The sequence below is a fragment of the Rhinolophus sinicus genome, chromosome 5 (genome assembly GCF_057876585.1).
Source record: "Rhinolophus sinicus isolate RSI-liver-muscle chromosome 5, RSI-T2T, whole genome shotgun sequence".
In the NCBI taxonomy this organism is placed as follows: domain Eukaryota; kingdom Metazoa; phylum Chordata; class Mammalia; order Chiroptera; family Rhinolophidae; genus Rhinolophus; species Rhinolophus sinicus.
The window spans coordinates 39,839,077-39,982,888 of record NC_142505.1 but is presented as its reverse complement, the minus strand read 5'-3'; the positions used below and the strand labels follow the sequence as shown (position 1 = coordinate 39,982,888).

Below are 143,812 nucleotides of genomic sequence, written 5' to 3'. Positions count from 1 at the left end.
GACACTCATAAAAGAGGACTTCCAGAACTGCTTCAGAAAGTGGCAAGAACAAGGGGATAAGTGTGTTCAAAGCAAGGGGGAATACTTTGAGGGGGATGAATGGCAATGTACCTTTTACGGTTAATAATTTTTTTAAATTTAAACATTCATCATATTGTTTGATCACACCTCATATTACAATTTCTTTTTATTTATCCATTAATGGACACCAAGATTGTTTCCATGTCTTGGCTACTGTAAATAATGCTGCAATAAACATGGTGCATAAATCTTTTGAAGTTAGTGTTTTTGTTTTCTTTGGATTAATACCCAGAAATGGAATTGCTGGATCATGTTAGTTTTAATTTTTTGAGGAACCTCCATACTGTTTTCCAAATGGGCTGCACTAATTTACGTTCCCCCCATCAGTGCATAAAGGTTCCCTTTTCTCCACATCCTTGCCAACACTTGTTAGTTCTTGTATTTTTGATAATAGCCATTGTAACAAATGATAGCTCACTGTGGTTTTGATTTGCATTTCCCTGATGGTTAATGATGTTAAGCACCTTTTCATGTACCTGTTGGCTATCTGTGTACCTTCATTGGAAAAATGTCTATTCAGACCCTGCCCCTTTTTAATCAGATTGTTTATTTTTTTGCGATTGAGTTGTATGAGTTCTTCATATATTGTGGATATTAGCCCCTTATCAGATAAATGACTTGCAAATATTTTCTTCCATTCCACAATTTGTGTTTTCATTTTATTGATGGTTTCCTTTGCTGTGCAGAAGCTTTTCAGTTTGTTGTAGTCCAACTTATTTATTTTTGCTTTGTTGCATTTGCTTTTGGTGTCAGACTAAAAAAATCATCGCCAAGACCTGGCCATATCCTGAGTGTTGGTGAGGATATAGAACAACTGGAACTCTCATACGCTGCTGGTGGGAATGTAAAATGCAAATGCCATTTTGGAAAACAGTTGGACAGTTTTTTTAAAAAGTTAAATACACATCTACTGTGGCCGGCCCGGTGGCTCAGGCGGTTGGAGCTCCATGCTCCTAACTCTGAAGGCTGCCGGTTCGATTCCCACATGGGCCAGTGGGCTCTCAACCACAAGGTTGCCGGTTCGACTCCCGCAAGGGATGGTGGGCTGCGCCCCCTGCAACTAAAAATGGCAACTGGACCTGGAGCTGAGCTGCGCCCTCACGACTAAGACTGAAAGGACAACTTGACTTGGAAAAAAGTCCTGGAAGTACACACTGTTCCCCAATAAAGTCCTGTTCCCCTTCCCCAATAAAATCTTAAATATATATATATATATATATATATATATATATATATATATATATCTACTATACAGCCTAATCTTTTCACTCCTAAGTATTTATCCAAGAGAAGAAAAAAAACTTATATACACACACAGACGTGCCCATGAATGTTTACTTATGATATCCCCAAACTGGAAACAACTCAAGTGTCTCTCAAATGGTGAATGTGTAGACAAATGGTATATTCATACCATGGAATTCTATCAGCAATAAAAATGAATGAACTATTGATACACCCAACATGGCTGAGTTTCAAAATAATTCTGCTAAGTGAACAAAGCCAGACAAAGAAAGAGTACGTACTGTTTTATTCCATTTACATAAATTCTAGAACTTGCAAACCAATTTATAATAGCAGAAAGCAGGTCAGGGTTACCGGGCACAGGGGTGGAGGAGGGATGGATTGCCAAGGGGCATGAGGAAACTTTGGGGAGTGATGGGAATATCTGCCATGCTGACTGTGGTGATAATTTCATGGGAACACCTTAATAAAGATGTTTTTTTAAAAAAATCACCAGGCCCATAAGTGAACTCAACCAAATCCTTAGAGAAACGATAACTCCAAAGCTATTTAAAGCATTTCCGTGCACAGAGAAAAAAGGAACACTTCCAAATTCCTTTTCTGAAACCAGTATAACTTTGATACCAAAAACCTGGCAAAAATAGCACATTAATGAAGAATACGCAGCTCTACATACACTTGTGGAGTTATTATTAACTCTGTAAATCAGCTACATTGCATCTGCCCTAGTTTCAAGATTTTTCTTTGTCTTTAGTTTTCAGAAGTTTAATGACAATGTCTCTCTATGTGGTTTTCTTCGGGTTATTTCCTGTTGGGGGAAATTAGCAACCAGATAAGATGGGAAGAGAAGGCGCATTGGTCCCTAAGGCTGATGCCAATGAGAGGACTTCTAACGGGTGTGATCCAGAGCTCGGGGAGGGAATTCAGACATCCCTGTGTGGTCTTCTCTTCTCGATGCCTCTCTTGGAACATCTCTCCTCACCCTGATCCACCGCTGCTCTCCATGCCTACGGCTCCCACCTTCGTTTGTGTCTTCATCTCTTGCTTTTTCTTTAAAAACCCCCAGCAGTCTCCGAGCCTCCTGTCCCTGCAGTCCAACCTCCACTATGCACAAAAATCTAATTATGTCGCATACTATGATCTTGTCACTCCTCTGCTCACTTACTTGCACAGGCTCTGCTCGCTCATGGCCCATAGAACAAAGTGCGAATAGGCTCAGAGCCCAACACCACAGCCTCATTCTCCACATGCTGTCACCTGCTTCTGGCCAACGCTTGATCATGCTGAAGGACTGCACCATGTTGTTTATGCCTCTGTGTCTTTGCAATGCCATTCCCTGTGCCTGGATGAGCAGCAGGTCTGCTCCCCAGTTGTGACTTGTGCCTCCATTGCCCAACTCAACATACGACCTGGCACCAAGCACAAGCCACTGAAGACTTGTAGGGAAGAAATATTCCCTTCATTTGATTGGTCCTGATCCGTATCCTTTATAATACAACTGTAATCATAAGTATTTTTCTGAGTTCTGCAAGCCATTCTAGCAAATTATCAAACCTGAGGGGGTCATGAGAACCCCCAAATTTTCAGCTTGGCTGGAAGAGTGAGTGACCTGGGGACTCCCGAAGTGTGGCTGCCATCTGAAGTGAAGGCAGTCTTGTTGAGGGCTGTGCCATTAAACTTTGGAATCAGTGATAATTCTAGGTGGTTAGCACCAGAATTGCACTGCAATATTGCAAAAGATATTATTAGATTTTCTAAGTGAAAAAAGTACATAAAAAGAAAGCACATCCTTGTAATAGAATGCCAACTAATAACATAGAATGGATGATTAAAATGAGAAAATACCTTTTTGCAGTTATCACATTAACAATTGATTCAGGCAAGAATCATTAATGGATATTAAAACTTGTGAGTAAAAATTTGATGAGGTAAAGGATATTTTTTCCATAGTCTCAAAATATTGCTCCAGAAACTATCTATTCATTACAAAGGAGAAAATAGTAACGTTACAGTGTAGAAACCTGGAAGTCGCCACTTTAACCAAGAGATAAAAGTTAAGATTGCTAAAAATGGGACCAACTGACATCAAGCGCGTCTTGTTGAGATGCATAGAGAAGGACACAACATGACTTCCGTGGTGTTAGAAGGACCTAATCAGGAGGAAACATCAGACAAACCCAAACTGGGGGACATTTTATGAAATACCTGGCCTGTATTCCTCAAAAATGCTAAAGTCAAAAAAGACAAATAATGGTTGAGGAATTGCTGTAGATTAAAGAAAACTAAAGAGATGTGAACATTAAATACAATGCAGGATTCCATATTAGATACTGGACCAGAAAAAACAATGCCAAAAACTATTATTGGGACAATTGGCAGTATTTGAACAATGTTTGTAGGTTAGATAATGTTATTGTATCAATGTTAATTGGACTAATTATGCAAATAAATGTCCTATTCTTATAAAATATACATGAAAGTATTTAGGGGTAAAGGGGCATCATATCTGTGATTTACTCTCAAATAATTAAGGAAAGACAAAATCAAATATAGCAATATGTAATATAACATGATACACAAAATCTAAGTAAAATCTAGTATTTGATATACAAAATACTAAGTGTAGAATATGTGCTACATAATAGATATGTATGTGTATACAGAGGCAGAAAGAAAGAAGGAAAAGGATAAAGGAAATGGGGTAATATGTAGCCAATTGGTGAATATGGCCAAAGGGATATGAAAGTTCTTTGAATTATTTTTGCAACATTTTGTTAGTTTGAAATTATTTCAAAATATAAGACAACAAGAACTACATTTAATATGATTCTGTTTGATTTTAAAAGTAGATGCATACATATTTATTCATGTATGTATATATATTCAAAACAAAAGACTGCAAGAACATACACTCTTCATGACAACAACACTACAACAACAAAATAATAAAGGTTAGACAAATGATGGGGGGCAATCACTTTTTAAACACCAGAAATACACCTGACGAAAGTACAAACTACTCTCTTTTTTTAACTTTCTATTATATATGTTGTGTTCTGTCTACAAATCATGATTATCTCTCTCCATGTTCCGGAGACCCCCCCAGGCACACAGCACGCATACAGTCTGCTCTTCCAGGCTGCTTCAGAGCACTGCCACTGCACCCCTGTGTAATGTGGGCACAAGCCTCCCAAGCTCAGACAGGAATCAAAATGTCCTTGGAAGAGATTTGGAGCAGAAAAAGCTGGAGACTTGGAAACACCAATAGGCACAAACAAAAAAGCCCCGACTAAAGCCTTTTCTCTCTAGCCAAATGACCAGGAAAAGGGCAGCTTAGCAAGACAGAAAACTTTTAAACAATAACTGCTCTATTCTAGATAAACACCACAGAAACCAGACAAGGAGACGGTAAGAGGGAGCTAGACTTGCACACGTGTGAGGCTGTAACAAGATATCCCAACATACCTGGGTGGTGTCAGAGAAGGCCAAATAAGGATCTGGGACTTTCATCTCCACTGGCCGTGAAAGACTCCCTGCCCTCACTGTGTAAGGCGCCTGGACTTTTACCTCCGTCTGGGAGTAGTAAGGTACCTTCCACGCACCACTGGAGTGGTGTCCGAGGAGGTCTAGTGGAGAGTCGGCACTTTCACCATCTCCCAGCAGTAATGAGGAACCTCCCCACTTGGGTGTTGATGGGGGCTGAGTTGGAAATTTGTGTTCTCCTGTCAGCAATGTGAAGGTGCACCACCAACCTTCCCCTGGTGTCAAGGAAATGATGTCAAGGAAAGCCAGCTAAACAGAAAGTTTAAATAATACAAAAATGTCCCAGTTTCAACAGAAAATCACTTGTTATATCAAGAACCACAATTATTTCAAACTGAATAAATAAAAGACAATCAGTAGATGCCAACACTATGATGACAGAGATGTTAGAATTATCTGACAAAGATCTTAAAACATCATTTAAAATGCTTCAGCAAGCAATTATGAATAAACTTGAAAATAAATGAAAAACATAGAAGGCATCAGGAAAAAAAAAAGAGGATATAAAGAAGAACCAAATGGAAATTTTAAAACTTTAAGTTCTAAATACAACATGATAACCTACATAGAAAGCTCAGAAGATGGACTCAACATCAGAATGGAGAGGACAGAGGAAGAATCAGTGAACTGGAAGGTAGAACAATGGAAATTACAAAATTTGAACAACAAAGGGAAAATTGACTGAAAAAGAAAAGAACAGAGTCTCAGGGATCTGTGGGACTATAACAAAAGATCTAACATTCATGTCATCAGAGTCCCAGGAGAGGAGAAAGAGTATGGGGCTGAAAAAAAACACCAGAAGAAATAACGGAATACTGTGCACTTAAATTTTTGTTAGAGTGCAGATCTTATATTAAATATTCTCACAATAAAAACAAAACAAAACAAAATAAGTAAACAAACAAATCAACCAAAAAAGGAACACAAAGATATTTTTGGAAGTGATGAATGTGCTTATTACTTTGATTATGGTGATGGTAGCAAAAGTGTATACATATGTCCAAGCTCACCAAATTATATACATTGATTATTTGCAGTTTTTTGTATATCAATTATACCTTAATAAAGCTGGAGGGGAAAAGAGGAAATAATGGCTGAAAAACTTCCCAAGCTTGACAAGAGAAACAAACCTATAGATTTAAGAAGCTTCGTGAATCTCATAAGAATAGGAAAATCTAAAGAAATCCACAATAAGACACATCACAATTAAACTTATGAAAAATAAAAACAAAGAAAAATATCTTGAAAGCAATCAGAGAAAAACTACACCTTATCTACAGAGGAAAAGGAATTTGAATGACAGCGAATATCTCATCATAAACCATGGAGGCCAGACAGAAGTGGCATAGTATTTTTCAAGAACTAAAAGAAAAGAACTGTCAACCCAGACTCCTATAACCAGTAAAAATATTCTTTAGGAATGAAGGGGAAATCAAGACATTCTAGAGGAAGGAAAACTAAGAGTATTTGTCATCAACCTACCTACCCTAAAACAATGGCTACAGGAAGTTCTTTATACAGAAGGGAAATACTGGGGGGGGGGGGGGGGCAAAAAATGTACACATTTTATCTATGTATTAAGTTGAATTGAATTACAGTAGCAATGTGTAGCATGACGTTTGCTCAAAAGATGGCTTTAATCAAATGAACGCTAGTGTCATTCACTGTATTACAATTTTAATACAGTTTTTTCCTTTCTTAGAATGTGTATATATATATTTTGGCACCCTCTGTATTTTGAAAAGGAAATGTGGAACATAAGAAAAAGGAAAAAATAAAAGAAAACACAGTAAGCAAATACATGAGTAAATAAAGTAGACTTTCCCTCTCCTCTTGAGTTTCCTAAATTATATTTGATGGCGGAAGCAAAAATTATAACACTGGCTGGTATGGTTCTATATGTGTGTAGAAAAAACATTTAAAACAGTTATACTGCAAATAAGTGAGGGTAAAAGGACATAAAGGGTACTAAGGTTTCTATACTTCAACTGGTAAAATGACATCAATAGACTGATAAGTTATGTACATACAATTTAACTTAGAGTAATCACTAAAAAAATCTATACAAGGAGATATTTTCAGAAACACTATTAATAAATTAAAATGGAATTCTTAAAACTGGCAGGCAGGAAAAAGAAAACAAAGAAATTGAAAAAAAGACAGAATTAGCACAAAATTAAAAATAAAATGGTAGACTTAAGTCCTATAATATCAACATTTAAAATTATTTTAAATGGCCTAACTTGGGGTGGCCAGTTAGTTCAGTTGCCTGAATGGCCTAACTATACCAATAAACAGACAGAGATTGGCAGAGTGTATTAATAAACATGAACCAACTTTATGCTGTCTACAAGAAACTCACTTCAACTATAATGAGATAGACAGGTTGAACGTAAAAGGATGGAAAAGGTACATCACGTAAACAATACTTAAACCAAAGCAGGAATGTCTACATTAATTTCCAGTAAAGTGACTGCATAGAAAAGGAAATTATCAGAGAAAGAATGAGACATTATATAATGATAAAAGAATCAACCCACCAAGAAGACATAGCAATCCTAAATGTGTATGCATTAAACAAGAGTTGCAAAATATATAAAAAAGAAACTGATATAACTGTAAGGAGAGAAAGACAAATCCATAATTATAGTTGGAGACATCAACACTCCTCTTTCAAAAACCACTAGAACAACTAAACAGAAAATCAGCAAGTATATATAGACAAACACCATCAACCAACACTCCACCACCACCAGCAGAATTCACATTATTTTCAAGTGCCAATGGAACATATATCAAGATAGACTATATCCTGGGCCATATAAAATCTGAACAAATTTAAAAGAATTGAAATCATACAGAGTTTGTTCTCTGATCACAATGGAGTCAAACCAGAAATTAATAACAGAAAAAAAACACCATGAAAATCTTGAAACACTAGGAAACTAAAAAGCACATTCCTAAGTAACCCATGGCTTAAAGAGGAAGTCTCAAGGGAAATAAAAAGTACATTGAACTGTATGAAAAAATACAACATATCCAAATTTATGGAAAACAGATAAGGAGGAAATTTATAGCATTAAATGCATAAGTTACAAAAGAAACAAAGTCTCAAATCAATAATCTAAGCTTCTATATCAAAACTTACAATAAGAACAAAATAAACTCAAAGCAAATCGAAAGAATAAATTAATAAGTAGCTGACATGCATGAAATTAAAAATAGGGAAAATCTATATAACACTGATGGATTTAAAACTATATTACAAAGCTCTGGTGATTAAAACAGTATGGTATTGTCATAGAAACAGACACATAGATCAATAGAATAGAATACAGAACCCAGAAATAAATCCATGCCTATATGGATTTACAACAAAAGAGCCAAGAATATACAAGGAAAGGACAGTCTCTTCAATAAATGGTGCTGGGAAAACTGGATATCTACATGCAAAAGAATAAAACTGGACCATTATCTTACATCATACACAAAAAATTAACTAAAAATAGATTAAACGCTTGAATATAAGACCTGAAACCATAAAACTCCTCAAAGAAAACATAGACAGTAAGCTCTTTGACATAGGTCTTGGTGATGATTTTTTGAATTTGAGATCAAAAGCAAAAATAAACAAGTAGGACTACATTAAACTAAAAAGCTTCTGCACAGCAAAGGAAACCATCAACAAAATGAAAAGGCAACCTATGGAATGGGAGATGATATTTGCAAATCATATATCTGATAAGGGGCTAATAGCCAAAACATATAAAGAACTCATACAACTCAACAGAAAAAAAACCCCCAAACAATCTGACTAAAAAATGGGCAGAGGACTAAATAGGCATTTTTCCAAAGAATACACAGAAATGGCCCACAGATACATGAAAAGGTGCTCAACAGCACTAACGATCAGGGAAATGCAAATCAAAACCACAAGGAGAAGTCACCTCATAGCTGGTAGAATGGCTATCATCAAAAAGACAAGAGATAGCAAGTGTTGGCCAGGATGTGGAGAAAAAGAGAACGCTGTGCATTATGGTAGGAATATAAATTGGTGCAGCCACTATGGAAAACAGTATGGTGCTTCCTCAAAATATTAAAAACAGAACTACCATATGATCCAGTAATTCCACTTCTGAGTATATATCTGAAGGAAATGAAATCACTCTCAAAGAGATATATGTACTTCCATGTTCATTACAGCATTATTTACAACAGGCAGGACATGGAAACAACCGAAGTCTCCATTGGTGAATGAATGGATAAAGAAAATGTGATAGATAGATAGATGATAGATAGATAGATAGATAGATAGATAGATAGATAGATAGATAGATAGATAGATAGATAGATAGATAGATATACACACACAATGGAATATTATTGGCCATAAAAAGAAAGAAATCTTGCCATCTGTGACAACATGGAAGGATTTGAGGGCGTTATGCTAAATGAAATAGGTCAAAGATAAATACCATATGATCTCACTTGTATTTGGAATCTAAAAGAACCCAAACTCATAAAAACAGAGAACACCTTGGTAGTTGCCAGAGTTGGGAGGTGGGGAAAATGGGTGAAGATGGTGAAAAGGTACAAACTTCCAGTTATAAGATTAATAAAGTCTGGAGATGGAATTAATAATCTGGTGACTATAGTTAAAAATACTGTGTTGTATATTTGAAAGTTCCTAAGAGAGGATATCTGAAAAGTTTTCATCGCAAGAAAAAAATTGTAACTATGTGAGGTAACTGTATGATGGATGTTAACTAAACTTATTGTAGTACTCATTTCACAATACATCCATATACCAAATCATGTTGTACACTTTAATCAATGTTATATGTCAATTAACCTGAATAAAACTGGGGGCTGTTAATAAATGGAGAAAATCAATGAAACAAAAATCTTGTTCTTTGAACAAGATAAATAAAATTGCCAAACCTCTAGCAAGACTGACAGGAAAAAAGAAGAAAAGAAACAAATTACCAACATCAGGAATGAAACAGAAGATATTCCTACACATCAAAAGAATAATAAAGGAATACTATGAATAATCTACATACAGAAGTTAGATAATGGACCAATTTCTCAAAACACAAACTACCATAACTCACCCAATATGCAATAGATAATTTCAATAGTACTTTAACTATTAAGGAAATTTATCATTTAAAAAACTCTCAAAAAAGAAATCTCCAGGCCCAGATAGTTTCATTGGAAAATCTACAAAACATTCAAAGAAGAATAAACACCAATTCTACACATTCTCCTCCAGAATATAGAAGAGGAGTGTATCAGTCAGGTTTTAATCAGTGAAACAGAATGAGTAAGATATATATTAAACACACAAAAGGTTTTATTGCGAGGAATGGGCCTATTGTGGTGTCTGGCTGGCTAGGCACTCTGAAACGCAGGCAGTCAGCAAGGGTAGACTGAACCTCTCGGTCACGAAATGAAGCTATAGCCCATAAGCAGAATTTCAGGGAAATTTCAGGGAAACCTCAGTTCTGCTTGTAAGACCTTTCAATTTAGTGAATTAGGGTCACCCAGATAATCTAGGATAATATACTTTATTTAAAGTTATCTGATTATGAATGTTAACCCATCCATAAAATACCTTCACAGCAACACAGTGTTTAATTGAATAACTGAGGACTAATGCATAATCAGGCTGACAAATAAAACTGACCGTCACAGTCCACCCCTTGTCAACTTGGCACCCATACATACCTCCTTTAACCAAACCATACACAATCTCCAAAAAAATAATAGCTAGATCATACTTCCACCTAACCTGATACAATTATTGTGTAAAACTGAAAATACACTACCCCTTTCACCCAGGAGAGAATGCAAAGTCCTTCGATGATGTTCACTCTTCCCCTTGATAACCCATAACTTAAACGCTGTGATGTAAAGTTAACTATTATTAATGTATCTTATGTTAGATGATAAAGGGAAGAAGGTAAAAAGGAAGGAAAGAAGGGAAGGAGGGAGGTAGGGAGGGAGGAAGGGAGGAAGGAAAACAAAAATATTTGCTTAACGCATATGCGCAAGCATATTCATAACAAAACATAACTATCGAGGTCCTCATTTCTGCAGCTGGTCACGTGCTTGCTGTAACTACCTACTTTTACTACCCATTCATTCCACATTCCCTGTCTTCAGCTGATCGTGGTTCTTTAGCTGATGGAGTCGCCCAAACCTGCATTCCTGAAGAGTCTGGGCCATTTAGTAGTTCTATCTGAATTGAGTTGTAGCTTTCCACTGCCGTCAATCACAGGAAACGGTAGTACTAAGAGACATCCTAAAGGATCTCTTGTATTCCAGATACACTTTTCCTTATCTTATCCAATGGCCATATTTTGCATATCTCTATTGCCACAAAACTAATTGTCACAGGGAGAGAACAGTTCCAAATTCACTTTTCTAAAGCTGGTATTACCCTGATACCAAACCAGGCAGACAATACTAAAGTGTCCTGGGAAGAGCAGGAGCCCCGTGAAGCTGGACTCCATCCACTCAGCAGTCTCAAAAGTAGAGTCACATTTTTCACCGGAACATTTGGCTGCCCAGTTTCCATTTCATGGGGGGAGATTCAGCCATTAGATTAGTTTCAAATCATTTGTGCCTAGTTTAGGAACTCCATGCTATGAATAAGAAGGCTCCCGTGTGTGTGGGCATGTGTGTGTGCATGTGTGTGTGTGTTTATTCATTTATTCACTCATTCATTCATTCATTCATTCATTCTTTCATTCATTCTAGTTAACAATTATCATGCTAAGCTTGTCATGCACTGGATACTGGATAAAGGAATTTAATGTCATGAGGTTGTTTTATCTTCCTAATAATTTGACACAGTCGATCTCTTGACCCCATTTACAAATGAAGAAACTGACAATCAGCGAGGTTGTATCAATAGGCCTGAGGGCATCAGCTGGTGGGTTTTTATTTGATCCCAAAGAGTGTCCTCTTCGCCTCTACACTAGGGGTTCATTCCAGGGCTGCAGACTGTCACCTGAACTTGGGCACCTAGGAGTTTTGCCAGGTCTAAGTTCCTTGAATCTTTGGGAATGATGCCCAGGGCTTTAAGTTGGCCAAGGAACATTGCTGGTAATGCCCCAGGGTTCTCAGTCTTGTCCACGTCCGGGCCTTTGCTCACAACATCTCCTCCTACTTTCCAAGGGCGAGGCAGTGGTAAGAGTGCAGGCTCCGGAATCAGCCAGAATCTCACTTGTGTGACCTGAGTCAGCTGGCTTCACCTCACAAAAATGGCTACTTAGCTATAAATCGGGGCTAATAGTCTGTACCTCATTGGATGCAGTGGGGATTAATGCCATGGTGCAGGATGCCTCAATCACTCATTGTGCCTACAAGTCGCCTGCGCATCTTGTTAAAATGCAGATTTGGATTCGGCAGGTCTCTGAAGAGCTGGAGATTTCTGACAAGCGAGGCCATTTCTGCTGGTCCATGGACCACACTTTCAGTAGCCAGATTGTTCATGTGATACACTCAGCATGATGTCTTAGTGCCTAATAACTGTTCCATGATAGTAGGTATAAAAAGATAATAATAAAAATTCACCTGTCTCTGGACACCCAGCCCAGGTACTTGCTCTGCCCTCATTGGTTTCTCTGATAAAAAGAAATGTACCAGTTCATTAGGAAGAACAGGTTTTTGTTTTGTTTTGTTTTTTCTTGGCACTGACTTCTAAGAGAAAATTTATCACCTGGATCCTCAGATAAGAGACTCTGATTAGAACAAAGAATCATGTCTTCTAGACACAATCCTGCTGCAGGAGCCAGCAACATGTAAGTAAGGAAACACTGTCAGCCCCAGGTCTCAGGCCCAGCTGTGTGTCTGCACGACCCCTGGGAGGGATCCGCCTCTCTGACATTCGGTTTTCCTACTGGCTGGCACAGATTACATGCTTTGTGACTGTGGCTGCATTGCTCTTTACTCCCTTGCCTGTAGCACAGATATAACAGCACCCTCCCTGCTAAGATTGTTATAAGGGCCACAGGTAGCATACGCTCGTATATCCATAGTTAACACTTACCCTGGGTGAAGAACTTTTGGTTGAACCTACGAAATTGCTGACAGAAACCATTTTGACCTATAAAAATGGTTTGAGCTAATATATGAGTTGTGTAATCCTTACAACAAACCTTTGAGGCAGATACAATTCCTACCATCATCGCCCCTATTCTACAGATGAGAAAAGTGAGATCCTGCCCAGGGTCACATGGCTGGTGATTGGCAGAGCCAGGATTCAAATGCAGGCAGCCGGACTGCAGCGTCTCATGCTTCCTGCCACAATACCCCACCTTTCCCCTAATAGTGCCACAAAGAAGACCCTGAATGTGCATTTCCTCCCACTCAGCTGTGTCTAATGCAGACCCCTACAAATCCAAGGAACCGTAGCTAACTGCCTTTCCTGGAAGCATTTCTGCAAGGAGATAAGCCAGTTCATTCTGAGATGGTTGCTTTCTGGTGATCTGGCTGGAGTTTGAGAAGCTGGAGAGGGAAACAGGCTTGGCTAGGCCTTTAAAAACAGCCGTTGTCTGAGTGGCCCCTGTCCCAAGAGCTCAACAGGGAGACTCAGCATCCATCGTGCAGCCAGACCTGGCGTCATTGCTGTAAACCTGACCGAATCACTGGCCACCCACCCACACCTTATCCACCGCTGCATTAGCCGAGGTCCTGAGATTAACCCAGGTTCTCCCATACCTCCTTTCACATAAATCTATCCCTGGGGATTCTGGGCATCAGTTTCTGGGCCAGGCACAGTGGTGACCACCAATTTAATCATGCCTGCAGCCAGCAAGAAAGGTGCTATGAATACCCAGTTTATAGATGAGACTCAGAGAAAGGAGGGTATTTACTCAAGGTCACATAGTAAGTGACTAGCCAAACCTGTTGAATTCCAACTCTACCTTCCTTCCATTATCCTGGCTACCATGACCTACCTCCAAAGACCTCGCAGGGCCAGTGTCTTTGTATCATTGGGAGGAGTGGCCCAGGGGACCTCAGCACTGCTCTCAGTCCATGTGAGTTTACTTGGTGAGAGTCCCACATTTGTGTCTTCAGGGATTTGCTCGGAGATGGGCATGTGACTCAAGCCAGGCCAGTCAGAGTTACTCCTGGGAATTTTGCTGCAACTATTGGGGAAAGACAACCTCTTTCTGTTGAGGCTACTAGCCGATAGCATGTTAGCCTGGAGCTGCTGGGGCCAGTCTACAGGGAAGGGCCTGCTTCATACGGATGCCAGTTTAGGGGGAAGTGGAGCCAAGACATGGAGGGAGTTTAATTTCTGAAAATATCTTTGCGGCTCTGGATCCAGCCACGTCTCCCTATGTTTCTACTTACACACAACCCTTGACACACAGCTCATCACCTTCCAAAGCAGCCCCTTTTGTTTCTGAGCTGAAACCTACCTCCTGGAACTTACACTGATTGGTCTAGTTCCATAAATCTGAGAGGTAGCAAAAGGCTCTAATGGCAAATGGATATGGTTTCAAATCCCAGCTCTGGCATTTACTCTTCGAATCTCAATTTAAAATTGGAAAGATAATACCTACGATAGAGGGGTATCGTGGGGATTAAAGCTCTTTTACAAGCGCTTCACTTTTGTTATCATGTGATAGCATCGCTGTTATATTTGTTACTAGACTGTGAGGCCCCAGACAGCAGGGACCTTGTTTTATTCCACTCAGATGCCCCAGCACCCAGCAGTGGTTGGCACAGAGTAGGTGCTTGATTAATGTTTATTGAAATACACTTGAAGTACAATTGGACCTCTCACCTATAGTGAACGATGCGGTTGAACAGCTGCCCTGTCACCCAAACCTTCTCTTCCTGTCCTTGCCCTCATCTTCACCATTTCTTTACATAACACACATGGTTTTCCTTCTAAAAAAAAAAATGTACTAACTCAATTATTCTGTGAATATTTATCAGTTACAACCAAAGGAATGAAAATAAGCTCCCATGGTACAAAAAACCCAGATGTTTGGGGTTAGTTTTTTTAACACAATACTCAACTATTTTACTTATTTGATGTTTTTCTCAAGAAACCAAACCAAACCAATCTGCCCTGAAATTTGGAAATGAGATCCCTTTCTCACAGTGTCTCTCGCTGTCTGTTGGGAATGGTGTGGGCATGCTTGGCAGTCACAATGGGCTGCTGAAATGGGACAAGCAGGTAATGGGAAACAGCTGCTTGGCCTGCGCTGTCTCTAAGCTCCAAATTGGTGACGACGTGCCGCAGACAAAAGACAGGCAGTTATGGTTTGGGTGGAGGCCCCACAAGCAGCGATGAACTCATCTTGCCAAGTTCACCAGGCAATGCAGTCTGCTCGGCTGGCCAGAGTGCAGCAGGAAGCGTTCCCTGCGCAGACACTGACTCTGGCCTGAGAGCAGGGTGCACCCGGGGAGATGCGCCCACTAGCCAGGTGGTGGGCTCCCTCTCTCTGATGTTAGAGAAAACACCAGCCAACAGGGCCTGGAGCTAAGAAAAAGCCTCACCTTCCTCTGTGTCCTGCAGTAGCTTCGTAGCTCTACTCCATGACACTACCCCACATGGCAGCCAGAATAACCTTCTGAAAACATCGATTAGATTAGGGGTCAGCAAGCTACTCTGAAAAGAGCCAGACAGTATTTTAGGCTTCGTGGGTCAGCTGGTCTCTATCATAACTAACCATCTCTGCCGTGGTGCTGTGAAGGCAGCCACAGACAATGTGTAAATGATGGGCAAGGCTGGGTTCCAGTCAAACTCTATTTACAAAAAACAGGCAGCAGGCTGAATTAGGCCCACGGACTATCATTTGTCTCTCATTGGTGCCTCTGTTCAAAACCTCGAAATGGTTTTCATCCCCACAAGGTAAAACCCAGTTCCTAACCCTGAGCACCGAGGCCTGGGCTGGCCCCGGCGGTCTCTCCGCCCTTGTTTGGGACTCATGTCCTCACTCTCCACCTCGCAGGCACTGTCAAGTTCATTCCTGCCTCAAGGCCTTTGCACTTGCTGTTTCCTCTGCCTAGAACACTTCCCCCATCCACACTTCACAGTTTCGCATGACTCACTCCCTTTATTTAGGTCTCCACACAAATGTCACTTCCTCAGAAAGGCCATCCCTTCAACCTTCTAAAGTGACCATCACCTAATCACTCTTATCATAGCAGCTTGTTTTATTTTCTGCATAGCACTTATCATAGTTTGAACTGATCTCTTGCTTTGTTTACTTTGTCACTGTCCTTCTCTCCCATAAGCTCCGGGAGGGTGGGGAAGCTTAACCCCGCTGCCTTATGTCCATAGAGTTGGAGTGCAGCAATATTTAGTAAATGAATAAATAAATGTGTGAACAGATACTTCAGTAGCCTCCTAACCAGTTTCCCTCATTCCACTGATCCCCTCTACCCCATGAGCCGTTCTGCTGACAGGTATATGTTTGAAAAATGAATATCGGATCATGGCCTGTCAGTGCTTCAAATTCTCTAATAACGTCCCATGACTCAAAATCCAAACTCCTCACCATTACCCGAAGGCTCTGCAAAAACGGACACCTACCTGCCTCTCTCCGCTCATCTCTACCATTCTGAAGAGCAGGCTGCCCACAGGGTCCATTGATGTGACCCCAAAGGACACCACTTCACAGTGGAGGTGTTTTTGCATTGATATCAGAAAACGGGTTATGTTCCAGGAATTCACTTTGAACAAAAGAATGAGGCCATGAACACCTGACTCATGAGTGGCTGGGAACTCGTCCAGTTTCCTCCAATCACCCCACCCAGGTCAGGCTCTCTCCTGTGACTTACTCTGGGTAGAAAGAGAGAACACAATCTTTTCTGACTGATGCCAAAACCCAACAGGGCTCGAGCTTCTGCTGGGTGTGCGTGTGTGTATGTGTGTGTGTGTGTGGTGGTGGTGGCGGGGTGGGGGTGGGGGCAGTTGTGGAAGACCGAGCTTTCAGTGCTCTTTCTGGCCTGACTAAGAACTTCATGCAAATAAAAGTGAAAAAGATTAGGGGTGGAGCTTTCAAGAGAATAAGCAAGTGGAGTGGGTAGTGTTAGAGCTTATGTAACCACATAGCTTACGCTGCTTTCTCCACTGCTGCAATTCAACTAGATGAAATTCTGCAACAAAGATAAGATCAGGTGGACAGCCCACATGGGTCTGATAAAGCTTATTGCTTGGGCTATATTGCGATGAAAGATTAGAAAGCTGCCACTTTGTCTTCTTTTTAAATGGGTCTAGAGAGTAACACGAAAGTGGCTGAAAGGAGTGCTGACTCTCTCACTGATGCTGTGTGAAGTAGGTAATCGAAGTTAGAAAAATCCCATTGTTTTCATGGGAGTTAACAAAGTTATTTTCATTTTAGGGGTGTGTGTGTGGCTGGGGTGGGAGGAGGAAGGATGACCCTTAAGCATTTCTGTTTTCCTGAATTGGCTTTCCTGAACAGGTGCTCACTGGTGCTCTATAGTGCAGTATTATCAGCAAGACACAATGCGCACCCACTTCTGGGCAAGGTTAAAGCCGAGCCAATGCCCCAGGCTGTCAGGCCTATAAAAGAAACCACTTAGCATTTCTGTCCACCGATCCTATTTGATCTTGACTTATTTTCACTTTATCTCATCTCCCGCATTGTGAATTCTTATCTCCCTGCCCTGAATTCCTCCTTCTTTCTAATTATCTCTGGATTTGGCCACTTCCTAACACTTGGGTCCTGGCCTACCTTGCTCACCCACCTCCACTTTGTGCCACTGTCTCCCATGGCTGTGACTGGTGGCCAGCAGATAAGCCTTGGCCCCGAGCCCCTGAGCAGGGAGGAGAGTGCTGTGCTAGATTCCAATGATACAGCACGGAGAACAGGATAGACACAGTCTCCACGCTCAATGCACTGGCAACCTCTTCTACCACATCCCATCCATCGGTGACCCTCCTCTACCAGAACACCTCCAAAGCCAGGAAACTCTTGACTTCCTAGGACTGTCCTTTTCATATTCTGACAACTTTATCAGAAAACTTGAGCTGTCAACAAGCCTGAGAACGGCCCTGAAGTCATCTGTTTCCTGCAGAGTGCTGACGGAGTGGTGTGAACTCCAGAGCAGCTGTCAACATACATTCTGCCTATCACTTGCTGAGACCAGCGCTGGCGCATGCGACCTAAATTAATCACTTCCACTTCTCACCAGCACGAGCTCCTTGCACTTTTTCTGCCTCTGGTCATTCATGCTCAGCAGATAACTGATAGCCATAACACTGTGTGGAACATGGGCAGGGTTCCGGGAGAGCCAGATATAGTTCATTATCATTGCAGTTACAGTGCGTGGGCTCATTGAGAAGTTAGGGGACACTTTATCAATGAGGGAGCCTGTCCCAGAAACTCTGGCATTGGATTTTGCATGAAGGAATGGAGGTGAAGATGAAGGTTGCTGAGATAGCAGGGCCTGCTTATCTGACATGTTTTCCCAGTGAGGTCAACCATCAGTGCCACGGCCATCTTCTCAGGTGGAAACAAACCATCGAATGTCAGAGCTGGAAGACCGCAGAGGCTTCACAGAGGAAGAAAATGAGACCCAGCAAGAGGACAGGACTTGCCCAAGGTCCTACAGGCAGACAGTGTTGAGACTCAGGTCTGCAAGAAAAAGAAGTGTCCCTTTGCCCTCTGCAAGCAGAATCAGGCCTTGAGAAGGAGGAGCATGATCTCAGAGGATGTTCATGCTTTGCTTTTCTGCCCTTAAAACGTATAAAGACTTCAGTAGGGAGTTAGGGATGAGCTATTTCTTTAGAATCCCGGTTGAAGCATGACTTTTCATGTATATCAAACGCCGATTTTTTTTTTAGTAACTTCACTCATTTCCAGGTTTAAGTTTTCTTGTGTATATATGAAAAACAAAATGACAATGATGAGTATTGGTTCCATTAGAGGAATGTTGCTAACTATTAAATGATGATAGTTTTATATCAAGGCATTACATGATTCAAATAGAAAATTGGTTAGTTCCAATAATGTTGGTTTTTTAATCCAATTCATTGAAATTCATTCGGCCAAAGGTGATATGCCTGACATAATTCTGAAGGTTATTCTAAATTCAGTTTAAAGTTCAACAGTAAAGAAAAAAAATTGTTTGTTTTTAAGATAATGATATGCACACAAATTTTATTGGAGCACAGCAAAACAGCACCATGATAAAATAATGTTCTTACTAAATAAAAACAAATAAAATGAAAAGCCTAAGAGGCAGAAATGCACTTAGAATTAATTGTGGTACACACATACTTCATAATTATATCCAAATCAAGCTGCAAAAATACATATATGAATTTTTATATATCCCCATAGTTAGAGTAAGAAAACTACAAAATATTTTCATGGCAAAACAGTTGATAAACAAAGAATCCCAGTTCACAATTCTAATTAACTAAATGAGTTCCTCAACATATCTCTGAGACCCAAATGGGAATGAAAACAAATTCACTTACTCATTGATTTAGCCTATAAATATTATATTTATTGAGCACAACTTCATTCACTCCTTTAGCAGGCCCTATTCCACGCGTGAGAGCTACAGAAGTGAACCAGACATAGTTTCCACTTTCATGGAACTTCTGTTCTAGGTGGATGAGATGGACAGTAAACAAATAAGAATACAGAATATAGAGAAAATAGGATATATAGAATATAGAGAAAACAGAATATTGAATATAGAAAATGTTTGATGATGACAGGTGCTTTGAAAAAAAATAAAGCAGGTTAAAGGCATAGAAAGTTCCAAGGACACTGGGTTGCTGCTGACATAGGGTAGTCAAGGAATATGTTGCAGAGAAGCTGGTATTTGGGCAGAAATCTGAAGACATAAAGGAGCAAGCCTTGGGGTCATCTGTGGGGAGTACTACAGGCAGAAAGAAACAGTGCAAAGTTCCTGAGGCAGGAATAGCTTGGTATAGTTAAGGAGCATCAGGGAAAACAGTGGGGCTGGAGCCAATGGAGAGAGAAGAAGAGGGCCAGGAGATGAGGGGGAGAGGGATGGGGGAAGCTCATGCAGGGCCGTGTGCACTGTTGTTGGGACCTTTGGATTTATTCTGAGAAGACGAGAGTCATGGGAGTTTTTTGAGCCAAGAACTGACATGACTGGGTTCACCTTTTTAAAGGTCAGTGGGGCTGCAGAGCTGAGAAAAGACTGTAGGAAAACTAGTGCAGAACAGGGAGTCCAGTTCTTACAATACTGATGGATTTGATGTAGGGTGGAGTCAAGGGGGACCCCATGGTTTCGGCCTGAGCTCATGGACAGATGGCGTTGCCATTTACTGAGGTGGAGAATACAGCAGGAGGACCAGAGTGGGGTGCAGAGAGAATCGGGAGTTCAGCTTGGGACATTTTGAGTTTGATGTACCCATAATTATCCAAGTGGAGACGGCAAGAAGGCAGCTGAATAGAGAACGTGGAGTCCAAGGAGGAGGCCCAAGCGAGTGATGAGTTTGGGGTTGTCATCCTCCAGGGAGCACGTAAAACCTTCTACCTGAGACAGGACAAGATCACCAATAGGATGAGTGTGGTCGGAGAAGAGGAGAGGTGTTCTGGAAGGGGAAGAGAAGGAGGAAGTCAGTAGCAGGGTCCTCTGCTAATGATTAATCAAGAAAGAATGAGGAGTGACCGTTGACCATGGGATTCAGCAACTTGGACACCCTTGCTGGCCTTGATGGACGGTTTCAGGGATGTAATGGATGCAAAAGGCCAATTTCAAGACTGGGAGGAGGGCAACTGGAGACAGGAGGTGAGAACAATTCTTTTGAAGATGTTTGCTGTCAAGAGCAACAGAGAAAGGCGACACCAGCTAAAGGAGGTTATAGGGTCAAGACAGAAGAACAGGTTTCAAAGTTCCTGGAAATGCTCCCCATCCCCAGCCCCGCGTTCCCAGCACCAGAGCCCCTTCCCTTCCTCTGAACACTCAGGGCCTCACCGTTGCCATCCGTCTGTTTGGGAATTCAGGGCCCATCTCAACATTTCTGTGTAGTTGAAAGAAAGATATTAATCAGATAATTACACCAACAAATATACAAACATGATTTACTATAAACAGAAAATGGAAAATTAAATGCCCTCTTAAAGAGAATAACGAAGGGAAATGGTTTCTATTAGGGGATTTAGAGAAAGCCTTTCTGAAGAAATGGCTTTAAAGCTAACATCTGAAGGATGAGTCATAATTCACCAAATGACGACTGATGGGTAGAGCATTGCAGGTGGGAAAGCACGTGCAAAGTTTCTGAGGTGGGCTATGGCACAGCATGGTATAAAACTAGAAGAAAGCTGGTAGGGCTGGGTCCAGTGCATGAGGAGCACAGGGGCCCACGGGGAGCCTGGAGGGAGGCTGGGGTCAGGTTTCGCAGGGGCCTGTAGACTGTGTTAAAGAGGCTTTGTGTTCTTCTCATTCCAAGTACAATGGTCAGCCAGTCAGTGGGCAAACCATTATGCCCATCTAAGTGCCCACTATTTTTATGCTTCAAAGGGAAGGAAAACAGTCAAATGCAAGACACTAAGCTTCCTCAGAGGAGAAGAACAGACACAGTGTGTCTTAACCTGGGCTCCCCAAGAAGCAGATTGTGAGCCAAGGATTGGAGTGAAAGTAGGAAGCACTTGCAGGAGAGTGGGAACTGAAACAGAGAGGGAGGAGCCAACAAACCACATGCTGTCCTACAAGTTACCACTGTGGGCAACTGGAGCTTAATTATACTGGGGACTCTGGGAGCCAGCGTAGAATACAGTGATAGCCTGGTATCTTCAGTGATATCCTGCCTGAGCAGGGTAGTGGCTGAGGGCTGCTACTGGGGAGAAGGCATTAATACTTTGGTACTTCTAGACGTCCATGCTTGTGGTTAGGGCAGGCTCCAGCAGCCAGAGAAACCCCTCAGGTAGAGATGCAGGTGCTGGCAGTTTGCACTAAAATAGTAAGACCTGGGGAGGATGTGTGGAGCGCTGATGCCCTGTATTAAGTCTACTTCCTCTTGACACTGATTCTTCCAGGTGGTTGCCCGTTACACTTTCCACAAAGAAGACAAGAAAGAAGATTTGTAGGATAAATTACAGGCCCCATTTCTGCAATTGGTTCTAAGGTCACGCATTGGTGTTCATCATCTCTTTGTATCACTGCTCATTCCAGACAAACCTCCCCCTTAGCCAGCACTCCTGTACATTGAGGTTACTAGTCTGGTGGGGTAACTGGACCTTCGTCCCTGGGAAGTGTGAGCCCCAGGTCACTGTGCACTGGCCAGACTATCACTGTCTCAATTGCTTAATACTGGTTGTCACTGGGCAGGGAAACACCAAGTTGCACCCTAATAAGTCCCCTGAGTTCTGGTCACACTCTTCCCTGATTCCATTGTCTACTAGCAGCAGCTCTACCTCCTCATGATAACCAGGATCAAACATCCCTGCTAGTGTAGAACTCCTTTCTTTGCCTACTGCTCTGTTGGCAAGAGGAGCCTAAAACGACAAGGGGCAGCCATGGCTTTAGGTATCCTTGGGAGAGGTATCTCCTCCTATTCGCTTCCTAGCCATGCTGTGACCAAGACTACAAGTCCAGCAAAATCTAGTCACAGGAATTCCTGAAGTGAGTCATCGGGCATGATGGTGACAGGGCCTCTTCTACTTCCACCCCTTGGTTCCCATGTATTCTACCTGAAAGGACCCTAGCACCATATAATGGCTGCTATGAAAGTGCATACTAAATCTTAAAAGACAGCACCTCAGAGTGAAAATGGCAGAGTAGGGAACCATAACATCTTATCCCTCTATAAAAGAAGCAGATAAACTGGCAAAAGCTGTGAGTATCAACTTGGGAAACTAATGAAAAGTTTACAGCAACCAGGAGAACACCTAATCAAGGAAAAAACCCTACTAGAACCTTGATAATAAAGCTTTGTGGTGTTTTGACTTATCCTGATTCAGCCGTGGCCTTGAGGACAACAGCCTATTTTCCTGTATAGGTGCCTAGTACACACAGGAGCAGGATGGATCTAATTCTCAAAGAATTCTGGTTATTTGTGTTGACATGTCTCATTGCTACCTAAGGGACAAGCTGAAAGGGCTTGCCTTTATTTCGCCTACCACTAAACTCTCCCAGGACTGAGACGGCTACACACAGGGCATTTGTCAAAAACATTTAAAGGCAAATGTATTAACTGCTGTGACTCGAGACAAGGGATAATATAATAGTTGGGACAAACTATAGACAAATTTAAAAAGAAGGAATGTTGGGAGGAAAAACTGGAGATTGAAACACTTTGGGGAATAACGGTTTTGAAAAGCTCCCACACACTGCTGGGAATCTAGAAGGCCACCTATATGCCCAAGGCTGGTGTATGCTCAGGAAAGACCTGAGAAGGCTTTGAGCTCTCACTTCCACAGACCTTGAGGCTCTCCACAAGCAGGAAGTGAAGACTAAGGCATAGTTGTGAAATGCCTGGCTGAGAGTTGAAGGTAAGGCCCAACATTCGCATAGAGTGTTGCATACACTGGGAGATTTTCTTGTTGTTCCGGGTAAAGAATACAAATCTGTCATATTCTTTGTTGTATATGGTCACTGAAATCTCTGTCAAATCACTAGCGAACAGAACTAGGCTAAGACAACAGAGTACTACGCTAACAGAACAGAGACTTCAGTGGCTATACACAACAAAGAACACAGACTTTACAAAATTAATTCAGAAAAGAGAACCAAGCACACAAACAATAACTACAATAAGCAACAACAATAAACCCCAGTGAGGGAGGAGACATGATTTCCAGAGTTGCTACATTATATCCAAAATGTCCAGTTTTCAACAAAAAACTAAGTGTCATGCAAAGAAACAAAAAAGTATGGCCCATACACACACACACACACACACACACACACACACACACACACACACACACACACAAATTAACAAAAATGTGCCCTGAGGAAGCCAAGACATTGGACTTATTAAAAAAAAAAAAAAAAAAAAAAAAAAAGATTACAAATCAACTATTTAAGGTATGTTCAAAGAGTTAAAAAATAAATAAATAAACCAGGGCCAGCCCGGTGGCTCAGGCGGTTGGAGCTCCATGCTCCTAACTCCAAAGGCTGCCGGTTCGATTCCCACATGGGCCAGTGGGCTCTCAACCACAAGGTTGCCGGTTCAACTGTAGTCCCGCAAGGGATGGTGGGCAGCGCCCCCTGCAACTAGCAACGGCAACTGGACCTGGAGCTGAGCTGCACTCTCCACAACTAAGACTGAAAGGACAACAACTTGACTTGGAAAAAAGTCCTGGAAGTACACACTGTTCCCCAATAAAGTTCTGTTCCCCTTCCCCAATAAAATCTTTTTTTAAAAAAATAAAAAATAAACCACGAGATTGATGTGTCAACAAATAGAGAATATAAATACGGAGATACAAATTACAAGAGGAAGTAAAGAGAAATTCTGAAGTTTAAAAGTACAACTAGGGCAGCTGATTAGCTCAGTTGGTTAGAGCGAGGTGCTCTTAACAACAAGGTTGCTGGTTTGAACCCCACATGGGCCACTGTGAGCTGCACCCTCCACAACTAGATTGAAACAACTACTTGACTTGGAGCTGATGGGTCCTGGAAAGACACACTTAAATAAATAAAAGTTTAAAAAAAAAAATAAATAATAAAAGTACAAATAAAATGAAAAAAAATTCATTAGAGAGAATAAACAGCTTAAATGAGCAGGCAGAAGAAAGAATCAGCAACCTTTAAGGCAGGTCAATTGAGATTACCCAGTCTGAGGAGCATAAAGAAAAAATAAATTTAAAAAATGAATAGAGCCTAAGAGAGCATCGAGCATACCAACATGTGTGTAACAGGATTCCCAAAAGCAGGGCAGAGAGAGAGAAAGGAGCAGAAAGACTATTTGAAGTAATAATGGCTAAAAATTTTGCAAATTTGATGAAAGGCAGCAATGTATGTGTCCAAGAACCCCAATGAACCTCTAATTCCTCACTAAGACATGTTATAATCAAATTGTTGAAAGCCAAAGGCAGAGTTCTAAAGGCAGCAAGAGAGAGATGACTCATCAGTCATAAGTAATCCTCAGTAAGATTAACAGCTAATTTCTCTTTAGAAATCATGAAAGCCAGAAGGTAGTGAGATGACATATTCAAAGCACTGAAAGAATAAAACAGTCAATCAAGAAGTCTATATCTAGGAAAACTATCCTTGAAAATGAAAGACAAATTAAAGCTTTCTTGGATAAACAAAAACAGAGAGTTTATTCCTAGTAGACCAACCCTACGAGAAATGCTAAAGGAGCTCTTTCAGGATGAAATGAAAGAACACTAAACAGTAACTTGAATCCACATGAAGAAATAAAGAACACTAGTAAAAATAATTACATAGGTAAATACAAAAGTCAGTCTTAAGGCATTTGTGGTTTGTAACTCCTATTTTTTCCTATAGAATTTAAAGGACAACATAAAATAATGATTATAAATATATTGATGGGGACACAATGAATAAAGATGTAATTTGTGACAATAGCAACATAAGTTATTGTGGGCAAGCAGAGCTATATAGGAGCAATATTTAGTATAATATTGAAATTAGTTGGTATTAATTTGAACTAGATTGTTATAAAATAGGATGTCAATTGTAATTCCCAAGCAATCACTAAGACAATAACTAAAAAATATATAGTTCAGTAAAGAAGGGAATCAAAATAGTATACTAAAAAATATCTATCTAACAAAAAAGATGGCAATAATGTAATAGAGAAATTAAGGAATAAAAAGATACGACATACAGAAAAAAATAGCAAAATGGCAGAAGGCCTTCCTCATCAATAATTACATTAACTGTAAATGGTTTAAACTCTACAATTAAACTCTACAATTAAAAGACATTGGCAAAATGGATTTTTAAAAACGATCAAACTACAAGGTGTTATCAAAAAATACAGTGACTGCTGCTACTGAGTGCCATCCAATGGAAAGGCAGGGATCTTCAGTATGGGAAGTGGCATGTCAAACCTTAGTAAGAGTATGTGACAAGTTTCCACTTATTCAGTGCAGTCAGTTGGGTGTGAGCTACAGTTGAGCGAAGGTGTGTTTTAAAGTGTGCCATAAATCATCCTCCATCATGACAACATTCCCTGTCACACATCACTTCTGGTATGGCAATTTCTGTCAAATAAAAACATCACGGTGTGTCCTCATCCACATTATTCACTGGATCTGGCACTGTGCGACTTCTGGCTCTTCCCCAAAGTCAAAATGACAACGAAAGGTAAACATTTTGAATCGATTCAGGACATCGAGGCAGCCATGACAGTGCAACTAAAGACACTCATGAAAGAGGACTTCCAGAACTGCTTCAGAAAGAGGCAAGAATGATGAGATAAGTTTGTTCAAAGTGAGGAGGAGTATTTTGAGGGGGACTAATGGCAATGTGTCTTTTACTGTAATAATTTTTTTATTTAAACATTCACTGTATTGTTTGATCACACCTCATATATGCTGTCTACATGAGACTTACTTTAGATCCAAAGATACAAATAGATTGACAGTGAAAGGATGGAAAAAATATTCCATGTAAACATTAACCAAAAGAGAGTTGGGTGGCTCTACTGATATCAAACAAAATAGACTTGAAAACATAAATTGTAACAAGAAACAAATAAGGACATTGTATAATGATAAAAGAGTCAATCTATCAAGAAGGTATAACAATTATAAACACATATGCATCTAACAACAGAACCCTTCAAAACATATGAAGCAGAAACTGACAGAAATAAAGGGAGACATAAACAGTTCTACAATAATTGTTAGAGATGTCAACACTTCACTTTCATGGATAGAACTAGTAGAGAAAAGATAAATTAGACTATAAACCAATGAGATCTAACACATAAGCAAATGTTCCACCAAACAACAGCAAAATATACATTCTTCTCAAGTGCCCACTGAACATCCTCCAGGAGAGACTACAGGTTAGGTCACAAAACAAGTCTCAATAAATTTTAAAATATTTAAATCATAAAATGTACAATCTATGACCACAATCAAATGAAGTTAGAAATTAATAACACAAGGAAAACTGGAAAACTCACAAATACCTGGAGGTTAAACAACATGCTCTTAAAAAACCAATGGCTCAAAGAAGAACCAAAACCTATGGGATGCAGTGAAAGCAGTACTCAGAGGGAAATTTATAACTGTAAATACATTCATTACAGAAGAAAAAGATCTCAAATAATCTAACTTTTTACTGGAACTAGAAAAAGAATAGACACTAAACCAAAGCAAGGAGAAGGAAGAAAATAATGAAGATAAGAGCAGACATTAATGAAATAATGGAAAAACAATAGAGAGAATCAATAAAACCAAAAGCTGGTTCTTGAAGAGATAAAACAAAAATTGACAAACCTTTAGCTAGACTAAGAAAAAAGAAAGATGACTCAAATTACCAAAAGCACGAATGGTAGAGACAACATGACAACATGGCATGGTGGTTAGGAGTCTTGATTGTGGAGCCAGACTGACAAAAGCAGGAAGAAAGTGGGGACATTACTAATGACGTGACAGAAATTAAAAGGATTATAAGAGAATACTATGAACAATTGTATGCCAACAAATTAGATAACCTAGATGAAATGGACAAATTCCAAAAAACACACAAACTACCAAAACTGACTCAAGAAGAAACAGAAAACCTTAACAGACCTATAACAAATAAAGAGATTAAACCAATAGTTTCAACAAAGAAAATCTCAGGACCAGGTGGCTTCATTGAAGAATTCTACCAAACATTTAAAAAAATATTAAAACCAATCCTTCTCAACTCTTCCAAAGACCGGAAGAAGAAACAATTTATGAAGCCAGCATTATTCTGATACCAAACCCAGACACAGACATCAAAGAAAACTAAAGACCAATATTCCTATAAATATAGATGTAAAAATTTTTCAAAAATATACTAGCAGGGCCAGCCCAGTGGCTCAGGTGGTTGGAGCACCAGGCTCCTAATGCCGAGGTCGCCAGTTCGATTTCCATGTGGACCAGTGAGCTGCGGCCTCTACAACTAAGATTGTGAACAACGGCTCTCCCTGGAGGGGGGCTGCCGTGAGCAGCTGGAGGTCAGCGTGGGCTGCTATGTGCTGCCGTGGGCTTCCGTGTGCTGCCATGAGTGGCTGGTGGCCAGCATGAGTGTCCGGCTGCCAGCGTGAGTGGCCTGCAGCCAGTGAGAGCTGCCCTGAGCTGCTGTGAGCGGCTGACCGACAACTGGCAACCGACTGCCTCAGCCGGTGGGGAGCGCAAGGCTCATAATACCAGCATGGGCCAGGGAGCTGTGTCCTACACAGCTAGACTGAGAAACAATGGCTTGAACCGGAGTGGGGGTCGCGGGGAGGAGGAAGAAGGAGGGAAAAAAATACTAGCAGATGGATTCTAGCAGCATATTAAGAGGATTATACACTGCAACAAAGTTGAATTTATCCCAAGAATGCAAGGGCGGTTCAAAATACAAAAATTAATAAATGTAACACACCATATTAATAGAATGAAGTAAACAAAAAAACTGTTATAATCTTAATTGATGCAGAAAAAAGATTTGACAAAAACCAACACCCATGCATGATTTAAAAACAAAAACAAAAACCTCTTAACAAAGTAAGAATTCACAAAATTCCTCAACATAATAAAGGGCATCTGAAAAACACACAGTTAACATCACACTTATTGTGCAAGGCTGAATGCTTTCTCTCTAAGATTTTGGACAACAAAAAATGTCTACCCTCACCACTTCTATTCAACTTCTATTCTGTGCAATTAGTCAACAAAGAGAAAAAAAAGCACCCAGACATGGCCATATTTCCCAAAGTGATCAACAGATTCGGTGTAATCTCTATCAAAATTCCATCTGTCACACTTGAAACCTATGTAATTTTACTAACCATTGTCACCCCAATAAATTTTAATTAAAATGAAAGAAATATTGGATGAAGGCAATCATACATTATCAAATAAAAAACATCATCTATTATGCTCTGAATATTAACCGCTCATTTGAAACAAAGCGATTATGCTTTGTTAATAAACAGAAATATGTTACTGAGTGTGAAAAAAAAATTCCAACTGCCTATTTTGCAGAAATTATTGAGTTGATAGTAAAATTCATATATAACTGCAAGGGACCCTGAATAGCCAAACAATCTTGGGGGAAAAAGATTCAAAGTTAGAGGATTTCCACTTCCCAATTTCAAAAGTTACTACAATGCTACAATAAACAAAACAGTATGCTACTGGCATAAGAATAGACCTAAAGATACATATATACAATGGAATACTACTCAGTCAAAAGAAAAGATGAAATCCTGCCATTTGTGACAACACGATAAATCTTGAGATTATTATGCTAAGCAAAATAAGTCAGATGAAAAAAGTTGAGAACCATATGATTTCACTCATATGTGGGATATAAAACCGAAAGCAACAAATGAACAATACAAACAAACAAACAAAAACTCATAGACACAGACAACAGTTTAGTGGGAAAGGGAGAAGGTAGAAAAGAGTAAAGGGAGTCAACTATATGGTGATGGAAGGAGATTTGACTTTGGGTGGTGAACACACATTGCAATATATAGGTAATGTATTATAGAATTGTACACTTGAAATCTACATAATTTTATTAAACAATGTCACCCCAATAAATTTAATTTTTAAGAAAGAATAGACCTAAAGATCAGTGGAATAGACTCAAGAATCCAGAAATAAATCCATACATCAATGATCAACCCATTTTCAATAGGGGTTCCAAAACCATTCAGTTTGGAAAAAATAGTCTTTTCAGTAAGTAGTGATGGAACAACTAGATAACCACATGCAAAAGAATGAAGTTATTAGATCCTTACCGCATAGAATATTCAAAAATTAACTCAAAATGGATCAAAGACCTAAATATAAGAACCAAAACTATAAAAGTTTTATAAGTATAATAAATATAGGGGTTAATATTCATAAACTTTGATTTGGCAATAAATTTGGATATGACACCAAATCACAAGCAACAGAAGAAAAATAGATAACTTTAACTACATCAAAATTAAAATTTTTATGTGTCAAAAAGTGCTATCAAGAAAGTGAAAAGGCAACGTACAGAATGAGAGAAAATATTTGCAAACCATACATTTAATAAGGGATTAATATCTGGAATATATAAAGAACTCCCACAACTCAACAACAAAACAACCCAATTAAAAAATAGGCAAAGAGGGGCCGGCCCAGTGGCTCAGGAGGTTGGAGCTCCATGCTCCTAACTCTGAAGGTTACCGGTTCGATTCCCACATGGGCCAGTGGTCTCTCAACCACAAGGTTGCGGGTTCAATTCCTCGAGTCCCACAAGGGATGGTGGGCAGCGCCCCATGCAACTAAGATTGAACACGGCACCTTGAGCTGAGCTGCCTCCCGGATGGCTCAGTTGGTTGGTATGCGTCCTCTCAACCACAAGGTTGGCGGTTCGACTCCCGCAAGGGATGGTGGGCTGCGCCCCCTGCAACTAGAAAACAGCAACTGGACCTGGAGCTGAGCTGCACCCTCCACAACTAAGATTGAAAGGACAACAACTTGACTTGGGAAAAATAAAAAGGCCTGGAAGTACACACTGTTCCCCAATAAAGTCCTGTTCCCCTTCCCCAATAAAATTAAAAAAATAGGCAAAGAACTTGACATTTCTCCAAAGAAGATATAGAAATGGCCAATACACACGAAAAGATGCTCATCATCATTCATTATTACAGAAATACTAATTAAAACCACAATAAGATACCACTTCATACTCACTATGATGGCTATGATTTTGAAAAATGAAAAATAACAAGTATCTGAGAAGACACCAAGAAATTGGAACTCATTATACATCACTGGTGGGAATATAAAATGGTGCAGCTGCTGGGAAAAAGAGTTTGGCTGTTCCTCTAAAAGTTAAACATAGAATTACTATATGATCCAGCAATTCCACTCTTAGTATATACTCCAAAGAACTGAAAACAGATATTCAAACAAAAACTTCCACGAGAATTTCATAGCAGCACTATTCACAATAGCCAAAAGGTACAAACAACCAGATATTCATAAATGGATGAATGAATAAACAAAATGTTGTGCATCGATACAATGGTATTCCATTTGGCCATAAAAAAGAATGAAATATTGATCCATACTTTTACATGGATGAACCTTGAAAACACTGTGAAAGTGAAAGAAGCCAAGCACAAAAAGCCACATCTTGTATCATTCCATTTATATGAGATGTCCAAAATGGGCGAATCCATAGAGACAGAGAGCGAATTAGTTGTCAGGGGCTGGGGTGAGGGAGGAATGGGGGTTGACTGCTGAATGACTATGGAGTTTCTTTGGGGAACTATGAAAATGCTCTGGAATTAGACAGTGGTGATGGTTGTGCCATATTATGAATGAACAAAAAGCCACTTAATTGTAACTTTTAAAAGGCTAAAATGGTGAATTTCGTTATATGACTTTACCTCATTTTAAAAATGCAGCACCCTAGTCTTGCAGGATATCACCCATAGGTTGGCATCTTAACTTTGCTTCTAAGAGGCCCTTCCAATATTCTAGCAGGCCAACAGTAGTCTCTGGTGATCACGTATCCATCGTCATACATCTTTTGCCATTAAGAGGGTCCCCCAGTGTAAGACAAGGTAATGTGGGATCTTATGAAGACAGGTCAGAGCCTTTGTAAGTTCTCAGGTGGTGGTACTGTCTGAGGCGTGTTGGCAGTTAAAGCCATGAGAAGTAGATACTGGCTTCTGGAAGGTGGGCTTGGATGCAATGAACTATTAAGGCCTGATGGAATAAGAGGGAGAAACCAACAGTGCATCTTTCAAAAAAGAAATTCAAACTTATGAAAATCTTCCTAACTGAGATGTCCTACGCAATACTAGCACTTTTAGGAGGGGGACCCTGGAAAAATGAGATGACTTTCTAGCTCGGTTAAAAAAACCTCTATTTATGGTGCAATATGGTCTGCGTCTTATGCACACTGTCTCCATTGAATCTTCAGGATAAATGTCCTCACTGTGCAAATGGGGAAACTGCTGCTAAGTCATTGCACTGTGATTGCAGGACTAAGAAGTGGAGGTGGCCGTGAACAGGACTGTTGTGCTCCATGATTCACACTGTTTCTTTAATGAGGCTTGGTAAATACATGGCATGTGTGCCACCATTGCCCACTCCAATGTTCCTGGCAGACATGAATCAATCATGGCTCTCTTTCCCTCTATATCCGGACTCAGCTTTACTATCCTCTCAGCAAGACAGCCACTCTTAATCATAACTGGTGCTTACAAGTAAGACGACAGACAGCTCCTCTGCCATCGTGGCATCACACACTATGTTGCCTCCTTTTATCTGAACTGGCATCTCCTTAATCTACTTTTGAGCCAACAGAAAGGCCCAAATAATTCCAGAAGACCCCCCACCTCAACCCCGCCCCAAGATGATGTGGCCATTTTTAACCTGGGGCCAGCATGAGGTGTGGTTGTGAAACCTGGGAAGCAGTGGGTTAACTGAAGACAAAGACAGGGTCAGGAAACTGAAAGGAACAGGCAGGCGGCCAGAATCCAAGTATCTGCCCCATTTCAAGAGAAAGCAAGTGACTCAGGCCTGGCCAGTTGAAAGGGGTACATGACCTGGGCCAGGCCTATCATAATGAATCCTGGGACTTGGGTTGGAATTTTGGGAAAGAGGCAGGATGGCTAAGTTGTAGAATGTTCACTTGGTGCTGCTGTAGCCATCTTGCCACCATGAAGAGAGCACCTGGCTGTCAACAGGTAACGGAGAACCAGGGGACGGAGCAAGACAGATTCTAGGTGATAGTACTTGAGCTCCTGGTTGCAGCCATATCTACGAGTATAGTCAACTCTCCCTGCTCATTTCCCCCCCCTAAGCCAGTTAGAGTTTTGGGGTTTGGGTTTTTGCTTGTTTGTTGTTGTTGTTTTTTTTGTCCACTGCTAATGAAAAAAAATCCCGGTTAATTATTTGTCTTTCATAACTACTCTTTGCCTCAATTATCATTAAAAGATATACCTTTCATCTTCTGTGTGGATTCAGCATCTCTTCACTTATCTTTGCCCAAATTATTACCCTCCTCCCCACTTACTGCTATAAGCTGACCTACAGGCACCCTGGGAGATCTGCTCAAACTGCCCAGGGTTTATGAAAGACAGCTGCCAGGCGAGCCTCTGTGCATCCTTTGGAAAACCTCCTCCTTCTAGGACAGAACTACTGTGTTTGTTACCCAGTGTTCCCTGTGAAGAAATCGTGATATAAAATCCTCTTAGAGTACCGTGCCAGGAAAATGCAGTTGCTATTTTTATCCCCCTTTTCACAGTGGGAAACAGGGGCCCTAAGAGATAAAGTTTCTTGTCCAAGACCACACAGTTAATCTGTGACGGGGCCAGGATTCAAACCCAGGGTGTGTGGCTCCTGGGCTCACTGTCACCACTGAAGTGTCCTGTCCCCCTTCAGGAAGTGGCTGTGATTGTTGTCATTAGCAATAATAATCAGTCCCTCCAACAAGGTTGATGACCTTCTTATCCCGGATCATTGGCCTTCTCCCATCTTCCAATTGCTCAAATTTGCTTTATAAGAAGTCATTTACAGCTAGATGAGAGGTAAAGCAGCCATGTTAGAATCCTGTACTCCCAAACGAGAAAGTCGCCTGGGCCAGACTCAAAACTATCTTGTTCCATAGTTATCTTTTTCAATACAATAAGCTTCAGAACCAGTTTATTTTTTATAATAAAAGTTGGGTCAATCCACACTTTATTACCTGGCTATCTCTCTGTCCCAGACATTTGCCAATCTTATCTGGACGTTGTAGCTGATAAGCATTGTGAACCTAGAAGTTAAGAAATTTGGGGGTTCCAGGCCTAGTTCTGCCTTTAACTATGCACTTCAGATCTCTATCTTCTCTCTGAACCTTACTTTCCACATCTGCAAAATTGATAGGTATGGGTGAGGAGGGGAGGGGTGTATGACTAGAGTGATATTTCCCAAAGTGTTTTCCAGTAGGCATTTTTCAGAAGTTAAAAAAAAAAAAAAGCCACCCCACACTGGCTCTGATCCAGTAATTTTAGGAATACTGGGTAGGACAAAGTGAAAGGTATATTTACTGTAGGACTTCATGGAAATTTCAGTTTGTGCTATGCATTTTGACTCCCAAACAGAGAGGTAGTGCACATAGCAGTTTCCAAACGTACTTGACAAAGGACACCTTTCTGGGTACACTATCTTGTGAGGAGTTGCTTTGTGAAACAGAATTTGGGAAAAGTTAGATTAGGGGATCTGTAGGATCCCTTTTAGCTCTAAGAAGTTTTAATTCAAAATTCATTATTTTGATTTAGGGCTTGGTGAGATGCTAACTAACCCTGAATCATGAAAGAAAGAAATAATTACGGTCAGTAAAGTTTAGAGTTCAGTTGTAATTTATAGAATTCTAATTGCTGTAAATGAGAGTCCATGAGAGGGAATGGGTGGTAATGATCCAATAAACAGAATATTCAATGAACTTGGACCATGGTGGACAACAGAGGGAGCTAAATTGTAAGCTGACCTTGCTATGAGTTTCCTTTTTGGAGTTTCGAGGACACATAGATTAACCTTTCTATACTACCAGAGTCTGGCTTGAAAAAAGTCAGAAACTCATGGCTTGAGGAAAGTATGAGTTGTAAAATTAAAGGAAATTTAAATTGTAAAATTTAAATTAAAGGAAATTTAAATTTTGAAATTAAAGGAAAATTAAATTCCTCATGGCTTGAGGAAAATATCAGTTGTAAAATTAAAATGGCTTTGATCTTTTGGAGAGAGAGAGAGAGAGAGAGAGAGAGAGAGAGAGAGAGAGAGAGAGAGAGAGAACAAATGCCTGTGTGTGTGCATGTTGTCTGTAGGAAAGCAAAAAAGCAAAATGAACTACCAACCATCTTACTGAACCATCTTCTTTTCTTCCTTCCAAGAAGAAATTCCACAGCAACCCTGATTACTATTATGCAAATGTGCACAATGCACTTGACATTCTATTCAGGGAAGTTTCTTTATTGTCATATTTTGGTGAGTAAAAGAAGTACCCATAGAGAAGGACTTCGTGGATTTATTCTTGACTGAAGTCCTCTAAGCCTATTTTCACTCATAATTGAATTTTCCCATCATGAGGGTTTTCAGGAGGCAGAGAGGTATAGACAACAGGCATGGGACTGGAGTCTGACATTTACTCAATAAATACGTATTGGGTGGCTGCTGTGTGTCAAGTGCTGGGGTTACAGCAGTGAATGAAAGAGTCAGTAATCCCCGTCCTTACAGATCTGCCATCCTGGCTCTGTTCCTCATCAGCTGCATGAGTTTGGGCAAATCACTTAACCTCTGAGCCTTAGATCACGGTCACAGGACTGTTGGGAAAGCTAAATACCAGATGTTGCATGTAGAGTGTCAAGCCCAGGGCATGGTACTTAAGCGGCCTCTAGAAATGGCAGTCAGGATTATGGCTCTTGCAGCCAGATGAGGGAGAAGGGAGTTCAGACAGATTCAGGGAGGCTTCATACTACAGACAGAGCCTTTAAAGAAAGTGCAGGAAGAGAAAAATGAAAGGAAGGAAGGAAGGAAGGAAGGAAGGAAAAAAGGAAGAAAGAAAAGAACAAAATGTTTAAAAAGAGAAAGAAAGACAAAAACAAAAAGAAAGTGCAGCATGAACAGGGGCATCAGGACACAACGGCTTGCCTCACCAGATAAAGCCCTGCTCTTGTTCCCTGCCTCTCACCTGACCCCAGCTCTCCCAGGTTCACCAGCATGGGTATGTGCTGGGCAGCCGACTCCGTGACCCCTGAGTCCTGCGTGCTGGTCCACATTCACACAGGGAGCCAGCTTCCTTGTCAGAAGTTCAGCTCCCACTGCCCTGGCCTCTCGGATATCCTCCAAGATGGCAGACGTGCCTCCATCCCAGCGTCAGGGCAGGGCATCCCTGCAGGGCCCAAAGGCATCCAGCAGGCAGTCAGCACAGACCTAGTCTCACTCTACCTGAAAGCAATTCACTCAACATATCTGGAAATCTGGAGACAGGGGCTCTCTGCCCAGCCTGTCATTGTTTTGCCTCATGCCCTTGAACTGCTCACTTCCAGCCTCCTCTGTAGACTAAAGGGATTCAATCAGACAACCCTCTGGGTAGTCCCCCAGCTTTAGCAGAGATTTGGAATCAATCAAACCCATTGGCCCAATATTACTTCCACTTTCTGAGTGCAGTTTTTCTATCTGCAAAAGGGAGTTAATGATTCCTACCTTTAAATCAAGACTATTGACACGAGGGAAAGCACATGGATCTCAAGTCAGACAGACTTGGGTTTGAATCCTGCATCTGACATTTTGAAAGGAAAATCACTTCCTCTTAGAAGCCTCAGTTTCTTCATCTGTGAAACAGGCAGATAGCACCTATCTTGAAGAACCACAGAGGTGAGGCAAGCCATGCATCACACCTGCACATAGTAGACAATCAATAATTGGCAGCTCTTATTACTGTGGTTGTTACTGACACTGAAATAAGTGCCTGATTAAGCTGATGCCGTACCCAATCCCTACCACTGTGCTCACCCTCTCTAGGTCTGTGACGCTGGGTTCCTCCTGCCTCCTAACCAGTGATGGGACTTCTGTGGCTGAAAGCCAATCCAGAGGGATATTAGTGGCCACCCCAAATTCCTTTTAGGCTGCGGAGTCCATGGTCCATGCAACTCTTTCTGTTGAAAGGTGTGTCCTGAAGCACACAATACACTCTGTATCACTGGAAGGGAATGAATGGTACTTAGTTTGAAGCCCTCTTCTGGTGCTTGAACTTTCTCTACCACACCCTCTGCTGAGGGTTCATTCAGCCTATAGTTACCTCCAATGATGAGGAACTCACTAAACGCAAAGGTGGGTCATTTCATCATCCATCTGGTTGCCAGTTAGCTGCCTGGCTCGCTTGAAAAAAACGTCACTTAACACCACCGAAAAAGCTTCTCTCATGGGTAAATCATCTGTGAATCTCTGATTCCAAAGAACAATATTGTTTTCTTGTTCACCCTCCTCCCCAACTCTGAACTTTGTGCCCACAAAAAAATGGAGATATGACATTTTTCTCTAGAATAACAAAACTCTGTTACTGTGTCTCTTTCATTCACCCACCCACTAGACATTCCCGTGAGGAATCTACTTTAGATGCCCACAGAGAATGCATTTTTCAATTCTAAACATAATTAGCTAGCTTCCAAAAGGAAGACAAGCATTTTATAGGCATAGATAAATCATATCCTTGGCCAAATACCATCTTCTACTTTCCAACAGGGAACCCAGAGCAATTTCAGGACACGACTCAGGGGGTAACATTGTTTTCCTTGTGTAGTTTCCGAAACCGAGGCACAGAAAAGTGAAGGTCGCCCAACAAATCAAGGGCAGAGACATGCACTAAATCCCCGGAATCTAAGACCTCCCAACATAGTAATTGATCCTCTAAAATAAATGTTTGTCTTGCTAACCAGGGATTAACTGTGGTCCTTACAGAGGGATTCTTGAGGCTCAAAATTATAAACAGGGAAACAGGGCCTGGTAATAAGTTGAGTGATTAATTAGCAGAGAAGGCGTTCAAGAAGGGAAAGGATCAATGAGCTGAAGAAAAATTAAACATCTTTTAGGAAGTTTTCCCACTCCCCTACACTGTTTTAATTCTCAAGCTCAGTCTCTTCATTAAATATTTTTAAAGTGAGTTTCTGTTTTGTTTCTTAGTTTTTGTGTTTTCAGTTATTTTTCTGGCAAGGTTATTTGATCGCATCTCCAACTTAGATTACTTCTGAGGCTGAATTGACTTTGACCTTTGCCCAATGAAGCAGAACAGCCTCTTGCTTATCTGGAGTAAATGGGACCAAGAGGCCATGGAATAATCAAAACGTAATCAGAAATGGCTGAGATATAGCACGTCACAGTTCTCTGCTGAGGAAAGAGGCCCAGTGAGGATCAGTGTCAAGGTCACAGGACACAGGTGGTGTGATGACTTTGAGGGAGCCACCTGAGTGAGCCCACTCACAGCAGCTTCCCTCCTTTCCGGCAGCTTGTCCCCAGCAGTGGGGAGGCATGGGCTTTGTACTGAGATGTTGGTTAGCTTCCTAGCTCTGCCATGTATTGGTGTGCAACTTCAGCAAACTGAACAACCTTATGGAGTCTTGGTTTTCTTAGCCAGCTCTTGCTAACCTGGCAAGCTCCATGGGGGAAGGGGCTATGTCTGTTGTGTTAATTAGTGCATTCTTCAGTGCCTAGTAGAAGAGGCACTCAGTACGCATGAATGACTGGTACAAGGGCACCATCAGCAGGGTTGCAGGATCATTGTGAAGAATAAATGAGAGTTTGTAACTTGGAGCCTTGGCTAGTTTAGATGCTCATTAAACAGTAGCTCTTACATTGCCAGACTCTTCCTGTCACTGTCGGGGCTGGGAAGGAGTTTGGATGGCGTTGTGTGGTAGAGGCCCTTGTCCTGCAGAGGAGAAAACTGAGACTTGGATACATGGATCTGTTGGTTTGTTCATTCAGTTAACATATACACCTGAGGTGTCTCCTAGATGTTAGGCACTGTACTGGGGGAGATCTCAAGACCGAAACAAATCTTTATGCTTATGAACTTAATAATTTTACGTGGTAACAAAATGCTGTGAGAGTAAGAAAGCGGGTAACGTGATAGCGTCTGACAGCAGTAGTGGGGGGGCCCTGTTAAATGGGGTGAGCAGCTAGGGTCTCTCCGAGGAGGTGACAGAGGAACAGAGACCTGAATGATGACGGAGAGAGCCATACTAAACATGGAAGCAAGAATGCTCTGGAACACTGCTTCTTCCTTGATTTCTTTTGGTGTTTGTTCTCCTAGGTCTTTTATTTTTGAGGGGAGGGGGCATTACTTTTATTTTGATATCATTTCAAACTTACAAACATGTTCCAAAATAATACAAGGAACTCTTATCTTCTAGATTCACCAACTGTTTATGTCTTGCCTCATTCTCTCTCTTCTCTCTATATATAAATATGTAATATACATATTTTACTCACACACTTTTCTCAGAACCATTTGAGCATGTAATGCAAACATACTTCCCCCTTACCCTACGCTTCAGTGTGTATTTCCTAAAATAAGAACAGTCTCTTACATAACCACAGTCCATATTTTAAAAATTGCTCCAACAATAATCTTTTAAAATTACATGTAGTTTTCTAGGTCCAGGATCACACACTGCATTTAGTCCTCATGTCTCATTAGTCACCTGAAATCTGGAACAATTCCTTAGCCATTATTTGTCTTCTTGACTATGACATTTCTTAAGAGTACAGGCCAGTTATTTCATAGAACATTCCTCTGTTCAGGTTTCGTGATGCTTCCTGAGGAGAAGATTCAGGTCATGCCTTTTTGGCAGAAATGCGACAGAAGTGATGTTGTGTTCTTTTCATGCATCGTAGCAGGAGGCGCGTAGTGTTTGTCTGTCCCACTATGGGTGGTTAGCTTTGTTGGGTGAAGGTAGTCTATGTCAGATTTCTCCACTGTAAAGTTAGTATTTCCCCTCTGTGACTTCATAAGTCATTTGTGGGGAAGTACTTTTAGGAAATAAATATTCTGTTTCTCAAACTTTCACCCATTAGTTGTAGTATTCATAGATGATTTTCTTACTCCATCTTTCCTTCTATACTTATTAGTTGGCATTCTACTGCAAGGAAGAGTTTTTCATTCTCTCTCGTTTATTTACACATTCATTTCTTCATAGCACTATGAACTCATTGGTTTTTACTTTACTCATTAGGTTACGATCCACCACTGTGAAATTCATCTTATCTTTGGCCAGTGAGAGCTCGTTTAGACTGGCCCGTGTCTTGCTGACACATCCCCACCATTCTGCAAGCATTTCCTTTGCTTTCTGGCACAAGGTGTTTCAGGCTTTTCTTACACGCTCCCTGGCACTAGCCCTGGAATCAGTCTTTCCTCCAATGAACGTGGTTCGTTTGGTGTTAAAAGAGAATTAGAATCTAAGATCTAGGTGCCGGGTGTCACCCTACTACCAGTATATTATTGCTTCTAGGCTCTCTGAGGGGACAGTGCTGGAAAGCTTCTCAAACTTTAACGTGCATATGAGTCACTGGGGATTTTGTTCAAGGGCAGATTTTGATTCAGTTGGTCGGATTTACCAGCTGGGATGGTGTCACAGATTCTGCTTTTCTAACAAGCTTCCATACTGACGCTGCTAGTCCACAAGCCACATCTTGAGCACCAAGGACATAGGACAATGGTTCTCAAACTTAGGCACGCACTGCAATCACCTAGACGATTTGTTAAAATACAAATGCCAGGGTTTTCGCTTCAAGTTTCTGATTGAGTACGTTTAGGGTGGGGACTGAGAATGTACATTTCTAACAAGTCCCCAGGTGATGCTATTGCTGATGTAGGACGCTGGTTCTCAAACATGGCCACACATTGGAATTCTTGGGGAGTTGTTTTGTTTTTGTGTTTGTTTTAAATACTGACTGATCCTTAAGACCCCAGAGATCATGATTTAGATTTAATCGGTATAAAAGGTGGCCTGAACGTTGAAAATGTTATGAGCCCCAAAAGTGGTTCTATTGCTCTGCAGAATATTGTTATAGGAAGAGGTAGGAGTAAACACAGAGGCCTTTAAGAGGGAATGAGCTTGACATTTTCCAAGGTCAGCGAGGAGACCAGTGTGGCTGGGCAGGAGGTAAGGTCAAAGTGGACAGGGATGGGATCAGGAGGGGATGAGATGGGTCAGGCATGTAGAGGTTACTCTAATGAGGTGGGAGGCTTTAAGTAAGGATGACGTGACCTGGATGTCATAACCATGACCCTCCTCCAACAGTCTCAAGGCCAGCTCTCCTCCTGCTGGTCCAGGGGTTTTCTACCCAAATGAGTTTGAATTGTGATGAATAAATAGCTTCACAGCCTTCTCTAAGTACTTCCCGTATTTTAAGTTTTGCCCATGGATTTTTGTTTAGAATTACTTTCTAAAGCTTGAAATCCTTGGAAAGTATTATGAGTTTGGTCATAGTGATAAAGTATGATGCTATGGGAGGACTTGGTAGCTAGGGGACTCTAGTTATTGATAAAGACATCCAGGGGTGCTTTGTTTTAAGAACACTTAGTGTATGTTACACTATCGAATATACTTAATATTACTGTATGCTTAAAAATGGTTAAGATGGTAGATTTTATGTTATGTGTTTTTTACCACAATTTTTTAAAAAAGACAATATTCATCATATATGTGAATGACTAATCTGCAAAGCACTCAGTTCTTTAATTTGTTCCATTTTATTTGTTTCTCAGGAATGTTGAGACAGGTTGGTTAACATGTTGTTAGGCAGACAGGAAAGTCCCTAGTGGAATAAACAATAGACAGCCATATCCTGAAACTCCAACTTCTGAAGTAACTCATTCACTCCAGGACAAAATGTAATGGCGCCTTGAGGTTAATAAATTATCTCATAAATCCCTTCTGGCCGGATAACAGAATAGATCTGATAGATAGGAATGGGTTTTTTGGTTTAATCCCCTCAGGATGGGCAAACGGAACAAACCTGACAGACGAATTCCATTAGAAGGCGCCAGCTCCCTTCTCCAAGCAGGCAAGGGAAGGTATAAAAGTAAGAGCTTTTGCCTCAGTCATTGGGCACCCCATCTGGGACCCCCTCCCACTCAGGAGCTGCATTTCTTTGCTTTTTAATAAACTATCCTCTTTCACAATTCCTCGCCTCTCCCGGGTCCGTGCTTCCACTCTTCGGTTGCACGAGACACGATCTCGGCACTCACCAGAAATTTCCTACATCAATGTTACCATGGGTGTTTCACTACCATACGGAAAATTATATCATCAAGAATAATGAAGAATTTAAGCCAAGAGTGACAAAAAAAGAAAATGTATAAAATCATGAACTTGGGAAATGAATAAAGTTGGGGACAACTACTCACTTTAACAAAAGAATACTTTATATAAGGGTTTTTGCACCAGGTTCACCTAAAAAACAGTGTCCATCTAGAAACATGATTCACTTGACATACAACACTGCAGAAATATAACTGGCCTGGAGAGAGGCCAACTAGAGGGCTTCTGCAACGTCCATTTCAACAGTGATAATAACTTTGAGATTTTGCTTATCTGCTCTATCCCCTCAAGGCCATTGCAAAATATGAGTGTGCTTGGATTGGACAGGATTCCTGTGACACAATTCATATTCTATTTTGATTCTGGCAGTTGGTAACCTTTCTTCTAGGAAATGGGGGGAAAAAAACCTCATTGGTGATATTCTGTTGTCCTGAGCATGCGAGGGCCAGAGGCTGCCCAGGGCAAATGAGCAGAGGCAGGTGTGGCAGCGGGGTAATTTTTAGCAACACTTCCAGGCCTGATATTTGATGGCGGCTTGCAACCAGCTCTGTCAAGCTGCCATAAAGATGACCTGCCCTTTCCCTCGGTTATTTGAGCCCTGGGTTTTTCCTGGGCAGGAGCTAAGAGCGATGTCATCATCTCGTGATGCTGTTGGGTGACCTTGTTCACTGAGCTTCCACTCATTTCTCTTGTACCCTAAAGCTGAACTGAGAAAAACAATGCCGAGAATCAAGAAGGAGGGTGGAGACTCTGCAAAGGAGAAACCCCCGGTCCCCTCATCTGATTTCCATACCCTTATCATGACTAACTTTTATCCCACCTTGTTTCTAGCAGTCCTCTGCCTGGAAAAGTCATAAAAGAAAAACTGCAAGAAGAGATCAATGAGATTATTTTTTTAAACGTAGTAGACTCGGCAAGGCAGAAACTACGAACTGATAAAGAACAGCTCCGATCCTCGGTAAAAAGATAAATATTTATGAGTGGTCTTTTGTATGGACCAACTGCAGAGGTCTGAAAGGCAGTGTGGAGGAGACGGGAAGCACATTATGTGAAGTTGCTGCTTTAATTCAGGGAAACAAAGATATACTGAGCTTCTCTTGCAGGCCAGGCCCTGAGCTGGGTCCTTTAGGACGTCACTGAATCCTCAGCCCTGCTTCATGAGACAGGCACTACCTCTAGCCCCACTTTATGGAGGAAGAAACTGAGGATCAAAGAAGCTGAGTTTGTTATTCAACTAGTAAGCAGTGGTGCTGGGATACAAACCGAGGCTTCTTGACTCCAAATCGGTATTCTTTACCTAGCACACACAATTGCTGGCTTTCACAAAGTATAACCAAGAGTTTCTCAAGAACACCAAATTTGGGCTCTTTTCACCAATAACAGAATGATCCCAGGCTTCTGCCCAACACAAAATGTGTAAGCTGAAAAGACACAGATGAAGACCCTGAGGCCATGAGAATGGTAGAATTCCAACAGAATGGTGGAATCTGGCCTCAAACTGTGACAAACGCTCCATTCGACCAGCAGTCAACTACATGCCCAGGACAGAGTGCTGACAAAAGCCATCTTGTCTGGAATGTGGCCTTGTCAACAATCTCATTTTAGTTCAACAGGATGTGGGCACAATTAGAAGGGCACTTTACCTTATAACTAGCTCCCTGGGGCCTAAACAACACATTATGTTTTCTTTCCTTCTTTCCTCTTGGCAGCAATAGATATTGTTGGGTTGGAGTTTCACAAACTGTTTGGATTTAAGGAAATAAATGACACAGACTTTGCAGGCCAACACTAATATATGCAAACTGCAAATCAAGAAAAGTTGAAATTGAAAAGAGCACAGCACCACCTGCTGTTGACAATTAGGACGTATAAATTTAGGTGCGCTCTTGCAGAAGCTTGGATCAGTAGCAGTGCAAGCCCCGCAGGGGTAAAACTCCTCCCTACATTTCCTTTCTGAGGCCCAGAAAGAGAGGGAGGCCAACCAAGATTCACCAACCATGGAGTGAGAGCGCTGAGTCTTAAATGTTTGATTTCCAATTCTGTGCTCTCTCCATGAGGCCCAACTGAGGGTTAGAGAATAGTCATTTCCCCCACAATGAACATGGAGTACCTGCCTGTATATGATCCAAATGGCAGCTGGTGTTCAGAAGGTAGACCCCTTCCTTTGAAAATGGAAGGAAACGTTAATGGGTGATCAGACAGGACTGTGCAGTCGCACAGATACACATCGCATAGCTCCAGGGACTACAGTGTGAGCAGGGCCTGCTGGAGATGAGTCACACAGTGGCTTGAACTTGCTTGATTTTGGAACTAGATTAGCTTGAACTTGCTTGTGACCTTGGGCAAGTCTCTTTCACTCTCTTGGCCTTTTCCTCCCCATTATTACAAGGAAGGTGCTGAACGACACCTAGGCCTCTGAAGTCTCGCTGATCTGGCCCCTCTCTGCCCCCCTTGGCTTCCTCTCCTCCAGCCCTGTGGCCTCCTTGCTGACCCCGGACCAGGCAAAATGGTCTTAGAGCCTCTGCATGGGTTCCAGTTGCCTGGACTAATGCTGTTTCACCAAATACCCACAGGGCTGGATCCCTCTGCTGTTTAGGTGTCTGTTCAGATGTTACCTCTTTAGACAGACTTCACTGGGCCCCTCTGATACTGTGTCCTCTCTCCTGCTGCTGGCATGCCCCATCAACTTACCCTCCACGTCCTTTACAGCACTTAGCACTGTGTACTCAAGTTTGTTTTGTTCCATCCTCTATTGACAGCCTACACTTAGACATTTGATAATAATTTTTGATTGAATGAAATTATTTCATTCATGATCCTCCTGAAAACTTATCTGGGCAGAAAAAGAGGGTGGATAGTTAGAATAAGATGAATTTGTGACCTTAGCAAACTGAACTGGCCTCCCAAGCTTGCCTCCACTTCTGACTTCTGAACCTGGTGTCCATGATGTGTAACATTCTAGGCACCGTCCTGGGCTTCTTACATAAAAGTTTTCCAATCCTTACAGCTGATCTTAGGACACACGTAATTTGACCATCTGGTGTGTGGCACAGCTAGGATTTGAAGCCAGGTTTATTTAACTCCACCATACTTCCAGAATCTATGGTCAGTTTTCCAACCCACCAACAGCAAATATGGGGGTCCTGTCAACACCCAGAGCCCAAATCCCCACAGACTGTAGGTGGGTGGGATGAGAGCCAAGAAAAAAATTCCTCTGGAGTAATCAGTATCAGAAACCGCAGTGGGGCATGTTGCTTCCACATCCAGGAAGCTTCTAGAAGAAGCCAAGAAAATAAGAATCTACATGCTTCAGGTATTAAAATTGAGCAATGACACTAAAAGGAATTTAAAACATTTGGCCTTGGCTTCCTCATTTCTTGGTGTTAATTTTCCATGTAAATTGATAACTAGTTATCTACAGTTGGCATATACTGCTATTCTCAGGTGAATGGTTATGGGGACAAGACAGCTAGAAGGGCAAAAAAGGTGGGAAGCATTGTCCAGTTGTGGGAAGACATCACAAGTATCTGGAAAACGATGCACAAAGTTCACCTTTGACAGTACCATTTGCCCTGAATGGATAAAGAAGTTGTGGTACATAAATACAATGGAGTGTTATTCAGCCATGAGAAAGACGGAAATCCTGCATTTGCAAAATCATGGATAGACCATTTGCAAAGACATGGATAGACCTTGAGGGCATTATGCTATGTGAAATAAATCAGACCACTATTGTATGGTTATTGATATGGGAGAGTTCCCTCACTATAAAAGTTTTAAGCCTCCCTCACTATAGAAATTTTGTCTCCTTTTCACTAGTTTCTTAACTCCTCAGCCCCTGGTTTTAATCACTCTTCTAATCAGTTTCTTAGTCCTCAACTAAAGACTGCGCCTAGCCTAAATCACAGAATATCTCTCACCCCTGCCTAATAACTACTTGGAAGCCTGTGAGCTATAATCATTGTAGCCCAACATTCATTCCCCCAAGCCATTCCAGACCTAACTCTTGGATAAACAAACACCATCCCAGAGACCAAATGAGTTTTAACACTCCTGCAGGCCAGTCCATACCTAACCCCTGGGTAAAGTTAAAATAATTGGGCTTCAAGTCCTACTCCTGGAGCACTTTTAATTTATTAACTAACACATATCTGTCTCTCCTCATCTAGGGGCTGTCAGAATACAAGTTATGTCCCAGCAGGGCTTCCAGTGCACCTCGACCCAGGCAGATATGTGACCCCCTCTTCTTTATATAAGAACAGATAGGGCAAGAATTTCATAAATTCCCATTAGGTTGAGACAGCTCTACCCTCCCTGCCCCCCCCGCCCGCCCCGCCCCCCCCCCCGGCCCCCCGTTCTCAGCGAGAACTCAAATCCCTCAACTCCCCACAGAGATTTATGGGGATCATGTCTCTCAGGGAAAACAAGACAAGCAGTTAGAAACAGGTAATTGGGTCTCTGCATTCCTGCATGTCCAAAACAATCTATGGGGAGCACCACCTGTAGACCTCCCTAATTTTTCCTTATCTGCCCTAGCCATTAAGCAGTGTGAGGATCTAAGTAAATTGGACTGTTCATTCGCACCTGCGCGGTAGAAGGTCACCACGACCTTCATCTCACCCTAGCCTCATCATACCATCATTATAATATCATACATACACCGGTAGTTCATTAATATCATTGTAACAGACTAAACTCTGGGAAGCGATAGGCACAGTCTAAGAAGATAAGGTAATGGGCCCCTTATCAATCACAGGTGTCAATCAATCAAGTGTCCCGGTCCATGCCTGTGGGGGGGGAACAGCCCATCCCAGAGAAAACAAAGATAAAACACCCAGGTCCCATGAGCCTGCCCTCTTGAGCATTGAGCCGTGGAGCCTCGCCCTTGCTCGGCTGGCTCCAAACCCTTTGGAGTGTACCTTCTCTCCTAATAATGCCGCCTTGAGCTCTGAGCCTGGACCCACTTTTCTTAGTGCTCCGCCCGCTCCTAATTCTTTGGAGTGTAGTATCTCTTTCAATAAACTTTTTCACCACTATACTTCTGTGTCTAGTTCAATTCTTTGCTCGAGACACCAAGAACCTGGACTTCTCACAGAGGAGGGCCCACTCTCTGGTAACAGTATCACTTATATTGTGGAATCTGAATTTTTTTTTTTAAGTCAAATTCTTAGAGTAGAAAAGGGGGGTGGAGAAATGGGGAGAGATTGATAAAAGTGTACAAACTTTCAGGTATAATAGGTCTGAGGATCTAATGTAAAATATGGTGACTATAGTTGACAACACTGTATTATATCATTGAAATCTGCTGAGAGTAGAACTTAAATGTTCTCACCCCCCCCCAAAAAAAAAGATAAATATGTGAATTGATGGATATATTGATGAGATGGTGGGAATCCTCTCACAATGGATATCAAATCACCACAATGCACTATAAATAGCTTACAATTTTCTCAATTACACCTCAATAAAGCTGGGGGGGAAGTACCCTTTGCCCCTTCTATCCATAGTGTTGTCATTAATGACTCAGTCAGCATTTACTGAGGACAAACCCTTGGCCAGGCCCCACACCATGGGCTGTGAATACTGTGCCTGCTCATAAGCACCAACTTGTCTGGTGGAGCTGTGTCATTCACTTGCATCATCCAAGCATCCTGCCCTCCTCAGAGCTCCACGGACCCCAATACCTACTCTCAGACTAACACCCTCCTGTGATGCAGGTCCCCCACCTAGACCCCCTAAGAGGACTCCAGCTGCCATCAGGCCCAGTCTTCAAACAACTCTAAGTTCCATCTGTACCGATTCCCCCTCAGGGTGCTCCAGGGCCTCCTACTAAATTCCAGCGCAATGGCTTCAAGTCAGTATCTGACTGAGATGTTCCAAGAAATCTGTTATTATAATAATCATCAAGTACCAAAGGGATTGATTTTTCTATAAATTAGAAGAGACTACAAGTTATCCTTGCACAATAGGCATTCTGTCTCCAGCTTCCACCCACCCTTTCCTCTGGTTCCCTTTAGAGAAATACCCCTCTCCACACTCAGACCATATGGCTTAAGTGGGAACAATGTTGCTCTTAGTTCCAGGGTGGACAGGTGGCTGAGGCCTGGCCAATCAGAGCCCTACATTTTCATGGCCATGATTAGCCATGAACTGGCACAGGAACCAAGGAGAATGAGACCACTGCAGTTGGCAGGCTTGGATCTGTTACCAGGTATAGGGCTTGTTCAAGAATGAAACTCACATAGTTCAGCAGAGCTGAGTGACAGAAACATCAATCGAGCCTCTTGATTCTGCCAAGATGACTCCTGGAATGTTCTGTTACTTTCTCGGTCTAAAGCAGGTGAGCATTGCTCACACAATGGAACATTGCTCCCCTTCTAACTGCAGGCAAAAAGCAATGTGGGCAATATAGGTATGTATTGTATGTAATAAAAGGGCGTGTGTAACCAGTTTCTGCCTTAGTGTCAGAAAACTACTTCTAATTTGGGCAGATCTCCAAAAATCGCTATTCAAATGTGTGAAAATTGTCTTTTTGTAGCTAATGATTTTAGTCTAACAGGATGCTCAAGTTACTTGGGTTTCCACTTGGGCACATTTCATCTCAAAGATGAATGTGTGGTCCTACATTTTGTCTGTCCATCTTTCTTTGTGGGAGGCAATGACAATTCCTAACAATGTCTTTCAGGAAACCGAGAGAGAGATGCAGGTATGGCATCTGCTTGAAAGGCTTCCAAAGGAAAGTTGGTCAGCAGGCTCCTCGTTATGTGACACCGTGTTGCAGAAACACCAGCTCCAATGACCACGGGCTATCCAGCTGGCCAGAGCTCAGCACTGTGCAGCCTCAAAGTTCCAGGGGCCCTCTACTTAACCCGAGAGCAGCACCCCTCAGACCTGGAGGAAGCCATGCCAGAAGGCTGCTTGAGTTGCCGTCTTGTGGACTGAGTCCCAGCTCCAACCCTCCAGGCAGGTAGCCTGAGCTCCGAAAGGGCTCACAAAACTCACACCCCTTGTCTCCCTGTCTGATAACATGCAGATGGTTACCCTGCAGTTAATCTTTTATTGCCCCTCTACCTGTATCAGCAGCCAGGAGGTAAGTGGGTGTTTGTATGCTGCAGTTGAGTTTTACGTGCACATCACGACTATCAGATTCTAAGGTTTACAATTTTTAGAAACGTGTGTAAATAAAGATTCCTCACAGCCAAAAGTTCTAGTGTAATCTATCAATTCTAGGAGACAAAGGAGAAAGATGATCAAGAATGGAGCAAAACAAATGTCTAAGAATTAAGCACGGCTATCAGAAGCCACTAACAATAAATGCAACGTTGCAGAGAACAGGAGGGTGTGGCAGGGCAAGAGGGCCAGATGGTCAGTCAGGCCACGACTGTGGTGAGCATCAGGGGCCAACTTAATCCCCAGAGCCAGGGTCTCCACAGCACACCCAGGCCACACACTCACAGGTAGGATTCACATTCCTACTGCCAAGTACTAGCTGTGTGACCACAGGCAAGGTTCCCTGTAGCATTCTGCAGGGGAGCGTGGTGGTCGGGAGTGGATAGGAATATGTACACAAAACGCCTTTGCCTGCTGCACTTTGTCAGTAAGTGACGGTGATTACTGTGTATCCTCATCACGTAGGCAACAGTCCGACTCGGAAAGGATGATACAAAGGAGCGGCCACTTGCTACAACCAGAACCACATACCGCATTTTTTCCGTAGTGGACAGGTTGCTGTGCCCAGGTCACCTCCTGGGACTAATAAGGCCTAAGGACCAAGTTGGGGATAGCCATCTACTATCTCTCCAGTCTATGTAGGTGAGATGAAATCTCCATCAGCTCACCCATAATATGTTTTTCCTTTTTCCATTAACTTGTAGGGACAGGTATGATAATTAAAATGAAACCTTTCTACACAATGTCGACCAAAAGCATCTTTCTTGCACATGGCTTAAATATTATGCATGTTAGCACACTGTGCTTGATAATGGATTAACAAACACATTCAGCATATTTACAGCCAAGTCATCCACAGGTCGAATTTTCTGTCCTTCAAAATGGTAGAACCTACTTAATGGACAGTGTCAGGTTCTAAGCCATCTTAGTAAAGTTTTAGAGATTACAACACATACAATATACTTTCCCCTTTACCTTTCAAGCATTAAGTGCTGACTGACTGAAGCTAGAAATAAAAACAGCTTTGCTGTTAGCCACTGTTTTATTGTGCCACTGACATATATTGTTTTAGACCTCTCTCATCATTAATAGATTGTGATCTGAGAATGGAAAAATGGTTTCTTCAAGTCATAAAATATGTGCAGCATTGTAGATATGACCAAGCCGAACCACACAGGTGTATAACCACTGAAGCCTAACCTCAGAAATAAATCAGGCCAGACAGAAGGAACAGAAATCGTGCTTCATCTTGTACTGCAATGTTAACGCTTACAATGACACACCCCCTCCACCCACCTTCTGATTTGGGTGCTCTTCTAGTTGCTCCTATGGCATCCTATACGAGCACATACATTATTCTACCAGCACTTATCTCACTGTCCTGCAACTGTTGGTTTAAACAACGGCCTCCACAGAATACTTGAGGGAAAGAAGCGTATCGACAAACTGTAGTTCTCAGTACTCAACCTGGTGCCTCAAACATGGCAGATGCACTACATGTGTACACATAAAGTGAATGTAAGATGTGTGCTTAAAGAATTCACAAGACAGGAGACTGCATTTTAAAAAAAAATCAAAACAGGAAACATCAAATTTAATTTAAATTTTAAAAAAATCAGAAACTGCCTGAAAAAACAATGGAGCAAATCAACTCCTGAAAGAGTGTTGCACCTTGGTGATCACATTTATTGGAGGGTTGGAGAAAAATAAAAATGCCATTTAGCTTAAGAATTTGTAAGTTATCTGCAAATCAACTCATTTCAGGAGTGGAAGAATCGATGGTCATTTCTTAGTATCAAAATTTACACAGAGTTTTTTGAATATCTTCTACATTTAAAGAGGCAATCATACAAAGTCTCCTATTTTCCATACAGGATAAATTCTTTGTTTCAGCCAACTCTCAATGGAGGGGCAACTAGTACAACACCATCTCCCCGGACAAAGAGCATCGGAATATTCCGTTTTGTTGACTGGAAGAGGAAAAAAAAAACAGAACACATTTATATAAATATGTAGTAGTATTGTTTATTATTTTTTGCAAGAGAAATTTGAAAACAAAAACAAACAAACAGATTCATCATAACATAAATTGATTAAAAAACCTGATCACTTACCTTTGTAGCACAAGGAACCAATCTATTAACTGCTTACTTTTACTGGATATCAACAACTGGCACAGAAACGAGCTATTCATGAAAATCCATTCTCCTCTTTCTGGCACACAGCTAGACTACATTTCCCATGCTCCCTTGCAACCAGATATAACCATGAGATTGGGTTTTAACCAATGGGAAGTAAACAGAAGTGACTGATCCATAGAACTCCCGTGAATGCCATCCCTCTGTGGTCTTTCCCCCTACCATTGGATAGACTCAGATAATGGTGAAGCTGGGAGATGGCAGAGCCCCAAGATAGAGGAAGCCTGGGTCCCTGACCTAGCACCTGAAAGAAAGCTATTGTGATGACATAAAAGCTCACTCTGACTGTTAAGTATGTGGGCAAGAAATAAAATTCTATTGTGCAAAGACATTTCATTGTATGTTGCTTCTATGTGCTATTGCACTCACACATATGGGATATACCTCGGGGCATTAGCCTAGAAGTCAAACCTTAGGCAGTAAGGAAACAGAGATGGAATGTATGGAACCCTCTTATGCCTTGGCAAAATATTAGGTATAACTGCCTGCAATGCCTGCAGAGTAGCCCAAGCACCTCCCAAACCTATAGTCTCTGGAGGAAGACATTGGAAAAGCCAAATGTCAGAAGGTGTTGTTGTTAACCTGATACACTCAGCAAGGAATATATGAGAGAAACGAACTCAGGAAAGAATCAGCTGGTTTTCAAACAGAGATTATAAGAAACAAGATTCACAAGGTTAGAAAAGCCAACTGTTTTTAGACCCCAAACTGTACATAAGCAGGAACAAAAGCTTGGAGGAATAAAGCCCAGTAAACCTTCTCAGTTAAACAAACTCAGTACTGAGGCCAAGATCGTCTAGTTGCTATAAAGACCAACAAGAGCTCATTCATAGTTGTCCCAGTTCATACGATTTATGAATGAGAGGCCATTTTCACCATCAGCAATGTTTCCTAGTAAAAAAGCTGACAGTCCACTTTTAACAGGTTTCTAGGGAAAGAGAACTGATAATCCATGGTCATTTTTCCATGAAGATGTTTTAAAAAATACGCTGCTCACAGGTATACAGAGATATTTGGTTGCCAGAGGGACAGACTATAGCAGAAATTGCTATACATAAAAATTCCCTTTTCTTTCCTTCTTGGGTACACAATTAAACTATATTTCCCAGGCTCCCTTGAAGTTGGGTATGGTCGTATCATTGAGTTCTAGCCTAAAGAATGTAAGAAGATATATGTGGCACTTCAAGGCCTAATTAACAAAACCACCCACAAGCACTCTTCCATTTCTTTCGCTACCACTGGCTGGATGAGAATGACGGTAAGGACTTAGGGCACGGTAGAGCTACAAGATGGGTTCCTGAATGATTATGTGGAGGAAATTTGCCTAGAACAATTATGTGATCAAGAAACAAACTTCGATTTACACGTTTGGAGGGTATTTGTTACCATAGTCTAGCCAATAATAACTAACATGCCCATAAGGGTAAACTTTCAACTACCCACGTGTGAGTTACCTGCCCTAGGCTATCTGTTTATATCATCCATCCAGGAGACCAGGCTATAGACAAACAATTCTTGGAAAAAAAGGGGGGTCAGTGTGTAAACTTACATTTCTAGATAAGAAAAGAATTCTATAAAATCAGTATCAGAAAAATGTATTGGATTTTGTAGTAATGGCAATGAATTTCACCCAGAATTTAAACACACACACACATACACAAACACACACACCTATATACTTATATATGAGGTGTCATCAAACAATATGGTGAATGTTTAAATAAAAATAAATTTATTACAGTAAAAGATACATTGCCATTACTCCCCCTCAAAAATACTCTCCCTCGCTTCGAACACACTTATCCTATTGTTCTTGCCACTTTCTGAAGCAGTTCTGGAAGTCCTCTTTCCTGAGTGTCTTTAGTTGCACTGTCGTGGATGCCTTGATGTCCTAAATCGATTCAAAATGTTTACCTTTTATGGTCATTTTGACTGTGAAGAGCCAGAAGTCACATGGTGCCAGATCCGGTGAATACGGTGGATGAGGACACACTGTAATTTTTTTTATTTTTTTTATTAGGGAACAGTGTGTTTCTCCAAGTCATTGTCCTTCAATCTAGTTGTGCAGCTCAGCTCCAATCCAGTGGCTGTTTTCAATCTCTAATTGCAGGGGGCGCAGCCCAACATCCCATGAGGAAATTGAACCAGCAACCTTGTTGTTAAGAGCTCGTGCCCTCACCAACTGAGCCATCTGGCGGTCCCTCTGGAAACTCAGCAGCAGCTTGTTGTCTTCAATCTCGTTGTGGAGGGCGCAGCTCACTGGCCCAAGTGGAATCAAACCAGCAACCCTGTTGTTCAGAGATCATGCTCTAACCAACTGAGCCATCAGGCCGCCCCCACACTGTAATGTTTTTATGTGACAGAAATTGCTGTACGAAAGTGATGTGTGACACAGAGCCTTTCTGTTGTGATAAAAAAAACATGGTGAATGTTGCTGCCGAGTGCCATCCAACGGAAGGGCAGGGATCTTCAATACAGGAAGCAGCGCGTCTAACCTTAGTAACAGTGTGTGACAAGTTTCAACTTGTTCGGTGCAGTCAGTCGCGTGTGAGCTACGGCTGAGAGAAAGTGTGTTTTAAATAGTGCCATAAACCATCCTTCATCATGACAACGCTTGTGTCACACATCGCTCTGGTATATGGCAATTTCTGTCAAATAGAAACATTACAGTGTGTCCTCATCCACCTGATTCACCGGATCTGGCACCGTGCGACTTCTGGCTCTTCCCCAAAGTCAAAATGATTCAGGACATCGAAGCAGCCACAGCAGTGCAACTAAAGACACTCAAGAAAGAGGACTCCAGAACTGCTTCAGAAAGTGGCAAGAACAATGGGATAAGTGTATTCGAAGCAAAGGGGAGGGGGCATTTTGAGGGGTATTAAAAGCAATATGTCTTTTAGTGTAGTAACTTTTTTTTATTTAAACATTCACCATATTGTTTGATCACACCTTGGTATAAATACATATACGTGTATTTATAGAGGGTGCCAAAAAATGTATACACATTTAAGAAAGGAAAAAACTGTATTAATTGCAATACTTAATATATACCGATAACAAAAGATAAATACAAATCACGTTTGACTTCTGCAATTACAAGAGGTGCTCAAAGTGGTTACCATCAGCGTCCAGAAACTTCTGATTGCGAACTACTGCTTGAGCATAGATAACATCTCTTAAAATGTATACATTTTTTTGGCGCCCCCAGTAAATACATAAATATTTATATGAGGGAACCTTAGATTTAATCTCAGGTTGAATGTATTAGTTTCAAACAGAAAAGATTTTATCTCATTGCCAAGGACTGCAGACCCACCTGTCATACATAAGGGTAGGGGTGGAGGTGTGTGTCTCGTACGTGCACACACACATGCATGTATATGTGCATGTTCTCTTTCCATTATGTATCCGGTACTATGACAGACACTAGACATACAGAGATGATAAAACATGGACCTGTGGCTCCTAGAGAATCCCTACTCTAGAAATCAAAGTTAGAAAAAGTATGAATTTATCCTACAAAGGTACTTTCACGTAAGCAAAAGATGAAATTATTTATGGCAGGATAGTTTGTATTAGCAAAAGATTGGCAATGGTTATCTATAAATAAGAAAATAGTTAAATAACTTAAGGTACATCTATATATACTGGAGTGCCATAAAGATAAAACCAATAGCATAAAGAAGCTACATATGAAAATGGAAAAAAGCTCTAAGATATATTAAATTAAAAGAGCAAGCTGTGCAACAACATGCATGGTATGTTATGTTTTACCTACAAAAAAAAAAAAAAAACCGGGAAGAGAGAATAATTTTCATTACTATATGCATAAAAACACTGGGGAGGATTCTCAAGAAACTACTAGTAATCGTGATTACCTCTAGGGGTGGGGGCAGAAAGATAAATAGAAAATAGAGTGGAAAACGTTTTATCACATTATTTTTCATGTTTAGTAACTTTTAAACTGTGTGACTCTACTATCTATCGAAAAAGTTAAATTAAAATGGAAGCAATTTAAAGTGAATAGGAAACATAATATGCTATGTGTTAAGTATTATACAGTGATATATAATGTGGGATCATCAAGAGAGAAGAATTACTTCTGAATGGCGAAGATCGTGAGAGACAATTACTTCCACATGGGAGTTGGTCTACAGCTGCTGTGTCCAATACAAGAGCCACTAACTACAGGCAGCTAAATTGAAATTAAGGTTAAATTAAATTTAATTTAAATTAAAGATCCTTAGTCCTACATCAGCACACACTTCAAGTGCTACATAACCACATTTTGATTATGGCTGCCCTAGTGGACACCGGCACCTTTGGAACGTTTGTATGTTTGCGGACAGTTCTGCAGGACAGTGCTCGTCTAAAGGTCTAAGAGAAACACCTGATGCCGTCTGGAAGGCCTACAGGAAAGGTCTGTAAAGTGAGGGAGGGTGCTGCAAGCAGAGGGAGTTAGATGGCTTGGCTACAAAAGGGCACAACATCCCCGGGAGAAAACTGGTGAGTCAAAGCATTAAGAGTTTGATGAAGGAAGGTGATAAACGTGATGGACAGCTGGAAAAAGTAGGCTGAGACCAAGTAATATAGACCTTTAGCAGTTTACAAAACGGACACACTAATTATGGAGGGCTGAAAGCCAAAAGAGTAAGACTGACTATCAACCTGCTCATTAACGAGTCAGTAGTCAAATTAATTATTTAGAAGTCAATTACTAAGTTACGGAAAAACACCAGTCTCCCTAACGGTTTTGATAATGTTGATGTGTATTTGTGATTTCAATAAAGGAAAGAGAGAGAGCAAAACTTAAATGGTCCTGCTGAGGAACCATTTCGTCTGGTTTCCTATCTTGGAGAAAAACACCAAGAGTATAGTGGTTCTTCTCCATGATGCTGAATGAGACTATAGACGTTCCCGTAATATCACTATCTTTCCTTCCTGTATCTATAGTTAATACACATGTATACACTACAAGGAGAACCTATCATATACGTCTAAAATTCTAGAAGATAGTAAGGTTGCTTGCACGAGAAAATAGACTTTCTGTATGGAAGATACCACGGTACCACACTTTCTACAAGAGAAATTGCTTTTTCTTTATAGTTGAAATGAGAAAAGTATTTTCATTCATCCAAAGATTTCATTGCTAATATTTTATCTAATATACCAAGACAATGTAAAAAAAAGTCTGATTAACTAAGCAAACGTAGCTCCTCTTCTGCAGCTGCCAGCTTGGGAGCAGGAGAGAGGATGCACATTCGCTTGAGCGGTGGCTGAACGGTGCCTCCTGCAGCAGCCGGCCCTCAGAGGTGCAGTCAAGCATCTCTATGGAGGTCAGTGTGCTCTGAGAATCCGCTACAGCCATTCCACCCAGAGATGTGCAGGCACACACCACCTTCAAACAGATTCAGGAGGAACCCCACCACGAGCCGACTGGAGTTGGATAAGAGAGGTAGCTACTGTAGTTAGCGAGTCGATTTCCAGGGTGAAAATTTTAGGTTAATAATGTTACATGAAAAAAGCAGAATATAAAATTATATAGTCTATATTTCATCACATGTAAGACACCACTTTTAAGCTTCAGTTCAACTAAAAAAGGAAAAACGCTAATTCAACTACGACAATTCTTTGTCATATCATCTGTAAGATACAAATCTATTTTAGAGATTCTAAAATTTAAGAGAAAGTGCATCTTAGAATTGGTGTATTATGATTGTGTCCATGTTAATTTAAAAGAGAAAGAGCGACACGGAATACTAAAAGGAAATACAAGAAAATATTTTCAGTAGATATTTCTGGTTGGTGGGATGGGTAGTTTTTATTTTCCTTGTATTGTTTTTGTCTGCTAACCTCTCTTAGTGAATATGCATTTTTATGCTCAGAAAAAAAATATATTACTTTTTTTAAGTGCGAAAGATTTAAAAATTCTTCCGAATTTCTTTCCATTGAAACCAACAGTAACAAAGACTATGTGATGTGTTTCAACATAAAAGGGGGTTAGTATTTTTGAGGGAAAACAACTTCCCACACAAAGTAGAGCTGTTCAGAGATCTTATTAATATATCACCTAGAACAAAAAGGTCTGATGGGATCTTCTGTTCTGAGCAGAGATAACTGTGTCTGTTACATTTTGATAACAGCGGGAACTTTCATTTGCCCCAGATGCTTCCAAGGTTAGTTTCCTCTTTCGTATCTGAAGCCCAGTCGTCATGACCACCCACCCGTTATCTACAAGGAATTTTCTAAAGCTTTCCGGCATTGGAGGGTCTTACAACCTTGCCTAAAGACTGAGAATCATGTCTTAGCAGACAGAGCAGGATGTGGAGTCTCATCTCAGCCAGGCAGGAAATATTAGTAATAGCTGTGTTTACATACCTTTTTTCAAAATGTAAAAACTGTTTTTATGAGCTTCTTTGGTACCAGAGAACCCCAACACTAAATCAAGTCATACTCATAAATTTAGTATACTAAATTCAAATATACTTATCTGTCATCCATGAATTTATTTAACTCTTCCTGAGGTAAGACTCTCTCAGGCTGTGGTTCTCAAATTTTAATGTCATATGAATCACCCGGTTAACAGCTTGTTAAAACTGTTTCCCTAGGCTCCGTGCCCAGAGATTCTCATTCTGTAGGTCAGGATGTAGCCCATTAATTTGCACTTCTAACTTATTCAAGGGTAATGTTAATACTGGTTCAAAGAACACCATTTAAGAATCACTCTGAGGGAAACAAATATCCATGTCTGCTGTCTGCTATTATGAAGCAGTACTTTCTTCTGGTTTCAAGTTGCAAAAGGCACATCTAGTTTTAGGACAGTTAAGTTTAGAGTCTGTGCTCATCAAAACAACTGATATATTTCACTCCAACTAGCCTACTCAGTGGTCATGTTTCTGAAGTAAAAAGTTCCTTCCCTTCCCTTCATATGAATCCACTTTATCCATAATAATTTTCCATTAACTCAATTACAGTTTTCTGGAAATCCAGGGAACAGAAATGAACACAGCAGCATCTTCCAAGATAAGGAGCTTCTGTGATCTCCTGGTGGTCACACCCTTGTGTAATCCCCTGCCTTTGAGTGTGGGTGACATTTGTGCCTTGCTTCTAACCAATGGAATACTGCAAAGGCAATGAAATATGTCACTATCATGATAAGACAGTGACTTCCATCTTGCTAGACAACTCTTGCTGGGTTTGGTAAAGCAAGCTTCCAGGTGGTTAGGGGTGCATGTGGCAAAGAACTGAGGCTCTCGGTCCAACGACCCTCATGGAACTGAATCCTGCCAACAACCATGCAAGTGAGTTTGGAAGCAAATCCTGCCCCAGGTGAGCCTTCAGACCATACCCCAGCCCTTGTGCAGCCTGGTGAGAGACTCTGAAATAAGACAATCCAGCTAAGCTGTGCCTGGATATCTGACCCACAGAAACTGTGAGCTAACAATGTGTGCTTTTAAATTATTAAATTTGGGGCCATTTGTTATGTAGCAATATGTACTAAGATAAAAAGTACTAGTTATGTAAGTTTGGGAAACGCTACACACTATACACTTTCGTGGAGATAGTAATGCAGATAGCTTTAACCCAGGCCTATTTCACTGGGCTGTTAGAATTAAATACGATGCATATAAAACGGATAGCACAGTGCTTGACACACACAGCAGGCATTTAGCAGAGGTTAGTTCTCCAAACTCTCCCATTTCCATCTGTCTACTATCAAAGTAAGTTTACGTTGGGGTAGAACACTCTCATATCTAGCATATACTCTCTAAGATATTTTGCCTAATTGCTCACCTTCAAGGTACCTGAAATTTTTCTGTGTACTAGGCACTTTCCAAATTAGATTTTAAAGCCCACAGTGGTAGGAACTAAGCATGACTTGCCAGATCCTAGAGATTTTTATGTGTTACTGTCTTATACTCTGTCTACTCATGTTAGCTCAGCTGAGCTATCCAGAAGAACTCAGCGCTATCCTGCTAACTTTAAGATCTCACTGTCCACCAAATCCATCATCAATTACTCTGGGCCCCAGGCCCAGATACAGAAAAAAGAACCCTGCAGGCTTTGAAGTGAGTTAGGCCTGGGTTTGAAATTCCTACTGTATCTTCCTAGCTGAATTTGATTTCCTCAGCTAGAAAATGGGACTACCACTGACTTCAAGGTTACTGAGAGGTTAAATGTGATAAAGCATGCAAGTCGTATAGCAGTTACTCAACACATATTATCACACACACCCCCTTTCTTTTCATGGATAAGTACTTTCTACTTTTTTTCCTTTTTTTGTTCTGTGACAAAGTATTCCCTCCAAATTAAATTTGGGAGTGTGTGTGTTTTCCCCCAGTCATTATTTAGTAGAGAACTCAGAACTAGATATTTTTACATCTGAATGGAATCTAAGAGCTCATTTTCAATGCTCTAATGTTTTCAGTCAAGGAAGCAGGTAGAGAGAGGCTAACGGGACTGTTACGTACAAATCACAGCACTGTCAAATCTTGGAAAGAAGACCTACTGACATCCTCAAAAAATCAATAAGGCAAAATATTACCAGCCTAATAAAACTGGTTAGCAAGTTACATACCAGAAGTTGAAACTGGATTAAAATGAATTTAGAATACTGTTATTTTTCATCTATTCATGCTATTTCCACTTCCCAGTGAATTTTGAAACTTAATAGTATGCGCCTTGCCTCTCTAGCAAGACTATACTTCGTTATCTCTCCTCCCTCCCCTACCCCATACTCCTCTAGGAACCTGAGCATATACTTATTGCCTGTAGCTAACAAGGCACTGTGGGGAACAGAATGAATAATGTCCTGGCCTCTGCCATCCAGTAATTCATAATATGAAAAGGAACACACAAACAAAAAAGTGAATAAACTCAGTATCAGCTCAGAGTGCCAGAAGATCCAACCAAAGGAGCAGAAGAGTCAGGGCTGAGCTGGTTCTTAAAACAGTCTTTGTAGGAAAGAGACAAGTGAGAACATTCCAGCTAGGTGAAATATTATGGGAAAAGGCACAGAAGGAGGACCATAGAGGGCATACTCTGGAGACAGTGAGTGGACCAACTTGGCTAGGGAAGTCGTCAGAGAGGAGACTGGAAAGTTACAACCACGCTATGGAGGGTCTTAATCTAGCCTGAACTTGTGCTTTGCTCTATAGGCCATAGAAAGCCTTAAAAGTCCCTAAGCATGACTGTGACAAATGAAAGCAATGTTTGAGGACAATTACTTTGGCAGTTGGTCATGCACGGGCTACAATGGAGGTGGCCATGAAGAAAAGTGCCTGAGCTAGGGTCATGGCAATGGGAAAGAAAAGCAATGACACATAAATCAACGTGAAGGAAGAATCAATTGAATGAGTTACTGATCAGTGTGAGTGAAAGGGATAAGTCCAAGAACTTATTCTGAGATTTATGGTCTAAATAACTGAGAAAATCATGAACAGAAATAGGGAATTTTTGAAGGTGAAGAACACCAGTTTAGTTTTAGATGTACTGAGTTTGAGGTCACATACAGTGTAGAAAATTTTTCAGTAAGAATGTTGGAAAAAAGAGTGAAGTTCAGGAAAGAAACCGGAAACAGATTTATCCATAATCATACTGGCCACCCACTTTACATGCACCAAATTCACTGCATCCTACTGTAACCCTGGGAGGCAAGCACAGGCACTGGCATTGTATAGAGGAGGTCCCTGCAGTTCAGAAGTTTCTATAACATGTCCAAGATCACATAACCAGCAGCCAGGATTTGAACCCAGATCTGTTAAGAGCTCAAGCTTTTATGCTGTACTGATTACTGTTATAGACTCATAGATTATAACATACAAGTTACTAAATGATATCTCTGAAGAAAAAAAATGCAGATTTTAAAAAAAGGGCCATGTTCAGAGAGAGAAAGAAAGAAAACTAGCAAAGGAGTCAGGAGTGGTTGAAGAGAGGAGGACAGCCAGGATAAAGAAGAACTACAAAACCAACAAAGGCTAACATCTGAACATTTACTATGTACCTGTTGCTAATATGAAGGCTTTTCACATAACCTTTCAATGAATCCTCAAGAGCTGTAAGAAGTGGGTCCTATTACCACCCCCATTTTATAGACAAGGAAACAGTCAGACAGGTGGGTAATTTGGTAAAACTATATAGCTGATAAGCAAGGGACTCAAGGTTTGAATCCAGGCTTAAAACACTATGCTCTAAAGGTGGTCGATTAGCTCAATTGGTTAGAGCGTGGTGCTGGTAGCACCAAGGTTGCTGGTTCGATCCCCACATGAGCCACTGTGAGCTACGCCCTCCTTAAAAAGCAAACAAACAAAAAACACCTTATCCTCTAGGAGAGCCAGCGACTGGCTTCTCAACACTTGAAAGACTTAACAAATATGATTTTCTGTTTTTATATTTGAAGAATGAAATGTGTCAATACTTTGAAGATCTGTATAACTCAGTAAATTAACAGTATATTCCAAATGACCAGTGCTTGATGTTATAAAATCAAACGTGTAAAAGATCCATTCAAAGTGCAAAGTAGACCAATGAATTTACATATAACAAGAGTGTGAAAAGTTCATTGATAAGTTTCAGATTCCACACTGCAACTAACCTTTAAGAAACCACCACCTGTTGAGTTTGGATGTACCATCAAAGGCAAGTACCCACAAAAATACCCCTCCCTTTTCTGACTACCTATCTGTGTGAGGTCAGATTTTCTTCAACTGTAGCATATCACAACAGACTAAATGCAGAAAAAAGTCGTGAGAAGTTAGAGGTCATTAATTAAGCCACACGATAAAGACATTTGTAAAAATGTAAAATGAAGACACTCCTCACTGTTGTTTTAGAAAATAGTTATTTTTCATAAAAATGTTACTTACATTAACATAATAGGTTTATTATTTGTAATGAATTAATATTTTTAAAATATCTCAAGTTTTAGTTTCTATTATTGACAGATCAAATCCACATCAAACAAAAGAACATTTTCCAGTATTACTGCTATATATTAGCATACATAGGCATCTTACACTGTCATATCTCATTGAATCCTGGCAACCCTATGAATTAAGCGGTAGTATTCCTGCTTACCAATGGAAATTGAGCCTGGAAAGTTATTTCCCTTGTCCAATATTCCCCAAGTAGGAAGTGGCCAAGCCAGTACTGGAAACCAGGTCTCTCTGACCCCAAAGACTTTGCTGGTAACTGCTACACTCTAATGAGCCATGAGTAGGTGCCAAAACATGACAGATTTCCCATAAGTAAGTGTTAAGCTGTTGGATGTTAAGAACAATTGACATTTTTAAAACTATGAATAGAATTGCATGACTTACTTTATATATCTCTTCATATGTTTCTTCATCAATTTCTATAGTAGTCACAGTTTCTTCCACATCTCCCAGTATCATATTTAAATGCTGATCATAAGCCTGAAGTGGGAGCATGAGGGACAAAGAAATTTAATAAATTAAGAAACAATGAACAGGGCTTACAATATGCTAATAGGTCAATTACAACACACAATACTTATACCACAAACTTTTACAGGTAAATAAAAAATAATCCTGCTGTACAAATATATTGTTTCTTTGCAAATCATTTCCAATGATAGCTTAATTTCTATAAAAATAGAAAACGGTTTAAAAGGCCAAAAATGATATTCACTCAAAATAACTCGAAATTATTTTTACAGTTTTCACCCTACTTGTTATCCAAGGCAGTTACACCATTTATAAAATTTAATTATGGAAAATAACAAATTCATCACTTTTCAGTAGACTTCTTTCAAATCCATCTGTAACAGTCTGACAAGATACAATAAGAGATAAAATCCTTTGATTGCTAAGATGATGACACAGCAGTCTCCTAAGGGCATAAGACAGTATTATTCAATCCCCCTGTCCTAAACTAAACATCACAAGGTAAAGTAAGTAGAGCAACACCCTGCCCTTTATAACCTAGCCAGAACTGGGTTTGGCACTCTGGAAAGCAACATGTCATCAAGAAGAGGCAACACCTTCAATTACTCTCTTTATGAATAAATAGGACTACTTTAAAGGACCAATCCTATAGAAATATTTGCAGATGCACACAAAGAAATATGTATTAAAATGCTTACTGCATGCAGCATTATTTATAGTAACAAAAAAGTGGAAAACAATCTAAATATCACTATTACCATATAAAGAATTCTATGTAGTAATTAAAAAGAATAGAGAAGATCTACATGCACTCATGATCAATGATTTCCAAGATTCAGTGAAAAAGAAAAGTGCCCAAAAATATGTATAGCAAGATCCCATTTATTTTAGTGGTGGTATAGTGCAAATATATGCATATGGACACATATTATAAATATATACGTGTAAATATACAGAAAACATCTTAAAAACTGTAGACTCAATTTTTAACAGTGGTTACCAATAGAAGAAATGGGATTTCACCTTTTACTGCATGTATTTCTGTGCTATTTAAGTTTTTTCACAAGAAAACACAAATTATGCATATGTCAGTAATTAAAAAAACAAACACTTAAATAAGAATGGAGAATAAATGTTACCTGCAAATAAATAGAAGGGTAAAATATGAAAGAAATGAAAATGTTCTTTAATAAACACATTTTTTCTGGTAAGAGAAAAAAATGTTAAAAATATGAATAAAATAGAGTTGTATTTGTCTTATAGAAATATGGGTAGCTGCCACCTTCCTCTCTGCATTCCAAACACTGTTCCACATTTGACAGTTTTTACATTTCAAAGGGGTGGGAGTAGGGAGAGAAAACAAGGAAATGATCTCATTTCAAGGTAATTTAATAAATTTACTTACATGTAATCTACCTCGAAGCTCTCTGTCATTTCTCATTTTCACATAAATTCGCTCATCCAGGCTGAGCCTAATGAGATCCAGGGGTTCTTCTACGGTGTTGGTAGTTTGTTGCTGATTAAAAAAACAAGCTTAGTAATATAGTACTAGAGAGAGTGTAGTGTTTGAATCATTGCTACGCTGCATTGACTGTGAGCAAGTAACTTAACCCCTCTATGCTTTCCTTAGTCGTCTATCCAGTAAAATATGGATAACAGTGCCTTCCTAATACCATTGTTGTGAGGCTTAAATGACATATGTGAAGGCTTAGAACAGTACCTGGCACATAGTAAGCGCTATATAAATGAGGACTGAAACATACACAGGTAGGAGTTATACAGCAAAATAATCATGACTATACTTTGTTTCCTCAAAATCCAAACTGCTTGATACAATTTCAGGACATAGGGAGTCACTCTCAGGGACTTTAGCCTTATCTCAAATATCATTTAGTAATTTGAATAACACTGACTTAATGACTACTACACACTAGTCAGAATGCTAAGCAGAGATGAAAATTTGAAGGAAGATGGGTTCAGTACAGGGCATGCTGAGTTTAGGGTGCCGACTGGCCCATAATTTGAGTATACTCAGCAGGCAGTATAGAATACTGGCTGAAAGCACTGGCTTTGGAGTCGTGCAGCGTGGGTTCAACAGAAAAAGTCCTGACCTCAACTGGTCCCCAACATCAGTTCAACAGCTGTTTGTTAAGGACCAGGTAACCAACTACTAGACTACAATGATACAGAAGTCAGCCCCTGCCCTCAAAGCAGTTCATTCTATTTGGGAGAAGCATATAAATCATTACAGTACTGTAAGAATAGACACACTGACAGAGGCCTACTGCTCCTTTAGCCTGGGTCCTGAATGCCCACTGTCTACTTTTTTCATCCTATAGCTTTAAACATTGGCCTTTTCAAAGAGGCCTCCCTGATCATCCAATTCACTCCCTCAATACCTAAATATCTGCCGAGTGTTTCCAGCACTGTTCTAAACCCACCCAGGATAGAATAGTAAACAAAACTCCTGCTCTTAATTAATTCACATTTTAGTTGGGGGAGACAGACGTTAAACACAGCAGCATATACTTAATATGATCAAATAACATGCTATGAAGAAAAATAAAACAAACTCGGGAGAGCGCTATTTTATGTAGCTGGCCAGGGAAGTCCTCTTTGATGAAGTGAGGCTTCAGTAGAAAGCTGAAGAAGTTGTGGCCTGATCACAACGATATCTGAGGAAGAGCATTTTGGGAAGAAGGAAGAGCCGGTGAGGAAGCCTGTAGGACCAGCAGTTATTCTGTATCCCAGTTCCTATATATCACATATGTATCTGCCCTCCCCCGCAATATAAGCTCCAAGTGGGGACAGGGATCACGTATGTCAATCCCGGTGTCTCTGGTGCTTAGGACGGTGTGTAAACCATACAAAATTGATGCTCACTACATGTTTGTGGAATGAATAATCATTGCTGCGGTCAAGTAATTGTTGCGCGATAATTACCGCGCTTTCTATCAGAATCCCGACAGCTCCGTGAGGCAGGCAGGGACAATTACTGCCATTCTATGGATAAAGGCGAGACTCAAGAGAAAGGAAGTGAGGAGCGGGAGGAGTAACTTAATTTTCCGGCGGATTTCGAAGTAGAAAAGATCTCAGAGCCTGAGGCAAAATTAAAGGCCGTGACGACCCGGAAAGAGGCGACACGATAGGACACCGTCCCGTGAACTTGAAGAAAGCAGCCCGGGTGTGCAAAGCCGAACAGGGCCAGGGCGCGGAGTGGGGAAGCCGCTCTGGAGCGAGTTCCTCAGGGGACACTCACCTGGTCCACGTCGTCCGCCATGTTTCAAACCCTGCGCCCTTTCTCGCCTCTCGCGATATCACGCCCCTCCAGTCTCCGGAAACACGAGGATGCAATGCACCGGAAGTAGAAAAAATTTGTTTTGCGTCTACTTGCTTCCTGCAGTTTGCATTGGTCGCTTGGGACTGGGACGGAGCTTCCTCTGGGGGCGTGTGCTTGGTCCATAAAGGAGGGGCGTGGTCATGCCTCTCCCCGCCTTGGGGTGTAGACCACGCTGGTGCAGCTTCCCGCGGTTTGGTGCGTCACTCGCGAAGCGAGTCCTCCCGGGGATAGATGGCTCGGAATCGCGCAGCCGGCAGGGAGCTGCGGGGACGTGAACTGCGCAGCCAGAAGGCCAAGGGCAAGAGCACGGCTGGGCGGCAGGAGAAGGAGGAGGGTGAGAGCGAGGCCGAGCCGTGTTTAGGGAGAGATGCTGAAGGAGATCCGGAAGCAGGCCCGGGTGCGGGGAGCGGGGAAGCCGGCTTCCTGGACGTGGGGGGCGGAGGCTGCTCCGCGCTGGTCTGCGCTGAGGAGACCGCTTGACGGTGGCCAAGGGAAGCTGTCGTTTGTGCTGCTGCCTCCGTCCTCCCGGTCGCTGTGCCTTTGTCCTCACTCGAGGAGTGACGCACCCTGAGTGGTTCCCCTGGAGTTCCCCTGCGTCGCCTCTTTCCTGCTCCCTGTGGCCCACAGGGTAAAGTCCAACCTCCTGGTAGACGCAAAGGGCTAAACAGGGGAAAGACAGTGTACTTATTTGGTGTCCCTAGAAGAACAGAACGTAGAGTTTGTGGTGTGCTGACTCCCAGAATAATATCTTCAGCTAAATCTCACCCCAGAGTTCCAGATTTGGATCCAACCTGACTTCACGTAGATATCGAATAGGCTTCTTATGTTTGTCATGTGCAAAGCAAAACGCTTGATTTTCGCCTTTCAACCTGCCCCTTCCCCACTTTTTCCCATCTCAGTAAATGATCTTTCCCCCACTTGTTTAAACAAACCAAGCCCTCCTTTTCCATGCACGCGCACATCCAATCCTTCAGCAAGTCCTGTCGGTTCATGCTCAGAAGTATATCACATCTCTTCACTTTATTTCCAAGGCCACAGCCCCTGCCCAAGCCACCATCACTTGTCACTTGAACGACTGCAGTTGCCTCTTTATTGGTCTTCCCTTCCTTCCCCTGCAATAATTCTCCACCCAGCAGCCCAAGTGATCTTTCAAAACCAAAATCAGATCTTGTCATGCTGCTACCTCAAACCCTCTGTGGCGTCCCATTGCTCGAGGCATAAAATCCAAATCCCTCATCATGGCCTACGAGATCCTACAGGATTTGGCTGTTGCTACCTCCTTTTGTCTCCTACCCCTCTTTTGTTTGCCAGATATTCTCCTTATTGGTCTCCTTTCTGTCCCTCAAGCATGCCATGTTCTCACATTGAACCTTTGTGTTTAATGTTCTTTCTGCCTAGAATGTTCTTCCATGGTTCTTGGCTGTGGCTGATTCTTCTATTGTGCCCTAAGGTGTCCTTCACCAGGTGCTCTGTATCACAGAGGCCCTCACAGCTTCTGTCACAATCTGTAATGATCTTGTTAATTTATTTTGCTTCCTTTTTAATCACCCATCTTAATAGAATTTAAGCTTCATGAAAGCATCTTATTTTTTTGATGTATCCTCTCGTCTCCCCCCAGCATATACTAAGTGCTCAATAAATATTTTAAGTAATTGCAAAATACTTGCTGTGGAGGGATTTTGGGGGTTCCTGAAATAATTGGGTAGTAGATTAGACTGGGTAACCAACAGGGCCTCCTATGACACTAGATTCAACAATTCCGTGATTCTGTACATATGACGGCAATCATCCATTAGGAAATAGTCAAAAGATAGCAATTTCTAAACTTAAAAGGCGATTTACTTCACACTAATACTATGAATTCCATTTAGTTCATTTACTCATTAAAATAACCTTTGACTATTTTCTGAGTATCTGGTTGGTGCTGTACATGAGCTAGGTGACGTGGGAAACAGAAATTTCTTGAAGGAGCTTAGAATATAGTAGTGTTGACATTTACAAAAATTATCCAAGGCAGAGTGTGCTATTGTGGGAGAAGGTGCAGGGCTTTGTGGCTTCTGAAGAAATAATCAAGTTTGGCTGGAGAGATTGGGAAATGCTCTCTGGAGGAGTTAGGTTTGATCTGCAACTTTAGGGATGGATAATATTTCAGCCAGAGGCCGTGAAGGGGGGTTAGTATTCTAGTCAGAAGGAATGTATTTTGTCTGAATATGTGGCAATTCAAAAATTAAAAGCTTTAATCTGATGGAAATGCCACCTGCTTGGGTAGCATTCCTTCTAGCTAAACACTTCACCTGGGCACCATCTTGGTATAGCTCCAGCACTCAGTTGTTATATGCACTTGGGTAAATTGTCCTGGACAGATAATTTAGCCATTCTAAACTTGATCTGTGAAACATAATCCTACCTTGCAGGGTGGTTGTGATTTTTCAGTGAGATAGCATGTAAAGTGCCTGGTGTGGCATGTTAGGTAATCAGTTGGGCTAGCTCATATCAATTCAGGCTAAATGGAGGTCAGGATGCACCTAAGCTTCACTCAAACTCTGACAACCAGAGGAGTTAGTAATAAGTTCTCAGAGCAGCTTCCAGGATCTGAAGTGTTAGAATCTTTGCTGTGCTTTGGTGGAGGAACAAATGTAGTTTGAGCTGCAGGTGATACTAATTGGTGACGTGTTTCTAACAGCGCAACAGTGTAGGTTTTAACAGCACCTTAGTGCATGCAATGAAATGATAGTAGTGAACAAGACAGCAAGGTCCCCTGCTCGCATGATGCTTATAATCTTTGGAGAGAGGTAGGTACGTAGAACAGACAATAAGTTAAAAATAAATTCCCATGGTGATAAGAGCTATGAAGAAAGTAAAACAGATTACTGTAATAAAACTGACATGGGGGAAGAAGCAGCTAAGAATCAATGATCAAGGAAGGCCTCTGTGAGGAGGTGACAGTTTGAGCCAGTTACTGAATGTCCTGAAGGCACCATTCATAGGAGGTTCTGGGGGAAAAGAGTTCTCGGCAGAGGGACAGTAAGTTTAAAGAGTCTTAGGAGGGAATGAGCTTGGCCAGTTGGCTTGACACAGTGAGTGAGTGAGGGGACGAGAGGCAGGAATTGAGTTGAGAGAGTGGGCAGGGCCCTTAGTTTGTATTGTATTTTAAGTGCTATGAGATGCCACTGGCAGGTTTAAACAGGTGTTCTTATTAAATTTCAATGGATGGCCAAGCAAACCACAGTAGTAATTCCTGCCCTGCTGAAACAACCACATTGAATTCAGGGCAGCTAGTTAGCCATATTAGATAGCCCTAGATCTTGGAGAATCCTAGAAAATAGACTCTAGATTCTCTGGGACAAAAAACACACAGCAAAAAATGAAGAAAAAAAAGTCTGTATTTCTACCATCTAGAAATAACCACCACTAAACCGTGGTATATTTCCTTCTAGTCTGTGTTGTTGTATATAGTAGAAAATACTGTAAAAACCACTTTGCATGCTTAGCATTTTATCCTAGATCTTTTTCTTTGTCTTAAAAGATGACTGAGTTATATTTCATTGTGTGACTGTACTGATATTAATAATTATCTCATGGTTGGACATTCTGATTTTTCTTTTTTTAATTATTTAATTTTTTAGTTACAGTTGACATTCAATATTATTTCGTTAGTTTCAGGTGTACATAATAATGGTTAGACATTTATATAATGTATGCAATGGTCCCCCAATTAGTCTAGTACCCACCTGGCACTATACATAGTTATTACAATATTATTGACTATATTCCCTCTGCTGTACTTTACATCCCCTTGACTATTTCGGAACAACCAATTTGTACTTCTTAATCCTTTCATCCTTTTCACGCATACTCCCAACCCCCTTCCACCTGTCAACGATCAGTTTTCGGTAGTTAAGAGTTTGTTTCTGTTTTGTTTATTTATTTTGTTCTTTAGATTGCACATATAAGTGAGATCATACATATTTGTCTTTCTCTGTTTAACTTACTTCATTTAGCATTATACTTTCTAGGTCCATCCATGTTGTTGCAAATGGTAACATCTTACTCCTTTTTATGGCTGAGTAATAATATTCCATTTTATATATGTACCACTCTTCTTTATCCAGTTGCCTATTGATGAGCTCTTGGGTTGCTTCCATATCTTGGCTATTACTAGTAATGCTGCAGTGAACACAGGGTGCATATATCTTTTGGAATTAGTGTTTTGGATTTCTTCAGATAAATACCCAGAAGTGGAATTGCTGGGTCATAAGGTAGTTCTATTTTTAATTTTTTAAGGAACCTCAAAAACCATTTTCCATAGTGACTGTACCAGTTTGCAATCCCACCAACAGTATACACAAAGGTTCTCTTTTTTCTGCATCCTCACCAACACTTGTTGTTGGATTTATTGATGGTGTCCATTCGGACAGGTGTGAGGTGATATCTCATTGTGGTTTTCATTTGCATTTCTCTGATGATTAGTGACATTCGGCATCTTTTCATATGTATTGGCCATCTGTATGATCTGTATGTCCTCTTTGGAGAAATGTCTACTCAGGTCCTCTGCCCATTTTTTAATTGCATTGTTTGTTTTTTTGGTGTTGAGTTGTATAAGTTCTTTATAAATTTTGGATATTACCTCCTTATCAGATGTATCATTGGCAAATATCTTTTCTCATTCAGTAGCCTGTCTTTTTGTTTTGTTGGTGGTTTCCTTTGTTGTACAAAAACTTTTTAGTTTGATGTAGTCCCATTTGTCAATTTTTTCTTTTGTTTCCCTTGCCCAAGGAGACAGGTTAGAAAAAATATTACCAAGAGCAGTATCACAGAGATTACTGCCTGTGTTTTCTTCTAGGAGTTTTATGGTTTCGAGTGTTACATTTAAGCCTTTAATCCATTTTGTGTTTATTCTTGTATATGGTACAAGAAGATGGCCCAGTTTAACTTCTTTGCATGTATCTGTCCAGTTTTCCTAATACCATTTGTTGAGTAAATTGTCTTTACCCCACTGTATATTCTTGTCTTCTTTGGACATTCAAATTTTTTAAATTTTTTGATATTACAAATAATGATACTATGAACATTTTTTAAAATTTCCTTTTTCCCCTTTTTTAACTCCTCTATTTCTCTCTTAAAAGCACAAAAATATACAGCTGTACCTTTAACCAACCAAATAACTTTGATGAGAAACAAATGGTGCCTCTGAAGAATGCTCCCACCTTGCATTTTTAGATCAGTAAAAAGTTTGAATCTCTGCTTATTCATAGAGAGCTAAAGACCATTGTAAGATACAGAAATCCTGATTTTAAGGGCACCTTTCTCGAACTGTCAAGTCAAAAAACTTTTAAGTAGCTTCTGGCCTTGGAATGAAAAATCTGTTTCTAGATTCTAAATAATTTTGAAATATTTTGTGTTTCCATTAAAATATTTAAACCATGGGAATGCATAAATTTCTTTTGTAAGACATTTGAAAGAAACAGAACTGAATCCACGATTTTATCTAGCATGAAAACAAATGCCCCTATAATGTGAAATTTATTAAAATTAAGTTATGGCTTTATTTAGATCAAAGGGAAGCATCTTTTTCCCTATGCAAAAGTATATTCTTGGGGAATATAAATACCTATCAAAAGACTCAGTAAGAAAAACCATGAATGAAAGGAATGAACTAATTTGATATTTTGGGTTAATATTGCAGCCCCTTTTGGGGTTCACTACAGGCTACAGTAATTTTGTTTTCCAAAATTAACTGAAGCGAGTCATGCAAAGGCAAAGAAAGATGATTCAGTTCAGATTCAAGATTATTTGCATGAATATACTTGTAAAATAGAAAAATATCCTTTTCTGCCAAGTTATTTATAAATTATATATTTATTAAAAATGAACTTATTAATATATTTATATTAATAAAGAGACCAGACCTTTAGATACCCTAATTTAACTAAAACCAACAGCTTATACATTTTTATATTTCTCTTTAACAAAAATCAGTAATTGTTTTAAGAAAATAAAGATATATTTGAAATACCACTATCTTATTCCAACCCTAGGTTTGCTGAAATGGTTGGTATACCAGTGCCATTTGGGTTATATTGGAAAGGTTTCACAAAGTATAACAATAAATAGAAGCCTAGTGAACAGAGATTTGAACAGAGTTTGGTTTTGAAAGATGGCAGAAGCATGAATTAGTAGAAATAAAGTAGTGGTAAAACTTGGACATGTTTATAAACTCAAACATTTCACTTAGTAGTGAATTATACCTAAAATAAATGATTAGTCTTGGCAGGTAGTAAATAAGCAAGGTGTTAATGGATTGATGTATTTTCCTTGCTAGACATTAGCTGAATTTTAAGATTTGGGAGTTAAATTTTATCTGAGTTGTGTGGTCTTAAGAGTCTGTAGTCTTAAGAGGAGTAGAATAAAATGCCGATAAAGGAAGATGGTTTTTACTGTGAACATAGAGTGTAGACTAGACTGAAGATGGGAAGAGGCTGTAAGCTTGTTAACCAGGCGGGGAATTGGTGAGCTGGTGATGGAGATGTGGTTTGGAGGGAAGTTACAGAAGAGGTGTTTTCACAACCCTGCCCATGAAAGCACCCTCCATCCACCTTTCCTGTTGTCATCTGTTCCATGTGGTCATCTAGATATCCTTGAGGATGAGAAACCCCCAAAGAAGAGTCTGCCCCCAAAAGTCTCACGAGGAAAGAGGAAGAAGGGCTGCAGTGATCCTGGGGGCCCAGCAGATGGTCCAACAGAAAAGAAAGTGAGCAAAGTGACTGTTAAATCGGAAAACCTCAAGGTGGTAAAAGACGAAGGCTTCAGTGATGGGGAAGATTTCAGGTAAGAGGTCTTGGTTTTTCCTTTCAGAGAAGTGTGAGTAATAAAACCTGCTCTTTTTGCTTGTCACTAGGACCTGCGGAAAAGATGAGATCTTTAAACTCTTCCAGATAGAGCTCAGACTACTAGTAAGAGCTAGAAAGAATCTTAGCAATTATATACTTTACCCCCCAAACTTTTCAGATGAGAAAGACACCTTCCAGAAAGTGATTTATTTGTGATTACACAGCTAGATGGTGGCAAAAACCAGGATGAGACCTGGGTCTTCTGACTGCTGGTCCTGAGTTCTTCCTACTGCACAGAGATACTACATACACAGAATATTTGCCCGCCATTGCAGCTTTGTCTTCTGCTACTCTCCTCACGTACACTCTGCTCCTGCCCAGCTGGACTTCTCATTCACTCAACATGTGCTCATACTTTGCTACCTCCAAGTTGGGCTCATATTCTTCCTTCTACCTGGAATGCCTCCTTCCACCTTGAAGATACAGATCAGAAACCATCTACAGGCTTCGTCGATTCTTTCCCCTCGGCTCCTCTGGTTTCTTGCAGCATCTCTTACGGGCATAGCTTGTCTGCCTTGTGTTACACTTACTTATGTACATGCCATCTACATATATTTTCCCACCCTGTAAGCTCTCAGGCCTGGAGCCACGCCTGGCTCAGTGTTCTTTGGCCTATGGCACGTAGGGCAGGGCCTTTTATTTGGCAGAAACTGAACAAGTGTTTTTGCAGTGAATGAACATTCGTGTGAACATGTAGTGAACAATAAATATAAGCCTAGTAGTGAACACTTGATTAGCTGCCTCCTAGGAAAATTCGAGGAGGGGAGGAAGAAGAACAGAGAGGCAGTAGGCAGTAGTTCCTTCTTCGCTTCAGAATCAAGTCGTCATTCTTAGTGTCGGCCTTTCCAGCATTCTGTAGTCCTGGCATAGGCAAGTAGTCCAGGAGAGGGCGGCAGTAGAAAGGGGCGGAGGAAAGCATGAAGATTTTCTACCATAGTTCCTCTCTCCTTTTCCCTTAGACTTTTCCTAAGCCTGCCTCTGAGCTTACTGCTTCCCAGCTGTGTCCTTTCTCCCTGCCACTAGTTGAATTCTGTTTCCAGACATAGCGGCACAAGGATAGACCAGGATGCTGCCAAGGGAAACTCTGGATCCCCCTTTCTTTCTCAGTGGAGAGTTCACTGCTCAAACCCACAGCACATGGGCATTTCTGCTATGTTATCCCAGTGGGAAATGTTTGCTTCTGTGGTGTAGAAAGGGGTGGGCTAAGACGAGAGTATGTGTATTATAGCTGAAGACTGAGGATTGGTTATTTTAAATCTGTGCTAAAATCTTAGGTAATATTGTCACTTGATACCAAGGGTCAAACTTTACAAAAGCTAAGAATAACTCAATGCACACATTTTATATACAAATGTGCAGAAATATACAGATGGTCCCTGGCTCAGGATGGTTTGACTTCGGATTTTTCAGCTTTATAGTGGTGCGAGAGTGTTAGGCATTCCATGGAAACCATATAGTTAAGTCCTCACTTAACATCATCAATAGTGAAATGGCTTATAATAAAACCAATTGACCACAGGCGGCTAATTGATAGAAACAAGGGTTCAGTTCCTCCAGCGTCTCATCAATGTTATAACAAGACGACATTGAACAGAATGATGGTATATAAGGACGTGCTGCACTTCATATTTTCCAATTCGATGTTTTTCCTGGGCTGGTCATGCCTGTGCCATACGCCATTTTCTAGTGGTGCTGGGCAGGGGCAGCAAGCCGTAGCTCCTCGTCAGGCATGCGGTCATGAAGGTAAACAACCGAGACACTTAAAACCCTTCTATACCCACACAGCACTATTTTTCACTTTCGGTACAGCATTCAATAAATTACATGAGATACTCAACACTTTGTTATAAAAATAGGCCTTCGTGTTAGATGATTTTGCCCAACTGTAGGCCAGTGTAGGTTTTCTGAGCACGTGTAAGGTAGGCTAGGCTAAGCCATGATGTTCAGTAAGTTAGGTATGTTAAATGCGTTGCGACTTTTTTCAACTTACGATGGGGTTTATCAAGAAGTAACCCCATTGTACTTGTACGTCCAAGGAAATCTGCATTACACATTAGCAACCATTTAGTCTTGAGCAGATAAGTAGCTAGCTACTAATCCATGTGTAGTTACCTGCTTAACTAGCTAGTTGTCCAGGTTTCTGTTATTTATGACGTACCTGTGTATGTATAGTAGCCACATGCCCACTTATGTTGAAGTTACATTTCAACTTCTGTCTCCTTATATCATATTTCTTAAAAGGGATGGGGGAGCGAGAGTCTTCTGAATTGGACCATAGCAGGATCAAAAATACGAGTTGCCTCCTCTTTCTGGTGTCCCAACTGCACCTGTATATACACAGATGTCACAGCTTTTACTTCTGGAACTCACATTATTGCTGTGGTTTCTTCTAACTTTTTCTATACCATTTCTAGGCACAGCTATGTTTTCCTCCACACACCTGTAGGGGTAGGTTCATGGTGCTTTTTTCTGTTTTGACAGCACATCTAGTGTTAGACTGACGATCAGAGCACATCTGGATGAGAACTTGAGACGCGTACTGATGGAGGAAATGAGGCTCAGAGCTCATAAATCATCTTTAAATAATTGCAGCAGGTTTTCCATAAATAGAAGGAGTCCTTAACATTCTGTTTAGGATATTTGCGCCTCCTTCATCTTCTTTCTGGTCATCTTTACGCAGGGACTTTACAAGTGCCTGCAAGAAGGCACACCCTCCAAAGAGAGAAGCTGCCATGGCCAAAGACAGCCGTGAAGACGACGACGAGGAGGAAAGTGAAGATGATTGGGAAGAGGTAGAAGGTAAAACATCTTCCTTTGTTTTCAGAACTGTTTGATCCTGTTTTTCTGTTTGGTTCTGTTTGGAGTCATATCACTGATTGCAACCCTGTTGTTTTCTTTTGAAACTAGTAAGACCACAGATAAGGATGCAATAGGGACTTGCTTTTGATATAAAGAAAAATCCAACACTAGGTTATTAGCGTAGGTTGTAGCTTCTCCTTTTTGGTGGCTATCAATGGAGTAGATTATGAAATAGGCAGCATCATCTTGTAGAAAGAGCACAGGCTTTGAAAGTGGTTAGACCTGGGGTCGGAGTCCAGCTTTGCCACTTATATAGTTGAGTGAGCAAGTAACTCCAACTGTCCGAGCCGAGGTTTTTCGTTGTTAACATTCAGTACACATTGAATGCTTACTGTGAGCAGTGCACAGTCTGGGCTCCAGGATTGGCAGGGGGTGGGGGAAGTTTGCAGATAGAATGCGCCTAGTGCATCATATGCTCATAATAAATAGCAACTAATGTTATCATCCCCTAATCCTCCGGCCTTGGATGACTTTTTCCCAGCTTTCTATTTTGAAAATGTTCAAACCTACAAAAAAAAAGGAAAATGTAGTACATACATTCTTCATCTCGATTCACTAACTTTAACATTTTGCCATATTGAATGTATCTTTCAGTAAATATGCATTCTGGAAGCATTTGAAAGTAAGTTGCTAACATTCTAATACTTTTAAATATTGCACTGTGCATTTCCTAAGAATAAGACGTTCTTCTAAGTGATAAAATACCATTATCACACCTAAGAAAATGAAAAGTAAATCACCAATTGTTATATTAATATCCTTTGTAGCTATTTTTCTTGTTTTCTAATCCAGGATCTAATCAAGGTATAAGGCTTATATTAATCACGTTTCTTTAGTTTCTTTTAATCCAAAACAGTACCCCTCACCCATCACATTTTTTTTTTTTTATTTTTTTTTGGGGGGAATGTTGGGGAACAGTGTGTTTCTCCAGGGCCCATCAACTCCAAGTCATTGTCCTTCAATCTAGTTGTGGAGGGCGCAGTTCAGCTCCAAGTCCAGTCGCCGTTTTCAATCTTTAGTTGCAGAGGGCACAGCCCACCATCCCATGTGGGAATTGAACCTGCAACCTTGTTGTTAAGAGCTCACGTTTTGACCAACTGAGCCATCCAGCTACCACTACCCATCACCTTTTTTTTATTTTCGTAGCACTGCCTTTTTTGAAGAGTCCTGGCCTCTTGTTCCATAGAATGTGTCATGTTCTGGTTTGGTCTGATAAATAACCATACAGCTCATGTTGTTGTTACGCTTATTTAAGTATCCCATGTATTTCTTCTAAATTGTAAATTAAATCCAAAGACTTGGTTGAATTTAGATTAAACTTTATTTTTGCAAGAATGCATCATAGGTGATGCTTTATACGTCACATCACATCCATTAAGAGCTACCTAATGTCATGTTATCCCAGTGATGCAAAGTTTGATCATGCAAGGTGGTACTGCCAGACTGTGCCAATGTGAAGGTACATTTTCTCTTTGTAATTAACCATCTCTGGAGTAGTACCCTGATGCTGGGTGAATTTCTTGTTCCCCGGTAATTTTTTACTTAATGGTTTTAGTATGCATTCATGATCTTGACTGGATCAGAAATTATTATATTAAGGATTGAAGTGGTAATATTCTGATTCTGTTGATTTATATGCATTTATTAGTTGACTTTGATCTGTAAAGAAGAGCTCTTCCTTTCAGGAGTTGTATTCATTTAGTCATTTATTTTGAGTATCACTGTGGACTTAGAGATTTTTTTAGAAATTCAGATATATTACGAGTTATCATCATTATACATTTTGAGCTTCATATTACCCCACATTTGACTAGTGGAAGGCCCTTTAAACTAGCTACACTACTGTGTCTTTTCAACATGGACTCATTATAATGTTTTTGAGAACACTTATGTTTTCTGGCACAAGATGTTCCAGGCTCACTTTATACTTTCCTTGCTCCACACCTGGAATCAACCTTTTTTCTCCGAGAAGCCCTGGTTCGTTTTAGTAGGGACTGGTATATAGAAACCTAGATCTTAGCATTGGGTGTGGTCATTGCTAAACGGGTATCATTGCTTCTAGGCCCAAAGCTTTAAAAGGGCCCTTTGCTAATTAAGTTCACAATTAGATCCAGTTCAGCAAATTGAGCTTATTTTGACTCGTGTTTATAAGCAGTATAGGGGGTAAAGAGAGGAAAAAGATACATTTCTTGTCATTACAAGTTGGCAACTGAGACTGAAAGACTCCTAAGTCATGACTCCATCCAAAGCAAATTGTGATAGGTGTTATATAGTAATACAGAGAACAGGAAATTGTTCTTGTTTGCCTTTTTTTGGTGGGGGGAGGGTGGGGTGGGTAATAAAGTATACTAAAACACACACATGAGTATCAGCTCCTTGATAGCAGGGGTCTGTATCTAATTCAATTCAATGTGTTTTTGCCTCAGTTTCCTCCTGCTTCTACTGCCAGGACTACTTCTCTGGGTTGTTATGCAGGTTAAATGTGAAACAGTACAGTGCCTGGCGTTTTTTGTTTTTTTTTTAGGTATTCAAAGCGTGGGAGGAGGAGTTTAGTTTGTCTCTGCGAGTTGTCCAACTTGCATCCGTTCCTTATTTCCTCCTTCCCAGCAGAACCTCAATTTTGTTCAGTGCAATAGCTATAATTATAATTATTATTACTGATTTTTTAAAATTACTTTTGATAGAACTTAGTGAGCCTTTGCCAGGAGAGGCGGGAGGAAATGCAGCCTTCTCTCAATCTGTTCTGCCTGTGAAACCAGTGGAGATAGAGATTGAAACACCAGAGCAGGCGAAAGCAAGAGAAAGAAGGTAAGATTAGGCATTTGATTCTAGAGTTCTGTCACATAATTGGCAGCAGCTGCTGCTTAATGGCAACTTCTGAGAAACACATAGGATACCAGGGTTGGATATCAAAGTGGTCAGCAATCTTGGGTGAGAGAGCCCTGGGTTTACCTGTAGGACTTGAATGAGAAACCTTTGTGTCCTGGCTGGGGCAGGAGATGGGGAGAGAAAACTCCTATGTATTGAGCACCTGCTGTGTACCAAAGACTCCACAGGTTGTCAGTTACCTTCCTTAATCTTTAGAATGGTATGTGAATGAGGAGCCAGAGGCTCAGAGAGGTTAAGTATAATTTCAGGAGTCACTCAGCCAGTAAGTGGATGAACCAAGATCTAAATCCCTGTCAGGCTGACTGGGCAACTCATGCTTTCTCACCACATCATGCTGTAGGACTTGAGGCAGTGCCCCACCATGGTAGGGAGCCCCCATTCCATGCCAGTATCCCCAGTTCCTCTCCAGCCTTTGTGGCTTGAGAATATGGAGCACAGCACCTGGTAGTTAATTGGTTATTGGGTTCCACTGTCTGGTCACATTATTAGCCATGCAGAAGGGAGATAACAGTCATTCATGAAGCGTCAAGTTTTCTTAAAGATGCATAGGACACAAACATGAAAAAGACTGTATACCAGAACAGCACCATACAAATGAGTGTGCAAAGATGGTGGTTGCCAAGGAGGGACCCAGCCATTGGGAGGTCAGGCAGTCAGAGAAGACCTCCTGGAGGATGTGAGCTTCAGCTCATGTTCCTGAGGCAGGATTTGGTGCAGGCTGAGAGGAGGGCAGTCTGGGTAGAGAATGTCCTGACCTAAGGTTTGTAGGTGAGAAGGAGCAGAAAAGGACGCAGAAAATCAATAGCTCTTGAAAATTTACTTGAGTAGCATAGCCTTATGCAAGAAAACAAGGAGAGCAATTTATGTGCTGTTACATAAGTAAAAGGAATTGAGTAGGGGAATGGAGTCAGGTTTCAGTTTCCAGTTTAAAATAAAGCTAGAGTAAGTTTATGGTAACTGAAAAAGAAAAGCAGAAAACCCAATTGTACATAAACATCATTTTACAAACAAGAGTGTAAGAAAATAAACGGTTTATATTGATTGCCCCTAGGTGACAGAACCATGGGGGAATTTTTTGTTGCTTTCACCTTCCCAATGAGCACGTTCATGGGTATGCACTTGGGCATGCATGCACACGCACGCACACACACGCACATGCACGCACACACAATTAAAACACTCTCCATTGCCTGCAGGGCTTAACTCACATCCCTTAGCATGGCTGGCCTACATGCTGCAGGGACCCCAGAGGACATTCATTCTCAGATTTTTCAATATGCATTACAGTGAAAAGATACAAATGGAGTTTGAGACAAATCTTCGGAGGCTGATGAAACGTTTCAGTAAAGAAGTCCATGAGGACACCCACAAGGTAAGGGCAGGGAACGAGAGGAAAGGACAGGGTGCTGTGGCGGAAAGAACGTGGGTCCCCTCAGCCAAACCCAGGTTTAGCTTCTGGCTCTTCTACTCACTGTGTGACCTTGGCAGGTTTCTTCTTCTCTCTGAGCCTTAGTTTCCTCATCTTTGATGTCAGGAGTCTTCCTTGGAGGGTGGTTGTGAGGGTTAAGCAGATATCACATATGAAGCATGTAGCACAATGCCTGGCTTGGAGCAGGGGCTAAGTAGCAGGCACGCTCCTTCCATCTCTTTCAGCTGTTTAATAACATTAATTCTGTCTCAGCGAAAGTCACTGGCTTTGGACTTTAGCTGGTAGTTACTGAACACGTATTATGGACCTAGCAAGATGCTTGGCCCTGTGGGAAGAGAGATTTATATAAGGCTTATTTCCTGTCATTAAGGAGTTTCTGATCTTACAGATGGAAGAGAAAGACCTCAAACAGAGAAACTCAAGACTTAAGGAAAGAGATTAGTGTGGGTCTGAGAAGCTTAGGAAGGCTTAGGAGAAAGGACAGCTCGTTGAGATGGGAGAGGACGTCTGGGAAGACTGCTCTTGCTGAGCATGGAGCGGGTGGTGGGACAAGCAGTGTGCTCACATCTTGGAGGATAGGAGTGTTGGAGACACATTCAGAATGAGGAAAGGGAGGATTTTGATTCTCCTAATCAGCAGCAGGCCGCCAGAGAAGGAGTGATGGGATGGATGGAAGAGACACTGTGTGCAGCAGCCACAGACATGTAGAGGTGAAATGAGCCCATAGCAAGGACAGTGAGGAGATGAGACGAGAGCTAGAATGCTGCCTGCCTCACGGCGGCCTTGGGGATTAAATGAGATAGCTGTGTTTCTTTGACCTCTTGGTGTTGGAGATGAAAGAAAGGGAAGAATTACTATGACTCCAAGATTTGAAGCATAAGTGAAGGGAGAATGGCAGTGCCATTGATTGAAATAGGGAGGCTATAAGTGGGGAGGAAGGCAGACTGATTTTGAAGGGAAAAGGATGCAAATCTGTGTGTGAGAGAAGGGGAAGACAGTTACATGATCATTTCAGTAGACTGAAGAAGGGTGAGGCTGGAGGTCTGATGTGGGGACAGACGTAGGGTTGGAAGCGGAGGAGGCAGGGTCCTAGCACCTGTGGGAGTGCAGAGCCCCGGCTTTGACAGTTGTCAGCCTGTGAGCAGTCTTGCTGTTCTCTCCGCCCACTCACTTTCCCTCCTGATCTATTTGGAGCAAACCCCAGACTTTGTAGCATTTCACCCATAGATCCTTCAGTATTTGTATCTCTAAAAGACAAGGCCTCTTAAAAGAAGTTAGTATTTTGAAGCTTTGAGGTTTGAGGCTTTTTGAGGAAATGAGTATCTAAATAGAAGAGGGGGTGAAAGACAAAATCTTGGGAAATGACTGTTAGCATTTTTACTTCTTTGTATGTAGAATGACAGCAAATATTTCCTGCCCACAACATATCTTTTAATTTGGCAGCAAAGATCCCTCTAGTTTTCAGCCTTCCTTCACTGTCTTCCCTTTTCTCTTCCTTCCCAGGTTCACCTTCTGTGCCTGCTAGCAAATGGCTTCTATCGCAATAACATCTGCAACCAGCCCGATCTGCAGGCTATTGGCCTCTCCATCACCCCAACTCGCTTTACCAAAGTGCCTCCGCAGGATGTGGATATCTGCTACCTGTCAAACCTGGTAAAATGGTATGGCCCTCCAGCTGGTCCTGCAGAGCCTTAGTGTAGGATCCGTGTTTCTCAGAGGGGTCCAGGTCACTTCCACTGACATCCTATATGCCGGGCAGTGGGCATGGCATTAAAGATAGGGAAACGTCAGGCGTGATCTCTGTCCCAGAAGAACTCCCAGGCTGTTCATGGAGACAGATACACCCCAGGGAATTAGAGGAGTGTGACGAGTGCTCTGCATGAGATGTACTGGGGACCTAGAGGGTCTGGGAAGGCTCCCCAGGGAGATCGAGTCTGAATTAGGTCTTCAGTGCTGAGTAGGAGTTAGCCAGACAGGGTGAGAAGAGTAGAACTGAGGCAGGCGAGGCTCAAGATTCCCTTCCGAGATTCCCCCTTCTGATTTTCTTGCTATAAAAAGAACAGAGTTCCGCTTTGCTCTGACCTCTGACGGAAGGGAATGCCCGGTTCCTCCACAGGTTCATTGGGACATTTACAGTTAACGCAGAACTTTCAACCAATGAGCAAGATGGCCTACAGACTACATTGGAAAGGAGATTTGCTATTTACTCTGTGCAAGATGATGAAGAACTGGTCCACGTGAGTGTTTCCTCTTGGCAGCACTAATTTTATTAGTACTCTTAGCAAATGACGATAGCAGTCATGTGCCAGATACCATTCCAGATGTTTTTATATATGTTTCCTTATCAGTCCTCATAAAATCAAAAATAGATACTGACGCTCGCTAAGTAACCTTCTTAGGGTCATTCAGTTGGCAAGCATTGGAATCAGGATTGGAACCAGTGTGTGAATTGAAAGCCTGCCCTCTTCCCTTTTTATTACTTGGTGTTCTGATGGTGTTAAAGCACTGAATTTTTGGTCACGCGCTCTAGAATTATTTCCATGAACTATTCAGAAATTGTATTCAAAAGTTGCAAGGAAATGTTGTTTTAGATTCGCTACTGAAATCCTTAAAGTGTTTCCATGCCTTCCAATTTGGGTAATGACATTGGCAGGCAGCCATGCAGCAAGGAGAGTTGTGTCCAGTGTCCACCAAAGGAGTCGTGAAGAGCTCTTTGTGTAGACAGGCTTTATCAAACACTTGGAAATACCCGCAGGCAAGGCTGTGTCTGAATAAAACAGAAGTAGAGGTATAAATATGGTTTTGTCCCTGGAAGAATCCTATTAATGCATACGCTTGTGCCTGAGCCTCAGATTCCCTATTTGTTTAGGGAAAGAGACCAGACATTGTGTATCTTTAGAGGCCAAATATTTACCTCTCTTCTTCTGATTTGGCTTGATCAAGTCTAAACTACTTGGCATGGCCAGTAATTATGCTGTAATACCACCACCCAGAGGAAAACATTAATATGGGAGTGTTGTCCTCCCAAACTTAGTTCTGGTGTATTTGTGTACATTAATATTTGTTTTGTTTATGGGGTTTTTAAAAAGCAAAAATATACATTTTTTTTAAGTTGAATAATTAAGTGACATTTATTGCATTTAGAGTGTTAGGTAACCATCATCTCTATTTCCAAAAACATTTTTGCTACCTCAATAGGACATCCTGTAACCATTAAAATTATTCCTCATTCTACCTACTCCTCCCACCCCCTCAAGCACTTGGCAACCACCAATCTGCTGTTGGTCTCTATAGATTTGCATATTCTGGGTATTCTTATAAAAGAAATCATACAACATATGACCTTTTGTATCTGGCTTCTTTCACTTCGCTTGTTTTCAAGGTTCATCTGTTTGGAGATTGTATCAGTGCTTCATTCCCGTATCAGTACTTCATTTTTATGGCTGAATAGAATTCCTTTGTATGGATACACCACATTTTCTTTATCCATTCATCAGTTGATGGATATTTAGGTTGTTTCCACCTTTTGTCTATTTGTGAAGAGTACTGCTATAAACGTGTACATATATACTTGAGTGCTTGTTTTCAATTCTTTTGGAGAGGAGTTGCTGAGTCATATGGTAATTGTATGCTGACTTTTTGAGGAATTGCCAAACTGTTTTCCACAGTGGCTGTACCATTTTACATTCCTACTAGCAATGTACAAGAGTTCCAATTTATCCAAATTCTCACCAACACTTTTATTTTCCTTTTTTTGTTTTGTTTATAGTCATCCTAATAGGTATGAAGTGGTATCTCATTGTGGTTTTTATTTACATTTCCCTGATGACTAATGATGGTTAACAACTTTTCATGTATGTATTGGCCATTTGTAGATCTGCTTTGGAGAAATGTCTGTTCAAGTCCTTTACCCATTTTTTAACTGGTTTCTTTGTCTTGTTGAGTTACAAGAGTTCTTTATATATTTTGGATACTAGACACCTATCAGATACATGCTTTGCAAATATTTTCTCCCATTCTGTAGGTTGTCTTTTTGCTTTCTTAATAAAGTCCTTTAAGGCAAAAAAGTTTTAATTTTGACGAAGTCCGATTTTTCTATTTTTCTTTTGTTCCTTGTACTTTTGGTGTCATATCTAAGACTCCATTGCCAAATCCAAGGTCATAAAGATTTCCTCCTATATTTTTTTCTAGAAGTTTTATAGTTTTAGCTTGTACATTCAGGTATTTTATCCATTTTAAGTTAATGATTATATATGATGAGAAGTAGGTGTTCAGCTTGATTCTTTCTGTATGTGAGTATCCAGTTGCCTCGGCACTATTTTGTTAAAGGACTATTCTTTCAACTGTTTGTTGTATTATTTTCACTATTTGTTGAAGAGACAATTTTTTCAACTGAGACCGAATGGTCTTGGCTCCCTTGTCAAAAATCAACTGGCCACAGACGTATGGGTTAATTTCTGTCCTCTCATTATTCCATTGGTCTACATGTCTAGCCTTATGCCAGTACCACACTGTTTTGATTACTATAGCTTTGTAGTAAGTTTTGAAATCAGGAAGAGTGAGGGCAACGTTGTTCTTCATTTACAGTGTTGTTTTGGCTATTTCGCATGAATTTGATGATCTGCTTTTTCATTTCCGTAAAAAAAGGCCATTGGAATTTTGATAGTGATTGCTTCGAATCTGTAGATCAATTTGGGTAGCATTGCCATGAAAACAATAGTTAGTCTTCCAGTCTATAAATGTGAATATGTTTCCTTCTGTTTGTGTTTTTAATTTCTTTCACCTGTATTTTGTAGTTTTCAGTGTCCATGCGTATCATCTCCTTGATTACATTTTTTCCTAGGTATTTTTTTCTTGTGGTATTGTAAATGGTATTGTTTTCTTAATTTCCTTTTTAGATTTTCATTGCAGGTGTATAGGAACACAGCTGATTTTTTTGTATTGATCTTATATGTTGCAACTTTGCTGAATTCATTTATTAGTTACGTTAGCTTTCTTGCGCATTCTTTGAGATTCCCTATGTATAAGATCTCGCTATCTGTGATTACAGATAGTTTTACTTCTTTTCCAGTTTGGAATCATTTTGTTTCTTTTTCTTGCCCAATTACTCTGGCTAGAACTTCTAGTACAGTGTAGAATAACAGTGATAAAAGCAGACGTCCTTATCTTGTTCCCAATCTTAGGAGGAAAAGCTTTCACTCTTTCACCATTAAATATCTTGCTAGCTGTGGGTTTTTGTAAATTCTCTGTCACGTTGAAGAAGTTCCCTTTTATTTCTAGTTTTCTTAGTGTTTGTATCATGAAAGTATGTTGAATTCTGTCAAATGCTTTTTCTGTGTCAAATGAGATGATCATGTGGCTTTTCTTTGTTTCATTCTATTAAGACAATGTATTACATCGATTGATTTTCTTAATGTTGAACTACCCTTGCGTTCCTGAGATAAATCCCACTTGGTCATGGTGCATAACTTTTAATGTGCTGTTAGATTTGGTTTACTAGTATTTTGTTGAGGATTTTTGCATCTATATTCATAATGAATGTTGGGCTATAGTTTTCTTGTGATTTCTGTCTGGCTTTTGTATCAGAGTGATGCTGGCCTCATAGAATGAGTTAGGAAGTTTCCCTCCTCTTCTATTTTTTGGAAGAGTTGGAGAAAGTGTGTTGTTAATTTTTCTTTAAGTGTTTGGTAGAATTCACTAGTGAAGACATCTGGTACTGGACATTTTTTTGTTTGGAGGTTTTTTTATTGCTCTCTCAGTGTCTTATTAAAGGTATATTCAGATTTTCTATTTTTTCTTAAGTCAGTTTTGGTAATTTGTATGTTTTTAGGATTTGTCCATTTTATCTGCTTGTTTCATTTTTAGTTATAGGAATTGTACAGTTTTGCAACTTAGTTTTTTTTCCTCAGCAACATTGACAGATTACCTGTTAATGGTGATGACCATGTATATTTGTATAGCACAGGGTTGCTTTCAGAGTACTATTGCGTACGTGATCTTACTCAGTTTTCTTTAGTGTCCTGTGAAGAAGACTAGTCAGGGATTATGAAGAAATCTAGGTTTAAACAACATACTCAGCTAGTTGAATACTCCTGTGAATACTCAGTTCAATACTAGGCAAATATTCAGTTATTCAGACTTTTAGATCTGTGATCCTATGCCATGCTATATACACTTAAGAAGCTAAGAAATTAATATTGGTACAATGTAATATGTTGTCAACTAAACTATAGATATTATTTGGATTTTTCAAGTTTCTCCTTTAATACCCTTTTTCTATTCCAGGATCCAACCCAGGATACTATGTTGCATTTAGTCATCACCTCTCCTTGGTCCCTTCCAATCTGTGACAGTTTCTCAGTATTCCCTTGTGTTTCATTACCTTGATGTTTTTGAAGAATACTGCTTAGGATTTTGTAGCGTGTCCCTCAATTTGGGTTTCTTTGATGTTTTCTTACCTCCCCTGTTTTTAACTTCAGAAGAAACAAGGCAAAAGTAACATTTTTAAAGTATAACATGGCTTTTCACAGAAAACCTGCCTTCTTGTTCCTGATTTTCACCCCTGGCTTTCTCAATAGGATATTACAATACTTCATCAGAAACACTGGGACCCGGAGATCTGTGTAGAAAGATCTTATTCAGGTGCTTTCTCACTGTTGCTGTTTTGGAGGTTAATTCCCCTGAGGAGGCTCCCATCCTTACAAGTTTACAGAATGTTTAGAACTGTAGCCTCCAGTTGAAAGATTCATTGTGGGGAAAATGGTGTATAGGGAAATAGACTTTGGGCATCTGATGATAATGATGTTTTCCATATTTTCTTCTCAAAGTGATATTTCATTTTATTACTTTAATCATAAACATAACACATGTTGAATACAGAAAAATCAGAATATAGCTAAGCAGAAACAAAAACAAAAACGTGTAAATACTCATAACCCAATATATGGGTCCTTATCCAAATATATATATGTTTCTATTTATATACAATTTTTTACAAAAATTAACATTACACATTAAAAAAACAAACTTCTCTTTTCCTTTAATATATGGTGAACATCTTCCCAATTTTCTACAAAGGTAAATCTCTGCATTATTACTTTTAATAGTGTCGAGGGTTCCTCCAGACTCCTATTTTTAGACAGCTTGGTTGTTTTTTTTTTTTTTACTTTTCCCTGTTATAAACAAGTACCACAACAAACAACATTGAACTAATTAAATCCCTAAATCTTTTCTTAAGACAACTGTGTTATTCTTTTTCATTATAGATATTTTTACTGATTCTCCGGGCCCTGCAGCTCCCAACCCGACTGGTATTGTCTCTACAGCCAGTTCCTCTGAAGTTATCAGCAGCCAAGGTGAGCTTCTCAGGACTTGCAGAGAAAAGGATATTTGGTCAGGGAGGAGTTAGAAATTATCAGACTTAAAACGAAAAATTGGTTATTCGGCTATTTTTAAGGGTCAGTCTTCCTGGAGCATGAGTTCCTTGAGGACTGCCTTGCACATACCCTGTGTGAGAGCAAGAATGGACACACAAGTGGGTTATCTACAGTCTGAGCTTTGCATGTGCAAAGGGGCCTGCAAGAGGTCTTGGCTCCTTGGTGCTTTCGTTTCTCTTCTGTAAAACAGTCAAATGGTACCTGTCCTCCTTATCAGCAGTGTGGAGTGGTGATGAGTGAAGGACTCCAAATTCTGTGATCGTCTTAGAAGGAGGCTGAGCACTGCATTTACTGGGTGTTGGCATTGTCCAGAAATTAATTTTAATAATTTCTGTATTCTTGATACTATAGCTTTATTAAATCCATCAGTATTTGTTTGCAAAATGCCTTATATGCAAGGTGGGCATTATTGTTGCTGAGGAAACTGAGGCTCAGAGGTTACATAATGTGTTTAAATCACATAACATGAGAAACGAAACTTTGAAGCCAGGTTTGTCTGTTTCCACATCCTGTGCTCTTTTCCCTGTGCCACGCTTTAGAGTAAAGAGAATTTTTTTGTATCCTGTGGCCTTATTGAAGGTGCTGTAGGTTTTAGTGATAACCCAAAAGGATAGACAGTCGCTCACTGTCTGACCTGGAGACACCTTGTATATGCTGGTTCTCTAGCCAGTGACAGTCCTGTTAGATTACAGGATCTCTATCCCAACATTAGCAAAAAGGAAAAAGCAAAATTTCTGTTCTGTTTAAGGGAAAGAAATCATCTAAGGAGGGATCCACAGAGGGTTCTGGAGGCTCCTCAGAAACTTCCAGCCAAGTTCCAGAAAACCAAACTAAACCAAAGACCAGCAGAGGAACCAGACAGGAGGACAGCTCTTCTAAGGGCACTGGCAGTCCAAGTGCCAAAGGGAAGAGGAGCAAAGCAGCTGCTGTCGGGAAGAAACGGAGAGAGCCCTCCTCCAGTGGGGAAGAGGGCAAGGCAGGAGAGCAGGGGAAGGAAATCCCTGGACGTGCACATGGACGGGAGCTGCGGGTGGCCTCCAGGGTGTCTTACAAAGAAGAAAGTGGGAGTGACAAGGCCAGCAGTGGCTCTGACTTTGAGCTCTCTGGTGGGGAAGCCCATCATCCATCAGGTGAGGATTCCGAGCCTGGCCCTTCGAGACAGAGGAAGGCCCCTCAGAGGACAAAAGCAGGGCCCAAAAGTGACTCCAGGACCCAGCGTGGAAACCACCCTAAGCACCCTGGCTTTCCAGCAGCATCCACAAGCTCTTCAAGCAGTAAGAGTAAGAAAGGCAAGAAAATGTCCAGTGGTGGTGAGCAGGCAGAAGGAGGGAAAGCAGCTGGTGTGAACCAGTGGCTAGAGGTGTTCTGTGAGCGGGAGGAAACGTGGCTCTGTGTGGACTGTGTGCACGGCGTGGTGGGCCAGCCTCTGATGTGTTACCAGTACGCCACCAAGCCCATGACCTACGTCATAGGCATTGACAATAACGGCTGGGTCCGGGATGTCACCCAGAGGTATGATCCAGCTTGGATGACAGCGACCCGCAAGTGCCGGGTTGATGCCAAGTGGTGGGCTGAAACCTTGAGACCCTACCAGAGCCCACTGGTGGACAGGGAAAAGAAAGAAGACTTGGAGGTAAGCCCTCGGCTGCCACGGGCTCAAAGACAAGTGCTTAAAATTATTCCCACTTGTGAGCACCTTATGTGTGCCCAGCCCGGCCCTGCGCTGGGTATTTTTAGTGTTTATCTCATTAATTATCACAGTAATACTATAAAGCTAGGGTTATTATTGTCTTAATTTTACCAGTTAAAAATTTAGGATCCAAGAGATTAGGAGACTTGGCTTTTGAAGCCAGATCTATCTGGCTTTGAAGCCTGTATACGTTTAGTTATTGCCTGGTTATAAATTTGGAGCTTTAAAATAATGTATGCAAGTCATGTAAGTCATCCAGAGTGAAAGAAGAAAAAAACTCATTAATAGAATTGTTTCCCCCTTCTCATCGTGCACATTCACACAAGCACACACACAAACAGCCCTCCACAAATCTAACTCATTTCCTGGGAAGGAAGGGACTCAGGATGAGGAAATGTCTTCAGCCTGTTGAGAAGGCACACTGGGAGGCCAGCTTCTAAAACAGAACTTGGTAAGTCACTTGATTCCAGGAGGACAGCCTGAGCTGCACGTGCAAGACAATTGTGGTATTAAGTGGAACTCAACATTTCCACACAGAAACATGCCCAGATTTGCTGAAGAATTATTCCCAGTTCCTCAGGATGAGTGAAGCATTGGTTTATTTGGCATTCCCAGTTGATCCTGCAGTGACAGTTTGCTCTTGGGGGGTGTTCCTGGTTCATTTTACTTAAAAATGGCAGAGTAAGTGGGACTTGGACAGATGGTATTGTGACTAACCTAATTCAAGTTTTCTGTACTGGACGCTGACCACGTGGAGCAGGGGTGTCAGAACTGCGGCCCGCGAGCCAGCTGCAGTCCACAATCCATTGTTAATTGGCCCGCAGCAAATTCCAAAAATATATTTAGTTTACTTAAGTAAACCAGGTGAGGCAATGCGTACTTCACCTCGAGTGAGTGGCCCGGCCGTTTGCGTATTTTACCGAATACAGCCCTTGGTGAAAAACGTTGAAAAAAGTTTTGACACCCCTGACGTGGAGGGTCCATCCTACCTGGCTACTGCACATTGTCAGTCCTCACTAAAGTATTGCGGGGATTTTCAAGAGATGCTAAGGGAAACCTTAGCAGACCTTGGTGAATAGGATGTGAGTTACAGCAGTGGAATCGCCCACTGAGAAATCAAAATCCTTAAAGAAGTTCTAAGAGAACGTGTTAATTACAGTGGACCTAAAGGAAGTTACAGGGTGTGAACAGCTCATTCTGGTTTCCTGTGAGAGCGGGCACGGTAACCCATGTTGCACTATAGTGATGTCACTTTGAGATAAGGCCTCCTTCCTGAAGAAAGCTCTGTTCTTCTTCCTTGAAGCTCTGTAATAGAGCAGGCATGTATCTGCTAGGGCCGGCTAAGGTGTGTCCTAAGGGCTGGGAATCAGATCACTTTCCATAGTTGCTACAAGCCACAGAATTACTTGATTCTTCACAGCTTTCGATTTATCCAAAACCTACTTAACACCAGAGCTACAAATAATATTACAGGCATTGGTGCTCATGAAACCTCTGCTCTGTCTGTGATCCTAACAAGTGGTCTGAGGATCACCGACCTCACACCTCACTTCCTGTTCTAACCCACACGCTCAACATTGTCCCTCCGGCCTTTGCAGTTTCAGGCAAAGCACCTGGACCAGCCTTTGCCCACTGTCATCGGCACATATAAGAACCACCCTCTGTATGCCCTGAAGAGGCATCTCCTGAAGTATGAAGCCATCTATCCTGAAACAGCCGCGATCATTGGGTATTGTCGTGGAGAAGCTGTCTACTCCAGGTACGTGATGCATCCGGGGGTCTCGTGGCTTCCTGATGGCCTGGGATTAGCAACCCTCTTCTGGGGCAAGGGGCTGGGAGAAGTCACCTCATTTGTCAGATGGACTGAGCTTTATAGTGGTGCATGTGCTGTTGTGTGTCGGGGGTTGGGGATGTGTAGTAGAGATTAAAGCTTGGAAATTAAAACAGGATTAAAAGATGAGCAGAGGGGGAGAAATTGTAGAGGGAAAAAAAGTAGAACAAATAAGGATTATATGGGGCAATATAAACATACTCCTCAGATATAAATTCAAAACATGCAAAAGGAAGCAATAAAGGATTTGATAATCAAAGTTAAAATGAGTGGATATTTTAGTGAATACAGAGCTGTTTGGGAAGATGAAAAAGTTCTGGAGATGGACAGTGGTGATAGTTACACAACAGTGTGAATGTACTTCCTGCCCCTGAACTGTGCACTTAAAAATGACTAAGATGGTTTTTTTTTTTTTAAGATTTTATTGGGGAAGGGGAACAGGACTTCATTGGGGAACAGTGTGCACTTCCAGGATTTTTCTCCAAGTCAAGTTGTCCTTTCAATCTTAGTTGTGGAGGGTTTTGTTCAGCTTCAAGTTGTTGTTCTTTCAGTCTTAGTTGTGGAGGGCATAGCTCAGCTCCAGGTCCAGTTGCCGTTGCTAGTTGCAGGGGGCACAGCCCACCATCCCTTGCGGGAGTCAAACCAGCAACCATGTGGTTGAGAGGACACGCTCCAACCAACTGAGCCATCCGGGAGCTCAGCGGCAGCTCAGCTCAAGGTGCCATGTTCAATTTTAGTTGCAGGGGGCACTGCCCACCATCCCTTGCGGGAGTCGAGGAATCGAACCGGCAACCTTGTGGTTGAGAGCCTGCGCTCCAACCAACAACTGAGCCATCCGGGAGGCAGCTCAGCTCAAGGTGCCGTGTTCAATCTTAGTTGCAGGGGGCAGAGCCCACCATCCCTTGCAGGACTCGAGGGATTGAACTGGCAACCTTGTGGTTGAGAGCCCACTGGCCCATGTGGGAATCGAACCGGCAGCCTTCGGAGTTAGGAGCATGGAGCTCCAACTGCCTGAGCCACCGGGCCGGCCCCATAGTAAAACTTTTTTAACATAATGAAAGACACCTTTATTACTTTCATCACTTGGGAAATTCCAAGGGTCTTAGGAGCTCTGTGCCAGGTAGGGGGTTGAAGATAAAAATGGATGTTTCTTATAAATCAGAATATCACAGTTAGAGAAAAGGGAACAGAAACTTGCAAATGGGTATTTGAGGGAGGGGAAGGGACTAGAGGTAGAGGACAAAGAAAGGAGGGCTGTCCCTCCTTCTTCCTCTCAAGTACTTCTTTGAAGAAGTACTTAAATTTTCTGTAGTGGCAGGTCTTCATATATCCCTTGTAATTCAGGAAGAGCCAGATGGAAAAGATACACAGGGCAAGGTACGGGGGCCGGGCGTGTGGCACCCATGCCCTCTCCAGCTGCACCACTCTTCCTGAATCTTCATGTGTTCACTAACCTCAAGATGGTAAATTTTATATTGTATATATTTTATCCACAATAAAAGAAATTGCCAAAGAAGGGGGAGAATGGAATAAGAGTAGAAGATGACCTGTAAAATATATACAAAATTAAAACACATTTTAATATAAATTTAAGGTGAGGTGAGGAAAAAATGAAAATAGAAGCAGAACTTTTAAGAAATAGCAATAGAAAGAAAATAAGTGATTCTTTTTTTTTTAAACATTGAAATACAAGACCAAAAAAATATAGGATGTTCTTAAGAAATAGGAAGAGATAGGGAAATAAAGGAAACATGGGAAACTCACATGAGTAGATGGTTTGTGCCCTCTGACGGGGGGCTCCTTCCTGCATGTTAGCCCTGGACGCTCTGTTTAGGTCTGTGCTGGGGCTTTCTGGTCCATGTCAGGTAGGGTCATGCCTGGTCAGGGCCTCAGCTGCTGATCATCAAAGTCCTCCAGGGCCCAGGCCGCCTTGATAGAGGCACAGGCTTCGTCAAGGCTGGGAGAGAAGGAGTCATGGGAGTGCCAGCGTGGTCCCCAGGGCCCGGGTCACTCATTGGAGAAAGCGTTAAAGGTGGACATTTGTGTTTCATGCGGTAAAATATACGTAAGTGTACAGTTCGGGGCATTAAGTACATTCACGTTGTGCAGCCATCACCACTGTCCATCTTCAGGACTTGGTCATCTTCCCAAACTGAAAGTCTGTGCCCATTAAACACCAACTCCCCAGTACCCCCTCCCTCCGCCTCCAGCAAGCACCATCCTACTTTCTGTCTCTGTGAATCTGACTGCCTGGGACCTCATGTAAGTGGATTCATACAGGATTTGTCCTTTTGTGACTGGCATCCATTGATGGACATGTGTGTTGCTTCCCCTTTTGGCTAGGTGAATAATGCCGTGAACACGGGTACAAATATCTCTTCGAGACCCTGCTTTCAGTTCTTTGGGGTGTATGCCCAGCACTGGAATTGCTGGATCACATGGTAATTCTATGTTTAACTTTTGAAGAGCTGACATATTGTTTTCCACAGCTGCTGCACCATTTTCCATTCCCACCAGCAGCGTACAAGGGTTTCAATTTCTCTACATCCTCACCAACACTCGTTTTCTGGTTTTTGATGATAGCCATCCGAATAGATGTGACGTGGTTAGAAGTTGAGATTTATTCTGAGGTGTATGCCCACTGCCCTGCTGCTCTCCTTGGGGATGTCTCGACGATGCCCCCTGCTCCCCCAGCCCCGCCTTCCCCACTCCTATCTGAAGGCCGTGACCATGACATCATGACTGCTTTGGACAAGGAGAGATGTGCAGCCTGCAGTGGGAGTGTGGCTGGAGCTCTCAGCTCTGACGGATGCTGTGGACGGAGAAGCTCTGCCCCAGCGTCTCTCCTGCCCGGCAGCCTTGGGAGGTAGAGGACAGAGCTCAGTTGCCCTAATTGGTAGAGGAAGGAACTGAGGCTCAGGAAGGGGGAGTGATCGCTGCAGGGTCACCCCCGGCCCTAGGAGGTGGCCCTGTGCTGTGCTGAACATCAGCCTCAGACGGCAGATGCGTGAAGGGCCTGACTTCTGCACCAGACGGGAACGTCATGCCCCTGCTCATTGGAACTGCACTCTGGGCAGAGTGTGGGGCTGCAAACTAAAGAAGGGGTGAGTGTGCCCTCTTAAAGATGCTCAGCAAAGAAAGCACTTGGAACTTGTTGGAAAGAATTGCAAGGCTGGGGTACAGCTCTTAGCTCTGGAAGGAGAGGGAATGAAGCCAAAGGATCTCCCCATAATCACAGGCTGCCAGGAGTTAATTTGTTCCATGTGCATGAGTCTTAATTTATTAGCATATTATCATTTCCATGTAGTGTTCTTTTGGGTCCCTCACCCCACAGTCTTTAGCAGCAGATCAGACTCTGGGTCAGCACTTGCCCCGGGGTGAGGAAATGTGCCTGCACGGCTGTGGCTCGTACCTCACACTCTACGGGCTGCAAAGGGACTCTCACCGTGGAAGGAGAGGTGAGAGCACCGCGTGAAGCCTGAGACAGATACAGTAACTCCATTTAGGTTAGGATTTGTAAGTGGACACGCACCCCCAAAGACCGGAAGTCCAGGTTAGCTGTGTGCCAAAGGCAGGTGCCCTGGATCCCTCAGGAGGAGGGTCTGTTTGTTCCGGGTATGAGGCAGAGCCTGAGCAGAGAATCAAGGGCCGCGCTTTTCCTTCTGGGAGGTCATGAACACCTGCCCCCTGCCGGTTCTCGTACAGACTCTGCTCCATCTGGCGGCGTGTGTACTGAGTTTGTCCTTTGTCTCCCCCTGTTGGCTGTGGTAGGGATTGCGTGCATACTCTGCACTCCAAGGACACGTGGCTGAAACAAGGAAGAGTGGTGAGGCTTGGAGAAGTGCCCTACAAGGTAACCAGAGCTAGGGTTGGATGGGTGGGGGGCCTGAGGACAGCGGGGAGACTCAGGACCAAGGCTGAGTGGAACAGCTGGGGGCAGAGGAGTGGGGACTAAGGGCTGTCGAGTGCATGCCCAGGGTGGCAATCCAGGTCTGACATTTCTGGCTTGAGAACAGTTAGAGGAGGAGAAATGCATTTAAATTATATCTTTCTTTAATGAGGAATTTGTAAGAGATGGATCTTCCAGAGTATGCAAGAAATCTAGGCCAAAAAGCAGCCCTCAGACTCTTGGTGTGTGCTCAAAGGCAGTGTGGATTAGAACTGTGTTACTGAGTTGTTCTAAGACACCAAAGCCCTGCTTTATGCAGACACATTCACCAGTCATCAGTGCCCTTCCGTTTGATAACTCACTGTGCATTTTGTTTGTATGTGATCTCTACTGAGTCTCAGCGACCATAGGAGGTAGCATTGTGATGCCCATTTTACAGATGAGAAAACAGGAGTTCAGACAGGGGAAATGACTTATCCAAGGCCTTTAGTTCGGAAAACAGCAACACCCAGACAAGAATCTCAGGCCCAGCTTCTACTCCAGTGTTCTTTTTCTCCCACTGTGTTGCTGTACTGAGTCAGGTCAGCTGCCCACGAGAAACATGAATTCAGTACAGTACTGCAAAGGCTTGTCACAAGACACAAAGCCCCATTCAACCAGGGGAGAACAGTGGCCAGTCACAGAGACACGTTTGCTCTTTGTCAGATCTCAGAAGGAGCCCTTTGATTTGTGAGACTGGGGAGCTGGGTGTGGAGTGGAGAGGCCTTAGTTTGGTGGGAAGGGGCTACAGGCACTGGGAGGGGGTCAGGCTTGAGTGCATCATGCTGCCTGCTTGGACCTGGAGGGTCGCTGGGGTTTCCCATAGACCGTCCCCTTTCTTTTATGTTCCTTATCAAATAACCAGTCTCTTCATTGTGGAATGGCACTATCTGATTGAAATAGAATGTTAGCCATAAATTTAAATTTTGTAGTAGCTACATTAAAAACTTAAAAAGAACATATTTTATTTGAAATGTTGTCATTTAAACATAGAATATTTTGAAATGTTAACAAAATATTTTACATTCGTTTTTTTTCTTACTACGGAATCTAGTTTTTCACTTTCATACATCTCAGTTCCAACTAGCCACCTTTCAAATGTCTGGTGGCTGTCATATCAGTGCAGTTCTAGTATGATCCCAAATCTCAAGCCCTCTTGTTCTGAAAGCTGCTGTCCCCAGCTCCTGCCTTATCTTCTCTTGCTTAGATCACAGCACCTTCAGCCCCTGCTCCTTTCCAACATCGTAGTCATGGGATCTTTCTGAAACACACAGTTGGGTGTGACACCTCCTGGGTAGCCGACCCTCACCGCACTGGAGACCCATGTCTTTCATGTGACACAGAGACCTGTGATATCTGCTGCCCCTCTGGCCACCCTTCCTCCCACATGCTGATGACTTCCACAGTCCCCAGATACTCAGTCTCACACTGCCATGTCCCTTCGGTTCAAAACACCTTTCTTCCCAGCCCTTTGCACTTGACCAATCCCTCTTTACCCTTTCAGACTCAGCTCAGGTGGGGCCTGTTCTGAACAGCCTGTCCCTCCTCAGGGCTGGGTGAGGGCCCTGCCTTTGGCCCCGTTCCACCCTGGACTCTTCACACTGAATTGTAGTCTTCTCTGCGTCCCCACAGGAGCCTGCCCCTTCTCTGCCCCTAACCACTGGTGTCATAGCATGGTCTGTCATAGATGATTATTGGTCTTTACTGAACCAACACTGGATGAATGGCTTCCTCAGAAAGGGACTGTCAGCCCCCACAGGGCCATCAGAGGTGGCATGCCCAGTGACCATGGCAGGAAGGGCCACTAGAGCAGCAGTCGGCAATCTACAGCTCACGTGTCACATCCAACCTGTTTTGGTGGGGCCCTGGATCTCAGGATGTTTTTGGGTTTGTTTGTTTTTTAATGGATTTTAAAAAGAAAGAATATGCAACAGGCTGTATATGACCCTTCACAGAAAAAGTTTGCCAACCCCTACACTAGGGACAGCTAGTATGCCCAGACCCAGACGCAATCCTTGACCCATGGTTGCGCCACTCCTCCTTGTAAAAGTGACGCAATCTTTTCCTCCTTGCCAGTTCGCCATGCCTTCCACATGAAAATTTTGGTGTTGTCCACTAGACGTCTATAGGGGAGCATTCCGGGGGTCCCAAACTGTCAGTGCCTTGGTGCATGCCACAGTTATCTGGGTTTAAATCCTGGCCCTGGCCCTCACCCACCCATGGGATTTAAGTAAGTGTATCATCTCTGAGTCCCAGTTTCCCTTTCAGTGATGAAAGTATAGAATATCCCCTTTGTGTGTGGTTTTGCTTTTCACGGTTTCAGTCACCTGAGATCAACCGCGGTCTGAAAATACTAAATGCATGTAGAGCACTAAGCAGAGTGCCTGGGAGCGAGCACCTGGAAAGGCCGGCTGGTGGTAGGAGAGGGGTACAAGCGGTGATAGTGCTAGCAGTCAGGAAGGGGATGAAAAGCATACCCGGCTGAGGTTTGCTTGTTGTTGTTTGTTTTGTAACAGGTGCAAAGCACTGAGCACAGTGCCTGCTATACAGTAAGCGCTCAGGAAGTGGTAGCCTTTGTTGTAAACTGGCTGTTCCCTCTGGTGTAGATGGTGAAAGGCTATTCCAACCGGGCCCGGAAAGCCCGCCTCGCTCAGCCCGAGCTGCAGGACCACAATGACCTGGGCCTGTTTGGCAAGTGGCAGACAGAAGAGTACCAGCCACCCGTGGCTGTGGACGGCAAGGTAAAGGCAGCGCTCAGTGGGGTCAGGACCAGGCTGCTTCGTTCTGCAGCTGGCCAGACCTGGCATGCCACCCTCTGCAGGTCCCCCGCAATGAATTTGGGAACGTGTACCTCTTCCTGCCCAGCATGATGCCTGTCGGCTGTGTCCAGCTGAATCTGCCCAACCTGCACCGTGTGGCCCGTAAGCTGGACATTGACTGTGTCCAGGCCATCATCGGCTTCGATTTCCATAACGGCTACTCCCATCCCATGTGCGTGAGGGGCCTCCGTGGAGGCCAGAAGGAGGGCGGGGAGGTCACAGTGAGGAGGTGGGTAGTTGATGTGAGGTTGGTGGGGGTGGAGGCCCAGTGGCTCGTTTTCCAGGTTCTACTCAGAATTTGCAAAGTCAGCCTTAATTCTTTACCTTTCAATTATACCTTGACACTTTTATTCTGGCTTCCATCCAGACACCGCAAGACCAATGAAACCAGCATCCTAATAAAATGAGATTAAAACACTGTTTTCTGGGGGTGCTCACAGGTGACCTAGTGGGACCAGCATCGCCCTACTTGCTGATCTGTCCTGCATGCGGGGTGGGTGGGCAGGGGCTGTCATCCCAGCTGGTAGCAGGGCCTGGGGAAGAAGCAGTGCCAGTGTCCACAGGCTTTCCTTCTGCATGGGCAGCGTCTGTTAGCAGCTGTGGCTGGTATTGTGGTCCAGCTGACCCAGGAAATCCTTCAGGGCCCCCAAGTCCTTAGGTGCAGCTTACTGTCCTCCACAGTGGGGAGAAAGAGAGGCCAGTGCCCACAGCAGGCTCAAGGAAGACCACCTATGTTGTATCCCCACAGAACTGACGGGTACATAGTCTGTGAGGAGTACAAAGACGTGCTTCTGGCTGCCTGGGAAAATGAGCAGGCCCTCATTGAAAAGAAGGAGAAGGAGGTGAGCGGCCTGGCCAGGGCGGGCCTGGCGGAGGCCTAAGGTGGGAACGCAGAGTGGGGAGAAAGCAAACACACAGGGCGAGCAGGGGCCTTACTTGCACCAACTGTAAAAGGAGAGCATTCATGTGCTCTGAAACTTTCTCCACGACTCCGTGGATAGCACCCTAGGGAGCCAGCACTGGATAAAACGGTCCTGCCGCTACCTCAGAATCCACTATCACTGTCAACTGTCTGCTTGGATCCCAGCTCCAGGGACCACCGCCCTGCTAACACCTGCCTCCATTCAAAGGAATTGTCTGTGGTCCAGGTCTGGACAACCTCCTTCCCTAAGTATTTTAGAGTCAGAGACAAAGAGTTTTTGTTTCGGGTGCCTTTCATGTACATCACTTTATAAGTCACTCCAATTTTAAAACTGAGAGTTGGTATAATTGAGAAACTATTTTTTATTCTAAAATGTTATCTTGCATCTTTACACACACACACACACACACACTCACTCATTGGTTCCGTCTTGATATTCTTCCTGAAAACGTTAGTTATTAACATTTTATTTCCCATTTCATTTTTGCTGCAGAAAAGGGAGAAGCGGGCTCTAGGGAACTGGAAGCTGCTGATCAAAGGACTGCTCATCAGAGAAAGGCTGAGGCTTCGCTATGGGACCAAGGTCAGTGTGGGGCCTTTGTGAAGCAGACAAGCTCCGAGGGGAAAAGGGGGGACTCAGATTCTGCCCGATGTCGTCATAGATGAGTCAACTTTATGTTTTGATGCCACACACCAGTGTCTCCAAGGCCCCATGTCCTTACCTTGCTGGGAAGATATCACTGGAGTCAGCCTCAGCTGCCTCTTCTGACCCCCAGCTCTGCCTAGCACCCCTGTTTCTGCTCCTGTGTGCACGAGTGAGTAAGTGCCTGCTGGCGTCTGCTCTGAAGCTAAACCCATACAGGGAGAGACGGGTTCCTGCGTGTCTGTGTTTGGCCCACTGCCCTTCCTTAGCGTGGCGGTGCTTCCAGTGCCTGCGACCCTCCTGCAGGCCAGGAGTTGCTCATTTAGTGCACCTCTCACCTCCCACAGCACCTGCTGTACGATGCGGCAGGCGGCCTGTGGACACAGGTGCGAATTTGCTACAGCCCCCACCTGGGGCAGACAAGCCCCGAGACACAGTTAGGTGGTGTGATCAGTACTGGGTCAGAGACAGGAGAAATGTGCTCTGGGAGCAGCTGTAACTGCCCCTCTCCAACCCACATGCTGCCTATTTGCCTTTAAAAACGATTCTTGTCATGCTCCTCCCTCCAATCCCTCAGTGACCCTGTCCCCTGGCTCCATGTTCGGACTGGTGCTGTCCCACTGCTGTGTTTTCCACCCTCTGAGCCGGCCCAGGTTCAGGGACTGCCTCCTTGGAGTGCTGGGCACCGAGCTGGTACTGTGCACTGGGGCAGTTAAAGACATGGGCTTTCCTGTTCAGAAACGGGGTGATGCATGCAAAGCACCGGTCACAGTGATCTGGATTTGATTGTACACTCCTGCCTAGACATCTGGGCGTTCCCTCGGCTCCTAAGTTACTGGTACCTGCTTGGGTGAGCTGCTAGTCTGAGGAAGGCACCGGAGCGCAGGCTTTGGTCCTCCCCCAGCCCCGCGCAGTGCCCTGTCCCTGTAGAGCCACCACTCCAGGCAGCTTTACTGCCTCAGGACGGTCCTTCTTCATAGCTGTCTAGTCACTGACCTGTGGCCTGTGTTTCCCCTCCACTGTCCCCACCTCTCCAGAGTGAGGCAGTACCTCCCCACACAGATACGGGAGGTGGACTCTCTTCTGATGAAGAGGAAGGGACCAGCTCTCAAGCAAAAGCGGCCAGGATCCTGGCTGCCTCCTGGCCCCAAAACCGAGAGGCTGAAGAAGAGCAGAAGCCGAAGTGCCCTAAGAAGACCAAGAGAGAAAAGGCAGCGGCTTCCCACCTGTTTCCGTTTGAGAGGCTGTGATGTGAGTGACCATCCTGGTGTAGGCTCTGCCTCGAGGGCCCCATGCCTGCTGTGCGGGTGCTCAGGCCCTGGGGCGGTGGTGTCAGCACTGGAAAGGCAAACAGACGCAGCATGTGCTGCAGACCAGGGACAGGAGGGTCCCCGTGAGGTAGTCGGGCCCAGTCCTTATCAGGTTCACCCAGCAGAGGGCTTTCAAAGCTTTTTGCTCCCACACCCCGTGCTCTGAGCTGCAGAGCACTTCCCCAGACACCCTCCTGCCACCTAGACCTCGTTCTTGCCATCTTTGGAAACATGAGTCAGTTCTTTTATAGAAACCACTGAAATCTTCAGATGATGGTGCATTAAGAACACAGTAGTCTTTTGTTTGGGTAAATTTTTCATCTGTGAGACACATGCTCTTCCCTGTCTTGCCGACTTCAGACCCTCTCTCTGCAGGTCTCTGCTTTTCCTTCATTCAGGTTTACTAATACTGCCCCGTGCTGCCACTGTGTACAGGTCATCTCAGACTGTGGTATTGTTGGGATCCACTTTTCAAAGTAACATTTCATGGTGGCAGAAGACTGGAACAAAATCAGGAACGAAAAGCAAAAACTGAGAATTAAAGAACTTAGTTAAAAGTGGATCAGTGTTAAGCTAAATTTTATTCATTACTGGATACATTTATAAAACTATGCACTGTAGATATTCAGGAGAAACAACATTTTGAGGAAAAAGTAAAGCATTTATCTGAAAAGACTCGGCTCTACATTTTCTTTCAGATTTTACGTCAGCTAAGAAAACCCAATGACAGTGATTTTTACAGGGATTATATTAAAGATAAGATTTTGTTTGCATGTAGGCTGGGAACTTATTATATACTTGGAATTTTTTTCTATGTTTAAGCAAGGAGATTATTACTTAATCTTTGACAGGAGCCATTAAAAACATGAATCAGTTTCATCCAAGGGAAACAAACAAAACGTTTGAGGTGTGACTCATGCACAAGAGCCTGGCTAGAGGCTCTTGTTGAGAAACAAACGGGGGTTGCCATGGAAACTGCAGAACCTCACACTTCTGCACCAGAGCCCTTCCTCTTAGAGGTAAGCGACTTGTTTTCTGGGAATAGGTTCAAGAGTATCACTCTGTCTCTGCAGAAGTAACTTGTTTTTCAGGCAGATGTCAGCTCCTAGGAGGCATTATGGAAATCAAGTGAAATACTTGGTTTTGAGAAATATAAGACTAGGTTTTGGAAAGTTATTACTCACCTGCTTCAAATCTTGTAACAAATATCAAGTACTAAAATTGCTAGCTTCAGAGTGCACAATTAGCAATAGTCCATTGCTTCAGTATAGGAGGCAAAAAGAATGAAAATTAAAATGTGCCACCTGTGTTTGGCATTTCATGAGCTTTCTCCCACTTAGTCCTCACAGCAACCTTGAGGGGTAGACCGGCATTGTCCCCTTTTTACAGATGAGGAAACTGAGGCTCAAAGAGCACTGATTTTTCCCAACACCACACAGCCAATCAGTGGCCGACTTGGGACTGGAATTCAGGTCTGTGCCAACCCAAAGCTGATGATGCCTTTTGCACTATATTGGACTGTGGCTCCATCGCACGTCTGTCTTCTAGCACATTGTGAAGATGGGTGAAGTGTGAGCCATTCACTTCCTCCAAAACAAAGTAAGCTTTGGTGTGTAAGGCTTCTAAGTGTAAGGACTAGGAATAGTGATTTGTCCTTTAAAAAAAAACAAAAAAAAACTGAAACCTATTTTAACCACTAAAAGCAACTAAGAACTGAGTTCTAAAATGCATACAGTTCTTACTAAATTCTATGGCTGAATTCTTTAAGATAGAAATTTCAGAAAGAATACAGAAACAAAAAAGGGATGATAGCAAGGTCGTATAAATGATACTTAGAAATTTATTTTGGTTTTCTATCAAAAATACAAAGATAACACAAATTTCATGATGATTTTCCAAAGGTTTCAAATATTTCTTAACATTTTGCTCTTAAAGAACGCTTCAAATTGGCAGAATTTAAAATCTGTACTAGGAAAAATGACACAGACCAAATCCGAAGGATTTTGTATTTCGCCATCATCTTGTTACACTGTTTTCCATAACATCCTTTGAGGATTTAGAGATTTAGTGAAACTGCTCACAAGGAGCAGCAGTGAATACTATTTCAATCCTTAAAGCCAGACACATCATCTCTGGGGCTGGCTGCCTTTAACACAAAGAATCTCAGTTTATAACAGATAGCCTAGGACAACAGAAGAGATTATTAGGTAACTATTTTCAGAAGTTCTGACCTCTTACTCAACTACTAAATATTTATTTGCTAAAGCAACCACTCCCTGCAAGGCAGAACAATTTCCAAATAGTAAAGATAGGGGATATACAAAGAATCTTTAGGACATCAAGGTTACAATATATTTTATCTCTCAAAGAGTATGAGAGTAGTTGGGAAATGGAGAAATTATGTGACTAAAGCGTGGGTAGATTTTATTTAGGAAAAGCAAAGCTGTGGACACTTAACGGATAAAACGAATCACTCAGAAGCAGCCACTTGAGGCCCGGCTGCTATAATTTTAGAAGTACTCCCATGATGAAAGAGGCCAGCAAGAGCATTGAAATCTACAGCGGGCCTGAGGCCTCCAAGTCTTGATTTTGACTGGGAATCACTACGAAGGAGCCCACTTAGGATAATAAAGCTTCCAACCTTCTCCTTTAATGGTTGACTAAAAACTCAAAACCATCTTCAAGTAAATAGGTAGTTTCTGATGCCAGAGGATGAAAGGAAATGCTTTTCTCTCCCCTGTAGAGCTTCCCCATCTCCAAGAGGGAAAACAAATCCTTTGCTAATACTTGTTTCAAAAGCATCTTAAAAGCTTCCCAGTGATCCAGAATACTGGTAACTTCTTTTTTTAACCAAGTCACACCCCCACTTAACCTTTCTGTGCACTGAATTAACTTCAACTAACAAATTTAAGGGTGTCTTTTTCTGTCACAGCCTGAAATGTTAATCATTCAGGAGGCTTTTGTTTTGCTTTTTAAATCTTATTTCAAACAACTCCCTCTTAGGGTAGGAGAGTACACATGAAGAAGTGAAGTAACAAAAACTCAGGGCCTTTGGAGATCCTACACACTAAAATGATTCTGCCAAACCATAAAAAAAGTGTAAAGCCCAACAAATGTCCAATTTTCCTTATGACATCTCCAGTGGTTCTTTTTTCTTGCAATACCAAATCAAGTTCTATCCACAAACTGGGTTTATGATGCCCCTGTTTTGCTGGGTATGGGCTTAGTCTGTCTTGGCAATCCAGTACTGCTTAGAGACAGCTGGTAACGGTGGCCCTTGAGCATCACGGGCACGGCTAGTGGTTGTGGCAGAGCCCTGGCACTCGTCTCCAAGGATGAGAGGCAGTAAGCGATAAGGCAGCAAGTCTCTTTGAGTGTCACCTCTTTGACAGCTGAAGACATCAGCCAAGTGAAGCATGCACACCGGCCACACACAGTCCCAAGAGAAGGGGAGGAAACAAGCAGGAGGACGCTTGTCATGCTGCCAGACAGGAGCTGCCTTCTGCCCATCAAAGCTCCTCACTGGCAAGAAAACGGGTGGAGAGCCATTAACTGATGAACACCAAACCCAGTGTAAGTGCCCTCTGCCAAGTCTGGCCCCTTGAAGAGTGGAGCAGGTGCAGAATCCAAAACTGATGAGGACTCGGGCTCTGGCACAAGTGGGATTGGAGGGCCGGGGGGTGACCTGGATCCTGAGGCTCACGTGGATGTCGGGTGGGTGCGGGGCCTGTTTCACTCCAGCTTCTTGGCTGACACCCGTGTCCGAGCAATGATGAAGGGCACCAGGGCCAGGCAGCTGATGACAAGGGACCACAGGGGCCGGTAGAAGAGCCAGCCGGCGGCCACAGTCAGCAGCGTCAGTGAGGTGGCCATGCAGAAGGCAAAGGCCTTCAGGCCAATGTTGACCAGGTCTCGGAAGACAGGAAACCAGTCCACTGTGGGGAAGAGAAAGGCAGTGAGGCTTGAGGCCACCGTGCTCTTCTGCGTCTCCTGAGATCAGGGAGTTCCTGTCTCTAGATAAGGATGAGCCTCTGCTGCCCAGTGAGTAAGGGGGGGGGTCAGCGGAAGGCAAACAATCTCCTAGTGAGGCCTGGAAGGTCCAGAAGAGGAGCTGCGTGACTGGGCACAGACTGAGCTACCCACTGCGCACACTCCAGGGGAGAAGGCACGGGCCAATGTTTTGTAAACTTTAAACTGTTGAGATCGGTCTGAGGCCAATATAAAGACATTTGACTGTAACACTGGCAAATACCCTGTTTGCTGCACACTCACGAAGGAGACTGGGCAGAACCTTCTGGGGGTGCCTATTTGGGCCCCTCAGTATTCCTGGAGGCATTTGCTCATTCAGGCAGCAGGTTGTTACCAACTGTTTATGTGTCCACTTCTGTGCAGGGCCTGAGGGAAGCAAGTTAGTCGGCCCCTGCCTCTAGGATCTCACAGGCTACTGTTAAAGGCTATGATTTACCATGTTTCCCCGAAAATAAGACCTAGCAGGACCATCAGCTCTAATGTATCTTTTGGAGCAAAAATTAATATAAGACCCGGTTTTATATAAGACCTGATATATTATATTATTATTATATTATACTGGGTCTTACATAAGACTGGGTCTCATATTACTTTTTGCTCTAAAAGTATTAGAGCTGGTGGTCCGGCTAGGTCTTATTTTCAGGGAAACACAGTAGCTAACTCCACCTGGAATTATCCTGTCCTGGGCCTGTCTAGCTTCTCTAGGATGGCATTCCCTGGCTACTGTCCACTGGAGGAATCGTCACTCAGTTTCCGGGAGGCCCCACTGGCCTGGTGCCCTGCCAGGACAACAGGACTCTGCAGACCACCTTGTGACTCATCTTGGTCTATTCCCATGGAGCACCCCTACCTAGCCCTCCTAATAAGCAGAGTTCATGTTTTTGAGCACTGACCATGTATCAGGCACTATGTAACCATCTCATCAAACCCTCAGGCCCACCCTATAAAGCTGGTACTATTCTTCACCTCGTTTTACACAAGGTCACCAAGGCCCAGAGTTCAACTCGCCCAAAACCGTACAGCTAGATAGTGCCACAGCCAAGAATGAAACTCAAGACGGTCTGAGCCCAGATCCTGCACTCTTAAGCCACTGTTCTGAGCCTTGAGAGGACAGGGACCTTGTCTGTGTGGCCTCCAAGGCTTAGAGCAATGTCTTCCACACAGCAGGCACTCAGTAAGTTCTTACTGAGTCAACGAACGCTTCTGCATTGCAGCTTCCTGAATCACTCCACTGTACTCTGGATCTCTCCATGCTCAGAAGTCTGTTCTGAGTCTGGAATGTCAGCATTCCACATGTAGAGAGAATCAGGATCACAGGCAATCAGAGATTCAAAGGGCCCTCTGAGACGGACTCCAACCTCCTCATCCTGACGATGGGGCTACTGAGGCTCTGAGAGGGGAAATGGCCTGTCCAGGTAATACAGCCATTGATGGGCTTGCTGCAGAGGACGATGGGGGATTCTGCTCAAATTCTGCTCTCTCCTGAATGGTGCCCAAGTTGCATCTTGACTTTCTGAGCACAACTCAGCTATCCAAAGAAAACCTCCGAGCTCGAAGTGTCCTTCCCCTCCCTGCGCCTCAGTTTTCCCATCTGTGAAATGAGGGTGGTGGCTCTCCCAGCTCTGGCAGTCTGGGATGTATGCAGCCAGGCCTCTCCCCAACTGGAATAGGTAAGTCGGGGAGAGGTTTCTGTTGGGCTCAGAGAAGGCTGGACAGAATCATCTGATGGGACAGGAAGACACTGGGGTAAAGGCTCAGAGGGGGAAAGTTCTCTGAAAAGCTCCATCCTCTTGTTGCAACAGTTTAAATAAACCCAGCCCTTACTTAGTCAGCCTGGGCGCTCAGTCCTGAACCAGACTGGGTCACTTGGGCAACACCAGGCTCTCTGGTGCCAACCTCAGGCCCTGGGAGCAGCCCAGCCAATTCTTCCCTGTGTTCCAGACTTGCTGGCTGCCCCAAATCTAGCCCAGGTTTTGGGGTGGGGAATGAAGTATAATAATGGTTTAGTGTTTCCTATTTACCAAACATTTCATAAAATTCCAAATTAGGAGTGAGGTAACTGAAGCTGAGACAGAAAAGGGGATGATGGCCCAAGTATCCAGAGCTCTGACACAGCAGATTTCAGGTCTGGCTCACTGCAAAGGCTGGCCAGCCTCTTCACCATGGCTATTCAGTTGTACAATGAAAGGAGGAAGGAATGAGCGAGTGAGGGAGCCAGTGGACAGGTGGATGAAGCGGAGCCAGACCCTCGGACCACAGTGGCTAGACCAACGTCCTGGGGTCAGCATCCTCTGCCCTCACCCCCTGGAAGCATCTTGTCCCTCATGCCTGCCTGCCTTTGCTCATTCATCCCAAAGCTATGGAGTGGGGTCACAGAGATGGACCAAAGGACCAGCCTCTGCCTCAAAGAACACCCCGTCAGTCTGCAAAGACGTGTGAAAGACTGACAGACGATGGTGTGAGAAGCTCAAAGGAAGCACAGGGCTACAGGAAGGCGGGCACGATCCGTCCCCCCACCTACCCAGGGTATAGACGATCCGCATCATGAGGTTGAGGCCCATAAACATGGCCATCCAGCCTGCAGCCCGCAGGCCCCATGTCTTCATGGAGTTGCTCTTTTGTTCTCTCTGAAACACCTCCTGCAGGACAAGACAGGGGAGTGAGGTGTCATGTCTTATGTCTGAGGGGGTCACCAGCATACCCAGCTGGCAGGGCAGACGACTGAGGGGACCATGCCAACACAGGAGCCACTGGCCATTTCTGAACAGACCAGAGGGAGATAAGGGCACATCGCCCACCCAGGTCAAAGTACCTCCCCAAACTGGCACAGCAGAGCATGGCACAGAGATCTCTGTGGAAGGTATGGGCCCTCCTCAGATCAGAGCCCACCCCCTTCAAGAGGCCTTGGCCCATTGTCTCCTCTAGAATGGACCTGACCCTCTCTCTCTACAGCAGTACCTTCCTGGGGTCATTTATGAACATCCGTGACACGGGGGTGTGTGTGTGCGCCTGTCAGGCACTGTGGGAAACGCTCCGTGTCTGGTATCCGACCTAATCTCGGCTGCTCTGCTCACGGCATCTGGGGCACTCCTGCTTTCCCTCCTACTTCTCAGACCCCCTTCTCAGTCGCCGGGGCTTTCCTTCCTTCTAAATGCTGAAAGTCTCGCTGCTTCAGTCAACTCTCTCCCCAGGAAATCCCTCTATGGCAGTGCCCCTCATTTAAAGCTGCAGCCCTGTGGCTTCCACTGCCCATGTGACATCTCTACTTCATGTTTTGGCACATCTGACACTGACACTGGAGCTTCCACCCCAACCTGTTCCTCTCTGTCGTCTCCATCTCAGCAAATGGTACCACCCACCCACCTGCACAAGCCAAAACCTGGATATCAAACTTGGCTCGCTCCTCCCCTCACCATCTTCCATCCAGGCCATCAGCAAGTCCTGGAAATGCTGTGTCCACATTTCCCCAAATCTCACCAGTTACCCCCTCTCACCAGGACCGCCGCAGTCGCCCGCTCCCCACTGGCCTCCCTGCCTCTGCCACCACTACCACCTTCCCCATGCAGCAACCTGCCAAGGCCCTGCTGCCTGTGCCCCAGCCCCACTGGCCGCCTGCTGGAGACGAAGTCAAGTGTCCTCCTGCCGCAGGGCCTTGGCACATGTGGTTGCTCTGCCTAGAGCTCGTTTGCCCAGTTTGCCTGGCCAGCTCTGACACGTTCTTCCAGTCTTGGTGTAAATGCCATTTCTTCAGAGAGCATCCCCTGTTACTATCTATAGGAATTACAATATGACATATTTATTGCTTACTAGTAACCAGTCACTGTCCTAAATGCCTTATAAGTATTATTTAATCCTCAAAATAACCTGACGTAGGCACACTTTCTCCATTTTACAGATGAAACTGAGGCTCTGAGAGGACAAGGAACAGGCCCAGGGTCTCACCCCAAGCAGTTAACTAAGCTGTGAGCTTGGGGACAGGGATCATGTCTGTTGTGTCCCTTGCTATGTCCCTGGTGCTTAACAAAAACATGTTCAATCACAGCACCCAAGTAACATGGGGATAACAGTAATAATCTCTTTTTAAAATTTTTGTTTTACAGAAGGGACAACAGGTTCACAGAGGATAAAAACTGGCCCAAAGTCCTGTGGCCAGTAGAAGGCAGAGCAGGGCTTGAGCTGGGGCATCTCCCATGTCCATACTTGTCCACACAGCACACTCCTGCCCTCGGAACTGGAATCTGGGCATCCTGACTCGGGGTCCAGGTTATCTCAGGGCCCCGGGCAGCCTCCTTGGCTCAGGGCCTTCTCTCCCTGCTTGGCAGAAGCCCCAGACCCTGTGCTGGAGGCTCTGGGGGAGCAGGAAGCACCTGCCCTGCACTCAGAGCCTTCCCTCCCCGGGAGTTATCTAAGCCATGAGCTGCACTACTTCTCCTCAGGGGCGGGGTGCAGGCCTTAGACCTGGGCTTCCACCTGCAGAAGGCTGGAAGCCTGGGGCAGGGCTGGAGTTCTGGGAGAGAGAGCAAGTCCTGGACAGGGCCTCCTAATTTTAGAAACTCCCCAGGGGGCCCTGAGAGCTGCGGGAGGAAAGGGTGACTCATGGCCTGCCAGATTGGGAGGTGGCAGCCCCACCCTGAGGTTGGTAACGGCTCCTGGGCTGTAGCCCAACCAAACCCTACTCCTGGCCAGATAAAGGCATGACCCATGTACCACCCAGGGGCTGGGGGCTAAAGTAAGAGAGATGACAGCTGAGAGCCTAAGAAGAGGGTCAAAAGGGTCCTAGCTAAACCCTGACATCTGACCACTGTGTTCATTCTTTCCAGCCCTTCTGGATGAAAAGCCCAGCAATCCTGGTCAAGCCAAGCACAGAATGTCCCACAAGTGACACACTGTGTTCATCAACAATGTAAAAGCTGCCTTTTTCTGTTAAAGAGAAGGATTTCCTGCCTAGAGAAGAGAGTCAAACTTTTAAGGCACGGAATGGAACTGATCAGTACATTTTGCACCCCTTCTCCTTGGGATGAGGTGAGGCATGACCCTCTTCTTTCTACAAATGGGACAGGGGTGCCCGCCCTCACTCACCTGGTCCTGGGCCTCTGCAGCTCAAGTCCCTTCAGTGCCCCCTAATGCTCTTAGAGAAGCAGTACCTCCTCACAAGGGGCCCCTCCCCGTCTCTGTGGGCAGTGGCCACACCAGCACTCCTGATGCCCCCAACAAGATGCACTCGGACCTGCCTAGACTACTGAGGGACCCCTGACTCTTCCAGCACTGACTTCTCTTCACTTGGGACTCAGCAAAAATGTCACTCAGAGCGTTATCAAAGCAGATTTCCTGTCATGTCCGTGTATCTCAGAGCATCTGCCTACCCTTCTAACCCAGCACGAGGTGTCCTTACCCACTTGTTTTCCTGCTGAGTCTCTCCCACAAGACAGGAAGCCTGTGGGGAGGAGTCTGTTTTGCCCACTGTTCCATCCTGAGTGCCTGGCGCAGTCTGGCATAGGGAGACGCTTATTCCTATTTCTTTATCTTGCCTCCTTTCACTGGCTATGACCTCTAGTAGGAGGGAAGAGGGAGTGAGGGAGATGGCAGTCCCTCCATCACAGAGGTGGGCAGCAGCAACTCACCTCTGGTGAGAAGTCCCCATGGTGCAGGAGAAGCAAGATGTCCCCAGACTTGGTGGAATAGGGGACTAGCTGGTCACCCCGCTGCCGGGCAATCACAGTGACCTGGTCAGAGAATTCAGTGTTAGAGCTGAGGGGGTGAGCAGCCCACCTGGTCCCAGCACCTCTCTGCACTGTGCCAGCTACAGAAGTGAGTGAGGAGACCCATGCCATCTTCAAGCCTCTCTCTCCACACATCGATGGGGGTACAGCACTCCTGGAGCTCCAGCTGAGCTGCTTTATTTGAAGCTCCAGCAAGGACCCTGGGCCGGGGGACATGGGGGGATGGGATGGCACATGACAGGGTCAGGAATGGGAGATAAAGTATTCACAGAGCAAAAATTGGGGGCGGGGGGAGGCAGAGCGGTATGTGATTGGAAGAACTCTCCTTAGGAATAATTATGAGATTCCCCCGACAGCTCTTAAGCTGGGGCGTACAGGTGTCCATGGCTAGCTTTGGGGGGCACAGACCTCTGACCCCGCTCAAAGGCACGCCTGACCACATGTGAATGTGAGCACGTGCACACGGGTCCTAGAGGAAGAGTCCAAAGCTTTCATGACATTGTCCACTGAGTCTATGCCCTGGAAGGTTAGGAAGCCCTGCCTCAGTCTACCCCGGGAAAGCTGGATTACCACGTGAGCTGGGCCCAGGTCAGGGTCATCGCCGCTCAGCCCCGCATAGGAAAAGAAAACGCGCAGGTCTCCAACCTGGGAGGCGGAAGAGAAGTGAGGTGAGTGAGACCAGGAGCAGCCAGTGTGGGCCTGGGTCCGTGAGCCCCTGCAGTCACCCTCCGTTCCCACCTGCACACCTTTGCCCAGGTGATCCCATCACCTGAATGCCCTCCCCTCCAATTTCATTTGGCCAAGTGCAGTTATGGATGCAACTGAACTGAATCAGTCTTAAGCCAGAATTTGACCATTCGTGTGTGGCCTGGGGGGGAGTACTCGGAGGGCCCTGATCTTTGCCATCTGAACTACCCAGGCACCTCTGGATACTTGGGATTTTCACTGTGGTAGAAATAGTCTCCCCGGCGAATGATGTCCACGTGTGGGTCCTCCAGCTTGGACAGGCTCAGCGGCTTGAAGTTGTCAATTTTGTCAATGAGGCCTAAGAGAAGCAGGGTGGTGAGTGACGGGTGCACAAACTAGAACAGCCACGCTCTGCAAATCTCTCGGCCTGCCGCCTGCCGTTCTTCCCACTGCGCCCTCACAAGTCCCACCGAGCTGTCCCCTCCTGGCTCAGCCCCCTTGGGGGCCTCTGCATGCACAGCCTCCCCTCCATAGCTGCTGTTTTGCCAGCCCCATTTCAGTCTCCATCTCCTCCAGGAAGCCTTCCCTGTCCCCTCTCTCCATCTAGTCAGTGACCACAGCCCTGGGAATGGCCTTAGCCCTGGGCCCATTCCACCTTACGAAGCTGTGGGGGACAGGAGACTGAGGGTGTGCCATCCAAGAGAGGAGGGCGGGAGTATGTTATCACTGTGCCCCGTTATCCATGTCCAAGCCTGGCTCCCATGCTGCATGGAGAGAACGTAAGGCCAGGGCTGGCTGGCACAGCAGGCACTAGCTGAGTGACAGAGCAGATGGCAGACAGGCCAAGCCCTGGCTCACCAACCTCTCCTCCCTCACCTTGGCTGTTTGGGCCTTCAGTGTCCTCTCCTGCCTTCCAGGTCAGGCTCAGGGACAGAGCCCTGACAGTGACTATGGCTGGTGACGCTGCCTTGTCCATTTAAAGGCTCTCTTTGGAGTCACTTGAGGGGGACTGCGATGAAACAATCCTCCCTGGCACAGAGCAAGATGCCAGTTGGGGCTCAGAGGCGGAGCCCTTGGGGGTAGCCTAGTCTCTCCTACTGGCTCGCGGGCTGCTTGAGAAAGGGCTCTCGGCTCTGTCTGGTGAGAATGGGCACTGGCACTGCAGTGGTGCCTGGCAGTCATTCTCTGGAAACATCCAGGTTTCAGAGGAACCTGGCCAGGGATGGGGGTGCTCTACATAGTCCCCACCTCCTGAAGACTTGCCTTCCCTCTGGCGCCCACCCAAACCATGATGCTGGGACAGGTGTGTGCTGATCCCATGCCCGGGGGCAGCAGGACCCCTTTAACCACCTGAGGGCTATGACCAGAAGTAGCAGCTCTTGCGAGGTAGCCAAATGGAAGCACAGGGCCCCTGGGCTGGTGACTGCTCATCTGAAGGGGCCAGAGACTTACCTGCTGAGAGGAAAAACCTGCCAATTTGAACGAAAGGGGCTGTTGCCGTGAATGACTCCACTGCCATCGCACTGTGGGAGAGAGAGGGAGCCGTCAGTGAAGTGGGGTACCAGGTGGGAGCTCTCTGCGTTCCTTCGGGTTGCGCTTGGTAGGAGGCCCTGCAAGTCCAAACTAGCCCAGGCACTGCAGACGTCTTGTCTTTACCACCGGCTCCACCCTCAAGTTCCCGTCCGCCTCTCCTGGATGGCGCACCCCCACTCTGTCTCCTGTCCCCCAGAGCTTCATACCCTCTTGCCTGGCCCCCTGCAAGCTTGTCCCACCCCAGCCCCCAGTTATCAGATGGACCCTCCGTGGACTTCATACCTTCACTGACCCTTCCCAGCCCCGGGGAGCCTCTAAGCCCCACTGTGCACATTCAAAGCCCTTCCTGACATAGCCCTACCCATGGCTACACGCAGCCCGCACTCCAATGTTGCCCCAGCATAGGGCCCACTTCACCACCTTCATGTCCCCGAGCTAACCTCCCTCTGCCAAAATCCTATGAAGGCCCAGATCAAAGGCCGCTGCCTCCTGAAAGCCCTTCCTGATTGTCCTCCCACCCCGATGGCTAACTGTTAACAAATGCTTCGCAGGGACTGTACGTGCAAATCCCTTTGGGCACTCAATCCAGGCCTTACATTTGTGACTTGTTAGACGGGAGTTTGTGTGGAGTCAGGGAAGTTGGGTCTTGCCTGTGTTCCTGGTGCCCAGCACAGGAACTGCCCCACCCAGCATCCAGATTTGTGCCAGGGAGAGGGTGGTCATTGCAGGCCCCCACAGTGACTCCAAAGAGAGGCCTTCCAGGGACAAGGCAGCATCACTGACCACATGACCCACCATGTCTAACACTTTCATCGACTCATGAGGCAGAAATAACTCCCATTACTCATGAAGAAGCTGAGGCTGGGGACCTGCCAATGGCAGCCAAGACTGCGCTCCGGCCTGGGGGCCCAGTTCTCACCTGGGGTTTTTGTGGCCAATCTCTCGGTCGAAGTTTCTGCTGTTGACAATTTCTGACCTCCATTCAGTGTCTGTTGTGGGGAGAGGGAACAACTCAGCAGCCATGGTAAGGGTGGTCACATGTCTGAGGCCCACTGGCCCGCACCCTCTTATCCAAGCCCGTGACCACCCCAGGGCCATAGGGGCAGCTCTGGGGGCCTCACTGGATGGATGGACGAGCAGGGCTCTGACGACCGGCACCCAGGGATCCCAACGCCTGGTTCTGCACCCTTCCCCACAGCGTCTGCCCACAGGCCTGGGGTGTGGCTCGACACTCACTGTAGGAGTACCTCCTCTCGGTCTTCACTTGCCCGTCCTCGGTGTACTCCCTGCAAGGAGAGAACAGGTGGCCCCAGAGTCAGCCCCTCACTCCTGAGGCACTCCCATCTCTAAGCATCTCCAACTGGAAGTAACTCAGGGTTACCAGGTCAAACTGCCCAGACGGAACAGGCCTATCTGCACCAGCCCAGAGACAGAGGGCTCATTCCCTGGCTGACAGCCAGCTACAGCCCTTGAAGGCCCTGGATGCAGAAAAGTACTTTCTCCTCCTGAGCTGAAATCTGCCTCCACCTGGCTCCCACCAAGGGTCACAGCCCCAGGCTCTGGGCTCAGAAATCTGTCTGTACCCTCCACTCTAGGAGAGCCCAGTGGAGGCCCCCTGCAGCTGCCTTTCTCTAGGCTGAGCTGCCCTGGCTCCCCACCCCTCAACTCACAGTCCATGTGGCTCAGGTGAGGCTGACCCCACCCCCAGCTCCAGCTGACCCCAGCCTAGCCAATGAGAGCCTGCCCTGGGACTTGTGTTAGAACTGATAGCATGTAAACCAGGAGGCCACTTCTGCCCCGTCATGGGAGAGAAGACGGAATGAACACATAGGAAAGCATTGTTTGGGGCCTGGATCCAGTCATGCCTTATGCTTGGGCATCCATGGAACTTCCCAGGTAAGGGAGCTAATCAATCCTGCTTTCTTCTTTGAGCCACTCCGCATTGAATTTCTGCCACCTCCAAGCAAATGATCACTGGCTAAGAACTTTGGGATAATTTGGCATTTCTCTGATAGGAAGAGTTTATACTTTAAATTTCAGAAGCGACTAAATGAAGGCCACCTGCATTTTGTCCTACCATCTGCACCTCCTCTACCCCGAACGATTTTCACTCCTGGGCACCTCACCTGGATTCCTCAGTTTCGACCCATTGGTACATCTCCACGTGCCGCCGCAGCTTCACAGCCGGAAGGTGGACCCCGTAGTTTGGATCAGACAAGAGCTTCAAAACAAATCAAACCAAAAAGAAAGAAAGAAAGAACAAGACTCACATCAGCCCAGAATGCCCAGCTCGGAGAAAGCTGGACTAGAAGAGAAATCGATACAAAGAGCAGGGACAGGATGGAAAACCAAGGCTGCTTTGTGTTGAAGAATCAAGGGAAGATGCCTGTCCAAGTTGTAAACAGCTGTGCCCAGTGCCTGTGACCACATGCTTCTCAGTACAGGCTCGGGCTCCATGGCCAATGACACGGCATTTGGTGCTCAAACAGGAGCGGTCCAATAACCAGTGTATCTCTGTGGCCTTGCACTAGACACATATGCTAATCATAATTCGGGCACCTATTTGTAAAGCTCTCGCCCTGTCCAGGCACTGTGCCAGGACTTCAGCTACTTAATCCCACCGAATCTTCAAAACTGGCCCCCGGTTCGTTACAATTATTCTCCCCATTTTCCAGATGAAGATGTTGAGACTCAGGAAGGATGGGTCCACACAGCCGCTGAGTGCTGGAGTTGGGAATCACACACAGGTGTGTCCATCTCTAAGGCTCATGCTTTCAAAATCCTCAACCAGACGATGTGCCCCAATGTGCCCCAAGGCTCCAGTGGGTCAGCAACCATCGCCAAACATACCTTGGACGTCCGCAGGGCCCCAATGATGTGCACCAGCCTCCCTTCATTCTCCGGAGCCACGCTGTGGATGCTGTCGGGGGAAACCACAAGTGAGAGCCCCTCGGCCAGGGAGGTTGCCGTCTTCAACGCACGGCCCTGTGAGCAAGGGGAGCAGGATTTCAACAACTCAGGTGTGACCGGACACAGCTACGCTCATTGCAGTGCCTCAGGACAGGATGGGCCTCAGGGAGCAGAGACCGAGCTCCCCATTTTACAGTTGGAAAACTGAGGTCTAGTAAGTGGCAGACTTGGGATTGGAACCCAGGATCCCAGCTTTCCCCGGCAAACCTCTTCCCACCACCCCGCTGCCCCCATATTGGAGTGAGATGGTGTTTTGTCTGCCCTGTACCCCTTTCCTCATTTTCCTTTGACTTCTCCTCCACTCCCCTCCTCTCAGTACATGTGGTTTACATGGGCCTATCTGTACTGCAGTCCAAATCATGTGACCCAGGCCAAGCCAATTAGAACATGTGTCCATTGGCCACAGGGATTGGTTCAGAGAGAGGACCAAGATCCAAGCCAGGAGATGGAGATCTGCCTGTAACTTTTGCTAAATTCATTTAGAAAGTGATAGTTTCTCTGTTCTCTGGGGTTGCTTAGCTGATTGGATGTCACCCTGGAGTACCTTTGCCACCACAAAGGAAGAGCCTGACAAAGAAATATCCAAAACAGAAAAGTAAGCAAGAGATGGAGAAATGGAGATTCCTGGTGACCCAGCATGAATGCCTGGATCCAACCATGCCTGAATCTGGTGCTACCCAGGATTTCAGGCGTGTTAATCTACCCACTTCCCTTCCCTATGTGGCTTCCCTTCCCGCTATGTCAGCTGTGAGGTGGGTAGATAGAATTCTGATTAATTCAGCCTCTCTCCTCTCTCTTCTGTAAAATCTAGGCCCTTATGACTAAATCTAGCCTCTGCATTCACAGCCTTTGCTACCTGATACTACAGGGACCCTCACTCTGCACAGAACGACCCCAAACATTTTACCTCATTGGTAAAAATCAAGTAGAAGGAGAGCAGGAAGGTCATGAGCCCCACAAACATTCCACCTGAGGTCTCACTCAGCCGCTCCAGGAAGCCAGGCTGGGGGTCAGTCGTAATTTTGACATGTTCTCTTCTGTTACTCGTACTGGAATACTGGAAAAAAAAATTCTTTTTAATCAGAATGAAAATTAGTTTTTTAAAAGTAAGTTGAATGTCGCTATTTATATTAATTTTTTTTATTTTGTTTTGTTTTTGTTTTTTTTAAATTGGGGAACAATGTGTTTCTCCAGGGCCCATCAACTCCAAGTCGAATCTATTATGGAGGGCGTAGCTCAGCTCCAAGTCCAGTCGCCATTTTCAATCTTAGTTGCAGGGGGCGCAGCCCACCGTCCCATGTGGGAATTGAACCAGCAACCTTGTTGAGACTCACGCTCTAACCACCTGAGCCATCTGGCCGTCCCTATATTCAGTTTTTATTGTTTTAATTACATATGGTAAAAATTCAGAGATATTAAGTGTATAGTTTGATGGGTCTTGACAAATGCATATGCCATTTGACCAACATCTAGATCAAGAGACAGAACAGGTCTGTCACCCCAGAAAAGTTTTGTTTCCCCTTTCCCAACAATACTCCCCTTTCCCCATCCCTCGGAGGTTTTGAATTTTTGTCATCATAGATTAGTTTTACCTTTCATAGAACTTGACATTAATGGAATCATCATACAGCACAAACTCTTTTCTGTCCAGATTCTTTAACTCAGCATGAAGCTTTTGAGGTTCATCCACGTCATGGTGTGTACCATGTTTCCCCAAAAATAAGACTTAGCCGGACCATCAGCTCTAATGCATCTTTTGGAGCAAAAATTAATATAAGACCCGGTGTTTATATTATATTATATTATACCCAGTCTCATATTAAAATAAGACCGGGTCTTATATTAATTTTTGCTCCTAAAGATGCATTAGAGCTGACTGTCTGGCTAGGTCTTATTTTTGGGGAAACGGTATCAGTAGTTTGTTCTTTTTTGTGGCCGAGTAGTATTCCATTCACAAGTACACCACATTTGTTGATTCATTCACCAGAGATAGATATGTTGGTTATTTCCAGGTCTTAGCTATTATGAATAACACTTCTATGAACATTCATGTATGAACCTTTTTATAGACACATACTTTCATTTCCCTTGGGTATTGGGAGTAGAAATTGCTGGATCATATGAAAAATTCATGTTTTTTAAGAAACTGAACTGTTTTATAAAGAGGTTATTAGAGATACATTTTTAATTCAGTTCAACAAATAGTGGCTCAGCTTCCTGAAGGCCGTGCCAGACCTTGTATGGGTGAGAGGAGGGGGAGATAGGCTTCGGGCCACTGGGTCACTGCCACAAACAGTGCTAGGCCATACTGAGTGTCTAGTGAGAAGACTGGATCCAGTACTAAAGGAGGGACCCCTTCCAGATGGGGGATCAAGGCAGGCTCCCTGGAAGAGGGAGCATTTGAGTGGGATCTCAGAGTCAGACCCTGGGGTAAGGGTTTCCCCAGCAGCAGGAACTGTATGAGCCATCATGAGGAAGTAGGAAGTGGTTCTGAGGGAACAGCTGCCTATCTGCTCTGGCTGGGTTAGGGGGAGTATGGGGGGGCAGCTAGGCATATCCAGGCAGGTTCATGGAAGGCCTCAAATTCCAGGGTCAGTGGATCAGGCTTTGTCTAGCCAATAGTAGAAGCATGGTTTGGAGTGGAACCACTGCTGACCGCCAAGTGTCATTTTCAAGGGCAGGACTCTAGAGCCAGAAGGACTGGGTTTGAATCCAGATTCTACCACGCACCAGCAATGGGACCTTGAACAAGCAATGTAACCTCTTTATGCCTTCCATTTCCTCGTCGGTAAAATGGGGATAATAATCTAATACATAGAGTTGTAGTAAGAAGGAAAGGACCTAATTATTGGATGGTCCAGTGCCTAGAGCACAGGTGCTAGCTGGTGGAAAGGTTATCAGCTTTCTCTGTAACTGACACCAAGGCTGGTACCAAGGCTGGGGGTCAGATGAGCACTCAGGGTGAGCCAGGTCCCATCCTGTTACAGGGGGTGGCATGAGGGTCAGAGGAGAGATTCAAGTCAGTCTCCATTTGAATAAGGCTGATGCCATGTTCTCTGACTGTCCCCAAATGCCACCAGCCCAGGCCTGCCAAAGACCAGATGTACATTACATTCAGAAATGGTCTTGACTTTCCATGCCATTTGGAAATATCAGTGGAGGAATTCACTGTAGGCAGGTAGGTGACCATCAGCCATCATAATAACAATGGCAAACACACCAGTCTATCACCGGCCAGTCATTGGCGCTATCACTACCCCATTTCACAGATGAGAAAACCGAGGCTCAGCAGTTAAGTCATCAGGCCAGACAGGAGGCCACTCTCCTAACACTCTGCTCCGCCCGGCCAGGCATTCTTCACTTCTTGGGATGTAACAAGAGCAGAATATTGGGAGCCAACTGCAGACAGTGAGACAGGAAACAGAGCCAGTCCTGCTGTTAACCAGTGCAGCCCCAAACTTGGCGACTGGAAGGCATGGCTTCCTTCTGGGCCTCCCCTCAGCGTATATCTAGGAACCAACGTCAAGACAATGGGCTCAAAGATGGCTTTGAAGAGAAGGAAGAAAGGCCCAAACTAGGGGAGGAGGAAAGTGGGTAGTGACACGACACATCAGCCCACATTCTCAACCGACTTCCCCATAAACAGGATGATGGAGATTTCCTCTGCCCATTCCTCACTACCCACCCTTGTACCTCCTCTAGCCTCAGGGGCACCCTCTTGAGCCTTTCTTCCTTCTCTTCAAGGCCATCTTTGAGCTCCCAATCTTGATGTTGGCTCCTTGATGTGTGCTGAATACCTAAATGTATCTTTAGTGACACATACCACCCCCCGCCCCCAGTCCCAGCACTTTGGGCTCAGAAGCAATGAAGGGTGGGAACAGAGGTCGACGCACAGGCCCTGAGAATGACTTGCTGTGTAAGTTGCTCTACCTCTCTGATCCTGTTTACTCACATAAAATGGAGACAGTAAATAGTACCTGTCACAGGGGAGTTGTTACATTGATGAAGAATTCTGTCACCTCCCTGCTCCACCCCACCATCTTCCCCACTGGCCTACGAGCTCCCATAAACATACATCAGGCTACTAGATGAATCAACAAAGACTTGGCAGCAGAGGATATCCAAACTCATTGATATTCCTCCGCAAAGGTCAGGTTTCAACATACCCAAGATGGTCTCTGCCTACCAGGACCATCGTGTTAGACTGTGAAGAGGCATTTTCATGTATTAACTACCTACTATGCACCAGGCGCTGTGCAAAGCACAATTTCCCTTACACTTCCCAACAAGGCCACACAACTATAGAGAGGATGAAACTGGATTTGCCCCCAGGTCTGCCTGACTCTAAAGGCTGCCGGTTTCAGCACCTTCCCAGGATGTAACTGGCCAAGGTGGCTGTGAAACCTGGGCAAGTGCCTTACTCTGCTGGGGAAATTCCCTATGTGGTGGTGTGGTGGCAGACAGGAGGCCACCTCTGGGGACAAGCCAATCTCCTGACTGCCCTCTCCCCTGGCAGATCCTGGGTCTCAGGATGTGAGGCTTCTAGGTACAGCATTCAGGACGTCTAGGCCTCCACGACAACTCTAACGTGGAGCAGAGTACACACTAGGGCTGTAGTGACACAAACCTTGCCTCTCAGAGGGTGCGGCAGACAGAGAGGACCCTTGGGGACAGAGAAGGTGCCTGGAGAGAGGGTGTACCAGGCTAGGGGAGAGTGGGTAGGACACTCCACCAAAGCAGGAGGGAGGGAGGGAGTGTCTGGGGCTGGCAGGGCTCCCGAGCTGGCTCCAGCGGCACTTTCACAGAGGAGGGGAGTGGTGAGTCACAGTTTTTCTCACACCCAGAACTCTGGTGGGATGTGCTGCTCGTTTTGTTGAATGAATGTTGGGCTTAAAAAGAAAGGTTCCTGAGAAAGGTTGGCTGCAGGACGAAGCGGCCAGCGGCCTTTTGAAAGGAACCACCTTCAGTGGGGACCTCTCTAACTAAATCCACGCTAGAAGAAGGAGGGCCCAGCAGTGGGGCCATGCTCCCTCCTACAGTTATTCTAACTCCTCCGCTCCCAACCAAGCCTGTGCCCCTTTGCAGCATCATAGCCTCGGTTCGCATACCCCCTAGGACGGGGAGCTGAACGCCCGCCGGGACAGCCCTGTCTGTCCGTTGCTGAACAGCTCCACCTGGGCGGCATCGGCCTCCCCACCCTTGCTGAGGACGACACTCCTCTCTGAGGTTTCGTCCAGCTCTCTAAGTCTGCAAATTTGAGAACTCCAAGGGCCCAGGAGGGAACTGGGAACCAAAGGAAGGGCTGCAGGGAGGCGCCGCGCACCAGTAGATCCCAATGCCAGCAACCCCTCCTGAGTCTCCCTCCCCGCAAACGCGCGACCCCAGGATGAGGTGGACCAAAGGACACGGACAAAAGGATTCGGGACAGGCTAAGAGAAATGAACAGACGGACTAGCTGCCGTTAGGCATAGACACCGCATGCAGAGGAAGATAGGGAGTCGGCTGCACCGACAAGAGGCAGACAAGCAAAATGGACCTAGGCGGCCCCTTGGAAGAGAAGGCCCCGGGACACGGGGAAGTTTGGGTGTGGCCCGGCGCATCAGGAGACACTTACATTCGCGGCCATGGTGGGACCCGGCTCGCCGCCCCGTCTCGTTCTGTTCAGCTAGGAAAGGGCTTTACAGAGTGCGGAGTCCAGAGGTCTGTCGTCTGCCCAAGAGCCGAGAAAACCAGCGTGATGCCCAGAACCAGAGAGGACGCGCTACGACGTTACCACCCCGCGGTCCCCGGCTTTTCTGCTCATGCGCGCCTGAAGGTCTTCTGGAAACTGTAGTCCGGAGTCAGGTCCTTTCTAAACAAAGTTGCAAAATGCATTGCTTGTCATTGATGCGCTTGCGCACTGCAAGCTTTCTGGGAAGTGTAGTTCCTACTGCCTAGAGAGCAGCCGGGCAGCGCGCGGCCTGCTGGGAAATGTAGTTTCCGGCTGAGAAGATCGGGCTGGGGCTGGAAAGTCACGGAGGCAGGCGCGCGGCGGGCAGGCCTGGAGGGGGCGGGTCCGCACGGGCCTCAGAGCTTCCCGCCCTACCTGAGGAGAGGTCACGGCGTGTAGCGGCCTCCGCCGCCGCTACTGTGCAGAGTCAGAGGTTGGGCTGCAGCCATGGCCTACTGCCGGCAGGAAGGTAAGGAGTGTGAGCTGCCTTGGAGACCGGCCTACGAGGGCCTGCAGGGGACACGCGCGGTCTCTACTGCCCCCGCAGGCCTCGGCGCCCCGCGACCTCACTGCCGGCATGGGCGACCTGAGGTGGTCCCGGGTACTCTGGGGAATTTGGAGCGGGCTGGGCGGTGAGGGTGCCACCCCGGTTCTGCAGGTGAGAAAACTGACACTGGGAGGAATGAGGCTGTGCCAAGGTCACGGTGAGACTCGAACCCGGGCCTCCTAGGGACCAAGCTCGTGGGCGATTTCATCATCTAAACCCGAGCTGGTAAAAGGAGTGCTAAGCACGTTTCATCTGGCTCTCAATTGGGAAATTATTGTCATTAATTATTACTGTCGCTCTTAAACACATACCACGTGTTTCCACTTGCACGCGCCTTTTAAATGTTTTGAAAAGTTACCACTCGGGTTAGGTGTTGTGCGAGGGTGGTAGAAGTACCAACAGCAGGAATATTTAGTGAGCCCCAACTGCATATCAGGCACTCCTCAAGGAGCTTTTTATATGACTTTTCTCATTGATCTCGCAGTGACCTTTATAAATCAGGCTCTGGTAAGACACAAGTGACTTGGCTAAAGCCACGCGGTGGGGAAGTAGGAGCTGGGGTTTGAGTCCCCGCAGTCAGATTCCAGAACTGCACTGTCCAATGTGGTGCCTAGTGGATTTCTGGAAGCCCTCTGCTGGAAAGACACCCCATCCCCCACCCGCACCCCCCAAAAAGTTAGACTCAGTTCAGAGTTCTCCAGGCCCACTAACTGGCTCGACATTTGTCCCTGAGCCTCTACCAAACCCCTCCAGGCCTCAGTTTCCAATCTTGTAAAATGAGAAGTTAAAAGAAGTTGGCCTTCAGGGTGGCGGGTTAGCTCAGTTAGAGCGTGGTGCTAATAACACCCAGGTTGCCGGTTGGACCTGTGCATGGGCCACTGTGAGCTGTGCCCTCCTTAAAAAAAAAAAAAAAGTTTTTTTCTCTTCATTCATTCAGCAGGTATTCATGAAGAACCTTCTCTGTGTCAGGTGATGGGGATGGTGGACACCTGAGAAGCTACAGAGCGAGTTGGAACTCACCCAGAAATTCTTTGGTGAATAGTCCATCTCCCTTAGTTTAATTCTGGGAAGGGAATCTGAAACCCAGAAAAGATGACCTACCCAAGATCATACATCAAGTTAGGGAAACATCTCTGTGTAAAATGCTAAGCCTTTTTCCCCACCCCACCTGGCTTTTAGAATTCCTCCTCCGTTCTTGGGTTATAAAGCTGTAATACTCACTGATATTGCTAGTGAGTATTATTTCTATTTATCCTTAATTGTGCCATGAACAAAAGTTCTCTGCCCTCACCACTTTATTAGAAAATAGGTGTGTTTTTAATTTTCTTTCTCTGAGTCTCTAATTTACTTCATCATTTAAGAAGTAATTTTGAGCCGTTCTGGTATAATGAGGCTGTGCAGATAAATAAGAACCCTCCTTGCCCTCGAGAATTTCTAGGAGTCACAGGTTCTCTGGGAAGGAGAGGCAGGTTCCATCGTCTACCAAAGCGTGGCTTATCTTTTCCTGGGTCAAAGATCTTTTTCTTAGTTTAGGGATAAGAACTGAAAGCACTCAGACCTTCACTAGTTTTTATCTTATCCGTACCACAGCCCCCTAAATCCCCAACTTTTTCTTTTTCCGTCCACCAATTTTTTATGCTTCTCTTGGGACTTAGGAAAATGATCCCAAACTCCTTGCCGTATAAGGGCTTGTATGATCCAGTCCTGCCTGATCTAGCTCCAGCCTGATCTCTGATCTCTCAGTCATTGCTCAGCCACACTGGCCTTTTGGCTGTTCCCTTTGTCAGCAGAAGCCTTCAGCTCTTGCCATAGCTGGCTTCTCATCCGTTAAGATTCAGCTCAGATGTCACCTAGCAGAGGTCTTCCCTGACCCTCTGTCTTTCACACACTGAATTTTCTGAAATTACCTTATTTATTTTTGTCATCTTATTTCCTGACTGTCTTCTCCCATGAAGCTAAGAGCATTAGATGTGCCATATACCCAGCATCTAGCACACGGCCTGGTGTACAAGTGGGCACTCAGATCTTTATTGAGTGAACGTATACACGTGCCTGCCCTCTGTTCTGAGTGTATCACTTGCCTGTGCAAATTTACTTCAGGGGTCCACCCACCACCCAACCTTCAGTTTAAAGGCCTTAGCTTTCTTTCATTCAAGGCATTCCACAGCGCGGACTCAGGCTTGGCCCCTGGGTTTGGGCTCCCCAGCCTTTTTCTGTCGGCACCCCACTGTTCCTCACTTTAGGTTCCTCCTTTTCTGACTGAGCCTGCCCTCTCCTGTTCAGCTAACGAAACATTTACTGAGCATCTATGATGTGCCGTCCGCTGGGCATATAACTGAGCGCAGGTGACACAATCTGCCCTCATGGCATGCTGGAAGAGATGGGCACGCCTTCTGCGTGTAATGATCCCATGCGTGTTCATGTTCCCCTTTCAGGAGAAGATGAGACCACCCATCTAAGGGTGTTCTCTAACCTACTCAGTGGTGGTAACCATTCTGTCTTCCCGCCCTCTGTGTCATTTCCTAAGGCAGAGTTCAGTTTTTCAACAAGTGTTGGTTACCGACCATGTTGTGGGGACTGTTCTAGGTTCTGGGGATACTGCAATGAAAGGAATAAGCAAATCCTTGTCCCGAAGGAGCTGACATTTCAGTGGGGGAGATGGGGAGTAAACAAATATATAATATGTTAGCTGAGGAAAGTGCTTTGGAGAAATATAAAGCAAAGGGAGATGCGGAGTGGTCAAGGAAGCTGGCATCTAAGTAGGTGGTACGAAGTCAGGGAGAGGGTGGCTATGAAGGTGCCTGAGGGAGAGAACTCCTGGGGGAGAGGACAGCCTATGCAAAGGCCCAGCGGTCGGTGTGTGCTCAGCCTGTTCAAGTAAAGGAAAGATGCTGGAATGGAGGGAGCGAGTGGTGGGAGATGGAGTCATGAAGGTGAGGGATGCAGATCTTTCTAGATGTGTTAGAAGCTAGAGCCAACCATATTTGATGGTGGAGGTGTGAGAAAAAGACCAGGGTCAAAGATGGCTATACAGAAAGTAAAACTACAGAATTGGGGGTGTCTTGGTATCCAGCTATACAATCAGTCGTCCTGTGCTCTGCCCCACCCTGAATCTTGCTTTCAGAGTCACCCCTGGGCCCTTGGATTCCCAGTCGTGGGCTGGGGATTAATTTTCTTCCATTTGGCTTCCCGTGCTTGTGCCCTTTGGCCTCAGCGGTCTCCATTCTTCTGTCAGAGAGCACTCTTCTGTCAGCGTTTCCTCTTCTAAAACTTGTTTGACATCTCTAGCCTCTGACTGTCTCTTTTCCTGGCCATTTTATCCTTGTCATTTGATGTCATTTAAAAAATGACTGTCTTTTGAGCGGGATCCAGGTGAGAGCAGAAACTCATTTCATTTTCTTTGTTGACCATGATAGGTAGGCTGAGCTGGTGAAGAAACTGGCTTCTGACACTAAGAAGGTGCCTGATTACCCCAGTAGTTGGTGTCCTTAGGACTAGTTCTTTCTTTCACAGTTAGTTCTGTAAGGAGTAAATAAGCATTATCCTTGTATTCACTTTTAAACATTCCAGAAAACAAAGGCCTGGAAATAAATATATATATAAATATATATATATTTTCTTTCTTACTATAAATCACAATATCACATCTGTCCATCTAGTGTAACAGTTCTCTAAGGGGGATGTCCTGGAAGGTGCCTGAGAGGACTCAGCCCCGTAGGAAGGACCTGGAACATTCTCGGCTAGGCCTGTGATTCCCACATCTGACTTTGTGTCCCAGTTACCTATGAAGCCAGTGAGCAATGTGGACATGCCAGAGAGCTTGATTTAACTTTTGTTGAGTGAGTCCTGGCTTATTTGCCTCACAAATCCCCTGGGTGCCCAGCCGGGTTTGGACCCCTTGCCTTCTGGGCCTCACCATTGCTCTGGGCCTAGCTGAGATCTTGGTAAACAAAATTGTCAGAGCTGAACTGAGAAATTTGCTGTCAGCTTATTCTGCTTAGCATTCAGCGGGTTTTTTTTGTTTTTAATAATTTTTTTTATTTATTTTTTATTGGGGAAGGGGAACAGGACTTTATTGGGGAACCGTGTGTACTTCCAGGCCTTTTTTCCAAGTAAGTTGTTGTCCTTTCAGTCTTAGTTGTGGAGGATGCAGCTCAGCCCCAGGTCCAGTTGCCGTTACTAGTTGCAGGGGGTGCAGCCCACCATCCCTTGCGGGACTCAAGGAGTTGAACCAGCAACCTTGTGGTTGAGAGTCCACGCTCCAACTAACAACTGAGCCATCCGGGAGGCAGCTCAGCTCAAGGTGCCATGTTCTGTCTTAGTTGCAGGGGGCAGAGCCCACCATCCCTTGCGGGACTCAAGGAATTGAACTGACAACCTTGTGGTTGAGAGCCCACTGGCCCATGTGGGAATCAAACCGGCAGCCTTCGGAGTTAGGAACACTGACCTCCAACCACTTGAGCCACCGGGCCAGCCCCAGCATTCAGCGTTTTTGCAGGTTGCTTTCCAGTGTTTTGAAAACTGGCCAGAGTTACCAAGGTTATTAGGTACTTGCATGTGCCCTGGCGGCCTAGCCCAAATCTTTTCCCATGCTGCAGGGGAAAAGCAGTCTTCTCTGAGATCAAATGTGAGGTGTTGAGGCAGAGACCAGCTCTGGGAGTGGAAACCTCAGGTGGGCTGGAAGTCCAGTCCCTGCGCATGCTGAGGGTCACCTGTCGTTATGTTACCGTGTGTGGAAAGGGTGTGAAGCAACAAGGTGCCTTCCCTCTGTCCCCTCAAATGTCTTTTTCACTGGAGGTGTCACTCTGGTTTCTGCTGTCACCCTCGTGTTTTTCCCCAAGCCTCTTCTTTAAATATTCCAGCCCAAGTGTGGGCCCAAACTTTTCCCCCTTGTTTTCCTTAGCATACCTGTGACTGAATTATCTTAAATATAAAGGGGGAAGAAAGTGTGAAATAATAAGAGAAAATGCCAGCAGCTATCAGAGTGCCACATTTCTGCAGGCCTGGCCTCTACTCCCACAGTAGCTAACTCACTCTAGGCCACTGACTAAACCCTGTCCATGGGCACATTTGGATGGAACCGGGAGAAGTCCACTGTCCACTTAAATGCCAGGCACCTCCCACCCCTTCCAGATGACAGTCCCATTATTCCAGATCTCCTGGGTCAGAATGGGTAGTTAGCAGGGCTGTAGAATTTGTCTTGCCCTTCACCAGGTAGGTCCAGTAGCTTAGAAGAAATCTCCTGTTTGTTCACTCAGCAAACATTCATTCACTTGATTGTAAGCTCCTTGGGTTAGAGATTGCTTAGTATTTACTGTACAGAACATTTATTCCTGCCCAAAGCACACAGAGGTGCTTTGGGCTAAGGACCTGGTGTCAAGCTGTCATTAGTAACCTTACCTGTGTATGTTGCGGGGGGCAAGCTGGGTGTGTGCAAAGGACCTCCACAGTGTGGCCTTTGGAGACACAGATCTGGGTTCAAATTCTATCCCTGTGTGGGCAAGTCACTTCCCAGAGCCTCAGGCTCCCCACCTTAAAGCGGGGCTCCCGCTGTCTTTGGTGAGGGTAGTGATGAGATGGCAGGAGGTAGCTGACGCGCAGGACCCAGAGAGGGCCTGGCCCTTCCAGGGGAAACTGATGACCCCGTAGCATGCGGGGTGCTGAGGAGAAGGTACCCCCTGCCCACAGTGGGAATAGCGGACTGAGGCCTGCGGTGTGGTTGGCTCATGGCCACAGGTTTTAGGAAGGTGAGGTCAAGTGCTGACAGTTATGAGGTACCGGGGAGAGAGTCCAGGAAGGAGTCTGATAGGTGAGGTGCCTGCCTTTCCATTTCCAGCTGTTTGATTTTGAGTGACCACTCTGGGCCTTGCTTTTCTGCTGTGTAAATGAGGGTGATAAAACTGTATAGGGTCACTGTAACGTTAGGTGAAATGAGTCGTGGAATGCAGCCGTCCAGGTTCATTCCCTGTAACGTGCTGACCAGCCTCCCAGGAGAGAAGCTCCTCCTGTAAAATGCATTTGGCTGCCACTGGTTTGCTTCCCTGCAGGCTCAGGGTCCTCTGGAGTGAGGCCGTGGGACTGGGGCTCTGGCCCTGCCTCAGGTGTCTCGCTGGTGCTGGGCCTCGGAAGGCCTCTCTCTGTCCTGACCCTGCTGCCCAGCTCTTATGTTTGGGTTGGGTGATTGTTCTACAAACTAACAAGCTGCAGCTGGTCACAGGAGTTCCTAACATCAGCACTTCTGTGCCACAGTCCCTCCGCTCCCAGGCCCACTTGTGAGAAGTAGCCCCCAGTCCTCATGTGCGATGGGGGACTGCCACAGCGCCCCCCACATGATCCCTTCCTTCTAGCCACGATTAGGGGGCCCAGAGGCCCAGAGGGAGGTTTGACCTTGGACACTCTCAGACCACCTGCCTTTCAGAGGCAGGCGACGGGTGTTTTCCCACATGGCACCGTGGACAGACCACAGTGGCCACGTCAGCTGAGTGTCAGACTTCTTATGCAGTTTTGAACCCTGTGGATAAACCGTTAGGCAGCTAGAACAAAGTTGTCTTTTTTTTAATTCAATTTTATTTAAATAAAACAATTTCTCCTACCCCCACCTCTGGCAACCACCAATCTGTTCTCTGTGTGAGCTTGTTTTTTTGTTTTGTAAAAAAAAATTTTTTTAGATATCACATATAAGACAGAACATATGGTATTTGTCTTTCTCTTCCTTTTTTCATTTACATATGCCCTCAAAAGTGCAGCCATATTGTTGCAAGTGGCAAGATTTCGTTTTTATGGCTGAATAATATTCCATTGTACATACACCATAATTTCTTTATTCATTCATCCATCAACAGACTCTTAGGTTGTTTCTATATCTTAGCTATTGCAAATAATGCAATAAATATAGGGGTGCATACATTTTGGTGAGTTAGTGTTTTCGATTTTCATGGATGAATACCCAAAAGTGGAATTGCTGGATCATATGGTAATTCTATTTTTAATGTTTTGAAGAACCTCCATACTGTTTTCCATAATGACAGAGGGTGAGCTTGAAGATAGCACCAGCCCTCTGAGGTCCCCAAAAAGGATTAGTCAGTCTCTAAATGTGTGTTTAATTAGGGCTGCAGTGCCGATGATTAGCTAATAGGCTTCCTTCACAGAAAGACCCAGCTCCTGGGTCTGTTGCCTCTTGCTGTGCTCTGGGGGTGATAGCTATTTAGGAACTCTTGGTTGCAGTCCTGTGGGACCCACAAACGTATGTACCACTAGCCACTAGAGCCAGGTGATGTAGAGGTGTCCCCTAATAGCAGTTGCAAAAATCAGGCTGCTAGACAGGGTCTGAGCTTTTCTCTCGATGACACCGATTATGACCATCCTGTGGGACCAGGGACACAAGATCTTCTGGCCTCCAAAGCCAGGTGATCAAGAGGCACCCCCGAGGTGGCAGCCGCAGAAATTGGGGCACTAGAAACGTGTAAAAGCTCTGTTTTGAGAGAGACTGGTGCTCTGGACCACAGCAAAGGCAGGACACAAAGATGGTGTCCCCCAGTCTCCGTCCCAGGGGGTTCCAGCGGCTGGTAGATGTGTGTGTCCAATTAGAGGCCTCAGGCCATCACTTTAATATAAGCAGGTGAACCTCCTGCACTGTAAGTCTGGGCATGATCGGCTGCCGCTGAGCTGGGCCTCCGGTCAGGGTCTTGAAGAACGGCTTCTCAGATCTCCTAAGTTAGATGTTTTGGGGGCTAATCTCAAGTGTACGTCTTAAAAGTTGGAATGCCCAATGTGGGGTTCTGTCCCTTCGTTCCGCAAGGAGAAGCTCTGGCTTTTGGGTTCCGTCCCGGTTGTGCGTCGCCGTGCCGAAGGTGGGATTTATGGCCAGATTATGTGCCAGCCTCCTACGCTACCCTGGGGTTTTCTTATTTCCCCAATATGCAGTTGTCACTCAGCCGGCCTTTAGGTTTTGTAAAGAGGAACTTGTTCCATATGTAGCTATAGACTCAGTGTCCACGGGAGGACGTGAGTTCAGGCTCTTCCCACGTCACCATCTTGAACCTCTTTTTTTTACGCCTTTTTTTCTGTCCCTCATGATGGCCCCCTCATCATGGGACAGCAGCTTGTGGAGTCAGGTCGGGGGTGCTCAGCAGCAGGCATTCCGGGCAAATCTGGCCTCGTAAGTCGTTGTCGTTCTGCTAAACTGTCACACAGCGTCAGTGACTCCGCCCAGGGATGGCAGTTTGATGGTCACCTCACTTTGGGGTTTCATATGGGACAGTCTTCAAACTTGGTTCGTGTGACTGTTTTGGGTTTAGGGCTGATTCACTGCTCTTAAGTGAAAGGATTCTTCCTCTGCCCTCCAAACACTAGGGAAGGATCGAATCATATTTGTGACCAAAGAAGACCATGAAACTCCAAGCAACGCGGAGCTGGTGGCTGATGACCCCAATGATCCATATGAGGAGCATGGTGAGTGACGTGGGGCCTGCTAGGGACCCACAGATGGGGGCAAAGTTCACTGTTCACAATTCCTGCCCCATTTTGTCCTGGCCGAGGCTGGGTTTTCTGGTATGCATCTCAGCCACGGGCCCTCTCCCGGGACAGTGAGTTTGTCTCCCTCAGAGGTGCAAGGGGCTGTGTGGGAGCCTCGTTCGTGTGCTTCCCTGGCCATTGGGCTAGAACTAAGAATTTCTCCCTGCTGGAGTCTTCGGCCTCCTTTTCTTCTAAGTTTTCGCACTGGCTTAAACTGATGGTTGGATGCTTCCCAATGGTTATGTTTCAGGGCAGAGTGTCAGTGGATTCCCAAAGTTCTGAGTAGGTTAAGCTGACAGGGATCCTCCCGCTCAGTCAAGTTCCCAAACTAAATTCTGCCACATCTGCAGACTATAAGCCAGCAGGTCTGTATGAATCACACACCTTGTGTGAGGTGATGAAATCACTGCTCCCTCCTTGTAGCTACTCCAGCATGCCCCTTGCAGGATAGGCTCGCTTGAGAGAGAGGAAAGTGTTCTAGCAGCAAGATTCAGCTCGCCTAGGCAGGGCTGTTGCACACAACTCGTTAATGGTCACTTGGGCCTAGGGCATCACGCCAAAGGCTCTGGACTGTTGGACTCACCAGAACTTACCAGGCTGTCTAAGGCGGGTATGCATGTGCAATGTTCATAAATAGTCCACGTATCATAAACAGTGCTCATTCACCGATCGAAAGCCGTTCCTGACATCCCTGATGATAACAAACCTAGTGCTGATTACTGATAAATATACTTGAAAGAACTTGTAGGAGCCACTTGTTAAGTATGGGCTGCTGGTTGGAATTTTTCAAATGCTAAGTAAAGTGTGTATTCTTAGGTAGGACCCTTCACTTGCTACCCTTAGTGCTCCTAGGGATTAGAGGAAGCTAAACACACGTGCCTAGCACCCTTTTGGGAATAGTGGGAAGTGCAGACATTACACAAAGAGTTAGATGTCTGAGAATGACAGCTACAGGAGTAATCTTGAATCAGCGCTCTTATCAAGAAAAGTAAATCACATGTAAATTCTAGTACTTTGCCTATCTTTAGATCCATATTAAGTACATTTCATTAATTGTTTGAGACTCGGGCCTGCAGGACAGACACATGAGGCCTTGTTTTGTCTGCTTCGTAGTGTTTTTATAAAAACTGAATGTGTCTGCCTTGAGACTGCATGTTCCCCTCCAGTTCCTGCCAATCTTTATGGTCCCTCTTGTTTTTTCTCCTACCTTCTTCTGTCATTTACAGTATACCTGCTTGGAAACCCTGTAGTATTTGCCTTTGCAACCCCTTCTAGTGAATAATTGTGTGAAAAAGCATATGAAACAGAGAACTCTGGGACCCAGGTTCTGAGCTCTCAATTGCAAAATTCCTAGTTTTCAAACATGCTCCATCTGGGCTTAATGTAACTTGCCAAAGCTCCGGTCTGTGTGGTTTTACATTGTGTGCCTGAAGTGCAAATTGCCACTATAGTTTTCTCAGTGAAGAACTACTTCATTCTAGCTCACCGTCCCCTGAGCAATCATGAAGCAATGATCCTGCACAGCTGGATTATTATATTTAAATGTTAGTATCATATCATCTGTTGTTTCTTTTGGAAACTGGTTGTGCATGTGTGTTAGCAGTTTTGAGCCTCCAGGGGGCAGCATTGGTACAGGCTTCCAGCACTGAGGTGGCCCTCGGGCAGCTGGGAGAGGTCGTGAGACGAGGGGCAAAGAGCCTGGGCTCAGGGAATCCTAAGGACCCTGGTGATCGTCCTGACTTGGACCCCACTGAACCCCAGAAACCTCACGTGTAAACTGGGGTTAGTAGTACTCACTGCAGAAGGTAGCCAAAAGGATTACGTGATTTACTATGTACAGCTTAATACATGAGAACCTGCACTGCTGATACCGGTGGTGCTAGTGGTGAGCTTCCTGCCAGTTTCCTTTGCCATCTCCACTGTTAGCCTGTTTTACTAGCAAGGAACTGCAACGTTAGATTTGTTGATCACTGAAGCTTCCTAAGCTAGAATTAAGAGATGAGGTTCTGCCGAGGCCGAGGGCTCTGGACGCTAGCTCAGAGCGTCAGACCTGGGTACTTCTACGGAGTGAGGAGTAACGTGTGTTTTCATTGGGCACTTAAGAGTCTTTCTTAAAGAGTGTTCTCAGTCTCTGTAGTCAACTCATGTAAGAGACTTCTGTATGAGTCATATTTCTGTCCATGTCTGTCACAAAGCTGAAAATGAGCCATTGTCTTGAAAGCATTTTAGAAAACCAGGAAATACTATTTAGATGTGGACAAGGTTCAAAGATAAGAAAAGGTGTAAAATTCAAAAGTTAAGGGCCTATATAATATTGAAAATGAAAATCCATCTGAAAACCTAACTGCTCCCCAACACATAGGTACAATGTAACAGTGTGATTAGTATGGTCAGTATCCCTCTAATTTCTCATTTTTACAAGAATGGAAGCACACCACTCTGGTATGCCACCAGCCTTTTCCCTGTATGTCTTGGCCATCTTTCCAGTCAATGCAGAAGGCTCAACCTCCTCGTCTTTACCTGTCCTCACACTTTTGAGCTTCTGAGAGTGGCTGCAGAGCGAGAGGGTTTGGAGGAGTGGGGGAGGCGCAGAGATTGGAAGGTGGAGAGCAGTACCTCAGCTTCTTAAATTGTTTGGGCTTTAAAAAGATACTCCTTAACCATTCAAGTGAAGGCTTCTGCTTTGGACTAAATGGATTCCAGTATGTATTATAGTTCTGGGAGCACAGCCACAGCCATAGCACGGGGAGGTGGCTTAGACCTAGATCAGTGTTGCACGTGGAGAAAGTTGCCGATGGTGGTTTCTCTTCACCTGAGCCAGGAATGCTGGATTTGCACCGGACATTCGAACCTGACCTAAGAGGTAGGTCCACAGACGAGTGCCTGCCAGACAACAGTTGATACTGTTCTCCACCTCCTGAATGGCTCGTGAGGACTGGATTTGGTTTTGCTTTTCCTGAAACCTAGAGAATAGTCTCTCACTTTTCCTTGCCCATCTTCCTGTTCCAGGATTGATCTTGCCAAGTGGAGACATTAACTGGAACTGCCCGTGCCTTGGGGGAATGGCCAGTGGCCCCTGTGGGGAACAGTTCAAGTCAGCCTTTTCCTGCTTTCACTACAGCACAGCGGATGTGAAGGGCTCAGACTGTGTAGACCAGTTCCGGGCCATGCAGGAATGCATGCAGAAGTACCCGGACCTCTATCCTCAAGATGAGGAGGAAGAGGAGGAGGAGGGGAAGACAGCAGAACGTGTGGAGGAGACAGCGCCCACTGACGCCGCCACAACCAAAGAAGAGAAGGGGTCAAGCTAATGAAGGCACGCGGCACTGGGCTCCCGGCCTTCCACCTCAGAGTGATATGAACCTTTTGCAAAATGCCTTTCCATCACTCTAAGAAAGCGTCTTTCCCTCTATTGTTCTGTGCACTGTAATGTACAAAATAACTTATTTTGATGATCAGGGTCTTGGCCCCTTGACATATACACTGAAAAAAATGAGGTGGTATGTGTGTGTGTCTCATGAATCTATCAGCGAATGTAGCTGCCGCTTTTGAATTCTCTTCTCAGATCACCCTGAATTTTGCTACCTTGAAATACTGTGCTGAATAGTCTCAGCAACCAAAAATCAGTATCTAGGAGTGGATGAGCTGATTTATTCTGATTCATTTTAGTAGATTTTGTATCCGTTTGGAAAGGGAAATAGAAACAAAAATATCTTCCTTTCAAAATGCAAGAGGCCAGATGGTCAGATACTTATTTCTCATAAAGCATCTTGACCTTGAATATATGAGGAGACACTGTACTTCATTTCTGATACATTTTGGTTTCCATTTTTACACTGTGCTCCAGGTTTGCTTTTGGGGAAGTGGAGCTTTGCACCCTCTAACTCACAATCCCTTTCTAAATGAAGAGAAAGTCTGGTTTTTGCTGTTCCTGTTATTCCGAAAGCCCTACTTTGGGGCCTGTATTTACATTGGCTCTGTCTCAGCCTGTTCAGATGCTATGTACTTGAGAGGTGGGGACCTAATTGTTACCAAAGTAGCAGCCAAGAGAGGAACTGGTGTGAATTAAGTGGTTATTAAAAGGAAAACATGGTTTTTACCTGATTTTGAATGTGTCCTTTCTTTTGACTAATTAAAAATGGGTTGTTTTTTTTCCAAGTCAAGTTGTTGTCCTTTCAATCTTAGTTGTGGAGGGTGCTGTTCAGCTTCAAGTTGACGTTGTGGAGGGCGCAGCTCAGCTCCAGGTCCAGTTGCCATTGCTAGTTGCAGGGGCTGCGCCAGCCCACCATCCCTTGTGGAAGTCGAACCGGCAACCTTGTGGTTGAGAGGACGCGCTCCAACCAACTGAGCCATCTGGGAGCTCAGCGGCAGCTCAGTGCAAGGTGCCATATTCAATCTTAGTTGCAGGGGGCGCTGCCCACCATCCCTTGTGGGACTGGAGGAATCGAACTGGCAACCTTGTGGTTGAGAGCCCACTAGCCCATGTGGGAATTGAACCAGCAGCCTTCGGAATTAGGAGCATGGAGTTCCAACCGCCTGAGCCACCAGGCCGGCCCTAAAAATGTCTTTGATGTAAGGAAATATAAACTGTGTTTCCCCGAAAATAAGACCTAGCCGGACCATCAGCCTAATGTGTCTTTTGGAGCAAAAAGTGATATGAGACCTGGTCTTATATAAGGTCCAGTCTTATAGTAAAATAAGACCAGGTCTTATATTAATTTTTTGCTCCAAAAGACGCATTAGAGCTGATGGTCCGGCTAGGTCTTATTTTCAGGGAAACACGAAATTATGAAAAGTTCAATTGAAATTCCTCTTTGAAGGTCCTGGTAAACTACCAGTTTGAGTGTTAAAATTTTCTATGTTGAGTTCATATCAAACTTTTTGTCTGTGAGCAGATGCCTTCAGATAGACATCTCAGTTAATCCGTGAGGCAGGATGGCTGTTCCATTCAAAGACAACGAACTGAAGCCTTTGCAGGTTAAGTAACTTGTCCAAGGTAACTGCTAAACAGAGTTCAGGCTGTGGTGTGGTAATGCCTCATTTGTCCCAGGGTATCTATTGCGGTGTCAAAAAGTACCTTAAAACGTAGCAGCTTGAAACAAACATTTATTATCTCCCAGTTTCTGTTGGTCAGGACTCTGGCTATGGTTTACCTGGGTCCTCTCGCTCAGTCACTCACACCGTGAGTGAGGTGTTGGCCAGGATTGCAATCGTCTCAAAACTCGACAGGCTGTCCGACGTCAATCAGGTGGTTTGAGGCAGGATTCAGTCCCTTGTGGTTTGTTGGACTGAGGGACTCAGTTCCTCACTGGCTATTGATCAGTGTCCTCCCTTGGTTCCTGGTCACGTGGGCCTCTCTTTACGAGAGAGGTGGCTTCCATCAGAGCAAACAAGGGAGCAAGAAGGAAGCCAAAACCTTTTTGTAAATTCATCTTAAGTGACATTCTCTCACTTGACCATACTCTGTTAGCAGTGAGTCCCAGCCCCCACTCAAGAGAAAGGACACAAGTGCATGCAAAGCAGGGGGCTGCCTACCCCCCGGAGAACAAGGCAGCAGCAAGTTAAAGCTTGAAAGCACAGTTAGATGTAAGGAGCTGTAGTTCTGAGGTGTTAGGGAGGTGGAGACCTGTGGTATCTATAACCAGAACTTTTTTAAAACTTAAGAGCCAAGAACCTGGAGCTGCCCACGTTTGGAAGCGACGACAGCCCTGTGAAGGGCTCTCATGACTTCTTTTAGCCTCATATAGAGCCTTGCACATTTAACGAACATACTTTTTCAGTGAAAATTTTGATCACCGCCAAGATGTTAGTGATTTGTGAATATATTATGGATCTCATTGATTTGATGTATTCAGGAAACCTCTACAGGTCCAAGTCCTAGGGACACAGGAAAATGAGCCACGTATGGTATCTGCCTGCACAAAGTCAGCATTTATTAGGAAGTAGAAGGATGGATGCGTATTGCATGGTGGCACTGGATTTTCGAGGTAGATTGTTTTCTTCTAGCCATGGTAACTCTTACAGCAGAGACTCTCAGGCTATCTGTCCAAGTCCATTTGGTTAGACAAAAGATTCCATCTTTTTCTGCGTTTCAGTGGAAAAACAACTTGGTGATGAGAAAGTGCCACTGCATAAGCAATCGAGAGTAGGCAGAGATGATGCTTGAGAATCAGGTTTGAATAATTCTTTTTTTTTAATTGAGGTATAATTGACATACAACATTATATTCATTTCAGTTGTACAACATAATGATTAGATATTTGTGTATATTGCAAAATGATCACCACAATAAGTCTAATTAATATTCATCACCATACATAGTTACAGAATTTTTTTTCTTGTAAGATCTACTCTCAGTAACTTTCAAACATGTAATATAGTAATGTTAACTATAGTCCCTGTGCTGTGCATTATTACATCCAATTGGAAATTTGTGCCTTTTGACCTTCAATCCATTTTGCCCACCTCCCATTGCCTACACTGACGACTACCAACCTGTTCTCTGTGTCTATGAGCTTGGTTTTTGGATTTTTTGTTTGTTTGATGTTTAGATTCCACATATAAATGAGATCATATGGTATTTGTCTTTGTCTTATTTCACTTAGCAGAACGCCCTCAAGGTTCATCCATGTTGTGGCAAATGGCAAGATTCCATTCTTTTTTATGGATGTATAGTATTCCATCATTCATATATATATATATACACACACACACACACACACACACACAGAGGATGTCAAAAAAATGTATATACATTTTAAGAAAGAAAAAAATATTAAAATTGTAATACTATATACTGATAGCAAAAGATGAATACAAGTCATGTGTATATTTTGGGGGCACCTCTGGTGTGTACTGCCATGTTCATTGCAGCATCATTTACAATAGTCAAGATTTAGAAACAACCTAAGTGTCTACTGATAGATGAGTGGATAAAGAAAATGTGATATATATATATATATATATATATATATATATATATATATAATATAAATATAAATATATATGTATTATATATTATGTATATAAAATATTCAGCCATAACAAGTGAAATCTTGCCATTTGCAGCAATATGGATGAACCATGAGAGTATTATGCTATGTGAAATAAGTCAGACACAGAAAGACAAATACCAGATGATCTCACTTATATGTGAAATCTAAACAAAACAAAAACAAGCTCATAGATACAGAGAACAGTTTGCTGGTTGCCAGATGCAGGGGGTGAAAGGTGGGAGAAATGGATGGAGTCAAAGGGAACAACATCCAGTTATAAAATGATTAAGTTACGGGGATGTATGTATATATACATATGTCAAAATTCATCAAATTGCATGCTTTAAATATGTGCAGTTCATGGTTTATCAGTTATACCTCAACAAAGCTGTTTTTTTAGAAAAGATGTTTTTTCCCAGTAAAGAACAAAACAGGCAGAAATAAATCAAGTACAAGTATATATTTTTAAAATGGAACACTTAGAAATATGAAAAGATAATTGAAAGGAAAAATTCCTCAAAAGTTTGAGATCAAGTTTAAACCGGACACATCACCAGTGGCCAATGATTTAATTAATCGTGCCTATATAATGGAACCTCCATAAAATCCCCCAGACAATGGGGTTTGGGGAGTGTCTGGGTTGGTGAACACATCCATCTGTCCAGCTCTAAAGGACCGAAGCTTATGCACTCGGGACTTCCAGACCTTGCCCCATGCACCTCTTCATCTGGCTGTACATTTGTATCATTTATAATAATAAAATATCATTTGTAGTAAACCAGTAATAGTAAAAAAATTTTAAAAGTTTAAACTGTTCGCAATTGAAGAAAATGAATTTAAAGATAGTACTTTACCAGAATGCAGTACATCATATACAGAGATTTAAAAAGAAACAAAACTGTTAGATATTGAAACTGTTGAGCAATTTCCAAATAAGTCTAATATGGACCTTAAAGAAAATAGAGAAAGAAACAAGAGGGAGAAATATCCAGAGACAATTACTGAGCATTGCCCGGAAAGGAAGAAAGGCTTTGTCCTCAGGTAGAAGTTGCACACAAGTGGAGAAGCTACAGATAAAGAGAAAGAAAAAAAAAAAAGTATATATTTACCAGGGAAACAAATATACTTTTCTAAAAATGAATAACTGTGTCATTTTGTCACAGTAAAAGTGACAGTGTATCTCCCACCAGCAAAAAAGATGACAGCAAATAAATTGCATACCTTCAAAATGCAGAGGGAAGCTCCCAATAGAATCTATTAATATTTACAATTAAACTATTAGGGATGAAAAAGCACAAGAATATTTGCAAATATATCAATAGTAGGAAATCTTATGACTTATAGAGCCTAGTTGAAATTTTTAAAAAAATTCTAAAGGACATTTTTTCAACAAGAAGAAAAATTCGTTTAGTCGGAAACAGTTTCTTAGCTTACGAGTAAGTGTGTAAAACTTCTTGGCTGTGGTTTAGAGTTGGCTCTTCAATGGCTGTGCGGTTTGTCATGTGGTCCTGCAGTTCCATGCCATCCTATGGGACTAGGTGTGTGGGGACCTGAGCACATGTTGATCTTGCCTGAATCCATTTGGGCTCGTTGCATCCTTACCGGTTGACTGGAGGTGTGACAAGACAACCTTACAGCTGCATAAGTGATCCCTGTGGCCTGTGAGCTGCCGTGCTGCCGCTTAGGGACTGCTTGACTGCTTGACAGTGGGTAATGGAAAATGACAAAGGTTGTTGTAAATATAATCATGTAGTGATGAAATCTGTAGCTATGATTCTAAGCACCAGGGATTTGAGTGCAGATGACCGTCATTGGAGCTGGGGCAGCTGTAGAGTGGGACGCAGGGGTATTGGATCAAGCATGGGCTGTATTTTTTTGGCAGATGCTCTATTCCAATTGATAATAAAAAATTTTTAAGATTTTTTTTAATTGGTGAAGGACTTTATTGGGGAACAGTGTGTACTTCCAGGACTTTTTTCCAAGTCAAGTTGTTGTCCTTTCAATCTTAGTTGTGGAGGGTGCTGTTCAGCTTCAAGTTGTTATCCTTTCAGACTTAGTTGTGGAGGGCGCAGCTCAGCTCCAGGTCCAGTTCCCGTTGCAGGGGGCGCTGCCCACCGTCCCTTGCAGGACTCGAGGAATCGAACCAGCAACCCCGTGGTTGAGAGCCCACTGGCCCATGTGGGAATCGAACCGGCAGCCTTCGGAGTTAGGAGCACGGAGCTCCAACTGCGTGAGCCACTGGGCCGGCCCGATAATCCAGTTTTTTTAGGGTTTGCATTATACAGCAGGGTTAACCATGACCTTTACCATCTCGCCCCAGTGCTATGTCCATTCTCCTCTCTATCATAATGAAGTCTGGATGAACTTCTCCATCTTTATATGCCCCGATCATCATAGTAGTTCAAGACACCTTGCTAATGGGATCTGGTGAGCAAGCATTAGGATAGTATTCTAGAGGTCTTATGAAGACAATTAAGAGTGGCAGATAATGGGGGATGAAAACCTGTAAAAGTTCGGTGACATTGTCAAAAATGGTTGGAGTTTTCTAAGAGTTCAAGATTCTGGAACACGTACTACGATATTCATTTGAAAGTGAGACGTAAGTTGCTGCATTTTGTACTGCCCACAGCAAAGAAAGAGACATAATCTTGGTGGGCCTCTTAGGATTTTGGAGACAACATATTTCACGTTGGGACATGCAGTGCCATCCATTACTATGTAATCCATAGGCTGCCAGTTTGGAATGGGACTCAGGGCAAGAAAGGTCTCTGCAACAGGAGCAGGTTGCACCAGCAAACTGAGTTATATTAGAGGTGTTTGTGGCAGACAGATTGCTGTAGGATTCCACTGGCAAATCATATAGTAGAAGCATAGTGCTGAACGTAGGGCACGAGCCTTTCTTTGCTGTCCCCTATTCTTCATTTTAAAAATTAGTCCTAAAAAGAAAAAAAAAAATTAGTCCTGCTTCCCGTGAACACTGCAAGTGACTAAATACCTGGTCATGGGACAGCAAGTGACCTGAACTTCTTATCATGGGCAGGTATGATGAGATTCACTGAACCACACAATTGCATGTGAAAGAAATACAAGTTGATTTGGCGTATACAAGTTTGAGCCCATGCCATTTTGAAAAGGCACAAGTAAACTTCATGGGCTGGGAGCTCAGAAAAATCATAATTCTTTCTTCTGCTGTACCTTCTCTTCCTCAGTTCATACCTGCAGTCTTATGGGGAGTTCCTTATGACCCACTAACAGTAAAGAAAAAAATCCAGGGCCTGATTTATAGATAGCTTTTCACAGTTTGCCAGCAACAGCTGGAAGTGGTCAGTTGTAGTACTAGTGTCACACAGGGGTGACCTCTGAAATAAAGTGATGAAAAGAAATACTCCCAGGGCCGGCCCGGTGGCTCAGGCGGTTAGAGCTCAATGCTCCTATCTCCAAAGGCTGCCGGTTCGATTCCCACATGGGCCAGTGGGCTCTCAGCCACGAGGTTGCCGGTTCAACTCCTCGAGTCCCGCAACGGATGGTGGTCTCCGCCCCCTGCAACTAAGATTGAATACGGCACCTTGAGCTGAGCTGCCGCTGAGCTCCCGGATGGCTCAGTTGGTTGGAGTGTGTCCTCTCAACCACAGGTTGCTGGTTCGACTCCCACAAGGGATGATGGGCTGTGCCCCCTGCAACTAGCAACGGCAACTGGACCTGGAGCTGAGCTGCGCCCTCCACAACTAAGACTGAAAGGACAACAACTTGAAGCTGAACGGCACCCTCCACAACTAAGATTGAAAGGACAACAACTTGACTTGGAAAAAAGTCCTGGAAGTGCACACTGTTCCCCAATAAAGTCCTGTTCCCCTTCCCCAATAAAATCTTTAAAAAAGAAAAAAGAAATACTCCCAGTGGATGGAACTTGTGTGGTACATCTGGTTGGACACTGTGTAGAAGAAGACTAGGCTGAGGTATAGATCTACAGTGATTCATGGGCAGTAGCTAATAGTTTGCCTTTGCTGATCAAAGCCTTGGGAAAAGCACACTTGGAAAATTGGTGACTGGGGGCTCTTGGGGGAGATATGAGGATTAACCTCACAGAGTAGGCTGAATATAAAGATAGTCATCACCACACCACTACCCCCAGAGGTGCCAGAATCGGAGGGAATTCTCCTAATCAGCAGACATATGACCTGTCTTGTGACAGTCACTCAGCTTCTTTCTCTGCCTCTTTCATATTCGTTGTGACAATGCACAAAATGGCCATGGCAGCAGGGATGAAGGCTCTGTGTGGAGTGAATGTCGTGACATTCCGCTCATAAGCCTGATTTGGCTGCCACCTCTTCTGTGTGTCCAGCCTCCAACACAGAAGTTGATGCTGAGTTTTTGGTCTGGAAATATTCCGTGGTGACAGGTTGAATATATTGACCTCCCCTATCATGGGGGGAAGGTGATGCTTTATTCACTGGGGTAGACGTATTCTGGGTATGGATTTGATTTCCCTGCCCACGGCTTTTCTGCTAGCACAACCATGTGTGAACTTCCAAAACCCTGGGGGTTTGAGATGTTGGCATACACATACCATATTGCATATTCAATATATGGAGCTGCTTACCTCAAAGCCAGAGTGCATAGATCTGAGAACCAAGTGAAAAAGATGGACCCCTCTCACGATTACGTTTAATAATCCAGTTGAAGATGTTTTGTTTCCTGTTATTGAAAACTTGGGCTTCATGGATTTGGAGATCTTAATGTCTCCATATTGGCTTTGGAATCAGGCTTCAGACAAAGGCAGGACCAACTCCTATACCCTCATAAGAAGTACATCTGGCTAAGAGGAAATATTCTTTTTCAGAACATAACTCGAAGTTCGTTTCCCTGATCGACTCTTGATAGGTTCACGTGGTTATCTATGAATCAGTCAATGTAGATGAGATAAACTTCCTGGCTTTGTCCTATTTACATGTCCTCCTCTTGAATTCAATGGTGGAGTCAGCTCCACAGAATTATATGGAGTCAGCGGGGTGGGGAGGGTGGTTTTTCAGTGAGGAATTGAGATACCTCTCACCTACAGGTATCTACTATGCTCTCTGACTCACTTTTAATTTCTATAAAATGGCGTAGCCTATGGTTTCCTCTTCAAATCATCTATGTCTATCTACATGAGGTGCATTTTTTCTGGGATGTCCAAAACCACACTCTGCACTCCCACACATGTCTCTAACCTCATAATCCATCACTCAAAATTCCTATGGTACCCTTGACATACTGTTCTTTAAATGCTGCATCTGTATTTCATGGCACTCACTACATATATATAGATATAGATATATGTATATATATGTATGTATGTATATGTATGTATGTATGTATATGTATGTATATGCATATATATATATATGTAAATAGGGTCAGTTTTCTGGGTTTTTTTTAACTTTCATTTATTTAAGTGTGTTTTTCCAGGACCCATCAGCTCCAAGTCAAGTAGTTGTTTCAATCAGTGGTGGAGGGCGCAGCTCACTGGCCCATGTGGGGATCAAACCGGCAACCTTGTTATAAAGAGCACTGTGCTCTAACCAACTGAGCCAACCAGCCATCCCGCATTCACCATATTTATCTTTTATGTTTACCTGTGTGAATTTTTAATCAAAGTATGGCTCCTTTATTAGACTATAAGTATTATAAAAGCAGTTGTTCACATATTTATCTTGGTTCTACAGGTGTATGCATATATTCAAACCTATCAAATTGTATATGTTAAATATGTGCAATTTTTGGTATATCACTTACACCTCAATAAAGCTATTAAAAAAACAAAAATGAAAAGAAATTTAACCTTGAAAGCCTTACTCAGTACCTGGCACATATTAAAGGCTTACGAATATTTTTGGATACAGACATCCATAAATGAAAAAAATATGCAAGGCTGAAAGACCTAAAATGACATGATTTCGAATGAGTAGAGAAATAGGGAAGAAATACAGGGAAATAAGTGAATTATCAGGTTCTGCCGACTACAGGAGCACAGGTTAAGGCAGTCCAGAGAAATAAGCCAGTCAGGTAGCTTGGCTCAGAGCTTCTTGGACATGGGCAGGTTGATGACAACTAACAGCAGCTCTTGGATTGTCACAGGAAAACCGGAAAATTAGAAAATTCCTTCCTTGCCTTTCTGACTTCATGAAGTAACTAGTCCAAGGTCATACTGTAAATGGATAAGATTATTATGTGGGGTAATGAGAAATGGTGTTCATGCCTTTGAGAAATGGGAATTTTGGGTATTTGGGGAAATAGTAATCCTTTGTCAATTATATATCCTACCGATATCTTCTCCTAACTTGCAACTTATTTTTTTATACTGTTTATGATATCTTTTTCCAAACTTTAATCTTTATATTATTGAAAATCTGCAATGTATACGAAAACAGAAAGTAGTATAATATCAAAAAGAAATAAAACCCTATCTCGACACTAAACCTAGCACTAAAACCTAACCCTTACCTAACCCTAACACCAAACCTAATCCTAACCCTAATTCTAACCATATAATTAAC

At 43.7% G+C, this 143,812-nt stretch overlaps 4 protein-coding genes across 7 annotated transcripts; 2 read left to right on the top strand and 2 right to left on the bottom strand.

The window, feature by feature from the left end:
* Positions 1–50,538: 50,538 nt before the first annotated feature.
* Positions 50,539–66,000, bottom strand: LSM3 (LSM3 homolog, U6 small nuclear RNA and mRNA degradation associated). Its single transcript, XM_019747113.3, has 4 exons — positions 65,845–66,000; positions 63,991–64,101; positions 62,499–62,594; positions 50,539–50,952 (listed from the first exon to the last, which is right to left on the bottom strand). Exons 1-4 carry the CDS (start codon positions 65,863–65,865, stop codon positions 50,872–50,874), a joined length of 309 nt encoding a protein of 102 aa, XP_019602672.1. The 5' UTR covers positions 65,866–66,000; the 3' UTR covers positions 50,539–50,871.
* A 3-nt stretch (positions 66,001–66,003) lies between these two features.
* Positions 66,004–109,924, top strand: XPC (XPC complex subunit, DNA damage recognition and repair factor). 4 transcript variants are annotated; one of them, XM_019747088.3, is made up of 17 exons: positions 66,004–66,259; positions 72,558–72,753; positions 75,496–75,614; positions 78,359–78,482; positions 79,851–79,935; positions 81,496–81,653; positions 82,109–82,229; positions 87,258–87,347; positions 88,177–89,061; positions 90,717–90,877; positions 94,721–94,802; positions 97,484–97,618; positions 97,699–97,868; positions 98,445–98,538; positions 99,112–99,201; positions 100,299–100,512; positions 109,421–109,924. In XM_019747088.3, exons 1-16 carry the CDS (start codon positions 66,157–66,159, stop codon positions 100,509–100,511), a joined length of 2,826 nt encoding a protein of 941 aa, XP_019602647.3. In that variant the 5' UTR covers positions 66,004–66,156; the 3' UTR covers position 100,512; positions 109,421–109,924. The 4 variants fall into 4 exon arrangements, with proteins under 4 accessions (XP_019602647.3, XP_019602641.3, XP_074169045.2 ...); XM_019747082.3 differs by lacking the exon at positions 109,421–109,924 and adding an exon at positions 100,947–101,244; XM_074312944.2 differs by lacking the exons at positions 90,717–90,877; positions 109,421–109,924 and adding an exon at positions 93,644–93,752 and having other exon boundaries at positions 88,177–89,131; positions 94,715–94,802; positions 100,299–101,244.
* TMEM43 (transmembrane protein 43) lies at positions 102,392–121,343 on the bottom strand. The gene is made up of 12 exons (XM_019747101.3): positions 121,125–121,343; positions 116,418–116,567; positions 115,391–115,525; positions 114,667–114,761; positions 113,777–113,826; positions 113,460–113,529; positions 112,460–112,530; positions 111,244–111,365; positions 110,891–110,965; positions 110,222–110,323; positions 107,122–107,239; positions 102,392–104,506 (listed from the first exon to the last, which is right to left on the bottom strand). Exons 1-12 carry the CDS (start codon positions 121,134–121,136, stop codon positions 104,304–104,306), a joined length of 1,203 nt encoding a protein of 400 aa, XP_019602660.1. The 5' UTR covers positions 121,137–121,343; the 3' UTR covers positions 102,392–104,303.
* A 134-nt stretch (positions 121,344–121,477) lies between these two features.
* CHCHD4 (coiled-coil-helix-coiled-coil-helix domain containing 4) lies at positions 121,478–134,385 on the top strand. Its single transcript, XM_019747126.3, has 3 exons — positions 121,478–121,689; positions 130,120–130,218; positions 133,291–134,385. The coding sequence occupies exons 1-3, from the start codon at positions 121,668–121,670 to the stop codon at positions 133,590–133,592; spliced, it is 423 nt and encodes a 140-aa protein (XP_019602685.1). The 5' UTR covers positions 121,478–121,667; the 3' UTR covers positions 133,593–134,385.
* The last annotated feature ends 9,427 nt before the right edge of the window (positions 134,386–143,812 follow it).

What these genes read in the sequence shown, in the direction of transcription:
- TMEM43 (XM_019747101.3), bottom strand. An exon ending in AAAATCCCAAGTATCCAGAG is followed by an intron (nt 110,966 to 111,243) that starts GTGCCTGGGTAG and finishes TCCGCCTCCCAG; the next exon opens with GTTGGAGACCTGCGCGTTTT. An exon ending in ACCTGGGCCCAGCTCACGTG is followed by an intron (nt 110,324 to 110,890) that starts GTAATCCAGCTT and finishes TTCTCTGACCAG; the next exon opens with GTCACTGTGATTGCCCGGCA.
- LSM3 (XM_019747113.3), bottom strand. Translation starts at nt 65,865, where the DNA reads ATGGCGGACGACGTGGACCAG. An exon ending in TGGCGGACGACGTGGACCAG is followed by an intron (nt 64,102 to 65,844) that starts GTGAGTGTCCCC and finishes TTTTTTAATCAG; the next exon opens with CAACAAACTACCAACACCGT. An exon ending in AGCTTCGAGGTAGATTACAT is followed by an intron (nt 62,595 to 63,990) that starts GTAAGTAAATTT and finishes CTCCCACTTCAG; the next exon opens with GCTTATGATCAGCATTTAAA.
- CHCHD4 (XM_019747126.3), top strand. Translation starts at nt 121,668, where the DNA reads ATGGCCTACTGCCGGCAGGAAG. An exon ending in GGCCTACTGCCGGCAGGAAG is followed by an intron (nt 121,690 to 130,119) that starts GTAAGGAGTGTG and finishes TCCAAACACTAG; the next exon opens with GGAAGGATCGAATCATATTT. An exon ending in TGATCCATATGAGGAGCATG is followed by an intron (nt 130,219 to 133,290) that starts GTGAGTGACGTG and finishes TTCCTGTTCCAG; the next exon opens with GATTGATCTTGCCAAGTGGA.
- XPC (XM_074312944.2), top strand. Translation starts at nt 66,157, where the DNA reads ATGGCTCGGAATCGCGCAGCCGGCAGGGAGCTGCGGGGACGTGAACTG. An exon ending in GTGGCTGGAGCTCTCAGCTC is followed by an intron (nt 93,753 to 94,714) that starts TGACGGATGCTG and finishes CCCTGTTGGCTG; the next exon opens with TGGTAGGGATTGCGTGCATA. An exon ending in TTGGAGAAGTGCCCTACAAG is followed by an intron (nt 94,803 to 97,483) that starts GTAACCAGAGCT and finishes CCTCTGGTGTAG; the next exon opens with ATGGTGAAAGGCTATTCCAA.